The sequence below is a fragment of the Camelus dromedarius genome, chromosome 17, assembly GCF_036321535.1.
Source record: "Camelus dromedarius isolate mCamDro1 chromosome 17, mCamDro1.pat, whole genome shotgun sequence".
In the NCBI taxonomy this organism is placed as follows: domain Eukaryota; kingdom Metazoa; phylum Chordata; class Mammalia; order Artiodactyla; family Camelidae; genus Camelus; species Camelus dromedarius.
In genome coordinates, this window is record NC_087452.1 from 31,720,154 (window position 1) to 31,829,084 (window position 108,931).

At 53.5% G+C, this 108,931-nt stretch overlaps 3 protein-coding genes across 5 annotated transcripts; 1 reads left to right on the plus strand and 2 right to left on the minus strand.

Moving 5' to 3' along the window:
- Nucleotides 1-251: 251 nt before the first annotated feature.
- Nucleotides 252-11,426, minus strand: PHF7 (PHD finger protein 7). Of its 2 annotated transcripts, XM_064496127.1 has the most exons (11): nt 10,770-11,426; nt 9,472-9,584; nt 8,677-8,729; nt 8,213-8,304; nt 3,819-3,920; nt 3,320-3,444; nt 2,691-2,850; nt 2,021-2,127; nt 1,446-1,562; nt 1,023-1,147; nt 252-825 (listed from the first exon to the last, which is right to left on the minus strand). In XM_064496127.1, exons 2-11 carry the CDS (start codon nt 9,513-9,515, stop codon nt 599-601), a joined length of 1,152 nt encoding a protein of 383 aa, XP_064352197.1. In that variant the 5' UTR covers nt 9,516-9,584; nt 10,770-11,426; the 3' UTR covers nt 252-598. The 2 variants fall into 2 exon arrangements, with proteins under 2 accessions (XP_064352197.1, XP_064352198.1); XM_064496128.1 differs by lacking the exons at nt 1,446-1,562; nt 10,770-11,426 and having other exon boundaries at nt 599-825; nt 9,472-9,697.
- A 340-nt stretch (nt 11,427-11,766) lies between these two features.
- Nucleotides 11,767-20,735, plus strand: BAP1 (BRCA1 associated protein 1). 2 transcript variants are annotated; one of them, XM_031470477.2, is made up of 17 exons: nt 11,767-11,912; nt 12,011-12,040; nt 12,150-12,204; nt 13,178-13,310; nt 13,693-13,812; nt 14,451-14,512; nt 14,594-14,736; nt 15,005-15,083; nt 15,546-15,669; nt 15,972-16,107; nt 16,606-16,790; nt 17,239-17,372; nt 17,874-18,352; nt 18,466-18,626; nt 18,879-18,971; nt 19,101-19,173; nt 19,342-20,735. In XM_031470477.2, exons 1-17 carry the CDS (start codon nt 11,876-11,878, stop codon nt 19,473-19,475), a joined length of 2,178 nt encoding a protein of 725 aa, XP_031326337.1. In that variant the 5' UTR covers nt 11,767-11,875; the 3' UTR covers nt 19,476-20,735. The 2 variants fall into 2 exon arrangements, with proteins under 2 accessions (XP_031326337.1, XP_010983620.1); XM_010985318.3 differs by having other exon boundaries at nt 11,775-11,912; nt 15,972-16,119.
- Nucleotides 20,736-21,281: 546 nt separating this feature from the next.
- Nucleotides 21,282-92,110, minus strand: DNAH1 (dynein axonemal heavy chain 1). Its single transcript, XM_031470469.2, has 77 exons — nt 91,775-92,110; nt 90,633-90,705; nt 88,272-88,446; nt 87,687-87,843; nt 86,599-86,731; nt 83,914-84,075; nt 83,095-83,347; nt 69,796-69,953; nt 68,753-68,964; nt 67,760-68,058; nt 66,153-66,303; nt 65,211-65,404; nt 64,891-65,116; nt 64,289-64,408; nt 63,830-63,912; nt 62,583-62,724; nt 62,100-62,255; nt 61,534-61,732; nt 61,201-61,454; nt 60,398-60,610; nt 58,712-58,876; nt 58,112-58,233; nt 57,876-57,981; nt 57,132-57,311; nt 56,366-56,506; nt 55,596-55,759; nt 55,241-55,354; nt 54,380-54,568; nt 53,987-54,092; nt 53,150-53,263; nt 52,589-52,738; nt 51,003-51,089; nt 50,726-50,912; nt 48,898-48,989; nt 48,542-48,696; nt 47,309-47,486; nt 46,264-46,458; nt 46,057-46,176; nt 45,652-45,810; nt 45,395-45,502; nt 44,131-44,271; nt 43,820-43,980; nt 43,246-43,403; nt 42,727-42,900; nt 41,914-41,952; nt 40,569-40,747; nt 39,282-39,512; nt 38,407-38,603; nt 37,816-37,951; nt 36,663-36,871; nt 36,287-36,458; nt 35,314-35,505; nt 34,863-34,973; nt 33,825-34,010; nt 33,189-33,380; nt 31,808-31,975; nt 31,526-31,717; nt 31,201-31,332; nt 30,583-30,708; nt 29,848-29,967; nt 29,577-29,726; nt 29,324-29,484; nt 28,261-28,486; nt 27,919-28,114; nt 27,443-27,594; nt 26,582-26,778; nt 26,189-26,333; nt 25,783-25,941; nt 25,568-25,699; nt 25,009-25,179; nt 24,737-24,916; nt 24,485-24,661; nt 23,571-23,741; nt 23,279-23,409; nt 22,569-22,920; nt 22,012-22,246; nt 21,282-21,449 (listed from the first exon to the last, which is right to left on the minus strand). Exons 1-77 carry the CDS (start codon nt 92,108-92,110, stop codon nt 21,328-21,330), a joined length of 12,801 nt encoding a protein of 4,266 aa, XP_031326329.1. The 3' UTR covers nt 21,282-21,327.
- Between the last annotated feature and the right edge of the window lie 16,821 nt (nt 92,111-108,931).

The following is a 108,931-nucleotide window of genomic DNA, read 5'->3' on the forward strand; positions in this document are numbered from 1 at the left end:
TCCTTTGCTGGCTCACCTTCCTGATGAGATCCTGTGTGTTTATTTGCACAACGATGAAATCTCTGTCCCCGTAAAATCCATTTCCCTGCAAACTGCTTCCTCCAAAGCAATGTGTCTAAGTTGAAAGTTCTATATTTAATTCACTGAGTTTCATAGATTAGAAGGATGAGTTTTCCTATTCCCTCACTCTACCCTGCAGATTCCTTAGTATGCTAGACAAATTCCAGAGTGAATTTGTAAGGAGGCACCAATGGAGAGAAAACCTTTATTTGCATAATAACAAATGTGGGTGAGGTAAGAAGAGGAATGTGAGAACTGATTAAGGTGGAAGGATCTCGGTGGAAAAAGAAGAGAAGAAAGAGCCCTTTGAGAATCAGGCAGAAAGAGCAGAGATGCTCTCATAGCCCCAGACATGCTCCACGGTTGGCACCAAGACTCCGCTCTGTCCTCATGTTCCCCTGGGACTTCTCTCTCCTTGGTTCAGAATCTCACTGCTGGCGCCCCTGTCTCACAGTCCCAAAGTGTTCTCGCCCCCAAACCGGATGGAGGAGCACAGCTTCGTACCCAAATGTGCTTGGCAGCGACTACTCAGAAACTGTTACTTGGACTTTTTGCAGCACTTAGTGATTTTGACATCCTTGGATTGCCAGGAGTGGCCCCTCCTGCCACCAGAGGACTCTGGTTTTTCTAATAAGGAAGGTTCTGGCCAATCAGTCCAAGAAGGGCCTGGATTCTCTTCTAGGCTGATGTCTCTGCGGAAATGCTCCCTGGAGTGGAAGGTGCTGCTGCAACAGGGTATGTCACCTAAGTTTTCAGGTGTGTAGTCTGCGGTGAAAGAAAGGTAGGAAAGGAAAACTCGGTCTCTCTCCCAGGTACAGGTCCTTAAGCCCCTCCCTAGCTGCTTTCCTTCCCAAACTAAAGGCACCAACCAAAAGTCCCCATCTGGTAGCACAGCCTCCTCCTTTCCCAGGCACCGCAAGCCCCACTCCAGTTCTCAGACCAGACCGTCCCTCCAGTCCCACCTGTGGCTCCAGCAGAAGGTGCACACTCCTCACACTCCCATTTCTTACAGTTGGATCTGAGAAAGGAGCAGTCCCTATGGGTCCCGTGGGATCCACATGTACAACACAGAATGAGGCGCCACCTCCTACAGGAAGAGCCAAGGGAAGGTTGTGGGACAAAAGTAACAGCACAGCCACTCGCAAGGTAGACTTGGGAAGGAACTGGCCTGAGCACTGCTCACTGGGCACAAGGGGAGCAGATCCTGCAGAGAGATCTGTTCTCTGTACATGAGTGAGTCCTGGGCGGGTCAAGGATGGGAGCTAGCAATTGTGCTCACCCTGAGGTCTGCAGACATAAGTGCGTTTTTTGCTCCTAATAAATGTGCCAAGGTCTAAGATGGCCCTTATGATGAGAGATCTTTCTAGCCAAGAGCCTTTCCCTACCCTTCGTCCTCAAAGCTGTCTCTTCCTTGTTCATACAGACACATGGGAGCATCACAATGCCGATAGCGCTGATAAAGCTCTGAGAAAGCCCCTGGCTCAAGTTCCCAGGCAGCATCTCTGCAGTGGGAGAAGAAACAGTGAGTAAGGGACACGTAACTGGTTGGTAAAACCTTTGTCCACCTGGGAGGAATGAAGGAGAACTCAAGCTGGTCCAGCAACAAGTTCAACAGGCTGCCTGAATGCTTTCAACATGGTGGGGTGAGAGGCCTGGCAGTGGGAGAGGCTTGAGGCAGATGAGTGGAACACTGGGGTTCCTTCGTCCCATAGCGGCATTCAAGAACTCAAGGGATTCTGACCCCCAAAGCATCCTTTTCAGAAACATGTCTACCCACCACCCCAGCACCCTTTCTTTTCTTTTGATAGTTGAAAAGCTTTCTCTGCACCCTCCCCTCTTCTTTGTATATCAGTGCCTCTGCTGCTGCGTCATTCTCTGAACCATCCTTACATCCATCTCCTCTCTAGGAATCTAGGCAACCCACTCCCTGGCTCAGTTCCTGCCCTAGAGTTTCCACTACCTGTCTGGAATATGAATTCCCATTCTTAGCATTTCTTGAGGGAACTCTTCTCGATTGTTACATTGCGGACATTTGAAGAAATGCTTTGCTGATGTATGGGCATATTTCTGTAAGAGAAACAAGGAAGAGCTCTGTGTTTGTAAAAAGACTATCTTTGGTCCCGTCCCTTCCACCCCACCCTCACCTCACAAAGAGGATGCTGCTAAGAGAGCTTGACTGAGGGTTACAAGCCAAGGAATTTGAACGGACTAGGGTGAGGCCTGCAAATCCAGGTGTCACACCAGGGACCTAAAGCTCCAGAGAGCACCCAGGAGTGCCTCAGCTGTCGCCTCCAGCCATGGGGCCCCACAGCACTTGACCCAGTAGGGCTCAGGTACCTGGATATATGTTTCTCTTTCCTTCCACCCTGGGAAGCATGGCTGAATTTGAGGCTAATTCACTCATTCTAGAACGAGCTTACTTGCTGTAGCCATCCTAAGGATTTTGTTGAGTTTAAATCTTATGGATAAGGTCCTATATATAGGTCAAGGAAGACCAGAGACCAGGCTGACTTTCTTCTGACTGCACACAGACCTCAGCATGGAGTGCAGAAGCTGAGGGAACCTGGGCCTTCCCAGGGTGCCTGGAACTGGGCAGTCGTGGAAGGGCCCCCGGGGGGAGAAAGCCCCACCTGTATGCACTTGCGGTGGTAGACTGTTTGACTACAACACGGGCTCTGGATGTTTTCAACACTGGCTTGGGATAAGTCTTCACAACACAAGACACAGCTTTCCTTCCCCACATTCCCCCGTTGGATGTTCTGTGTTGGGCGATGTTTCCCACAAAATGATCTGTGGCGGAGTAAACAGACTTGGTTTCTGGTTTGTCACTGATGCAGTTTTCCAGCTGCCCAGCCTAGGAAGGGCAATCAACCACCCAGGCCGGTGCCCAGTGAATGTCCACGCTCATGGGGAGGAGGAGGGGTGGAGTGAAGAATAGCCACATGCCTTCTCACAGCTGCTTTCCCACTGAGCAAAGCTCCCGGGACCATCTCCACAGCCTTCCGTTCCTGAAAACCCCGCTTTGTTCGGAGCAGCTGTCTAAGAACCCAGCTGTTTGTAATTTAAGGAGGGGATGGGAAGCAAGAAGTAACCCCTGTGAAATCACCAAGTCAAGACACTGTTTCTCATTATCCAATGGAAGGACAGATTCTCGGCTGAATCCAAACAGGCCCGTGAGAACCGGACACGGGATTTCGAGATGCTAAAAAAATTGCAAAAAAGCAAAAGGGCAGCCCAACTTCTCCCCTTTGTCACTCACTTGTACTCTCCAAAAAACTGTGAAAGGCAACCCCTTTCTTGGCCACAAGGAAGATGGAAGTTTCTGACGCACTGATCCTTCTGGCAGTTGATGGCAGCTCCCTTTTTCTTGCATACAAAGCAGATCTGCAAAATGAGATCCCAGGCAGTGCTCAGGGCCCCAGGACAGATGGACAGACACTCTGTGGCATATGGAACAGAAATTCTGTGACGCAACAGCCATTCCCTTTCTTCAGTGGACCTGGATGCTCTAGGGCACATGAAGCTGAGCTTCAGGCAGCACTGAACGTTTTTTGGTTTCTCAGGGGATGTTGTTCTCTCTTCTCACTTAGGACACTTTACCCTAGAGAAACATGGAACTTAAGAGAAGGACCAGTTGGGAAATCCAAGAGTTCTTTGCCTTCTAAACTAGCAACTAGGGAAAAGAACAGAAACAGGGGCAACTGAATGAAGTACAAGAAGAGGCCAACCCCAAGGCCCCCATCTCAGGGGACTCTAACCTTCCTAGAAGCCCGGGCTGCCTCCTTTTTGATGTCTTCAGGCAGGAATCCATGGAAACCTTTGTTGGACAGGCCCCTCTGAAGCAGCTTGCTAGACAGGATCTAGAGGTGCAGAGAACCAGGCTGTCAGCACTGATGATGGGTGAAACAGTGCAGTGGGTGAGGATGATGCTGGGTAAGAAAGTTACAAACTAGAGCTTGGTGGAACATATATGCATTTATAGGGTAATTCACTTAACAAAGGCTTACATAGCATATGTGTTGAGTGCTCTAAGTGCTTTTCAAATATTAACTCATTTAATCCCCGTAACAGCGTTAAGACGTCATCCCCATTTTATAGGAGACATTATGTGACTGGTTCAAGACCACAGAACTCCAGAACCCGGGCTCTTCCCCTTTTTGTGCTATGCTGCCTCTCATCTACCGAGGACTGCTTTTGTGTGCCGAGCACTTGGGAGAACGACTCCCTGTGTACTGACTCATTTTCTGCTCACCACAACCCTGTGCTACAGACGCCACTGTGATCTTCATCTTACAGAGGCCACCGAGGTGCAGCGCGGGAAGTGACATGGCTGGGGTCACACAGCAAGGGGATCAGCAGAGCTGCACTCACATCTGGGCCCACAGAAGCCACACTCACCCTCCCACGGTCCTGCCCCTCAGTATAGAATAAATACTCTTCTTTCAGTGTATTCTCTACAGAAAGGGAAACAGGGCTTTAAAATCTCCTGATTATAGTCATTCTGCCTTATAGGGGAAGGGAAGGAATTGAACTTTTCTTTAAAAACATACTTTAAAGGACCTTTTGTTTCTGAAAAGCCCCCAGTCTAGAATGGGAAATTAAGGATTAAGATGCTGAACTATTACATGCCCATGCACAATGAATGTGTACATACTTTGGAAGAACATCACACCTAAGCCTCACCCCTAGAAGCTTCCAAAAATATTAAGGAGGGTGCTGGACTTCCTGCAGTAATTACATGTAATGTGTATGGGGGCTGAGGTTATTTCATTTTAACATCATAGGAAGAGAGACCCTGCAAGGTTGCATGACTTGAGGATGCTTGGATTATAGCTATATGCTCCCAATTGGGCTTAAAACATCTATTTTAGCACTCTCTCAGGGTTTTATGATGATATGAGTGATTTCTATTTATACTTTTAAATATTAATGTTTTCTACAATAAACATGTATAATTTCTATAAACAGAAAAATGAGTAGTGAAAGATTAAAAACAATCTAAATGTCCCTTAATAGCAGTTTAATACTTTTTGGCACACCTGCACCATGAAATACCAACTAGCTATTAAAAAAACTAGATCAATACGTTCTATATGGAAAGATCTCTAGATGGAAAGTATAAGAGGTAAAGAGAAGTTAAATACAAAACACTATGTATAGTATGTTTATTTTTATGTTGAAAATGTATATGTTTATAAATGCATTGAAATTAAACAAGACCTAACAGCCTCAATGTCCATGAACAGATGACTGGATAAAGAAGATGTGGTATATTTATACAATGGAATACTATTCAGCCATAAAAACCGACAACATAATGCCATTTGCAGCAACATGGATGTTCCTGGAGAATGTCATTCTAAGTGAAGTCAGCCAGAAAGAGAAAGAAAAATACCATATGAGATCGCTCATATGTGGAATCTAAAAAAAAAAAAAGAACATAAATACAAAACAGAAACAGACTCATAGACATAGAACACAAACTTGTGGTTGCCAAGGTGGGGGTGGGAAGGGATAGACTGGGAGTTCAAAATTTGTAGATACTGACAGGCATATGTAGAATAGATGAACAAAATTATACGGTATAGCACAGGGAAATATATACAAGATCTTCTGGTAGCTCACAGTGAAAAAAAGTGTGACAATGAATATATGTATGTTCATGTATAACTGAAAAATTGTGCTCTACACTGGAATTTGACACAACATTGTAAAATGACTATAACTCAATAAAAAAAAGTTTAAAAAAAAGAATGGATAAAAAAAGGATAATATACCATGACCAAGTAGAGTTTGTACCAGAAATGGAACGTTAATTTAACATTAAAGTATTCAATCAGTGTAACAGACCACATTAACAAAATACAGGAGAAACATCATGATCATCTCAATAGATGCAGAAAAAACATGACAAAATTCAGCACACATCACAATACCCTCAGCAAACTAAAAATAAAAGGGAACATCTTTAATCTGATGAAAAGCAGCTAAGAAAAATCTACAGCTAATATCATATTTTAATGCTGAAAACTGGATGCTGTCCTCTGATGTTAGGAACAAGACAGGATATTCATTTACATAACTTGTATTCAACACTAGATTGAAGGTCCTGGCTAGTACAATAAAGCAAGAAGAGGAACTGAAAGACAAAGATTGGAAAGAAAGAAGTAGAACTGCTTTTATTTCACACATGATTGTATACACAGGAAATCCTAAGGCATTTACAAAAAATTTAAAAATAAAAACAGCTACTGAACTAATAAGTGGATTTAACAAGATTGAAGATATAAAATCAATATACAAAAATAAATTGCATTTCTATTACCAGCAACAATCTTGAAAATGAAATTAAAAAATACGATTTATAGTAGCATAAAAATCACAAAACATTTATGATTATGTTTAACAAAATATGTGCAAGATTTCTTCCCTAAAAAAAAATTGCTGAGATAATTTTAAAAGACCCAAATAAATGGGGAAATACATCATGTCCATGGATTGGAATATTCAACATTGTTTGTCAATTCTTCCTAATTTTTAAAAAATTCTTCTTAAATTGATCTATAAATTCAAAGCAATCCCAATCCCAATCCCAACAGGCTTTTTGAAAGAAAAATTGACAAGCTAAATTTAAGATTTATATGGAAAAGGAAAGCACCTGATAGCCAAAACAATCTTGGAGAAGACTGCAGAACTTAAAATACTTAATTTCAAGATTCTATAAAGCCACAATAATCAAAACAGTGTGGTACTGGTATAAGGATCGACACGCAGATCAATGACATAAAACAGATCATCCAGATCCACAGATACATGGTCAACTGATTTTGACACAGGCAGAGGTAAATTCAATGGGTAAGCAAAGATTTCTTGGGACACACTAACAAGCACTAACTGTAAAAGGAAAAATTGATAAACGGAACTTCATCACAATTAAAAACTTTTGTTCTTCAAAAGACATCATTAAGAAAATGAAAATGCAAATCAAAGACTGGGAGAAAATAGTCACAATACATATATCCAAAAAATTATTTGTAGCCAGAATATATAAAGAGTTCTTATAACTCAGTAAGACAAAACAACCCAACTTTTAAAGTGGACAAAATATTTGTACAGACACTTTGCAAAAGAAAATATGTGAATGGCCAATAAGCACACAAAAAAGCAGCTCAATATTTTAGGTCATCAGAGAAACCCAGATTAAAACCACAATGGGATACCAATACACACCTAGTAGAATTAAATTAAAGAGACCGACAATATCAAGTCTGGACAAGAATATTGTGCAACTGGAAATCTCATAAATTGCTAGTGGCAATGAAAACTGGTACAACCACTTTGGAAAGTGATTTGGCAACTTCACATAAAGTTAAGCACATAGTAATTCCACTCCTAGACATTTGCCCAAGAGAAGTGAAACCCGTATTCACAAAAAATCTTGCAGATGAATGTTCATAGCAGCTTTATTCACAACAGCCCCCAAATGGAAACGATTCAAACGTCCATCAACAAGTGGGTAAATAAGCAAATTATAATATATTCCTACAGCAATAAAAAGGCACAAGCTACCGACACATGCAATGTGGATAAATCTTCAAAACACTGTGTTGAGTGAAAGAAGCCAGATTCAGAAGAGTACAAATTGTATGTTTTCATTTATATGAAGTAAAAGAATAGGCAAAAGTAATCTATCAATCAGAACAGTGATTATCTCTGAGGGAATTGACTGGAAGAGGGCAGGAGGGAACTTTCTGGGGTGATGGAAATATTTATTTTGATTGGAGCAGTGCTTATCAAAACTCATCAAGCTGTACACTTAAAATGGGTGCATTTTATAGCATGCAAATTATACCTAATAAAGAAAGAATACTAGGGGAAAAAACAACTGGAAGGACCTTTGGTAGCATTTGCTTCTGGGGAGAGGGAGGATTGGGAATATTGTTTTGGGAAGAGACTTTTTATTGCACATACTTTATGTCATTAGGATTTTATATCAGGCACATATATCTTTAAAAATTAGATTTTAAAAGAAAAAAGCTATTAAGAAAAACAAGCAAACAGGGCAATGGATCTGAGGCTGGATGCAAAAACAAAGAATAGACTGTTCAGCAAAGCCACAGGACATTCAAAGCAAAGGAGTCCTTATACTCACAAGACAGAAATAATGCACACTGAGATTGTCTTTCTGAAGAAATTCCCCTAATTTTTCGGGATCCCCAGGTTCTTGAAGGCATAGCCGGCAAACTGGAAGAGAGAATGTTAAAAATTCATCTTGGGGTCATGACTCTCTAAGTACAAGGAGGAGTGGGGTATTGGGAAGTGAGTAATTTTGACAAGGAGGAGGCTGGGATGAAGTGTTATTTGATATCAATTAGGTTTTGTATCGTCTTGGCCATATTTGAAGAAGTTGGCTGCAACTGCTCACTTCGCATACTTTTGCCTCAACTGTCTTGAACTTTGGATATGACACTTAAAAATTACACACCCTGAGTTCTTCAGGATCTTAGAGAATCTGGGAAGGAATTGACAGTGAGAGGAACAAGTCTGCTGCCTACACGGGTGGCCTTTGCTAAGGAGGGGAGGCAGTGGCCAAACAGAACCTCCAGTCTTTCTTACCAGGCCCTGAAGAAGGCTTCCTCTCGGTTACCCTCCTTGTCTTGGCAGATTGTCTATACAGGAGATGAAAGAAGTACAAGGTAGTCTTTGAGGATCCTGTTGACACCTCTTGTACCATTTCCCTCAAAATGCCATCCATGGGTCTGATGAAGGACCAAAACATCTCAAGGCTAAGACATCGGTTTTCTTTTTCTCTTTCATATTTTTGAAAGCACAAAATATCCCACTGAATTATTTGAATTATGGGAGCTCATAGCCATCTTTCTTTTTGAGTGCCTGTAGTGACTAAATGAATGCAAAAGCAAACTCCATTGGACTCTTGTACTGTTTCTGCCACCTACTCTGAATCTCAGGTGGTACCATGTTCACAAGCATAATAAGATGATACCAAAATCAATTAAGAATTTTTTTATTGCTAAGCAATATTCTCGGCTCTTTACGTGTATTTGCCCAGTGAATCTACAGAATACTCTAAAAAGCAGGTGCTATTACTCTGTATTTTCCAGATGAGGAAATTCAGGCCTAAAGAAATGAAGTAACCAGTCCCAAGCCACCTAGTCAGCAAGTATTAGAGCCGGGATATGAATTTAGGCAGTGGGGTCCAGGGCCAGGACTTTGCCAGCAGGGACAGCCCTGGGAGGATAGGTTACTGGGCAGCTTTCAAGGGACCACTGGTGTGTGCTTCCGCACTAACAAACCCTAGCCCCCAAGACTATCAAAAGGGACAAAAAGTGCTGCATGCACCACAGGCCATTGGATAATTCCTCCCAAACTCTCTTATGTCGCCTACTCTACCTCAATCTTTGATGTTCCTTCTTCTTTTCTTTTATAGTCTTCATTCGCTGCTATCTCTCTCGCCTATCTTGAATTCTTCTATACTATTTTGAGTACAATACAGGCTCTTCCAGCTATAAATATAAATAAGTCAGCAATTTAATTCTATATTTGGTTATCAAGTTCCAGAGGGTCAAAGCAATAATGCACCTCACTTAGCCCCACCCATGTGACAGAATAAAAGGGACCCACCCAGTATCAATACTAGTAATAGCCAATAATTATTAAATAGTGTCAAGAACTGTTCTGAGTATTTTCATGTAACTCACAAAAACCCCATGCAATAGGTACCATTTAATCCCCATTTTCAAGATGAGGAGACTGAGGCACAGAGAGGTCACAGTAAGGCACTTGACCAAGATCAGAGTTACTGCTATCACACAGCAGTATGAGAACTTGGAACCATTGCTTAAACTGGCTAAATGATTCTTTGTTTCCTTTGTGCCTACTAAGCACTGTGAGGTAGCGCTCAGGAAAAACGGCTCCTTTTGCCCCCAAGTAAAGGTACCTTCATTCTCAGTAAAAGCTAGATTAGGTAGCTCTTTTCTAGAAAGAGGAGCCTGTGAGATTTTGGCTGCCTAAAGCAAGAACTCCCTCTAGTGAGAGAAAAGAGAGAACACTGACAAACCAGCCCTGGGCACGTATCACTTCTTTTCACCAGGATCAGATGGTCACTGAGGTTTGGCCCGTTCTCAACATTTGTCTGGATGTGAGCCAAGAATAAAAGGCCCCAGAGTGGAGCAGACACCCTGCCAGTCCTTCCTGTACCAATGTCAGCTGACTACAAGTTCACACAGTTTTCACTGGTTAAGGGGGAAATTCCTGAGTGGGAAGGGAGGCAAAAGAAATAAAATCCACTTCTATGAAGGAAGGACTGTGTCCAGTCAGGGGAGAGAAGGACAGCGTTTCTTAGGAGAGTTGAGTGAATTAAGTCACTCCATGGACACACATTCCTGCACCCATGTCCTCATGGCACAGCTGGAGAGTGTGAACATCTTTAGGGACCGTCAACTATTCTGCATGACTGTATCTACTCAGGCAACTAGCGGTTCAGAAAACTAAGGCTCTATCTCCTCTTCTAACCCATGAGTTGCACTTGCATTGGTAATGACACTGGATGGCTTCTTATTCAACAAAAGCACCTGGACAGGCTGGAAGAGGAGAGAGAAGGGCACGCATTGGGGGATCCACTTTAGCTGGCTACTGAGCGGTTCCGAGTCTGTGGGGGAATCCCGACCATCTAGCAATAGAAACAAAACCTTGAAACTTCAATTCTTTGCATCGCTGGACCAAGACGTTCCTTGAATGAGATTCCGTGCACGCTGGTAGTTACAGGAAGACACAACAATCTTCAAAGCATGTGAGGAGGGACGTTGCAAATGCCGGCTTCTACAAGCAGCTCAGTCCGAGATTTCCTAACCGAGCAGATGCTCCCTTGAAACGGTTACCAAGTTGTTTCACTGGATAAGTGCTGGGTAAACAGCTTGTTGAGAAATTTTTAAATAAATAAGCTTGTTCGGCCCCGCCGCCGCAAGAATAAACAATGATTTATTTGGGAAAATACGTGTCGGTGTGGCCACAACCGTCCCCCGGAGGTAACAGCTAGAGAAGGGGCTCAAGGAGCATCCCGCGGTTGCCAGACTAGGCTCATGTCGCGCCTGCTGGGCGGCTAGTGCGGGGCCGGGCTGGAGAGCTCCTCAGCCGCTCGCTCCTCAGGGTAGCGCACGGGCTGCCGCTCCCGGCCGGGGCCGCCCGCCCAGCTGTCACCGAGGGCGCCGCTGTCTCGGAGCTTTATTCGTTGTCACAAGCCGTGGTAGCTACCTCCCGGGCGGCCGCCCCGCGCGGTGACTGCGCCGGCGAAAAGGGCGAGCGCGCAAACCGGAGCCGGGTCACGCGCACTGAGACCCAGGGAGACTGCGGCCGCGGGAACCATTGCTCAGCTGACCGTTGGCAGACCGGGACCGCTAACGGCCGCGCGCCCGCCCCGCCCCTTCTCGCGCCATCCGCGCTATCGGCCCGCCCCTCACCTCGCCCCGCCCCTCACCTCGCCCCGCCCCGTCTCGCCCCGCCTTTTCCTCTCGCGCCACCGGCGCCCAACATCGCCCTCGCCCCGCCCCTTCCTCTCGCCCCGCCCTCCTGAGAGCGCGCTGGTGTCTGGAATCAAGCCCGCGGAAGACAGCCCAGAGGCGGGGCGGAGACCGTCGCGCTGTGGTGACGTACTGCCGCCGGCGCGAGCGGGTGACGCGACAGGGCCCGTTGTCTGTGTGTGGGGCTAGGGGCCCCGGGGGCGGCGGGGGCTCCCGGCGGGGGCGGCGGTGGGTCGGGAGGGCCTGGACATGGCGCTGAGGGGCTGCCCCGCGGGAAGATGAATAAGGGCTGGCTGGAGCTGGAGAGCGACCCTGGTGAGGAGGGGACCGGGCCGGCCGGGAGCTGGGTAGGCCGGGTGGGTATGGGACGCGCCTTTCTGATCAGCTCCCGCTCCTCTTGTCGCCCCACCTAGGCCTCTTCACCCTCCTGGTAGAAGATTTCGGTAAGAGCCTCTCCTACCCGCCGGACCTGGGCTGTGGGGGCCCATTCCTGCGCTCTCTCTCCACGGCCAGGGGCTGCCCTTCCCGACTTCTTTCCTTCCCTGATCGCAGGTGTCAAAGGGGTGCAGGTGGAGGAGATCTATGACCTTCAGAGCAAATGCCAAGGGTGAGTGACTTGGTGCCAGGGACCCCCTCTTAAACCTCGAGGGTTAGGGAGGAGCCTGGGAGAGAGTGCCCTTCAGGGGAGGTAGTATCAGAAGCCCCAAATTGTAAAATCTCATATAATGAAGCATCCTTCTTATTTGGTTACCCTCTTGATGAAGCTAGTACTGTATTTCTGTTTCTCCCAGTTCCCCCTCAGCACTTACCTTTATGTGGTAGCCTCTTCTCCCCCAAAATCCTAACCATCTTTTGGATTCAATTCAGCTGCTTTTTCTGGCCTTTCAGGTGGAAACCTCTTCTTGACCCAGGTCACACAGTGTTTTCTGTGCAGCAGTAATTTATTAATTACTGCTTTAATGTGCCCTTGTGCTGGTGGTTTTAACCCCCACACAGTGGTCTTGTATTGATTGGTTTACGTGTGGCAGCTGACAAGGCCTCTTCTGGGTGTCCAACCTCAGGGCTTGTCTTGGTGATCCTACACAATAGAGGTGTGGAGAAACTGCTACAGTGAATAATAGGAGAAGTTTGTTTTTATTTCCCAGGAAAGAAGGGACTGATATGAGTGTTCATTTACTTCTCTGACTGCCCTGCGGCCCAGGCCTTGGGCTTCACAAGTGAGAATTAGAGTTTAAATTCCTCAGCAGAGTTTTTGTTCTTGGTTTACTCTCTGTTTCTACCCTGTTCTGGACCATCAGTTCCAGCTTTTCTTATCCCAGAACCATAGACTTCATAAGGACACTGGGTGGACTCTTGGAGCACCAGAGCCAGAAACTGATGCTTGGCTCTGCCTGCAACAGGTTTCTGGGGTATGAGGGCTCTGGGCCGCTTTGGGCAGTATTGGGAAGTCATGGGAGAGGTAGGGTCATAGGAAGTGTGCCTGAGTGGTAACACAGTGCAAAGGAATAGGGAAGAGGAAAAGGGATGCTGATTGCCTTCCTCCACTTGACTGATGTGTCTCTGTCCCTTACTTTCCCCAGCCCTGTGTATGGATTCATCTTCCTGTTCAAATGGATCGAAGAACGCCGATCCCGTCGCAAGGTGTCTACCTTGGTGGATGATACATCCGTGATTGATGATGATATAGTGAATAACATGTTCTTTGCCCACCAGGTCTGCTGGGCTCTGTTCTTTCTGATGGGATGGTGGGATGCTGCCATTTTCTTTGCTTGGGAAGTGCAAGTGGGAGAAGGCAGGTGGAGGAGATAGGCAGATCCCACAGGATCTTGGCAGAAGGAACTGAGCGCTTATTCATTAAAAAAAAAAAAAAAAAAAGAAGAGGGGAGTATTTTTAGAGCAGGGTGGTGTCCCAGTCCATTCTCCATGTCCCCGGACACCTGACGGGTATTTACTTGAATAAAGAAATATTGGGTAAAGATGAGGGGAGCTGATGAGGGTTGTCCAGATATGATTGTCCCTCTCTGAGTCCCTATTCCTGATGAATATGGGCTTGGGGTGGCATGCTGTGTGTGGCTGACTGTTACTCATTTCACAGCTGATCCCCAACTCTTGTGCCACTCATGCCCTGCTGAGCGTGCTCCTGAACTGCAGCAGTGTCGACCTGGGGCCCACCCTGAGTCGCATGAAGGACTTCACCAAAGGCTTCAGCCCTGAGGTAGGCTGCAGTGCCTTAATCCTGGCCCACAGCTGCTCCTGGTTTTTTTTTTGAGGAGGGGAGGTAGGGGGAGGTAATTAGGTTTATCTGTTTATTTTTAATGGAGGTACTGGGGATTGAACCCAGGATCTTGTGCATGCTAAAGCATGCATTCTACTACTGAGCTATGACCTTCCAATCCTCGCTCACAGCTGACCAGGCAGATCTGACCACAAGGGCCACTGGTAATGCCACCAGATGGCATTTGGTACTATGAGGTTTTTTTTTTTCCCTTTTCAAATGATGTATATGTTACATTTGACCCATAAATTAATTGTGTAAGGCAATTTTTAAGGCCAAATTATCAGGAAAGAAGACAGACTTGGGGATGGAAGGAACATTCCTTAAGTGACACCTTATTTGAACTTTGTCAGGGCTTTATCAGGCTACGTTGTTCCCCAGGGTCCACTGACTACTGTGCGTGGCAAGTAGAGCCTATCTTCTTGGGGCTCCAGAGCTCCCTTCTGCCCCCGCTAGGCCTTCACCTGTGCTGCTTCAGGTTCCTGGAATGCCTCCAGGCCTGCTCTCCTGAGCTCTGTTTCCCACCCAAGGCCCACTTGAGAAGTTGCTCTGATGTGGCCTCATTTTCTTTCCTCTAGAGCAAAGGATATGCGATTGGCAATGCTCCGGAGTTGGCCAAGGCACATAATAGCCATGCCAGGTGTGTGGAAGCTGTGGGAACTGATGGGGATGGGGGCAAGGAAGGGTTATCCCGTCCTGGGCCTTGACTGTCCTTCCCCAGGCCTGAGCCACGCCACCTACCGGAGAAGCAGAACGGCCTTAGTGCGGTGCGGACCATGGAGGCATTCCACTTCGTCAGTTATGTGCCTATTACAGGCCGGCTTTTTGAGCTGGATGGGCTGAAGGTCTACCCCATTGACCATGGTAGGCACTTGGTGCTGGGGGCCCGTTAGGTTTCTCTTTTTGCCTCCAAGGGAGCTGCAGCTCAGGGTCCTCACGTGCTTGGGACCCAGTGGCGGTGTGTGTGTGTTGGGGACATCTGGTTCTGGCTGGATGGCACCCTGTACCGCATTCTGCATTGTCCACTTAACCCCTAACTCTGGCTCTCCTGCTCTCCATCTTCCTTCCTACTCCTGGCCTCCCTGAGCTCAGGGCTTCCCACCTGCTGACTCCTCATCTTGGTCTTCCCCAGGGCCCTGGGGGGAGGATGAGGAGTGGACAGACAAGGCCCGGCGGGTCATCATGGAGCGTATTGGCCTCGCCACTGCAGGGTAAGCGCCCTGCACCTGGCTTACCCTCTGGAGATGTGCCCCTCATTGGGAGGGATGGAGAAAAGGGAACCAAGGCAGAGAGAGGTCAGGTGGCTTGTGCAAGGCCACATGATGAATCTGGCAAGATCAGGATTAGATCTTGGGCTCCCAGTGCCTTGACCTATTTCCTACCCAGGCTGCATGTGGCCTGCTTCAGGATAGGCTAAGGAGTGGCAGGCCGTGGTGGAACCCTGGGTGGCCCAGGTGTGCTGGCTCACTTCCTGACAGGCACCTTACACAGCTTGTTGGAAGGCACCAGCTCAGGTGGCTGGCATGCGTGGCCAGCTGCTGTCCGCCTGTTGGGGTGGGGCCTATACCTGTGGCTGCAGGTGTGACTTCAGGGAGCCCTGCCAGGATATCTGCCTCAACCTGATGGCGGGGCCAGGGCGAGAGCTGCTCTCACGGCCGCGGCTGTGACTGCAGGGAGCCCTACCATGACATCCGCTTCAACCTGATGGCGGTGGTGCCCGACCGCAGGATCAAGTACGAGGCCAGGCTGCATGTGCTGAAGGTGAACCGTCAGACAGTACTGGAGGCCCTGCAGCAGGTGTGTACCTCTCCTTCCTGGTCCCTGTGCAGCCACCCCCTCCTTCCCTCCACTGGGGCATCCGTCTCTGATTTCCAAATCACTCTCTAGTGTGGATCTGGGCTTCAATTAACCACACCTTTCCTTTGTTTCCTTTGTGGGAAAGGTGGGACTTGGCATGGGGAGGGGGAGAACAGCCCCTAAAAGGAGGTTCAGTTATTGTATTTCCCTTTGAGTGAGTGGGTAGAGCCAAGGCCCTTAGCTGTCCAAGGTAGGAGCTAGGGTCTGCCTTCACTCTTTTGTGCCTTGGATTTTGTTTTCAGCTGATTAGGGTTACACAGCCAGAGCTGATTCAGACCCACAAGTCTCAAGAGTCACAGTTACCTGAAGAGTCCAAACCAGCCAGCAGCAAGTCCCCCCTGGCGCTGGAGGCAAGCAGGGCCACGGCGGCCTCTGAGGGTAACCACACAGGTACTGAGGGTTTGGAGCCTCTTGTGAGCCTCAGGGCCACCCACTCATAACTTGATGTGGAGGGCCGGGCAGAGCAAGCCTTTCTATGGAGGTGCTTGCACAGAGGTTCAGAGGCTCCTTCTGGAGGCCCCCTCCCCTTGGAACATGGACGGGGAGCAGTCCTGCCCTAAAGAAAGGCACCTGTAAAGGGCTGCCATTACCACAGGCCCCTGAGCTGTCCCTCTAGTGAATGTTCCCTTTCTGCTTTTCTCTAGAGGCTTTTCTTTCTGCTCTCTTTTTTTTTTTTTCATCTTGTTCTTCTCTTGTCTCACTGTGGGCCTGTGACTAAGAGCTTGCTGACTCTCAACTCATCAGCTGGCTCGGCCTTTCTTCTCTGGGAAGGGAAGAGAGCAGTGCTGTGTCCCAGGACTAGGGAGACAGTGGGCTGGGGCCAGCTTTTCTTAAAGGTGTGGCTGAAAGTCCTGCCTGTGCTCCTCGCCCTCTCAGATGGTGTGGAGGAGGTGGCTGGTTCATGCCCACAAGCCCCATCCCACAGTCCTCCCAGCAAACCCAAGCTGGTGGTGAAGCCTCCAGGGAGTGGCCTCAACGGGGTTCCCCCCAACCCTACTCCTATTGTCCAGCGGCTGCCGGCTTTTCTGGACAATCACAACTATGCCAAGTCCCCCATGCAGGTAAGCTGCGAGGATTCTCTTGAGAGTTTGCAATAGGCAGTTTCCTCGGTTGGTTCATTGGTGTTTGCCCCCTGTCCAGGCCTAGGTAACCAGGTTTTTCTAATATGCAGAAGCCCTCACAACCACAAGGACTTAAGGAGGCAGAGAGAGCACCTCGGACTTTAAATTCAGTCACATGGCTATGGGATTAAATGTTTAGGGCATAGGGTGGGTTCTACTGGCAAAATAAAGGCAGGTATTTCAGGGCACTGTTTCTCTTAGAAGCCCCATGTAGGCAGGTAGTATGGGTGTGCTGCAGCTTCTTAGCAGCCAGGGGTGGGCTCTGAAGCACCTGGAGGGGTTCAATGGACCCAGTCTGGAGAGCCATGTTGGCTTTCTGGCTGTGATTGGTGTGCCCAGCCTGGGCTGACTAGCCCCTGCTCATGGCCTCCCTGGGTCTTTGCCCCAGGAGGAGGAAGACCTGGCAGCAGGTGTGGGCCGCAGCAGAGTTCCAGTCCGCCCACCCCAGCAGTACTCAGATGATGAGGATGACTACGAGGATGATGAGGAGGATGACGTGCAGAACACCAACTCTGCTATCAGGTCAGCCCTTGCTCTGTGAGGCTGGAGGCTGAGTGCTGCAGGTTCTGTGTTCCAGCCCTGAGAATGCCCTTCAGCAGATAATGCTGAGCACCTGCTGAGTGTGGGGCCTGGGAGAGGCTGACATGAAGGGGCTCCTAAGAAGTTTTTGGAGGGCTTGTTGGGAGGGCCATGCACAGTAACTAGACATCAAGGCACGTCCTGTTGGGAGGTGGCCTTTTGTCTAGGCTTTGAAAGATGAAGCAAGGATGGAGATGAGGCTAGCTTTGCTGGAAAACAGCATTGGCAAAAGGCTGGAAGTGAGGCATCTGGAATAGAGGTGTCCTTTGAGGACCCCTGGCTGTAGCTTCAGAGCTCAGGGTGCCAGGCTTGGCATGGCTGGCCAGGCTGCTGGAGCTGCAGGATCAGTTCCCAGAGGACAGGCTGTGTTCAGGTCATTTTGGGCACTGCTGGGTGTGGTCACCTGGCCCATTCCCTTGGCTCACCTCTCCTTGGGCCCCACAGGTATAAGCGAAAGGGGCCGGGGAAGCCAGGGCCATTGAGTGGCTCTGGGGATGGCCAGCTGTCAGTGTTGCAGCCCAACACCATCAACGTTTTGGCCGAGAAGCTCAAAGAGTCCCAGAAAGACCTCTCAATCCCTCTGACCATCAAGACGAGCAGCGGGGCCGGGAGTCCGGCTGTGGCAGTACCCATGCACTCGCAGCCCTCACCTACCCCCAGCAATGAGAGCACGGACACAGCCTCTGAGATCGGCAGTGCTTTCAATTCGCCACTGCGCTCACCCATCCGCTCGGCCAACCCGACACGACCCTCTAGCCCCGTCACCTCCCACATCTCCAAAGTGCTTTTTGGAGAGGACGACAGCCTGCTGCGTGTTGACTGCATCCGCTACAATCGCGCTGTACGAGACCTGGGTCCTGTCATCAGCACAGGCCTGCTGCACCTGGCTGAGGATGGCGTGCTGAGTCCCCTAGCACTGACAGGTGGGCCTTGGGCTGGCTCACTGGCCTCTTGGTGGTGTACTGAGGAGGGAAGTGGCCAGGTGACCCCAAGTGTCCTGTACTCTGATGGGTCTTCTTATGCCTTGTCTTCCCAGAGGGTGGGAAGGGTTCCTCGCCTTCCATCAGACCGAGCCAAGGCAGCCAGGGGTCTGGCAGCCCAGAGGAGAAGGAGGTGGTGGAAACTGTGGACAGCAGAGAGAAGCCTGGACTGGTCAGGCCTAGTGAGCCCTTGAGCGGGGAGAAGTACTCACCCAAGGTGAGCCCCTCTGTGGTTTTCCCTTCTAATCCTGACCAGGGCAGGGCCTAGGGCAGTGCTGCCCAGGTGCTGGATTCCTGGTTGAAATTTCGGTGTGAGGGGTGGTGGCTGAAGCCGGGTGCCAGGAAGCCCATCTGGGTTGGGTAGCGGCAGGGGCCTCTGGCTGCTCGTCCTTGTCCGTAGCTGCTTCCTGGGAGTGAGGCTTCGGTGCTGGTCAGCCTCCTTATGGGTGCAATTGCTGGGTTTCGGCAGGAGCTGCTGGCATTGCTGAAGTGTGTGGAGGCTGAGATTGCAAACTATGAGGCTTGCCTCAAGGAAGAGGTGGAGAAGAGGAAGAAGTTCAAGGTGGGCCCTCTCTCCAGCTGCCTGTTTCTCTGACTGTCTTCCCAGAGGTGCGACCTGCTGAGGTCAGCTGGCGGCTGCTCTGAGGAGATGGCTGCAGTGTCCTCATGTCCTCATCCTTCTCTCCCACAGATTGACGACCAGAGAAGGACCCACAACTACGATGAGTTCATCTGCACCTTCATCTCCATGCTGGCTCAGGAAGGTGAGGGGTCTCACTCCTGCATCCTACCTGGCAGGCCCTGCTCAGAGCCGTGGCCCTCAGGCCCCTTCCTTCAGGTCTCTCTGGAGACTGGGGTCTCAGGGAGGGCTGAGAGAGCCGGCAGCTGCTGGGCATCTAGCCACCTGCTTAAGGGCCTGTGCCTCTCCGCAGGCATGCTGGCCAACCTAGTGGAGCAGAACATCTCAGTGCGGCGGCGCCAAGGGGTCAGCATTGGCCGGCTCCACAAGCAGCGGAAGCCTGACCGGCGGAAACGCTCGCGCCCCTACAAAGCCAAGCGCCAGTGAGGACCGCTGGCCCTGACTCTGCCACCTGCTCTTGCCGCATGGCCCTCCCCAGGGTCCCTCCGCTGCCCCACTCGCCCTCTTCCCAGTATTACTGAGTAGTTGCAGTCAGAGAGCCCAGACCTGGGGGATGGGAGCCAGGCTGGGATTCTCTGCATCGTGCTCCAGGGCTTGGCAGGGCAGGTTGGCCCTGTCATGCTCTGAAAGCAGCAGTTGGAGCTGGGCACAGTGAGGTGCTGCAGCTTCCTCCACAGCTGGCTGTGGAGCAGCAGGACCTGTCCTTCCTGCCTGGGCAGCAGAATATATATTTTACCTACAGAGACGTCTATTTTTTTGGGCTCTAACCCATCTTGGCACCACTGTGTTGACATAGTCAGCTTTCTGACTCTGTGCTCTCTCCTAACAGCTGTCATCCTGAAGGGCCCAAGTCCCTGCATCATGCCAGGGTCACTACTGCAGGGTCACCACTGGGGGCCTGGGTGGGCAATGGGCCCTGCTGCTCTAGCCCATCATTAGTTGTCCCTGTTGCGAGGAAGCCAGGTTTACTCTTCATTCCTCCTGGGAGAGCTCCAAACTCAGGGACCCGGCTGCTGGGCTAGACTAGGAGCAGGATGTCCCAGCAGGGATGGGATGAACAGCCTGCTGGGGTCCCATGGCCTGAGCAGAGAGGTGTTTGAACTATTTGGTGGCCTGTAAACTCCCTTCCTGACTCCAGCTGGGCTTGTCAAGACTTCTCTCTGGCAAGGCCCTGGGCTCTTTTGTCTTCAGTGTTGTGGCCCTAGCAAGGGGCCTGTCTTGGGCTCTATCCCTTGGCTGAGAGGAGCCTCTGCCCAGCCCCTCAGTATTACTGTGTCTCCCTCCTCTTAGGGACAGCAGAGATAGGGCTGCTTGCAGGAAGCTGGCACCACTCAGCTCTCCCTGCCATGCCAGCTTTCTCAGCCTCTGCAAGGCACTCAGGGTGGGGGGCAGCAGGACCAAGACAACCAGTTGGAGCCCCCGTGTTCCCAGAGGGCCTGATGCCAAGGGCTAATGGGACCAGCACTGCTTTTGGAGCTCAGGCCCCAAATATAGCCTGATGGCCTCTGGCAGGTGGCTTTGAAGGTGACCCAAGTACCTTCAAGGCCCCTTATCTGTACATAGTGATCAGGGTAGGGGTTGGCTGGCAGTTATGGTAGCTGCCTCTCTGCACTGAGCACAGCCTGACCCCTCCGGCCCCTGTAAATATCAGATCAATGAATGAATAAAACTCTCCTAAAAAAATGAGCCCTCTTGTGTTTGCTGTCCTGAGGTTTGTAGATTAGGCTGCGGTGGGACTGAGGACCTACAAGTCCCCAGTGCCCTTTGTGTGACCAGAGAGGTAAGAAGTATGCACGCTTAGGCATCCAGCCTCCCCTTCTGGACCAGAGATTCTTGGGGCCCTAGGCCGGGGATTTAGGATCCAAGCTGAGGAGGGCTTTGGGTGGGCTATGGAATTTGAACAGTTGTGTGCAAGGTGTACTTTGGGAGGAGAGGGCCATGGCTCTCACCAGATCTGATGGCTTTGCAGTCTCGAGAGGTGTTGGGACTCAGTGGAGGGGGCAAAGCTGCCTCTAGTCCTTCCTGGTATGCTGTCACTGGAGGGACCTTGGGACCTTACAGGACTCTCTTGCATTTGGACACATCCAGGAGGTCAGGCTGCCACCTCTGCCGCTCTTCCCCCTGCTAACTACATTCTCTCTTGGGGGCACTGCAGCCCCTCACCCCCGCTGTTTCCATGGCAGTGGGTCCTACAGGGGGTGCCTGGTGTAAGCAGTGAAGGCTCAGCTGGACTGCTTCGGAAGTGCAACTTTAATGGCTCCAGCCCTTCTGTCTGGGTCTAGTAGTCCAGGGCACAGATTAGGGCCACACCACGCTTTATCCAGTGTCTCTGGGGCTGGTCGGTGGGGATCTCCACAGCGATGACGTAGTTAGTGGAGTGGCCTGTGGTTGATAGTGTTCCTGGAGCAGGCAAGAAGTGCGAAGGTTAAATTGTCTGCTTCAACTCGGTCAGGAACAGAGTACAGAGAGAGGCAGTGGACTTGGCAGACTGAGCTCGGGACAAGGAGGGCGCCCTGACCCAAGAGGAAGCCTGTCTGGCAAGTGTGGTCAGGGCTTAGGCCTGCCCCGGGTTACTGCACTGACAACTGAGGATGGGAATGGGAGAGCTGATGCCCCTGCTTACTCCCTGCTGGACCCAACCCAGGCCCACCATGCCTCTTCAGGTCTGTTACCCTCTCTGAACCTCTGTTGGCTGGCTCCCAGGACCCAAGGTGGGTCTGCAGAAGGAGGCAAGAGGACGTGAGCTCGGGGCCACTCACTCTGCACAGATGCTGAACCAGCCCCTGGGCATCACCCTCCCTGCTGCTGGCCCAGCTCTGTCCTAGCCTGGTCAGTTTCAGGGGTGCCGACTGACCTCTGTCGGCCATCCTGTTCAGCTAACCTGGGTCAGCCTAACTGGCCTGGGCTGGCTCAGCCCTGGGCCCCCACCTGTGGTGTAGAATCCCAGCCCTGGGCCCCATACCAGCACGGGTCAGCGTCTTATAGATGGGGCACAGGTAGAAGGCCTGGTCCTGGGCCTTGCGGTTGGGCGTTGGCAGGAGCCAGATAATGGCCATCTCTGTGTAAAGCTCCTTGGGCCGAGACTCAGCCAGCTGAAAGGCCAGAGGGTCCCATCGGGCACCTTCCAGGAACAGTCCGTGGATGAAGCACCCATCTTTGGGCCTTGTCTTGAGCTCCGACGCTGACTCGTGCATCACCTGTGGTTGGCACAGAACCCCCCCGCCTCAAATGTGTAAACACCCACAATCTGGGTTAGGATTTGGGTCAAGAGGCGCAAGTTCCCTCCTGAGGGCTCTGCCTCCTGCCCGTCACCTGCCATTTTAGCTGGTAGCCTATAGTCTGTGCCCTGCCCTGATGGAATTACCTGGGGCTTATGGTCTCTTCTGGCCTGGGTCTCCCTGTCCCCCAACCCCCGCTTAGGGGTCCCCTGATTCTGCCAGCCCGCTGTGGCCACAGTGCTCTGCCTGCCTGGGCCACACCCCAGCCTGTCACCTGACCTGGCCCTGGCTGTGTCCAGACCTTGAAATCAAAGGAGATGGTGTCAATGGAGATCACAGACTTGCGGGCATAGTTTTGCAGGGTGCCTGTCAGGAAAGCCTGAGGGAAGAAGAAGCCACTGATCCAGAAGACAGCGGGGATGCCTCCATCTATCCAGGTCTGTAGGAAGTCTACGCGCTGCAGCAGGTCCATGACCCATGAGGACAGTGGCTTGAGTGATGGGTAGGCCTTGGCATTCCAGAGCTCGGGCACAGTGTTGTTGTATAGGCTGGCAGCCATCAGCTCCAACTGCGAGGACATTACCACCAGCCCCTTGAGTGCCTTGAGCAGGTCTCTCAGCGTCTGTGTGATCACTTGCAGCAGCCGGTTGTACCTATGGAGCCAGTGGCAAGGAGGAAGGCAGTGGTCAGGGCCGTGTGGACCACTCTCCCCAGCTGTAAGACATAGACCAAAAAATGATGGCAGAACATAGGGCCTAAGAGCATAGAGCAGGGTTGGGCGGCCTAGGTACCAGTCCCAACTCTGGCTGTTAGTACACGTATGACCTTAGATAGGTCACTTAAACATTTTGGAACTTGATTTACTCATTTGTAAAATGGGAATAATAAAAATGTCGCTGAGTTAGAGGATGAGTTTATAGCACTTGGTGTGGCATCTGGCCCCTAGTGGCCCTTGCTGCATTTCTCTACAGTGGCCTGCTGACTCAGGGCTGGGGGTAGCAGGGGGATTACCGTATGACCTCCTGTACTAGCACTGTGTTCATTGACTCCTCATACAGCACGGGGTACTTGTTCATCACCTGCTGCAAGTTGATGGGCTCAGGCAACTTGAGCAGAACGATCTGGGCCACATCTTCCACTACCTGTGGGGACGAAGGGACATTGGGGGTCAGGGCTGGTCCCCCTTCACACTTAACAGGGTTCTACATGCACAGAGTTCCTTCCCACAGGGGAGCAGGCAGGACGGTTGGGTAGAAGACTGGCCCTGCCTAACCACGGGGCCCCTTCCGCTACAGCCACTGACCTCCTCCCAGCTCTGGCCACCTATAGAGGACGATTTGGGTTGTAGCTGGACGATGGTGCCAAGCAGGGTGTAGGTCTCATTCTGGGCGAAGGTGATGTTGGCATTGTCATGCAGACCGAAGATCTCAGGCATGTCGTTGAGTGGGAGGCTCTTGATGTAGGAGAGGTAGCCCTGGGAGGTAGGAGGATCACGCTGAAACCCCTGCCCTGTTCTACCCTCAGCCTGGAGGGTGGCCCTACAATTGAGCCCATCCCTGACACGTCACTCTTGGTTGCAACCCTTACACATCTCCCTGGGACCTTTGGGACTCCATGATCTCTGCTCCCTCCTAGCCCCCTTTTCCCTGCTGTGCAGCATTCTGCTGCCTTTTTTTAAAATTGAAATATAGTTGATTTACAATGTTGTGTTTCTGGTGTGTAGCATAGTGATTCAGTTAAATATATGTATACCTCTTTTTCATTATAGGTTATTACAAGATATTGACTATAGTTCCCTGTGCCATACAGTAGGACCTTCAGCATCCTGCTTCTTTATTCAGCTGCTGAAACCTATCACAGCCCCTCTTGCCATAGGCCCTTTACACTGCGGTGCCCCACCCTGCCCTGCCTGCTCCTCACACATCTTAGCTGAAACATCATTTCCTCAGGGAGCCCTCCCTGATCGTGTGGTCTGGGTTGGTTACCACCTCAGCGCCTCTGCTGGCAGAATCAGAGGAGCCACCCTCCTTCTTTACAGAGTAATTACCCTCAGGCAGGGGCTGAGAGGCTGGAGTTTGCCTCTCCCCACAAAACCTGAGCTCCGGGGATCAGTCAATGAAAAGGAGCTACTGGAGGGCAGGGCCAGGTCTCCCAGCACCCAGGTGTTCATGGCACCCCACAACCCCAGCCTGGCAGGCCACCCAGGTGTGTGCTCACGTTGAGGTCGTAGGTGGGTTGGATCTGGTGGTAGATGCCCGAGGCGCTGTAGCTGTGCTCTGGGAAGAGCACAGAGGGGCTGTAGAAGTCCTCCAGGATGTTCATGACGCAGCGGCGGTCCCAGTCGTCGGTGACGCGGCCCCCATAGTTGATCTCCCCTGCCGTGTACTTGAGGACCTACTGGGTGGGTGGGTGGGTGAGTGAGGCCCCGCAGGCACCCAGCCCCCCATCCCCAACCCGTCCCCAGCCCACCTTGTAGGGGATGTGGTCATACTCGTCCAGGAACATCTTGAGCTGGCTGATGCAGATGCGCAGGTCCCCGTCGGTGAACTCGTAAGGGATATTGAAGCCCAGGGGCCCAAACTTACGACGCTCCAGGGCGTTCCCATGGAACAGGCACAGAGACAGCAGCAGGCACTTGAATTCCATCACCTGCAGGAGGTGGGGGACAGAAGATAGGGGGCATAAGGGGAGGGGCTGGAAGCGAGGCAGGTAGGGTGGGGCACACGCCGAGTGTGTCTCACCTTGTGACAGGAATTGAGGAAGTCATCACTGAGGCTGCTGTAGGACTTGAGCAGATTGGCCTTGACCCCACGTGGCGGCTCAATGGTCATCTTGGAGCCGTTCTGCAGAATTGACACTGGGAACTTGTTGCTGGGCAGGCTGGTGAGCCACAGGCGGAAGTCCCGGTGCACCTGGTGGCCACACTCCACATGAGCACTGACACTCGTCCCTGGTGGCTGCCCCAACACCAGGCTCCCACCTACCCCAGGACCCTGGGCCACCCTCAGCCTGACTCCACCCCTGGGTTGGGCCAGGCCAGGCTGCACGGACCACTGGTTAATCATATGGGCTTCAGCAAGTCCCAGGGTCACTGGTCTGTGCCAGGTGGCCGTGGGCAAGTCACATCACGACTGGTAACAATAACCTGGGAGGGCACTGGAAAGATAAATCTAGTTGATGCACGTTGTGTGGTACTCCCCTAGCCCACTGCGTGCACAGGACTGGGCTGAGTGCTTTGCGGGATGACCTCATTCAACCTCATTAGTCCTGGGCGGGCAGATTGGTATTCCCTTGGCGCACCTTGTCGGGATTGATGTGCTCAATGAGACGCTCCAGGGCTGGCATCCAACTCGGTGCCAGGTGGCAGTTCTGGAAGAAGACCCACTTGCCCCTCTCTATGGAGCTGCGCATCATGGCTTCTGCCCGAGGACCCTGTCAGGACAGGAGTGTTGAGTAGCGGGGGAGCAGCTGGCTCAGCCAGCCAGCCCCACTCCTCCTGCCCAGCCTGCCTTTACCTGGCCCTGGCCCAGGGAGATGGCAGAGAGCTTCTTGGAGAACTTCATCTCCTCGGCAAACTTGTAGAGGTCAGCAGCAGGGTCAGTGCCAGGTGACAGCACAAAGATGAGGGGCATGGTGGGGTTGGAGTCTTTGAACACTACCGATAGGTTGGCTGTCTGCAGGGCAGGGAGAGATATTGGGGCCACCTATAGCTTCTCAGGGATAGGGGACTAGGGAAAGGGAGGGTGATCCTGGGGCCCCCAGAGAGGTCCCAGAGGGGCATGCTGGTGGGGCCTGGAACCTCCCAGAGCCTTCTGGGAGTGGCTAGGAGTCCTGGCCTAACCAAGGCTGCAAAGTGATCTGTCCAGGTGCAGCCAGGACCCAGGGTGGGGATTATCTAAGATGCTGGTTGGCAGCACTTGCCTGGGGCTCAATGAAGCGTGGCTCCAGGTTGGTGGCCACGAAGTCCTGCATGGCATTAGTAACCTTGTCACCACGTAGACAGCGGAGGACCAGCAGCTTCTGGAACTGGTCTAGGTACTGGTCCCAGATGCCAGGCAAGGGCTCCCTGCAACAGTGCCCACGGCTCCCTGAGAGCTGACTGGTAGGAAGGCACTGGCCACAGGGACTCTGCTTGCTGGACAGCAGGGGAGAGTGGGGTGTCCAGAGGTACCCAGCCAGGGATATGGAAGAGATGTAGCCACAGCTGCAGGGCAACCCTGGGTGGCCCCTCAGAGAAGGCTCCAGGGCAGGCCTATTCCTGGCGTCTCACCCTTTTGATGTGCTCACCCAGCTGTGCCCTGGGCCCCAGCTCACCGGTGGGGCTCAAAGCTGTCAAAGATGGCCCGGAATTCTGACAGGTGCTTCACGAAGTCCAGGGCGAAGGAGGAGAAGGCTGGCAGGTTGGAGAGTGCCAAGACATCTCGCCAGGCCCGGTCTGACAGCCAGTCCGGGGCAGGGTTCTCGCTCATGACCGGGACAGAGCCCCCGGACAGGAGGTAGCGCCACTCACTCTGGCAAGGGATGGGGGAGGCTAGCGCCCAAGCCCTGAGGCCTGCCTCCAGCACCCCACACAGCAGTGCCCCCCTACCACCCTCAGCCAGAGAAATGGAGTCCCCTTGGGGTGGCAGTTGGACAGGTCTGAGTTAGTGTCACCTCTTCACCTTTTCCTGGCTGTGTACCCACAGGCCAAGGATTTGATCTTTCTGAGCCTCAGTTTCATCATTTGGAAAGTAGGAAGAATCAGAACTCTGCTTTCCAGGGGGTTTTGTAGGGGTAGGTGAGAGTGTAGCCCTGAACCCACTGCCTGGCACACAGTGAGGACTCAGCAGTGGTGACTGTCGCTCTCATTACGTGGTCAGTGCTTTCCAGTGCACTGTGAAATACCTGGGGTTCAAGAGACTGTGTGGTGGGCAGCTCGGACATCTGTGCTCACCTGCACTCTCAAGGCCCTGAGACGGCCTATGCACAGGACCTGCTGGGCCACCTTGAACCTGGGGCCTCCTGGCTGTTCTCCAGCAAGGGACAGTTTTGGGGCCTCTGCCCCTCTGTTCTTGCTGTGACCTTTAGCCTGGCCTTCCCTTCCCTTCCACCCCGTTCTCCCAGGCCCTGAACAGGGCCACTCCTCTGGCAGGCTGACCTGGGTGGCCAGCCTGCAGCCTCCTCTCTGTCACGCACCTGGTTGACCTTGCCCTCGTTCATCATGATGCGGGCACACAACAGGAAGGCGAACATCAGCTTGTGCTTCTCGAAGAGGCTGCGGCAGATGTTGCTGTAGAGGTTGTAGGTCAGGTAGCGGTTGATGTTAGCGATGCGCTTCTTCAGGTTGTCTGCGGGGCGGACAGATGACGGCAGGGACAGGAGAGGGGAGGGAAGCGAGATCCCAGGGGACCCGCCCCGCCCATCTCCCCAACAGCTGCAGGGGCCATCTGGACACCCCCGTGGGACATTTGGCATTCCCACAAAAGGGGTCCTGAAGAGGGTAGGAGGGGCATATGTGTTCTTATGCAGTGTCTGATATGAGGGTGTGTACAAGTGAGCGGGGGTGTGAGTCTATGTGTGTCCCCACTTTAGGAACATGTCCAGGTGTGTCACATCTGTGCCAGGCTGGAGCCTGGTGTTTGTGTCAACATGTGCATCTGTGCCAAAGCTACCTGCCCTCTCTGAGTTGGCGATGCCTGAGAGGAAGATGTTGAGAAACCACTCGAGGGAGTACTGGTACATGGGGTCCACGTTGGCCAGGTCAGACATACAGAAGAAGAGGATCTGGGTGCGGACGGCCACAGGAATGTACTCCATGCGCGTGAGGTCAATGTCCTTTTCTGTCTGCTCTGCAATCCTGACCTTGGCCTGGGGGTGCAGTAGAGGGGTGCTAGTCAGGCCCAGGTAGCCTGGCAAAGAGCAGCAGGCAGAGGTGCACGGGGACAGGGGTGAGGCCTGAGGCAGGCAGGGAGAGGCAGGAAGAGGCAGGCAGGGGTGGGCAGGCAGTGGCTGACCTGGATCTCAGCAGCCTTCATCTTGGAAGCCTCCAACACCTTGATGAGCTCCATGTCATCCACAGGGTTGCCCTCAGAGGAGCTAAGCCGGTACAGGATCTGGTCCTCAATGTCCTTTAGCTCCTGGCGCATCTTGGCATTACTGACAATTAGCTGGTTCTTGGCTTCCTCCAGGTCGGGCCGCTCCTCAGCAATGACCTGGCCCAGCAGCTGGTCCTCTAGGCCACTGCCAGGGGCAGGGGACACCATGTCTGTAATATCTGATGGGCCCTGGAGGGCCAGCCTTGAGCCTGCTCACCTATCAACCTGTACTCCTGGGGCTCCAAGAGCTCACATCCCTGCTGGTGTCAGCCTGGGAGGCCTAGCCTCTGTCTCAGGCTGCAGGGCTAATGCAGAGCCTGATTCAAAGTGACCAGTTCTCAGTGAGACCTCAGGTAGCAGTCTAGAATCCCAGCAGAGGCCAGGCAGTTGAATGTGTAAGCTGCTCGGGTCTCTGAAAAACTCCCTCAGCAGGAGGGGGCAGTGGGTGATTGGGAGGGACAGGCGTTAAGGATTTTTCACCCCCTGGTCTTAGGAGAGAGTCACAGTGACCACTGGCATGGAGGCCTTAGCACAGAGCAGGCCTGTGGGCTCTGTGTGGGTGGCCAGCAAAAGCCATAGTCCCTGGGCTCAGGGCAACAAGGGCAGGAAACGGGGCTTGGGTGCAGGGAGTCAGAGTATGCCCCAGTCAGGGCTCCAGGCAGCACTAGGGGTGAGTGGTCAAGGGTCTAGCAAGGACTGAGTGGTAAGGAAAGGGTACCTGGACGAGGTGGGCTAGTGCTGGCCAGGGAGACTGGGGGTGGGGTCCTGACCAGGGATCAGATTGAGTTGGGGGTAGAAATGGTGGCAAGTAAGGGGAGTTGATAGAGGAGGGAGAAAAGCCTGGAGTGCAGGGTGCCTGGGAGGAAGCTGGCGGAGCCTCTGAGTGGGAAGACCCGATGAGTCCTGGCCTGGGGGTGGGAGGGGACAGGCAGGCAGGCCAAAGCAGAGCTGACTCGTGGGGGCCCGGGGCACTGAGGCTTACCTGGGCGACAGGGTGAAGTTGATGAGGGTGAGCTTGGTGGAGATCTCGGGTGTATAGTGTGGGTTGGGCAGCTTAGTGGTGATATACATCCTGAAGTCCTCGTGGTAGGGGATCACTGTGTCCCCCAGCTTCAGCACTGTGTTCCCCTGCTGTTTGTACGTCTGTGGCGGGTGGGATGGGCAAGCACTGTGGCCTGGGCCCCAGCAGTGAGGCGGGGGAAGGGGGCCGCGCCCGCCCCCCACAGCGGGCCCACCTGCTTGAGCAGCACGGGCTCCAGGGCGGGATCCAGCTCCTCGCCCACGTTCTCTAGGAGGCAGGGCTTGCCAAAGCGGATGGCATTCTCCATGCTGCGTAGGAAGTCCCGGTCACTCAGCTTGAACACATCCAGCCCACTGTCCTTCTCCTGTGGGTGTGGGAGTGGGTCGGGGCGGTGGGGGCTGAGAGCCAGCCTTCGGCTCAGCCACTCCCCATGCACCTGCTAAGCCCTGAAGGGTGGGGTGGTGGCACCCAGAGGGTGGGCTCACCATGTTCTTGATCCATTTGTTAGCTTGGCTCTGAGGGTCAATGAAATGGGTCCAGCGCTGGGAGAACTGGTTGATGACCCCATTCTCCACTGACAGTGTGTCATTGGGGAGGCCAGCAATCTGCGGGGGACCAGGTGCCGGACTGGGTTGGGGGTCTCACACAGCAGGGGCAGCTAGGCCATCAGCTACTCCCAACCTCGTGCTTTAGCTGTGTCTCCCCCTCCACACTGCACCCCCTTGAGGGTGGGGACAGGTGACAATGTACACAAGGTCTCAGTCCCCAGGAACTGTCTCCCTCCTGTTGGCTGGGTCTCTCTTCCTTTTGCCTCTTGCATCCTCGTGCAGTCAGACCATCTTTGTGGAGCCCACCCATCTGCCCTCCCCACCCATGTTCATACTTGGCCTCTGCCTGCAGCCTCTTGGTTCTCTCCTGGGGCCAACTCTACCTGTCCTTCAGGGTCTAGCTTGGACAGGAGTTCTTAATCCTCACTCTGGACACTGCTCTCCCACTGACCCCTAACTCTTACAAGCCCACAGGTAGCCAGTATCTATGCCACACTCTGCTCAGCTTTCTCCTCTCCTGCCCACTACCCTCTGACTGGCCCTGGGTGGGTTAAGGGAAGCCATCTCTAAGCAGACCCAGGAATGAGGGCGGGAGGGAGGCAGGAGCCCCTGGCCCAGCCTGGACCACTCTGCAGGCCCAGCCCAGTTGCTCCAGCCCCCCAGGGTGCGCACCTGCCACAAGCGGATCTTCACCGGGTTCCCCAGCGTCCCGATGAGTGTGGGCTCTGAGGTGTGTGGGATGTGGTGGGTCGTGAGCTGCTTGACCCAGCTGTCATAGAGCACTGTGCGGTATTGGCCCTGGAGAGATGCCAGACTCAGAGCCACCCCACTATGACTCCCGAGATGCCCTCCCACTTCCCCCTGCACCCAGCACTAGGCAGCTGTGCCAGAGCTCAGTTGTGGAAACAGATGCCTGAGCTCCAGGGCATCCTGGAACTTCCTTGGCGTCCATAATCCTCAGCCCCTTATCTGTGAAACAAGGATAGTAACAGCAATGCCCACCCATTAGGCAGCTATGAGGACTGAATGAGAGGCACCCAGCAAGCACAGAGGTGTGAGCTCATACTTCTTTCTGGAAGGCTAGCCCCGCCAGGGTTTTCTGGCTGTTTCGTGCACTGCCATATACACAGTGCTTGGAACAGTACCTGGCTCAGATGGGGAGCCTGATAAGTGCAGGTTGGATGAGTGAGAAAAGAGCCACCCTCAAGCCTCGCCTTGTGGAGGTGAGGCCTCAAGGCTGGGACTCTTTGAGAGGTGAGGCTCTCACAGGCAAGGCTAGGGGCTCCTTACCGTGAAGGGGCCCAGGTAGGCCACAAAGCCAGCAGCCACCAGCACATCTCCAAAGATGTTGTCAAGCGTGTGTTCCAGGTTCTCCACCGTCTCCTGCCAGCGCACCCGCTCGTCTGACAGCCCATTGATGAGCTGCAGGGGCAGCCAGTGGGATGGGCTCTGGGAGGCTGGGCCGGGGGGCTGTGTCCCTGCCTGGTGCAGTCCCCAAGGTGGCTGGGGAAGGAGTGTGCACAGCCACCCCAGGAATACCCCCAACCACCTGGGCCCTTCCAGCCCATCGGGGGCAGACCACACCTGCAGGCCCTGCCTGGAGGGACACTCGCACCTTGTCAGCGCGGCCCAGCCGCTGCTCGCACTGCTCACACTTGAGCTCCAGCTCCTCCTTCTTGGCAATGCACTCTCGGTACTTGGCCTGCATCGTGGCAATGCCATCCTCCACCTCATGCAGGCGCTGCTTTGCCTCCTCTAGGATCCTCTGTGTCACCTCCAGATCATCCTGGGCCTCTCGCAGGGCTTGCTGCGGGCAGAGGGCACAGGGCCAGCTTGCCCAGTGCCCAGGGGAGCCTGCACCCCCCTCCCCTGCCCCCCAGGTCTACCCAGCCCTCACCCGCTTGGGCTCCACAGCCTTGGCCACAAAGTGATATTTGTGCATGGCGCGCACCCACTGGCAGATGGAGGTGCAGGCCTTGGACACCTTGGCAATGGCGGCCGGCTGGAACTCTTCATTGTCAATATATGGCTGGATGGCTTTGATCACCGTCTCCCCAATGTTGTCCTGGGGATGGAACCTGTGAGCTCAGGTGCTGCTTCCCAGGGAGGACTGAGAGGGCTCTGTGGGGCCTGCTCAGGGATACCCTGACCCTGCCTTTGTGCCCCATGCCCCGTGCAGGCCTCGGCACAGGTATCTCCCTAGGGAATAAACACAACCCAGAAAGGCTGGCCAAAAGAGGAACTTCTGTGTTCCAAGGTTTCAGATAATACGACTGGAGATTTCCTCCTCAAGCAACAATACAGCCTTAAGATCTGATAATACACAGACCCTATTTAAAACCCACTTAAAGATAAGAGCTGCTTCCTGGCAAGTGTAGAGAGGACTGAGTGGTTCTGATGCCCAACCACGGGCTCACGTTCAAGGGTAGTAATCCCCACCCTGAGAGCCCATCATTCCCTTGGGGCTCTTGTCCTGGGAGAACTCAACTCTGTAGTTCAGGATGAGCCCAGAAATCTGCATTGTTCCTGAGCTCCCAGAGGTCAGAGCCTGGGACCAGAGAAGCTTGAGCACTGGCCATGAGCCTCCTGATTTGGGCTTAATTAGAGGGATGAGAAAGTCTGTAGGGGGTCCACCTGCCACGGAGATGGGCCATTGTCTCTACCCACCCAGTGCGGCCTGGGATATGCCTGGGGCTCTAATACTGATACATGGTGGTGGGCGGTGGTCTATGTGGGACAGGCCCGCTAGCTAATTTCTGGGCTGGAGAGAAGCCCTCCAAGAGGGCCGTGGGCCCCAGGTTGACCTAACCACAAGCAGCCCTGTGAGAGCACATGCCCGTGTGTGCTGAGTGCCCCAGACAGGCAGACAGAGAAATCCAGAGACAGACAGGGGAAGCGAAATCTCAGGTGTTGAGGTAGCCAGTGAAGGTTTTAACCAGGGTCATAGGGGTGGTAGGGAGGAAGGTGCACAAGAAAGAATCCCCAGGCTGTGGAGCCTTTGAGTGACTGTGGGTGATGCCTATGAGCCTTCCCAAGTCCTGATTTCCTCAATACTCATCTGTTGGGGGGTCTGTTACCCCCACCAGTGAGAGAATTCCTTTGAGCGGGGATCTGGTCCCAGTCAGCTCTGTGGCCACAGGGCTGTGTGTGTTGTAGGCACAGGGAGACAGGATGGAGGCCCCAGCACTGGGGTTGGGGGGGCTTCTCTCCCTGCTTCCCCGCCTGACTGGGTGCTGCCCTTACCCACTCCTGGCTGGTCAGGTAGCTGGCCTGCTCACCTTGTCGAACTTGAAGAGGTTCTCCAGGAATCGGCCGGGGTCCTGAAGCAGCCCCTTGCCTGGCTCCCAGTAGTCATCCACCTTGGTGCCAGGCTTTTCTCCAGGGACCTTCTTTGGCTTGATGCCCTTCATGATGCACACAGCTTCTATGACCAGCTTCACACCTGGGGGTGGCCGCTGCATGGCACGTACCTGCAGGCCGGGCCAAGAGTTGGGGAGAGGGAGGTCTATCACAGAGTGGGTAGCCCTGAGCAGGGACAGCCGCCAGACCAGGTGGGCGCCGCCAGACCAGGTGGGCTCCACCAACCAGGTCCCTGCCACTACAGACGAAGGGCATGCCGGGGGATCCCCTGATGTATGCCTTAGCCTGTGGCATCTACTATTCCCCAGGTACCCAGGTCTGGCCACAAAGTCCTGGACGCTCATTTCTCAGGGCCCAAAGCCCTCCCCATGGGCCTGCCCAGGCCCTGGGGGCTGGTACACGGAAGTAAGGGCAGGCAGTTGGGTTCAAGCCCTAGTTCTGCACTCACCTCTTGGCACATGACCCCCAAGGGATGTGCAGAGGGAAAGATCAGGACCCAAGAGGGCACCAGGGAGGGATGCCAAGGGGAGCCTGGAAGATGCCCAGCTGCCCACCTCAGTCACATCATTCTTGTTGAGGTTGCGCAGGCTGGCCAGGGCAGCGTCCAGGGCTGGCAGAGCCTCATCTAGATCCTTCTGGGCATCGTCGGCGATAGCTTGTGCCTTCCTGGCCTTCTCATTTGCTTTGATCTCCTCTGCTTGCACTGAATTCCGGGTCTCCTCAGCAATGGTTGTGTCCATCTGGGGACCAGAGGCAGGGAGGGCCCAGCTGGTGGCCAGTGTCAGGTGTGTCCCCCTCCCCTGTCTCCTCTTTGTGTCTCAGTCTCCCCAGATGGAAGGGAATGAGGGTTGGAATGCCCTATTCTCTGAGGGCCCTCTAGGCTGTGACAGGCCAGGGAGATCTGGAGTCCCTTCCAATCCCAAGTACTCACCATGGGCCTGGCATGGGGCTTGGAGGGGTTTCACATGCTTCAGCATAACCGCCCCACGGGCAGGACCCCCTAAACCCACAGGGCACCTCCATGCAAGATAGAGAAAGGGGGTCCTCCCACAAGACTCTTTCTTTCTGTCTGCTGGAAAAATCTCAATACATATAAAAATACATAGAATTTTTTCCAATACATGGAAAAATCCCAATACAAATATATCTCCTGACTTTGTAGAGCAGGACGTGACAGCTTCTGCCAGAGAGCTGCCATCAAGAATATGCAAACCTGTGCCGACAGCTGTGGGGACTGGTCCTAGAATGTGGGGGCCCTCGTGTAGACTCAGAGGACCTCAGAGGGAGACTCAGGCAGATTCTCCATGGCTGCCTGTGACAGCCTTGCCACTGGTCCATGTTGTGATTATCGGGGTTTGGACTTGTCTGTCTTGCTCACCCCTATGTCCCCTGCCCAGGACAGTGCCCGGCATAGGATAGTCTGAGCAAGCTTTTGTTGGATAAACACATGACTGAATGAAGGAACTGGGCATCAAGAGGCCAAGCAATCTGCAGAGGCCGGGCAGCTATCAATCCTGTGATTGCGTGGAGATGTCGAGCATCCTCAGATGCAGCCAGCCATCAGGGAGAGGGCTCCCAGAGCACCCCCCAACCTTGATCTGCTCCATGGTGAGTGTGGTGTCCTTGGCAGCCTCCTCCAGCAGGGGGCGCACAACCTCCAGCTCCTCCTGCATCTTGGCCACATCCTCTGAAGTGCGTAGCAGCTGGGGAGTGAGGGGCAGGGAGAGGAAATAAGATGTAATGGGGACCAGAGAGAGAGCTGGGCCTGGAGGGGGTTTCATGAGTGAGAGGCTGTGGCCAGCAGCTTGAGTGGCCCCCAGGTTGCCCAGCGGACCCCAGAGGAAGGAAGTCCCTTGAAAATCTGTGGGGTGACCTGCTTTGGCCTGCAGCTTTTGCTCTTTTGGCGAGGAAGGAAGCTACACATTTAAACACTGTGGGCTGCCAATTGAAAGGCTAGGATGGACCTCCAGGGCCAGGGCTGAGACAGAGTGGGCAGAACCACAGGCAACTAGCCACTGCCCACAAGGCCCCACCCTGGGCCACCTTGTCAAGGCCACTCTTCATGCGGTTCTTGGCGGTTTTCAGCTCCTGTTTCTTCTGCCCGATGAGGATGGAGAAAATATTGAGCAGCTCCAGGTAGCTCTTGGGGGTCACATAGTTGTGGCGGGCCAGCTCAGCCAGGTACTCGACACACTTCTTGGCCACCGATTGGTGGATATACACACACACTTGAATCTGTGGGGAAGGAGACCACTGATGCCAGCCTTGTAGAGCCCGCAGCAGAGATGATGCCCTTGAAGCCACTGCAGCCTGGTCCTGGGGAGGGAGCCATGTGCAGGAACCTCAATGCCCCTAACACTCACTCTCTCCTGTGATCCTTGTGACCTGCTGGTCAAGGTCACTTATTCTGTGGATAAAAATCCCACAACCCAGAGAAATCAAGGGGCTTGTTCAAGTACACAGTTGTCAAGGGCAGAGTTGGCTTTGAACTTGGACCCAGGTGTCTCCCAGCCCTTGGCCCAGTGCCCTTGTCACAGCCACCATGACCTGCCTCTTTTGGAAAGCCCTAAGGTGGGGCCCCTCTCAGAGGATGGATCTGGGGGGAGGGAGGGCCCAAGGCCTCAGCACAGCCAGGGAGAAATAGGCTCACCCTAGCTATTGGTCCTCATGTGACCATCACTTTCTCAGCTTGGACAAGACAAATCTAGCCCCCCACCTCCAATCTGTGATCTCTCGGTTTTATCAGGGGGGTCTTTGAAGACAGCTGCCACAAAGCCCTCAGGGAATAAGATAAACAGTGACTGTGTAACTGTATGCCCAGCCTCCTACATCATTGTGACAACCTTATGACACTCCCATTATACAGAGGAGGAAACTGAGGCTTAGACAGGTAAAGCTGTCTGCCCAAAAACTTACCATCAGTGTTGGGCCTGGGACTCTCAATCAGGCCCTGGGGACCCCAAGCCCAAACCTAAACAGTTCCCTTCAAAGGCTTGCTCCTCACCGAGAGACCTACCAGTCCTTCAGTTACTTTGGAGGAGGCTTCCAGCTCCGGGATCTCATTCAGGAACGTGGTGGCCACAGACTCCAAGGCCTCTGCCGGCCACTCATTAAACCAATCGATGGTGCAGCAGTTGACCAGGGAGGGGAACTGCCTCAGGCGAGCTCGGAAGGCCTCTCCAATGGGGCTGGGGGATCGGGGTCTAAATGAGGCCCCGAGACCCTGACTTACACCCCCAGGAACCAGGACCCAGGGCTGCTGGAACACAGTAGCACAGCAGCCTGGACCCAAGGGCATGGTGGCCAGGCCCAGGCCACTTTCCCCGGCGTCAGGTCCAGCTGCAGCCCTGCCCAACCCGTTGTCCCTGTGTGGCTGTGACAGTTGCCTGTACCTCATGCACAGTACCACGTGGATGTTGCTGCGTATGTGCCTGGTGTAGGCGGCCATGAGGTTGGCCTTGGTGGGCTGCAGGCCCTGTTCCTGGATGTAGGGCCGCATGGTGTTGACAATCTGGTCCTGCTCATCCAAAGTGTAGAGGTTGGGAATGTCACCTGAGTTCAGGACATTGTTGATGTCTTCCAGGAAAGACTCATTCTTAATCTGATGAAAGACAAGGATGGAGGAGCTGAGTCTTGATGACGGCCCCTGGGTGTTAAGGTCCATGATGGTGGTCTCACTGGACCTGCACAGCAGCCCTATTCTCAGACCATGCACCTCAGACTCAGAGAAGCCCAGGGTCAAATAAGTGACTCACCAGCTGTGGTCTAGCACTCGCCCTAGGCCTGCCCTACGGCAGAGACTCTGAACATCACCATTCGGCTATGGAAGGGCCCTGGGTGCTGGGTGGGAGATGTGGCGTCTTCCTCCTCACTCACCAGGCCTCCCTGTGCCTCCGTTTACTCACAGGAGGAAGCCAGGTCACAGGCAGGAACAGGTAGGTCCTCGCCCATCTCACATGGCCAGGGCCTGGCCAGCGCCAGAGGGCACCCTACTTGCCTGACCACATGAGGGGAGCCCAGGGGTAGATACAGGGCTGGAAGCAGAGGAGCCCCTGCCCAGGGCAGGGCAGCTTCTGGGCCTTCAGCTTCAGCCAGTCCCCACCACCAGCCAGGTTTAAGTGCTGCCCTATTTGTCTTGAGGCCCCAGACCCATACCTCTCCTCTCAGACCTGGGAGGAGGCCTCATGCCAACAGAACTCAAAAGGGAGCCACCCTCAAGAGTGTAGCTGTGGGCACAGCACTTTGGGCACAAGTCCTGTGGTCCCGGAGGTGGGAAACCGTTGACCAGTGAGTGTGGTCCTGCACGTGGTCAGCCATGGTGCCAGGGGCCTTCTTTACCCTTGGGGCATCACAATGATCTATGTGCCCCCAGCTCTGCCAGGCTGGGTTTGGCCCCCTCCCCCAAGTCCTAGCCATTCCTCCCAAGATCTACCCTGACTGACAGTGATCTGGGCAGGAAGAACTGACCACTTTCCAGGATGCCACACTGGGGTGCATTGTATCCAGCCCACCCCTGATCCTGCCCACTGCCCATGGTGGTGGCACCTGGGTATCTGAGAACAGGAAGGTGATGGGCAGGCTGTGCAGACCAGCCTTGAGCAAGACCTTCTTGACATCATCACGCCACTCAGTCATGCCATAGTTCTTGGACAGCTCAATCTGGAAGCACTCGTACTCGGCCCTGGAAACAGGTGTTTGGGTGGAGGTGTGCCAGAGCTGGAGGCCAAAGGCTGAGAGGCTGGTGGTGCCCACGCCCCGCCCCAGCCATCCAGAATCTTGCTCCCATCTTGGGCAGACTACAGACTCTCCCAGCCCTGAACCTACTCTCTTGCCTCCAGACTTTTGCTGAGGATACTTCCTCTGCCTGGAATACCCTTCCCTTCCACACTCCCAGCTCTGATTCAGAAAGAAGACCCAGGGCCACCTCCTTCAGGAAGCCCTCTTGGATGCCTGTGGCCCCCCACTCCTCCCCACAGGACCACAGGGCACTGCTGCTGCCTCTCCTTGGAGCCCAGGTTCCACTCTCAGGACTTCCAGAAGCCCATGGCTGGGTGGGTCTGCCTCAAGGCAGAATATGGATGGAATGGACAGTCTGACACCAGCTACCCACTGCCCACCATGCCTGAGGGCCCTCACATGTGGGAGGCCAGCCGCGTGAGGGAGCTGCGGCCGCTGCCGCCCACACCCAGCAGAAGCGCATTGCCCAGTGCCTGGCGCAGGGTGCGGCTGATGCGGCAGATGTGGCTCATGGCGTCCATGAAGAGGACCAGCCTCAACTTGGCTGTGTTGATCTGGTTGTAGTCCTCCATGTACTCCTCGATCACCTGCATCATCTGGGCGACCGCAGAATGGGGAGAGCTGGGTCCTCCCTCTGTCCCCATGCACAAGCTCCTTCCCAACAGGGAGCACACCCCCTCCCACAGCCAGCCCTGTTTCTCTGTGCAGAGGGGTGGTGGGCCTTAAGAAGCCAGGTCCACCCGAATGAGGCCTGACTTGTCAGACACACAGAGGCCTGAGAGTCAGGGTCAGAGATTTACCTGCTTTCTCTGGGGCTCACCAGGATATAGCAACCTGGAACCCCATGGGAGCTCCTGGGAACTAGGAAGGGATGTGTGTGTGGGGAGAAACCACCAGGAGGCCCACCCACTCCAGCCTAATCCTGCCACCCTGGGACCTTAACTCAAGACTCGTGGCCCCAGGGGTCCTGCTGCCACTCTGTGGGTGGGATGGTAGCCCCTCAAATGGATAGAGTGTGTCCCTGTTTACAGAGCCTGTCTCAAATGAATCACATACTTGCCCTCAGAAAAGGGCCAAGCAGGGCCTACTGCACCCACTTAACAGGCAAGGAAACGGGGACGCAGAAAGGAAATTGCTGGCCTGAAGTCCCTGATCGGGCCTTCTAAATCAGCATCTGACCCTCCAGTAATAATAGCATGGTGGTCTCTTAGCAGTGGCTGCAGAGGGCCCAGGTCCCAGGGAATTAGGGGTAAGGCCCCAGCAGGCCCCCTTACTTTCTTCTCACTGGTGATGAGCTCGTAGGACTTGACATCGGAGCCTGGCGACATGAAGTCCCCGTAGAGGATGGGCTGGAAGGGGCAGACCTCTTCGAAGGCCACCTCCCACTGCTCCATGTAGCTCTCCAGGAGCTTGTCGAACCAGCTGCGGTCCTCCTCATTCACCAGGCGATCACGGAACACGCGGCAGTTCTCATGGTACCACAGGCGCAGCAGCTGCACCTCGTCCTGCGGCCAACCCAGCATCAGTGGCCGCCTTGGCCCTACACCCTCAGTCCCCTCTCAAAGCATCAGAGGCCCTGACCTGGGCCTGACTCCCCCACCGAGACTCGGCCAAAGCCCTATGTGTCTGCTGACTAATGGATGGCGGAGTCCACACGCTGCTGCCTGGGCCTCTCCACCCTCAGCTCCAGGCCCAGCTGGCCAAGTGCCTACTAGGCACCCGGCTCCTTTAGCTGGTCATCACTTCTCCCCTCTGAGGGTCCTCACAGCTCCCTAAACCCCAACCCTGGGAGGAATGCCTGATTCTCCTTATATCTCCACATCTAACCATTCAGCAAGCCCCACTCGCCTGACTCCCAAAGCCCCGTCTCTGTTGCTACCTCCATGTCAGCTTCCCTGCCTCTCCCTGGGTGACTTGACCACCCTCAGGAAGCCCCCAAGCTCTTCAATCGACTCCCTTGGCTAGAGCTGGGCAAGGCCAGGGCTGGAGTCTGTTCTGCTCACCCTATCCCCTTGACCCTGGACTCCACACACACTGTCCCTTCCACTCCCCATCCCAAAGTGCAAATCTGCCTCCCACCCACCCCCTGGCTCCCTTCACATCTTCAGGATGCTGCCCCTCTGCAGCCCACAGAGCCTGCCCCAACTCACCCAGCACACCTGACACTCCACTTCCTGCTACACTTCCTGCTCCTCCCACCTGGTGCCTTTGGTTCCTGGAAGGCATCCCAGTCACTCTTATCCCCAGTCTTCTCACAACCAGGGCCTCCATCAGGAACCTTCCCTCCCTTGTCTTGTCCTTGCTCCTGCTTTTGTGTGACCACATCACAGCCACCATTCTAGGCATGGATTTCATCTGCAAGATGGGACTCAGCTGCATGAAGGCAGAGCTCCTGGGGGCTTGGCGCCTGCCATGGCATGTCTCCAGCTCTGCTCCCTGCCCTAGGGCCTGGCCAGATCATAGCTGGGGAGGGTTTGGGCAGGAAGGCCTAAAACTGGGGGCCGAGGAGGACTGTGAGGGCTAGTGCTGGACACTGGGGAAGGGGCCCACCAGGTCCTCACCTCAACCTTGGCCGGGTCAGCCATGAGCATGCCCTGGAAGACCTTGGAGAGGTCCCTCAGGTTGAAGGTGTAGTGGGACTTGGCCGGGGTAGGCAGAAGCTGGGAGGTGATGGTGGAGTACACCTTGATGGTGGCTTCTACGAGGGGATCCGTGAAGTGGGCGATGTTGGGGGCCCCAGCTGTGGGAATAGAAGAATGGGTCTGGGTCACATGGGGAAGAACTCCCTGTGCAGTCCCTGCAGATCCAGAGCTGTGCTGTCCGCAGATGCCCCTTCCCCGGCCTGCAGGCTTGGATCCTCCAACCCTGCAGCCCTCTCAGATGCTACTCCCCTACAAGATCTTCCTGAAATCCTCCATGGGGTGAGGGATCTCTCGCATGGAGCTACCCTCTTTTACATCCTTATAACCGACATAGCCTGTCCATGTGTTGGGGCACTGGGACACATTCATAGAATTGGTGACACTAACAAGGTCAGTGCTGGTGGGGCCTTTACTGCCTCGCCTTATGGGGCCATGTCCCAGACCTGAAATGTCCCCTCTGGGCCACGTGCAGGGAGAGTCCCACGGCCCACAAGGGCTTCAGGAGTGCACGGCCATGGACATGGAAGCCTGGGGCTCAGCCATGACCTTGGGGGCTTATCACCCCCTTCCATTTTCACCACTAACATAACCTATTTGCTTGTGCTTTGAAAACTACCTAATTCTTTGCTGGGAACCAAAATTCTGTCAGTGGGAATTTGGGGCAGAGGGAGCCCCAAGAAGAGGGAAAAAGGGAAGAAAGGGCAGGAGGGCTCACTAGCCCCAGAATGGGGCTCATCCATGAACACAGGGACTGTTCGAGGAGCCGGGCAGAGCAGGCTGTCCCAGCACACACACTCCTACTCCCAACAACTTGACATTCTTGTGGAGAGACAGACTCTGACCAGATCAGGGGATGGAAAATGTATAGAGAGAGGTTTGGGGAGAGCCAGGGTTGGGGAGTTTGACATAAATGCTGGGGAGGCCTCGTGAGGAGGGCACTCAAGGCTCATTCACCTGTTCATATGGCTGGTCAGTCCTTTGTTTATGCATTCAACCGGCATTTATCTTGCATCTACTATGGGCCGGACACTAACCGGGCACTGAAGGATTGAGCAGCCATATGAACTGGTGAACGAGCCTATGAAGGCTGTTGGTGCCAGGGTGACCTTTGCTCTAGCAGTGGCCCAAGGCCCCCTCAGGATGGTTCAGTGTGGCCCCTGGGACTCAGCCCCAGCCACATCCAACTGGAGTCCAGGGCTCACCCTGGAACCCATGCCTTCACCCAACCCAGGCCCTCCCAAGCCCCACCCGGACCTGCACTTACATACGGGCTCCCAGTAACTCTTTTCTCCAAGAAATCCATCTAAAGGGTTGAGGGAGACACATGGGGCTTAGAGTTAGGTGGACACCTTGCCACCCACCTTGGCTGGCTGCATCTAGCTGGCAGCCCCAGAGCAGCCACTGACCAACCCCCTACCCAGAGCCACAAGACCCTCACTCCCAAGCTGGGCATGTAGGCAAGTCCTATAGGCCCTGGGGGGCAGGGCAGGCCAGGTCAGAGGAAGGAAGGCCTGACTCCCAGCGCCCACTACCTGGCATAGTGCCAAGTGGAGTTCAAAGTTCAGAGAATATGTGAGGTGGGAAGTAGACTGGTGCATCCTGGGGCAGATTTTTCTTCAAGCCCCATGGAAGATCAGGGCCACTCTATCCATTCTATCTTGGTGGCTTTTCCTGATTTACAAAAGTCACACCCTTCCACTAGCGTTTGACATATGTATGTGTACTTACATGGGTGAATGCATATGTATACATATGTATAAATCATATATCTAGCAGTTACAAGTGCCAGGCCTTATGCTAGATGCTCTACATACAATGTCTTACTTATTTAATCTTCACATATATGGGTGGTGGGCATCCATATTACCAACCATTTTACAGATGAAGAAACTGAGGCTCAGAGAGGTTCATGAATTGGCCAAAGGTAACACAGCCAAGTAAGGGGGGAAGCCATGGCTGAGGTCAGTGGTCCAGCCACTCCACCATTTTTAGCACTGCCCCGCTGTCCTTGGTTAGCTTACCCAGCCTCGGCTTCTGCCTTAGTCCACGGCTTCCCCAACTCTCGCCCAGTACTCACCCATCCAACTGCCCAGGATGGTGGAGAAGATGCGCTTCTTGCTGACCCCGTCCATCTCAGCAAAGGACAGGTAGTTGAAGTGGCGGGTAAGCCGCGGGGTGATGACATTCCTGCCTCCGCCGGGGGGGCCGATGGCACAGACAAAGTTGATGTCCACCAGGTTCTTGAAGGCTCCTGAAGAGGGGGCAGGAAGTCAGAAGGCCCTGCTCAGGGCTACATGAAGACTTCTGCGGGCCCTGGGCACTTTTGCCTTTGTGGGCCTCCTCCTCCATTAAAAAAATATTAAAAATGATTATTTACAAGAAGTATTGATACATAGACAAATATATTAATATTATACATTTAAAATGTTCTTTGACCTAAAAGTTCACTTTCTCCTGAGTTTAAAAGAAATTAAAACATTTCCGTGGACCCTCTACAAGTCCTGTGGGCCTAGGCCCTGTGACTGACAGGTGAGGTGCCCAGCCCTGCCCAGCACACCCAGCCCCGCCCCGCTGGCCCAGGCCAGCTGGCACGCACCAATGATCTTGCGGTCATACCAGCCGCCATGGTCCATCCACTGGCGCAATAACTCAATGGGTGGCTGGGCGCCATATGTCTCCAAGGCCGGCATGTTCAGGTCATCGATAAAGAAGATGAAGTTACGCCCCAGGGGCGGCCCGAACACACCCTTCCGCCTGTGGAGTGGAGCCGTGTGAGCGCAGCACCCATGGGCTCCAGGTCCTAGGGGAATCCCAAGGATGGCAGCTCCGCCTCTGGGAAGCCCTAACTTCACTAACTTCAGCCTCCTCCCAATTGCTGGACCTCTTGAACAGCAACTTATCCCATTCTCAGCAACCTACGACATCACACCTGGCCGCCTTGTGTCTGGCCTCCAGGCAGATGGATAGCAAGCCCCACCCAAGTGGCCAGCCCGGGGAGGGTGAGCACCCACAGAAGAGCTCAGCAGGAATTCCTGATGGAAGAAGGCTCCAGAGCAGTCTGCAAAGGAGCCTAGGGCCCACCCTTAGGCAGAGGGGAGGGGAGGGGAGACAGCAGCTGGCTGAGCCAGGGTGGGGGACATCGGGACCCAGGAAGGAATGAGGGTGCCTGCCTCTTGTCCAGCTTGCTGTCGATGAGGTCCTGGGTTTGGTTGGCCGAAGTGCGGGCAGAGAAGGTGAGGAAGTGGCTGACATATTCCAGCGGCAGGTTCTTGAGAAGCTTGTTGGAGATGGTGAGGGTCTTTCCTGTGCCCGTTGGCCCAATGCACAGCACCTAGGGAAGCAGGGGTTGGGCACGGAGTCAGAGCACTCTCACAGGGCCCTGCACGTAGTAGGAGCTGCCGCCCTGTTGGTGTGGGAGGCCAGCCACTCCCTGACCCAGGCCCCGGTGTGGGGCGAGGCAGGGCATGGCAGGGGCACTCACAGGCTTGTGGTTGGTGAGTAGCATGTCCAGCAGGTAGGACATCTGCACGGTGTCCATGGTCGGCACGATGATGTCGCAGTAGCTTATATCTGGCATCATGGTGAACGAAGCTGAGGAGTCCATCCACTTTACCCAGGCAACCTGGAACCAGAGGTGGCACAGGGGTGGGCCTGGAATCTCTCCCCATTCCTGCATCCCAGCCAAGTGCCCCAGGAGGACAAGGAGCTGCACTGCTGGGCCTTAGCAAGACAGTCCAGGTGAGGGTCTGCTTCTGATAGAAGTAGGAAGTCCCACGCCCCGATCTCCGCACAGGTTGGAGGACTCCCAGAACAAACCACCAGGAATGAGGGGCTCCCTCTGCACACAGCTGCCCAAGTGAAGGCTTCCCTGCATCCAGCTGCTTCCAGTGGTGGGTCTCTACACAAGGGAGGTACTCTGGAAACTGGACAATCCAGAATAAAAAAGTCTTTGCTGTTTAGCTGAGGTTATCCAAGCGTGTGGGGCCAGAACCAGGGGTGCTGGCATCACCTGGATGATGAGAGGTCACCTGGTCCAGTCTCCCCTATCATCCCCAACTGCAAGAATCTCTTCACCCACAGCCCTGACTCAACTTGCACTCCTCCCTAGATGGGGTTGCTCACTGTGGTCAAACCAACATGTCCCACTAGGGGCAGTTCTGATGCTTAGACTCAAACATGCCCCGTGAGACCCTGGCAGATTTTGTGCGGTGACCATCGCTATAGACCCCTTTCTGCCCCCTCCTCCTCCTGGGCTGGGCTGAGCTGCTTCTGATTCCAGAATGAAGGAAGGCTCCCAGACCCCTTAATGGCTGAGAGGGACAGAGACACAGAGGCAGGCTGTGGGGGCTTGCTTCCTTGCTCTGAGGGAGCCCGGCTCCTGAGGAAATGGGGCTTTTAAGTAGGACCAAGTTGATTAATCCTCAGGCTCAGTATCAACATGGGGGAGACACTGCCTATGACTGGGGAGGGAGGCACTCTGACATCACCCAGTCCCAGGTTCAAGTCCAGCTCTGGTACTGACTAGGTGGGTCTGACTATTCTGACTCAACATCCTTGTCTGGGAAATGAGCACAATAACAACTAGCCTGTGGGTCTTTGAGGATTCATGAGATGATGCAAATAACCCCAGCCTGAGACCTATGGCCAGCAACGTGTCCCCTCTGTAGCCATTACTCATCGAGGAGGACAGCCACCTCCCTGGGGGGCCCTCCCTGTCCTGTCCCTGGGGGCAGGCCTGCAGTCACCTGTCTGCCCTCCTCATCTTCATCCTCATCGTCATTGGTGCTGCTGATGCCACCGTCCTCTAGCCTGTAATCGAACACCAGCCCCTCCTCCGGGAAGAGCAAGGTCAGCTGTGAGGCCAGGAGAAAAACCAGGCAGTGAGGCCTGGGAGCTTCTGTGGCTCCTTGTGCCTGGGGGCCTGGGCCTGGGGGACAGCCCCAGCACTCAGCCCTCGCATCCTAGATCTTGAAGCCCAACCCCAGGTGCTGCCGCCTCTCACATTCTCTATTCTCATCTTGATTCTGAGCCAGTGGCTGAAGCCCATGCGGCTGGCGCCGTCCCCCGTGGCACCCACACTCCAGACTAGGGAGAAGATGAACCAAGGCTCGATCAGCTCTGGGATGCGACTCAGCTTTTCGGGAGGTAATTTCTTGAGGCCCTGGGGACAGAGGCAGGAACAGAACTGAGTGGCCTAAGGAGCATCCCTAGGCCTTTGCTGCAGTTTTGCATCTGCAGCAGATTGGACTGGGCATCCCGTGACCCATGTGAGCCGAACTGATTCTTCTGTCTTCCAGGAAGTTGGACTTGGGATTCAGGGCCTTCAGGCTGCTCAGGTGAAGAGAGACGAGGGGCAGGAGGGAGCTGGGCCCCAGCCCACTGCTCAGAGCCCTGCTCAGAGCCGTACCTCTTTGGCCAGAAAGGGTTTGAAGAAGCAGTCCAGCAGTTTGAGGAGACTCATGGTCAGGTTGCTATTGGTTGAGGTGATCGCCTCCTTCACCGACAACCGGACAAAAGCGATGGATGCCTGCAGGGTATAGGCACCAGCTCTGGAGGTTGGTGGCCACAGTGCCCTGCTGCTCCACTGGGGCTGGCACACCTTGGCCTCACTCACCTCCAGGAAGCTAACAAAGAGGGCCTTGAACTGTTCCTCAAAGGGCTTGAGTAAGGCAGGGAGACGCCTCAACCAGCACTCGACAAAGGGCATGAGTCCCAGGATGCTGGGCTCCAGGTACACCATACCACAGCGGGACACTGTGGCTGGGGAGGCCACCGCCAGGTCCTGCACCTCAAACATCATGGTCATCGCCTGGCACCAAGATGAACTGCGTGAGTAGGCAGGATGCCAGCCCCCAGGGCCAGGGAAAGGGCTGCAGGGCCATGGGGAGGGGTTGCCCACCCTGCGAGAGTGAGCAGGCCATGGAGGTGATGGGCCAGAAGCAGTGCTGGGGTGGGGAGAATGAAAGAACCTTGGCCCTTAGCTGATAATGTGGCTTTCACTGGAGCCCTGAGGAGGAATCAAAGTCGGGAGATTCCTGGCAGCCCTTTGGTCAGCCTGGGTTCAGGGCATTTTGGGGTCCCTGGAGCCCCGGGGAAACCTGATAGAAGCTGTGTGCTGTGCTCCAGAGCGCCACACCTGTGTACAAGGACACAGGATCACACTGATTTCCAAGTGTTCTCAGGACTCAAGAAATTTGTTGCTCTTACCCACAGGCAATACCATTCCTTCTCTGAGAACTGCCCTTTACATACCAGGCAGGTGTCCCTGCGGCCAGGTATGTACCACCTGTCCCACAGACTCCAAGCATGCTGCCAGGATGCCTGACTCAGACTGGACTGATACGGCTGCAAATGGGCCTGGGAGGCACGAGGCAGCATCAACTGCAGTGGGGTGGTCATCTGGGTCTTGGGTTCAGACCATCACAGAAAAGGGGTCTGTGGAAAGGGCGAAGCTGAGCAGTTGAGTAGGTCATGCCCGAGGTGCAGGAGCCTGGGGACCAGAGGGCATTGGGAGCCAGCTCCTGGGGGGGCCGCAGGGAATGCCTGAGATGGAGTTGTGGGCCCAAAAGGGAAGGGTGATGAGGCGTGGCCAGCACGGTGCAGCCTCTGGGCCCATGCAGCTGTGGAGGGGAGCAGGGTGAGTGAAGTGGTGGACACACCTCGGTGAGCTTGATGATCTCCCCGGAGCTGAGGCACAGCTTCTTGTTGTCGTCCAGCACCGTGTTCATGTTCTCAATCCAGACGGCGTCCACTGGCCCATCAAACATGTACCATTTCTTGTTGGTGTCGGAGGCGATGGCCCCCGCCCGGATCAGGGAGGAGAAGATCCCATCCGTCCTGCAGCCACCAGGGAGGACAGCGTTGTAGGCATAGGGGAGGCAGGGTGGCAAGTACAGCTGGCTCCCAGGGATCCAGGCTGGCTCTGCTCTGCTTTTTTTTTTTTTCCTTCTTCTTCAATATCTTCCATTCAATTAAAAATTATAGTAGGGAAAATGGGACTTTCTTACATAATATGATGTACTGAAAACGTGTGGTTATATTCTCTCCCTACTGATTCCTCACTAAAGATATAGTTAAAGGAAGATGAAAAGTAATATCCCTAAAAGAAAAGGAAGATGGGGGAGGAGACAACACAGAAATGGAGGTTCCCACAGCCCTGGAAGACAGGCAGAGACAGAGAAGAGGTAAACGACCTGGCAGAGAAAGCAGGTCATGAGACATATCTAGTTTCTGCCACAGAACCCAGGAAGGCTCAGACTTCAGAGGCACCAAATGCCAGGGAAGGGGGTGGGTAGGGGGGCATTTTTCTAGTCTGCTCCCCAGGCCCCCACCTACCCACACAAGAGCCTGAGTGGGTGTGGGTGAGGCCCTTCACCAGAAATGGGGGAAGCAGGACAAGCCCATATTCAGAAAGACGGGTGCTAACTGCGCCTCTCAAGTGCCCATTCCCTTCTGGGTTCCCAGGACACTGGGACCAAGCAGACACCCCAGCAGGAGACTGGAGACTTCTCTAGAGAGACAGAATAGCCCCAGAGAAAACCCACAGATGCTGATGCTTGGAGGGCCTCTACCCCGCTGCCTTCTCCCAGCTTAGCACACCCTTCCTGAAACGCAGGCCTCAGCCCGGGGGCAGAGGCCCAAGGACCACCAGCTTCTGGTGGGGCAATGACAACAGTCAGCATTTACTGAGCACTTGGCATGTGCATGTTGTCCTAGGAACCCTCCATGTGTTAAGTTCATTTTCTCCTTTATCCCCACTTTGCAAGGCCCAGGGGGGTGAAGTGGGTCACGCAGTGAGGAAGTGGTAGATAGAGTCCCAGGCATTTGACTGGGGGGTCGGGTAGGTCCTGGCCCACAGCCTGCAGAGGTCTGGGAACATGGGCACCACTCACCACTCATGGGTAAGCAGATCAAACTCCCCATACAGCTGGCCCATCGTGATGGACTTGGGGTTGAGCACGTAGTAGTTGACGGCCTCGTACACACCGCCGCTGATGGATGGCTGTCCTTTCAGCAACGTCATGGCAGCTGCCAGGACCCTGTAACACTGGGGAGACAGGCCAGAGGAGAGTGAGCCTCCTAGCTCCCCAGAGAGAGGGCTGGAGCAGGCTGTGGGCCACAGGGAGCAGGAGGGGGATTCTAGAGGGGAATTCTACAGGTACAAGTTGGGGCCAAGACCCCTGTTGAGGCCACACTGTCCCCAGGCCCCCCGTCTGGGCACTGGGCTGCCCAGCTTGGCTCTGCTTACATTACTCTTGCCAGAGCCCGTGGGCCCGACGAGCATGAGGCCGTGCCGCACCAACGTGGTCTCATAGAGCTGGATGCACTTGGTCAGGAAGCCTGGAGGGACATGGGGGGTAGAGGGGCGGAGGTCAGAGGAGGAGTCTGCCACTAGCTTGTGTCTTGACTCTGCCACTAGCTTGCTGGGTGACCTCGGGTGGGTTATCTCACTCCCTGAGGCTCAGTTTTCTTGTCTGTAAAATGGGGATGGCAGTAGTACCAACCTCATAGAAGAGGTAGAGACAGATGAAGCCCTGAGCACAGAGCCTGGCACGGAGCAGGAATTCTCTGCTAACGGCCGGCCATTTCCACTGTGACTATTATTCCTTAACATCCACTGATGCTGGCTCGGTGTCAGCTGTCACAGGCCTCCAAATCAACCTCAGCCCCAAAGCTTCCACCCAGTCATCTGACAGCACTAACTCGACACCAGGCCTGTGGCTCCACAGGGAAGTGACCAAGTTCTGCAGGTGCAGCCATGTGCTCTGCATGTGGGTGGAGCCCTCGCTCCAAGAGGTGGAGATTGGCTGGGATGGGATGGGACGGGGCAGGAGGTGTGGACAGGCCACAGCTCACTCTCTTCCCCTAATCCTGACACCCAACCCCATTCTTGCCCCAAGCAGGTAAGGATGGGGCAGAGGAGATCCTCTGTCAGGGAGGAGTAAGGGTGTGGTCCAAGCTGTGACTGCACCTCACTCAGGGTGGAGGGGGTACAGCAAGAGGCCTGGGGGCAGGGCAGCACCTGCTTCCCCACTGCAAAATCATAAGCAATACATGTATTGTCTCTGTCTCTGGTTCCTGACACACAGCCCCTCAAACCCTTGTAGACAGGGGTGCCAGAAGAACCATCCTTTTCAATATGTAGTCTCTGGTTCCTAACACAGAGCTCCTGTGTAATTTCCCAAGTGTTAGGAACATCTTGTTGCCCAATGAGGCAACTCTTGGTGGTGAACTCCTAGGAGGGGGCTGTTTACCAGAAAGACTGAACCATGATTAGAAGCTTGGAACTTTCAGGCCTACCCCTGTTCTTCGTAGACAGGAGAGGGGCTGGCAGTGGAGTTAATAAGTGATCATGTCTACGTCATGAGTCCTCCAAAAAAAAAAATCCCCCAACTATGGGGTTTGGAGATCTTCCAGACTGGTGAGCTTCCAGATTGCTGGGACTCACCCCAATCCTACGGGGACAGACCTTGCTCTATGTATCTCTTCATCTGGCTGTCCACCTGTATCTTTGATCACATCCTTTATTATATAACAAACCAGCAAAGGTACATGTTTCCCTGAGTTCTGTGAGCTGTCCTAGCAAATGATCAGGCCTGAGGAGAGGGTCACAGGGACCTCTAATTTGTCCCAAGTGGGACAGAAGTTATGGGTAACCTGGGGACCCAGTACTGGCAACTGGTGTCTGAAGTGGGAGCAGTCTTGTGGGACTGAGCTCTTAACCCGTGGAGTCTGTGCTAACTCCGATTAGTGTCAGGATTGAATTGAATAGTAGGACACCCAGCTGTGCCTGAGAATTAATGAATGTGGGGAGGAAAACCATACACCCAGTGTCAGAAGTGTTGTGAGAGTGAGAATGAGGGAAAAAGAGTTTTTTCCTAGATTACCTCACCTGAAGGATCCCAGTGGAAACAGGGCCGGGCACCTGCATTGCCCGTGGACTGCTTGGCAGAGAGCCCCAGCCCACAGCACCTGGCCGGCTATGAGGGAGCCTGAGGCTGGACTGCAACCCCAGGGAGACCAGACCCAGCCCTCCTCTGACACCCACAGGACTGCGGGGCAGGACAGGGGCTCACCGTCCACGTCCTTGAGGTTGTTCTTCTCGCAGGCCTTGCGGATGGCCTTGTCCAGGATGCCGTAGTCAGTCTCCTCCTCCTTGATGGTGGGGAACAGATCAGACACGATCCCAGAGAAGAGTTTGAGGTCCTCCTGCAGGAACTTGGGCACATTCACATCTCTGATGGCCCGGAGGCAAATCAGCTCCTGCAGCAAGGCCCAGGTCAGATGCCCCTCCAGCTGCTCCGGACCCCCCCGGAGCCTCCCTCCCCAGGCACCTCTCTGGACACAGCTTACCTCGTTCATGCTGGGGTTTTCTCGCTTGAGGTTTCCGGCAGCCGAGATCACGGTCTTCACAGCTCTCATCCCAAAGTCATAGTGATCCTGTCACCACCATACATGAGGAGGGATGGGTGGGCACTATGTCTCACGGGGCTTCTGACTGCAACACTCTCCCTCCCACCTGGCACCTAGCCATGCCTCATCGCCTAGCTCATAGCAGAAGTGTCACTTCCCTTGCAGGCCATATGCACCTACCCGCACATCCCTGCCTGGGCTGGGTGCCCCACTTCTGACTCCTCTGGCGCCTTCTATTCCACCACCTCAGAGGCCCTTTCCCTTTATCAGGTAACTTATCCTGCATCCCTGCTTCACTCTTCACCTTCACTCTGAGGGTGAGGAGTCTGCCTTGACCACAGCTAAATCCCTGTGGTCCCCGTAAAGCACCAAGGGTAGGGAGGCACTCAAGTTTTGTTCAAAAAGGGAATGAAAGAATTTCCAATCTGTGCCATAAACAGGCTGGCCTCGGTGGTCATTGAGCTTCCTTCTGATGTTCATCACATCTCTCCAGATCTACCCTTTTGGTCACATCACTGTAGCTTTTCCTGCCTTTGCCGCCAGTTCTATTGGTCTCCATTATATAGCAGGTGTGTTAGAGATGGTTAAACTTATCATTTTGCCAGACCCTGAGAGCTACACCTGGATCTGACCCACAGACAAGCACATTTCCCAGAAATCTTGGACTTGGAGCTACATGAAGAGACTGGGTTTGGCTTTGGGTCACTAGCACTTGGGAAGGGTTGAGTGCATTTCCAGAACCATGTGAGGATAGTTGCTCTAATGAAGTTGCATTTTTGAAAGTGGATGGTTAGAAAGGAGGGTGTGTGGAGGTGCTGGCAACCACAGTGCACTGTGGTGGACAGAAGCTGTTTTTCCCAGTAACAGATTGCTTCTCTAGCCCATGGGATGCAGCAGGCCCCACTTGACCAAAGGCAGTATGGTCCCCCAGGCCACAGTGATGGGTATTCATGCAGGAGCAGGTCACCCAGAGAGCGCCTGTTAGGGTGATACCAGGGACTTTTTCTGGAACCATTAAGAAAGAGACACTAAGCTGTTAGCATATAGGCCCAGAGCTGGGGCTCATCTCTGCCACTGCAAAGGGGGCGCCTGCCTGAGATTGGAGTCAAACAGGAAAGCTCACCCACCAGTGCTGGTGCCTGTACAGACAGTACTGGCCCCTAGAACCTGGGCTCCACATGCTGAGGGGAAGACCCTGGTGTTGGGAGGCTTGTGTCGGGGTGGGCAGAGGGAGGGGGCTGGCTATCTCATTCTGGTTCCATGAGACCCTGGGACACTTGCTCCCCAGCCTTGGGTTGTGTGTTTCTTGGTCTCTTACTGGTTGACCTTCCCTGGCACCTGAACTAGTCCATGTTCCTAGCTTTTGTTCCAGCTCCCCTGTGCTGCATAAGCCTGGCCGGGCTCTTAGCTTCTTAGAAACTCAGGGTCCTCAGCTGAGAAATGGGGATGTCATTCCTATCTCCTGTGGTCGCTGAGGGCAGGCAGCAGCTATTAGACCCTAGTACTGGGTTGGGGCAGGGCCTTACCTGGGAACTGAGCTGCTCTGAGGACAGCTTGAAGGTGGTCGTGATTTTCTTGGCCAGCACATTGGCCTCACTGAAGCCAAAGGAGTAGAGGGAGATCTCAGCGATCATGGCATAATCTGGAACCATCATGGCCACGGGCCGGAAGAGCGCCTGGGGCACATGGTATACGTGTGACCGATCTCCCCTCCCAGAGCACCACCTGCTCCCTGGACTGTCTGGTCCTCTGAAGGCAGCTTTACTGCCCCGATGATGCTTGGATTCTCCCTGCACCACACCTGCCACAGCTGATACTCCCCTGCAGGGGGACTTCTCTACCCATCAGAAACCATTCCTTTCTGTTGAATGGAACCTGCCCCTTACCTTCTCCCAAGCCTTGAGGACAAGCCTGGGCCCTCCCGTCCACCACTGGGCAGGAGCACTGCCACGTGGAATCTCAGTCCCTGATGCCCAGTAGCTGTGTGTCCTTGCATAAATGCTTTAGCATCTCTGAGCCCAAGTCACAGCTCTGGTGGTTCCCATTGCCCTGGGCAGCTTCTTGGGCTAATATGGGCCTGAACTTACCTTCAGGTTATCGGGCAGCTCAGTGCGGCCGGCATACCCCGGGTTCATGGTGATAAACACTGCGCAGGAGGGCACAAGTGGGATCTCAACACCTTCAAACATGAAGCGTTCCACCTATGAAGGTGGGAGGGGTTGGCTCACCTGCCCCCTCCTCTGGTTGCCCCTCCCCCACCCCTCATTGATGCCCCTGTCCTGGCTATAGCTGGTCAGCCTAGACTGGACCCCTGACCATGGGTTGGCTCCTCTCTCAGGATCTAGTCTAAGACCTCTGGTCCCAGTGGCCTCCAGGTCCTGGCTCCCTGAGGTCTTCACACATCTCCTGCTTTCCACTCCTTCCACCCCCAATCCCTGGCACTGATTCCGCCAAGACCTGAGCAAGTCTGGCTCTGACTGGGACCCAGGGCCCTACTGGGGTGGGGCTGGGGCACTGCCCAGCCTCCTAGCTCTGATCTCCGGAAGAAGACCTCTGACCACCCTGAATAAGGCTAGAGGAAGGAACAAAGGCTGGGGCTTTACATTAAGCTCAGGATGTGAGGAAGGACCCCTTCATCCACCACAACTTGGCCTGGGAGATGTGCCCAGAGTGAGGTGGGGATGTGGGGCTCCCTGAATTGCTACAAAAATCCCCCAGAGGCAGCTCTGCCAGAGGGGTGTGGGGTCACGCCCAGGCCCCAGTGAGAAGAGAGAGGTTGGGCCCAGGGCAGGCCCAAGTGCCTGGCTTCTCACTCTGCCAGTGTGGGGAGTCACATGGTGGTGTGAGCGTGGTGGGTCTAACTGAGGTGAAAAAATGGCAACTTGAAGTAGGTGTGGAGGTGGGTAGCACCCCCGGAGGCTCACCCGCTGCTGCTGTGCCTTCTGGATGGTGGTGATCTGCTGTGCCACCACGGATAGCACCTCGATATCAATGCGATTGAACTCATCAAAGCAAGCCCAGGCCCCAGCACTAAGTGAGGGGAAGACATTGGGGGATATGAGTTCAGAGCCCCCCCGGCACCTCCAAGGGTCCCCTCTGACTCTGCTGGGAAAGAAGCCCTCAACAGCCATCTCCATCAGCTCAGCCACAATCCTGTCACCCACCACCCCATCCCAGTGCCCTCCAGGAGCCGAGCCTTTGACTCCTGTTATCCTGTCCCATCCCTCCACCATCTTGTGAGGCTCCTCTAGGACGGCGTCCCCAGGAGAGCTCAGCTTCCCTGCCCTGTTCTGTGCCACCAGCACGCCCAGCCTCACCTGGCCAGGCCCTTGAAGAACTTGCCCATGGCCATGAAGTCGAGCTGATCGGAGCAGTTGAACACAACGGTCTGGATGGCCAAGGCCTTGCCCAGGTCTTTGGTGGTCTCAGTTTTCCCTGTGCCAGCCGGGCCAGCGGGGGCACCCCCAAACTTGAGGTGCAGGGCCCCAGTCAAGGTCAGGTAGCACCTGCAGGAGTGAGAGGAGGTCGGCATGAGCCATGCACCTCCTTTGGGAGTCCCACAGACATGGGGAGAGAGAGCCCCCTACCGTCTTGGACCCCATGGAGGGGCAGATCCTGCTCCTCCCCGACTCTCCAGGCCCCAGATGTGCCCAGCCCTGGTTGCTGGGGTTAGGAGTGGAGGGAGCCCTTGGTCATCTGACCAGTGTTCCCCCACCCCACCCCAAGGCCCTGTAGTACGTGGCTAAATGGAGGTCACCAGAGGAAATGACTACTTTAGAAAAGAAGTGTTCACTTTATAAAGGGACTCACCCACTGTTTCTCTCAAGATCAATTCCCCTGGCAGGTTGGAAGGAGGATCTGACTGATAAAGTCAGCGAAGCCCACACCCGTTAGATGCAAACTGAGCACCACGAGTGCTAAGAGTTTTACATGTCAGCTCATGAAACTCTCATAACCACTCTGAGGAGACTGCAGAGGAAACTGAGGCACAGAGGGGTTAGCTACCTGCCCAAGATTGCTCAGCTTGCAGTGGGCAGAGACAGTTTTGAACCCAAAGCCTGAGCTCCTAACCTTTGAAGAACTGGTTCATCGTGGACTGACGGCACCGTGTGAACCCCAAACTCCTGGGCCAGCCAGAGCTGGAGGGAGAGGTCCAGTGTGGGAAGGAGAGTGCTCACCTGTCTGTGAGGGGCGTGATCACCAGCCTCCCACTGTTGCCTAGGTACTCATAGCCATAGATGAACTCGGCATTCACGGCCCGGATGTACAGGTTGTTATTGGTCCAGTAGTACCTGGCATTGCGAAGAGATGGGTTCCCAGGCCGTGTGGACCGTGGGCCACTGGGCAGGGTACGTGGTTGAGGAGAGGTGGTTCTCTGGGGGAATAAGAGCACCAAGGCACCCCACCCAGCTTGCCCCAGGACCTTTAGGGCAGGGACCAGCCTGTTGTAGTTGACTCTCCACCCTCCCTGGCCCCCTCCTGCTGCTGCTCTTGCCCTGGACGTGGCTGGGCCAAGGATGCCTGCCTCCTCACCTTAGCTGAGAGATCCACTCAAAGTCATTCACACTGACCACGTTCTCCTGGATCAGCTTGTACACCACATCCTTGGCGTGGACCTCGATGACGATTAAAGCCGACAGCACAGCTCGTTGCATGCGGGACAGCTTCCCCCGCACCAGCGCCACCAGGTCACTGAGCTGCAGGAGTCAGGGGACACCATCAGGGGTTGGCAGGGCCACGCTGCAGGTGGGCTTCCTCTTTCCTTGCACACAGGATGGGTTTCTGTCAGAAACAACCCTCTACCTTGGGGGTTTCTGATGGCCTGGGATGTGAGGGGTACAGAGACCAGGCAGGGGGAGGGAGGACAGGGCACTGGTCATGTGGGAAGTCTGGTAGGGAAGTGAATAAAAATAGAGACACACACATGGCACCTGCCTCCCTGCCGTGTACAGTGTTGAGGCCCAGGTTGTGGGGCCTCGGGAGGAGCTCAAGGAAGGAGTATGGTGAGGAGCTGGTGCACAGAGTGAGGACAGGCCACGGGACAGTCCAGGAGGGCTCCAGGTATGAGGCTCCCACCCTGACCATCGGGACAAGGGTACCTGCCTGGCCTCAGAGCCCCCATCCCTCCCACGTGACTGGTCATGAGACACTCATTTTAAGGGTGTCTGACCTTTCACTCTTTGATTCTAACCCGGGACCTCTTCTGGGATCATTACAGGACAAAGCTCCTGTAGTTACTGGGCTCCTCCAGGGTGTGGGGTGTTTGTGGGGAGCAGATGGTGACCCCCCTTCTTGACTCCCACCTGCCGGGCAAGCTGGGGGAACAGCTGGTTACTGAGGTTGCTGGCCTCCAGTGCCTCTGCCACCTCCATGGTCCAGTAGGTCTGGCACCCAGCAATGGTCACCTGGCCAGGCCAGTTCAGAACCCACTGAGTCCTGGGCATCTAGGAAGACAACACAGGCAGGGTTAACCTAAGCAGCCACCAACCTCGACCCTGCATTCTTTTCCCCTTAAATGTCATCTGTCCTTATTGGCTCAAGTTGTTAATTCCACCTCAAAAGCATTAAGCTCTGGGCCTCTTGGGGTTGGGCAGAGTTATCACCTCCTCAGCAGAGGAGACCTGGAAGCAGAGGGGTTGGAACCCAGGATCGGGGAACACACAGTCCTGGGTACAAATCCTGACTGCCACCTGCCAATCACATGCCCTTTGGGCAGAAAACAGAAAACATCTCTCAGCAGATTTGGCAGGATAAGGCTTAAACCCCAGGCCAGCTGCCAATTGTGGAGCTAAGAGAGGTACTGTGGGTGAAGCCCCAGCCCAGGCCCTGGCACACAGTGAGCACTTCAAAGTCTCACTTTCTGGAGCATGTTTCCAGATTCCTCCCTGAGTGGGCTCAAGGATCCCCGCCCCCAGAGACCTTCTAGCTGACTGGAGTCAGGGCTGTAATCTGAGGATGAGGCAGGTAGGCAGCCCAGCCCCTGTGATGGAGCGGAGAGGCACTGGGAAAGGGGCAGATGGGGGGACGAGCAGTTTCGGAGGCTGCGCTGGGAGGGGAGGCACAGCTCACCGTGGGGTAGGCCTTGATGGCCCTCTCAATGATGTCCCGCACGCTGGCCTTCATGCTGTGCTCCACCTCCCGCAGCCAGTCCTCCACATTGTTGGATGGGTAGATGGAGAAGGACAGCTGCACCTCTTCACCCTCTGCCGAGTACATATGTGTGATCTCCAGGTCCTCCTGGAACAGCAGCTGTGGGCAGGGGGCAGCGAGAGGGGTTACCGCAGGTGTGCCCAGAGGCCCTGCCCACCACAGCCCCACTGCTGACACCAACTGTGCCCTCCACCTTCAGAAGAGAGTTCTGCCCCATGAGCATCTACCTTGGCTGAGACTTCCCTGACTGCTTGTGGGCAGAATGGGTCTGCCTTGTCCCCAGTTGTGGCCTAGCCCACTTGGAGAAGGAGGCTAATCCTGCCCTGTGTGTCACCCTCCTGCTCGGGCCTGTGTGGCCTCCCTTGTAGATGAGGATGAGGGCAAAGAGAGTCAGGAACCTCTGGCCTCATGGGTCTCTCAACCTAGCCAGTACCTCAGTGTACTGGGGGGACAGGGCTCCCCGAGAGGAGTTGTAAGCCAAGGGCCCCCCAACCCTCAGCCAAGGTTTCTGCAGTTGACTTTCCTCCCACAGGCCCTAGGGTATGTCTCCTAGGGTCAGGAATCTCACCTGCCACCTCATTTCCTGCTAAAAAGACTTAGGGTGAGAGAAGAGGTGTCCTCCCTGGGAAGATGCCTCCATGAGCCCCTGGCCCAGTTACCCACCTGGGCAATGTTCTCAAAGCACTTGCGCAGGTGGGGCTGCACGGCTGTGGGGTCCTTCGTCTGGGACAAGATCTCTAGCAGCTCATCGTCAGACAGGAAGTAGAATCTGCCAGGGGAAGAGTGGGTCGGGCAGCCCCTGGGTCCCAGCTGCCCCAGTACTATTGACATCCTTGCATCCCAGCCTGGTGGGGTGCACTGGACCCCTCCAGCTTGTGGGTAGGCCCAGTGGTGCCCACCTGGGGAAGGCGCTCCGCTTGGTCTCCAAGTATTCGCTGAGGCCCTTCTGCACCATGTCCAGCAGCTTGTTGCAGTCCCGCAAGCTGTCCAGCAGCCTCTGATCAGAGCACACATTGATCACCTGTGTGGCCGGGGAAAGAAAAACTAGAAGTGAGTGTGGACCAACTGGGAGGCAGCAAAGTGGGCTCAGAGAGCACCCATGCATGCCACCTAGAGACCCTCAGTGGGACTTGGGAAGGGGTGGAGGCAGAAAAATGTCCCCAAGCCAGGGGCTGCATCCATCACCGCTGTCGGTCCCACAGAAAAAAAAATCTATGGCCAAAAAAACTAGGGTTAAACAAAGCCAACGAGTTTGATTTTGCTACAGGACTTGTCAGCGCCTTTGAAATACTAATGTGGACTGCAATTCTCTAAGAGGAAAATCATCAAGTGTTGTGTTTCTGAGGAGTGTCTCACAAGACTGGGGAGCTCACTCAGGGGGACACAGGCCAAGACCAAAGCCTTGGACTTGTCCTCCAGTCTTTCTTGTTTGGGAGAGGTGAGACCAGGAGGTGCCCCAGTGGTCCCAGCTGCCCCCTCCCATCCACTTGCGAGCTCACCTCCCGGTTCTCGTAGGCATTCTTCATGATCTTCCTCCAGATCCGCTCCATTGTCTGGTAGCGCTTGCTCTCCACTGGCAACTGCCGGTTGATGTCCTCAGAGCTGAAGATGGGCTCCAGGTAGAGCCAAGCCCGCTGACAGTTCAGCCACTCCTCCAGTACTTCCTGGACAGGGCATGGACTATTAGGGCTTGGAGTCTAAGTTGGGTTCTGTCCCCTACAACCTAGATATTTTATCCCACCAGAGTTCTGGGCAGAACACTGGGCACCAGAGCCAGTGACGATGGGAAATTTCCAGATGGTGCTGTCAGTCACAGTGCTCCAGGGAACAAAGAGCCTGCATGAATGCCTGTCCTCCAGAGATACCCCAAGGCCCTCACAGGATGCTCACACCTCCAACAGAGCAGAGGATCTGCTCTTCCCTATGAGAGAACTATGCCTGAACCAGCAAACCCTGAAGCAACAAGGAGAGTCCAGTGCATGAAAGACCGAACCAATCTCCTCTCCTGGGAGGACTCTGGGTCTATGACCCCAGCATTCTTTGAGGTATACTGGGACTTGAGCTTGAGATCCCTAAAATATTCTCTAAAACATCAATCCAAGAGTGAGACTTCTTTAAAACAAGACACTTTCCCCTCTGCCTCTAAATTCCCCTTTCTGAATTTATCTGTTGTCTTTTCCTCTCAGTGCAAACTCATTCATTCATTTGTTCATGCTCTTTTCCATAAGATGCGTTCTGTGGCCAGCTCTGTGCCAGGCCCCTGCCAGATTCATGTAGGCACCAGGGAAATAGAGGAGAATGGGGTGTGGTTCCTGCCCTTGAGGAGCCCACAGTCCACTAAACGACCAGTTCTGCCTCTGAATCACCAAAGACCCAGCATGTGTGATGAGCTCTGTCAGAGGCATCAACCAAGGGCCTCGACGGGAGCACTGTGCAGGTGGGTGTGGGGGTATCAGTGAGGGCCACTTGATGCTGAGCCCTGGAGGAGTTGCAACTCTAGTTGGAGAGGACAGCATGAGTGAAGGACACAGACTCAGGGACAATGCTGGCAATCTCAGGCATCCCTGGGTGATCCGAGGGGCACACAGGAGGCCCCCCTCACTCAGCTACTGGCCTTCACTGGAGGTTTCTGAATAGCTCCCAGAAAGACCCCAGGGAAGGGGCTGTCGGAAACACACCTGGAGGCCTGGCCCTGGGACTGACCTCCAGGGCTCTGCAGATAGCCTGGCCACCAGTCTTGAGAGCCCTGAGCAGCAGTCCCCAGTGCCCTGGCACCTTTACCCCGAAGCCAGCTCCAAATAAGATGGGAGTGGGAGGCTCAGGGCATCATGGTGTCCAGCCCAAAAAGTCCTGAGACTGGAAGCACTCATTATCGCAAGCCCAGGCAGCCCTTTAGGGGTGTGCTGGCAGCTTTCATGCCCCTTCGTAACCGCAGCTTTGGACCAAACACTGGGGGGAGGGGGCCTACCCCCATGTCCTGAATTACCTCCTCCAGCAGCTGAACCTCAGAGATAGGGAGCCCCCTTCTAGTCCCCCTCCTCTGACTGAGAGGCCTACCAGAGAGCCAGGGCCTGTGCAAACCTGGGCAAGGCACTTCACCACTTCCAGCCCCACGCAGACACCACAAAGAGCCATCTTGGGACAGGGTGTTTCGGGGGAGGTGGGGGGGGACAGGCAGGGCCCACCTGGGTCAGCTTCAGCTTGTTCTCCCAGGAGTTGATGCGCTGCTCGAAGGGCTTCTTGTAGGGCGAGAAGGACATGCTCTGGGTCATGACGATGTGGTCATCGAGCAGCTGTGAGGCCTCATCTGGGCTCTTGAGGATGTAGGTCTCTGTCTCCTTGTAGGGCATCACATTGAACAGGATGGTAGACCACTCCTTCTCCATCTTGTCCAGTGCCTGGGGTGGGACAAGTCAAGACTGGGTCCCAGGAAGGAGCTAATCCACAGTCTGAGTGGTGCTGGGCAGGGAAGGGCAGGTTCTGCCCAGCCATGACCTTCACTTGGGCCACATTCTGCCAACTCTCAGCTTGTCTGGTCAATGAATCCCTCTACAGGTCCTCGTCAGAATCCAAGGCCAACTTGCTCTCACACGTGGTGCATTTGTATAACATGCATGTACAAGTGTGTTGGGAGGCAGCTAAGGCGCTGGGTAGGAGCTCTGGTCCCAATTCTAGCGCTTACTGGCTATGTCACTCTGGCCAGTTACTGAACCTCTCTGAACCTTAATTTGCTCACCTGTTAAATGAGGGTAATGCTATTGGCTCCTTTGTGGGAGAAGAAGCACTCTGAGAGGAATAACTGAGTAATAACAGGGATGGTGGACACTGTGCCAAACACTTCACATACATTATTAACTCACTTAATAGGCTGCACCTCAATCCGTGCGCCTGGTGACTGACCCCAGGGATGGGGCCGGGGACTGTCAGCTTCCTATACCATTGGGCAGCACGTGGGTGGGGCAAAGCAGGCCTGCTGGTGGCTGCCCACCTGCTCGATGGCATACTCCTTGCCAGCCACCTCGGCCACCTTGCTGATGCTCTCGATGTGGTCCTGCAGGTTCATCTCAAGACAGCGGGCGAAGGTCAGGTTGGCCTTAGGCCTGACATTAATGTTAATCTCATTGGACAGCACGTCCCAGTGCCTGTTCCTCATGCCAGGGTTGCGCAGCCCCTGGATCAGCGGGATGTATGGCTTGAACTCCTCGATGCGGGCCCGGATATCTAAGGCCACGTCCTGGCAAGCTGCGGGGCAGGGCAGGCAGGGGTGAGAGGCAGCTGGCAAAGGCCGGGAAGGAGGGCACAGGTGGGTTGGGCTGCCTACCTGGGACATCCTTGAACTGCTTCACGCACTTGTGCATGGTCTTGAAGGACTCGATGACATTTTTCTCCAGCTGCTCCGCATCAATGGCTGACAGGGGATCATTCATCCAGCTCTCAGACCAGCGCAGCCAGTCGGAGGCTGTGGTCCAGAGGTCCAGGTAGGGCTGGAACTCTTTCACCATCCTGGAGAGCTTGTCATACTGCAGGGGCAGAAGAGCCAGGGCTGTGTCAGGATGCTCCCAAGTCTCTCCAGGTTGCTCCTTCTTGGGCCCCCTCCTTGCTTCTGGCTGCTGTCCCTGTGGACTCAGGCTTCACCTCCCCTCCACCTTCCTCTATGGGCTCTGGGCTCTGAGTGGCTGAGCAAGGCCTTCTGCTTGGGTCCAGCCAGCCTCCCTGACCTGGGGGCCAGGGGTGGGTGAGCTCCTCTCTGCAGCCTGCTCCATCCAGCCCCACAAATGCCAGGGCCCTTCCACCTGGCAGCTGGCCTCACATGTGGCTGCAAATACCAGGGGCTCTTCCTTGAACCCTTCCCAGAACAGGGGGCCAGCGTGCCCAGGGGAGGCCTACATTGGTGATGGGCAAGCCAAAGATGCGCTCGCGGTTGTTGTAGAGCATCGCCAGCTGCTGGCAATCTTTCAGCTGCTTCTTGACCCGTCGCACCTCATTGGCGATCTCATGCGCTCGCACAATCTCCACGTGGGTGGAGAAGCCAGCTACCACCAGCTGCAGGCCAAGGAGCCAGGGGTCAGAGGCCTCCATGACCCGACCTAGGCCCATGCCTCCCAACGCACACCCAGGGAGCCTGAGGACCCCAGGACATCATCTCCCAGTTCTGAGGGGGCTTTCTTTTCCTGGAGCAGTTCCTGGCCTGTCACAAGCAGCTGACCACCCCACAGTAATACAGCAAGGTCAGAGGCAGACCCAATGCCCTGAACACCCACTGGGCCACGAAGACACAACAAAAGAGGTGGGGTGTGTGTGTGTGTGTGTGTGTGTGTGTGTGTGTGTGGTGGGGAGCCAGTCCCCACAGAGCCCTCAGCCCTGCCCCACCTGCAGCCCTTCTAGTTTCTCCTGGAAGTTGTTCTGATCCATGATCTGGATTTTCCGGAACTTCTCCTCATCTTCAATGTGCTGCTGCCGCACCATCTCTATCTGTCCAAGGATCTTAGCAGGCCAGTTGCTGGCAGCCCATCTGGATAGAGCAGGGGTAGGGAATGGGGGGAGGGGAATGTCACACTGAAATAGTGTGGTGGGCACGTCAGGGCTAAGGGGAGGATGGGGGAGCTGGGTGGTAGCTGGAGCCAGTCAGGGCCAGGCAACTGGGAAGCAGACATGAGCTGGGAGGCAGTCAGTGTCACCACTGCCATGCAGGTCTGCCTGGAAGGAGAGGCAGTTCCTGCTCTGGGATTGTGGGCTGGGAGCTATGGTCAGCATCCAGGGAGAGGCACACCCAACGTGCCCACTGCGGTGTTGGGACAAGGAGAGAGTGGTGTCCGAAATGAGAGAAGGGATCCTGAGTTTCCGTCTTAAATCTCAGGTCTGAAGGAGCCTCACCTCAGATGAGGCAAAGGGACAGCCTCTAGCCTGCACTTCCTTCGTGCCCAGCCAGGGCCCCCAGATCAGCTTCCTTCATGTCAGATCAACTCCCTTTGCTGGCTGACATGGGGGCCCTATGGGCTTCAGGGATTCTGCCTGCAGCTGGCCTAGGGCTTCAGATCCTGGGGTAGGCCCACCATGAGTGCTCGGGAAAGCAGCTGCCTTGGGGCCCCTGGGCAGGGCTCCCAGGAGAATGCCAATCTCTCCTAGGCCCTGGTGACCAGGAAGCATCCCTGTCTGTGAGGCAGGCCAGTCAAGGGGTCTCTGGGCCTCAGTAGGGCGGTCCCAATCTGAGGCTGCTTCCCATGAGGCTCCTCAGCTGAGTGGGAACAAGTGCTCCTCCCCAGGGACTGACCACTGGGCTGGGCTCTGCCTTCTTTCTGTGTTCCCCAGGACCTCCAAAGGCCCTAACCACAAGCAAGGGTATCCCAGGCCCAGCGAACATGTGTGTCAGGCAATGACAGAATAGAGAATGGAGACAGGGTGGGGGACACCAGAGTCCCTCGACCAAGAGGCCCAAGTGATTTTCTTCTGCCCCACTGGCCACCTGGCCCTGGCCTGCGTGAAGCCATGGCCTCTGGCATCTCCGCAGGGCATTGCTGGTGTGCCCGCATCGCCCTTGGCCGCCATGGCTCAGCAATTCCTCCCTCACCTCCTCCTCTCCACCACCCGGCTGGTGTGGGAACCCAGCTCCCACTCACTTGTCATTGAAGTCATCTGTGCTGAGGTTGTAAAGGAATTCATCCATGACCTGGTAGTCGTCCATGATCTTCACGATCCGCTCCTGCAAGGACAGGCAGTGATGAGTACTATGTGAGCTTAGGAAGTGGGGGCTCCCCAGAGTGGTTGGGTCCTAGGGAGAGGCTGCTCTCTTTCAGAGAGAGGAGGCCTGGGGCAATGGCAGAGGTGTGGGATGCAAGGCCAGCATTGGGCTCAGGGCTCCAAGGGCCGTGGTCGCCAGACCTCCAACCTCCAGCCCCCTAACCATACCCTCCACCTTCCTGACCTCCCCGACACACAGCTCTGAATCTCCATCGTGCACCCAGTCTCATTACCCTCAGAGCCCACCCATCCTCTGTGTGTCTACCTCACCCCAGCCTCCCAGCTCCTGCTCTCCCAGCCCCTGTCCCTAGCCCCCAGGCCCCATGTGCCCGCCTCACCTCCAGCCCCACCAGTTTCTCCGGGATGCCCTTCATCCACTCACGGAGCTCAGCCAGCTCCTCGATGCTGTTGGGCTTCTCATAGATCTTGTGGCTGATGCTGCGGAACTCCTCACAAATCTGGCAGGAGGAAGAGGGCGCTAGGGAGGCCGCATGCCCTTCCCTTGCCTTCCCTGGGGCCTGCTCCTCCTTCTTGGTTCCAGTGTCCCTGGACAGGGAACTGCCCCCACTCCACCACCTCCTGCAGTGCATCCTGAGAAAGGGCACTCCCAGCCAGCTCACTGCAGGGCTGAGGGCCACCTAGCGTGCTCTCCCCTCCCCAGCCTCCTGCACCTGCACACTCTCAGCTCCACAAAATGACCCAACTCAGGGTGTCCTCTGAGGGGTTCCCAGGTCTTTCTAAGTCCAGGGAAAAACATAGCAGCCCTCACTTCCTAGGATCTCCCATTTGACCCCAGGCAGGGTCAAGGCAAGGTGACTTCCAGATACTTTCACAGGCTTGGATGTCTGCAGACACCCAAGAGCCCCGCTCGTGGGAGTTCACTGTGTATGTGAGGGGGCGTGTGGGTGTGGTTGCTGCGGCCTGGCAGGTGGGCACTTACATCATCCACCTCCTTGTGCAGGTTCTTGGCCAGGATGTCCAGCATGGAAGTGGCCAGGGCCTTGCACTTCTTGGACAGGCTCTGCTTGACGTTGTCGACATTGATGTAGAAGGGCCCAATGATGATGCTGCTGGGCAGCGAGCTGTCCAGGACCTCTTTCTCCTGCAGGTGGGTGAGCACCACCTCCCGCACCTCCTCAGCTGACGGGCACTGCATCTGGGAGGCCCTGTGGACAGTGGGCACCCATGAGGGGCAGGGAGTGGTGAGAGGGTTGGCAGGGGTCACACAGACACGCGGACACACTCAGGACACGCACGCACTTGAGGAAAGTGGCCACATCGTTGTTGTTTAGCTCCAGGTACTTCCTGTACTCCTTGGCGTAGGCCTGCAGTGGGATCATGGACTTGCGGATAGCGTTGGCGATGATGGCCCGCAGCTCCTCCACCAGCGGCTCGTGAAGCCCCACCGACTCCAGCAGGGGGTTGCCGCTGATGAAGATGTCCTCCATCACCAGCTGCAGAGGAGGGGGGAGGGGCACAGAGCTGGATGAGCCATGGGGGAGGCGGGCAGAGAGGTTGGAGGTGTGGTCCAAAGACAGTGGGCAGCAGTGTGGCCAAGCATGGAGAGCATGGTAAGGGGGCAGGAGAGAGGGTTTGCTTCCGTGTCTCTTAGAGGGGCTGGGGACTAATACAAGACGAGGGGCCCACCAAGGGGCAGCATCTTTCTCTGTCTTATCTGGCTCAGCCCCATGCCAAAGAAAGGAAAAGATGGGGCAACCAGGTCACTGATGGCTCTGAGTGACCAGCAAAAGAGGCAGGAGAGGACAGGGGTTATAGAGGCTCTTGGGCCTGGGGTAGCGGACTGTGCACAACTGTGCTGATGAATGGGGACTTTTGAGAAGCGGTCTCGAGTTTGGAGGTTGGTCTATGTCTACATCTTGAGCAAAAAAGAGAGATCAGGAGCTGGGTGGGATCTGGATCACACACGCCTGTGGCAGGAGTGAGTGAGTGAGACTAGTTCAAGTCGCAGGTCTGACTTTTAGCAGCTATATGACCTTGGGTGAAACTTCTCCAAGCCTCATCCACAAAATGGGGATGTTAATGGTTCCCAGTTCAGCTTGTGGTGAGGATTAAATGAGCTATTCAAGAATTACAGGGCTGAGCACACCGCCAGCCAGGTGGTGGGCTCATTATTAAGTTGAAGTGCTCTGACATTGTGGCAACCCTGGCACGAGGGCCCCGGGCCTCTAACTGTGGCTGTACCTTCTCCAGCTGGGGCACCGCGTGGGTGGCTAGGATGCCCTTGTCAAAGAGGTTAAGCAGAGAAGTCTCAAACTGCTCCAGCGGCGTGCTGTAGTGCACCCCTGAGGTGTCCAGCACTAGGTCCACGATGAAAAGGGGATTCTTCCGTGGCCTATGGGAGAAGTAGCGGGGTGGACTGTGGGCAGGGGCCCGAAGAGGCTTGCACATGGGAGGCCCAGCCCTCGGACTTTGCTTCCAGCAGGATGGTTCTTGAGCTTCTCCATGCACGAGATTTGCTTCTACTCTTTTCCCAGAAACCTCCCACTTACCAGAGAAAAATACCCAGACCAGCCAAACAGCCTCCTCCGTTCCTACCCCTTTCCAGGGGCCTATGGGCACCAGGGAGAGGGAGGACCTCCACGCGGTCCAGAGGTCATTAGGGCAGGTTGGCCAGACCCTGGGCACTTGCGATGCCCACGCTCTCCCTGGGAACACACCATGCTTGGCTCCGGATGCCCGTTACACGCCAACAACCCTCAAGCCTAGACCACAGACAAGCCTCCACCTGCGCTCTGGACTGCCAATCACTCACCACCCTAACCTCTAATGGGCATCTCAGATATTCTGTGTCCACTGACTCCCACCAGCCCCGCCAGGGCTTCGTGCTGGGGTGGACCCTGGGAGTCAGCCCTGTCTCCTCCTCTACTTGCCTCCCCCTACACGTCCTCCTGCAGCCGGGCCGCCCAGCACTGCAGCCCATGCACTGCCCCAAATTTGCCCACAGTCAGTCCCAGCCCCCTCACCCCTTGTCCAGACAATGGTAAGAGCCCTGGTCTGACTCCTCTTCTGCTTCACTCGTCCCCACAAATCCAGAGCATGGTTTTGGAATGTAATGCGGATAGTTACTTCCCTCTGATGCTGCTGACCATACTTAGAATAAATCCAGCCCCCAACCATGACCCCAGGAGGCTCTGGGTGACCTGGCCTGGTCCCTACAACCTCTCCCATGTTGTCCGCCAGCCCTCCTTGCCCTCCCCACTCCAGCCGTAGCTGCTGGCTTTCCCTTCCTCAAGGCCCCCAAGTTCTTTCTCCCCTCCATGGCTCTGCACGCATTGGTCCCTTCACCTGGTGTCCCCTCCCCAGCATCTCCTCACGGCTGATTTCCTCTCAGTCAGTTCTTGGCTCAGATGCCACCGCCTCCCTGACCCTCATGCAATTCCTCCCCGCCCCAGTCTGTCACAGCCCCTGCCAAGATCAGCAATGACTGTCTATTATTTATTTGCTTGCTGTCTGTGCCCATGTGAGGGCAGGGGCCATGCCCCTCTTGTTCCCCTAGAACCCTGCCTGGTTCATGGCAAGTACTCAAAAAATTTTTTTTCCACTGAGGATTTCAGTGACTGATGAGAGGTGCAGGCCACCAGAAGACATGCCAGCCACAGCTGGTAGGACATTCCCAGCAACTAGGGTGGGAGCCAGGCTCCCCCTGCCATCCAGGACCCTGCAGTGCTGGGCACCCTGACCTTGGCTGCCCCCGTCCCCTGACTCTGCACCCAGCACCAACATAGCACCAGCGCTTGACAAGGAACAGTTCTGGTGTCGACAGGTGCCTCCGCCCAGCCGTGCCCCACCTGTAGGGGCTGATGATTAAGTCTTCACCCCAGACCATGTCGTCGGTGCAGTCCAGCACACTGCAGCAGGCATCGCTGACAAACTGCGAGAAGCTGGCGAGCGAGTCCTGCACCAGGAAGCGCAGCGTGTCCTGCAGCATGTACTTGAGCAGCTCCATCAGCTTGCGTAGCTTCGACATGAGGTATACCTCCCAGTTGGTCTCGTACAGGTTGTACCAGCCCTTGCTCATGTCGTGCAGGCTGCTGCGCATGGCCACCTTGAGTGTGCTGATCCAGCTGTCCTTGAGGAACATCTGCACCTGTGGCAGCCACAAGTGGTATCGCACGGCTGACCGAGGGGCCTACTACCCGCAGCCACCACGCTCGGGACTCTGTGGAGTCAGATGACCACAGAGGGATCTCTCCCACCCTAACTTACTGTCAAGCCTGGCCAACGAACACCCCCTGTGACCCCTGGGGACCAGGGCTGCTCGGGGACGGGAAAGGGGGGAGGGAGGGGCAGCAGAAGCAGGGCTTTCCCTCCAGCCAAGGGAGAGACACAGAGACACAGAGAAGGAAGCAGAGAGAGACAGAGAGTGACCGAGGCGCAGAGTGGAGCCGAGAGGAGGAGCTTTCCTTCTAGGCCAGCTGGCACCTGTCTCCCACAAGGCTGCCCACCAACCCCCTACCCCTCCAATCTTCAGGTAGATATGGGGGTGCAAGGGTTCTTGCTCCCCTTTTCAAGATCGGGAGTCTGCTTCAGGGGCCACCAGTGTTGGGACGGAAGATGACTGGAAAGGGAGCCCAGCCTGGTTCTCCTTTTCTCTCCAAGATGAACCACCTCCCTTGGCGCCCACCCCAGCCTCCACAAGGTCTAGGGAGAGACAAGGGCTGGTTTTAAGGAAAGCACAGGTTCACAGCCTCACCCTGAGCTTCCTGGGGCCCCTGTTCTGTGCCCATCAGCTCTGAGGCCCTGGCCCGCTGCCGCCCTCCGTGCCCGGGATGCCCACACACCTGGGAGAAGGTCTGTGACTGAATTTGCTCAAACTCCTCCAGACGGCTGTACTTGGAGAGGCTTGAATGGAACAGGGACATGGCAGTCACCTTGTTGCACTCGGCCCGCACCTTGCTGAGGGCTGTGATGACCTCCGACCGTGTAAGCAGGGATACAAAGGTGAAGTCCGACTTCTGTTCCCGGAAGGGGTACTTGGGGACACTCACCAACCCTGCGGGGGTGGATGCCAAGGGCCAGCGTCAGATTGGCCTTGGACATACCAGAGGTCAGGGCAGATCTAAGGGGTGTTGCTGGAGGGAAGAGATGCCTATGTCCCCAGAACCCTTCCTTTCCCACAGCTTACCTGGGGACCCCAAGGGCCTGCAGTGAGGTGCCCACTCTGGGATGGGTAAACAAGTTCCCTCCAGGTCCCTGTGGGTCACAGGCTCCTTCCAGGTGGATGAGAACTGTGGGCTTCCTCCCCGCACCCTCCCACTCATCCTGCACACAACCCCTGGAGCCAATCTGAGGCCTCCCCTGGAGCACCAAGAAAGGAAGATGTGGGCACCAGAGCCCTGGGAGAGCCCACAATCCACAGTCTACCCCGGCTTCCAGGGCACTTCATGCACGTGGAAGCTGGGGCTGGGAAACGAAATTCGCAGGCATCAGGGAGCTCAAAGTAAGGAGAGCTTGTACTACTCTTGAGACTCAGTCTACCATGGGTCAAATGGGGCTGCAGCCTACTCTCATTACCGGAGAAAGAAAGGGCTATAAGTCTGTAGGTCAGCAAATTAGAGTTCTTTTCAACCACTTCTGGACAATTCCTTTCCTAGTCCACATTTGCCCTGATGCTTCTATACCACTCAGACCACTGTTCTTAAAAGAGCCTTCTTCCTCCCCACCTACCCCCAACCCCCACCCCCAGCTCTCCAGGCAGCTGGGGAAAAAAGGGGAGGAATGCTGGGGACAGGAGAGGTGGGTGTTGGTTTATAGGCCCCAGAGGGAGGGGTGGGAGGGGCTCGGACAGGGGTGTGGCCATGGGAATGCCTTTGTCCAGCCATACCTTGCCTGGGCACCTTCTCCTCCTCCTTATCAGGCAGGGTCACATAGGAGAATGTCTCAGGCTTGGAGGAGACAATTTTATCAAAGTTGATCTTGTTCATGCTGCGCTCATAGTCCAGGCTCACTTCTCTGCACAGACTGCTGAGGTGCTCCAGAACACTGCCCATGGAGACAGGAGAGAGCAGGGTCAGGGGGGCTCCACACACCGTTTCCATGCTGCAGGCCAGCTGGGGCCCAGGCTCTGCTCTGCCGTGGACTTGGGGACATGAGTTTGGGGCCTCCTCTCTGCATTCATGGGCACACCTCCTACCCAGCCCCCAACCACCAGTACTCGTCGTGCCTCTTTAATGCCACCCCCTCAACCCTGCGTCACATCAGTCCCTGAGTCTGCTCATTTTGCTTCCCACTTCTCAGTGTCATCCCTAGGGCTTGGTCCCTTCACTCCTACACCTACCCACAGAACTCAAATCTGATCACATTCTTTTTTGGCTTAAAATCCATCCCTGGGTCCCTTGGGTTCTAGGGTAAAGCCAAACCTCTTACTGGGACCCAAGAGGCCCTTCTAGCTGGCTCTGGCCCCTCCTTACCCTCCTCTCAAGCCGCTGTCCTGTTCCCACCCAGCTCCAACCATAGGCAGCCCTCAGTTCCTGGAGGCACCGAGTTCTCACTCACCTCAGAGCCTTTGCATACACTGTCCCCTCTAGTGGCCACATTCTGATTGATCCAGCCCCTACTGACCAGCCAGGGTCCTCCCTTCGGGTTTCTGTCCTGAGCATATTTTGCCCTCTCTGGATGACGGCACGCCCCATCTATGCTCCCAAGTGCTTCCCGTCTCTATACTCTTGCTCCCCACTGGTCCGTGAGCACAGGGTGAGGGACAGTGTGAGGGAAGGTTGTGTCCATCTCATGGTCACTCCTGCAAATCCTGGGACAGGGCCTGGTATTCTAAGGGATTCCCAGTACACAGGTGTTAAGTGCATACATAACAAAATGAACAAAAGCATGTCTGTGGCTCAGAGCCCCATGTGACCAGCTGTGAAGGCTGATGGGAGGAGGCCCATGCTATCCCAGAGCCCCACTCTGATCCACAGCAACCTTCACCTGGCCTGTCCTCTCTTTCTGTGTTTCTCTCCTTCCCAGCCCCACAGGCTCAGCTCAGGTGCCACTTCCTCTAAGAAGCCACTCCTGACTTTCACCTCCTGGCCCTGGGTTTCAATCACTCTCTGCATCCTCACCTTCCTGGTTCTCACACCCCAGCTAGGATGTGGACGCAGGTGGCATGGATCATGAGGAAAGGGCTTGGTGGTCTGGCCTTTCACTAATGGAGCAAGAGTGGGCAAGTGACCCGATCCGCTAGGCCTCAGGCTCCTCCCCGGGAAATGGGGAGGTGACACCACGTTTCTGGAGGAGTGGAGGCCCTGCCCTTGGGAGGCCCAGAGCCTGGTGCCCGGCAGGCTCCCACTGAGGGTCTGCTGGGTAAACAGTGAGGCAGTGAAGATACTAGAAGTCAGCCATGAAACACTTGGAAAAAGCCTCTGTTCCCCCAAACTGGCCACTCAGACACTCTGCCCAATGGCTGGCTCAGCCCCACTGCAGCCTGCCCACTAGTCCCTACTCTACACCTATGCTGGTTTCTGTTCAGGAACATATCCATCTTCCGTTGCCAATGCCAGTCCCTGAGAGTCAAGGGCAGGCCCCAGAGCAATAGAGATATGGGGCAGGGAGCCCTGGGCCTGGAAGCACTGGAGTGCTGCCTACCCGCTGCCTGTAGCTCAGGGCTCTACAGGGGCACTTGCCACAGAGTTCCTTTGCTTTCATTTAGCAAATGTTTACTGGGTGCCTACAGTGTGTCAGCACCTGGAAGACTGGTGCTGAGAACCCAGGCTAAGTAAGGTGGCTGTGACACCATGACTGAGCCCAAAGGTGGGTGACCCCAGGTGACCCTCCACCTCACCCCTAAGCTAGGCTCTGAGGTCCAGAACACTGGGCCTGGGGTAAGCTTGCACATCATCTCCATGCTCTTCACACAGGCAGACCCTCTGAAGGCACTTCATTCACTCATTCATTCATTCATCACGCACTTACCGAGCACATGTTCCCTGTATGCCACTCTGTGCCGGGCACCTGACTGGGCTCCCCCCTCCCTATGGACAGCCTCTCTGTTCCTCGACATCATCCCTTCCATTATGTCTCCCTCCATCCCACCTCTGAGATCCTGACCACCTCAGCTCTGGTAACTACACCACCAGGAAATCTCAACTGCCTGCAGCCCACGTTTCACCAGAACAGAGGGACTTTGCTGGAGAATTTCACAGGCAGGGGACAGGTCTCACCTTCAAAAGGCTCTCAATATGGCCTAGAAATGCACTCCATCCCCCAAACCTAGAAGAGACTTTCTCACCTTCTCTGCAAACCCCACACTTGCCCATCCACTCCAAAGGGATGACTGCCTCATACTTCACCCCAAAGTCAGAACCCAACAGACATAAACAACGTCATCTCCGCCCACCTGCCCACTCGAGAACTGGCCTGTTTTCTGGACACTCCTTCCCCTACAATAGAAGGCAGGCCCATCACAAGCCTCCCTTAGATCTGGGCCCCACTGGCTCCGCCTCTTTCCAGCCACCTCAGTCCCTCCTGCTTTTGCCGGCCCCTGCCAGTGACCCCCACACACTCTGGTGTCTCCCATCATTAGGAATGGTCCCTCGGCTGCAATCCCTCCTGTGGTTTTTCCATCTCTTTTTTGTCCCTTTATGACAAAGTTAGCCCTCTTCTCTCTCTCACTTCCCAGTCTCTCCTCCCCAACCTACAAGGCCATGCCAGCTGAGCATGTCGTCGTCCCAGCCTTGTCCCAGCAGAGGTCACTGATGTCCTCAGCTCACTGGACATTCAGCACTTTGACTCAGAGGCTCCCTCCCCATTCCTGCACTGCTTTCTCCACACAGCTCCCCTTCTGCCCTCACCTCCTTGACTGCTATGGTTGGCTTGTCAGGGACTCAGCCCTGAGACCCTTCCCCTTCTCTGGCTACTCCTTCTCCTCAGGGGAGCTCACCCAGTCCATGAAGTCACTGAGAACCTGCAAATCTCCCCTCATGTGTCCACAGCCCACTCAACATCTCCGCTGGGAGGTCTCCCCCGATGCCAGATCAAGCCTTCCTTGCCCCCCACCCCGGCCCACACCCGCCCCTCCCCAGTCTCCCTCAGCTCCATCAGCAGCAGCACGCACCCAGCTGATTAAGCCAAACCTGGGTGAGCCGTGCTGCCTCCTCCTCTGCTGGGTGTGCACTTGGCACATTCACCCAAGGGCCGGTCTCTGGTTCCACCTCAAAAAAACCCCTAAACAGATCTGTTTCTCTCCTGCTCCTCAGCCATGGCCCTGGCCCCAGCCTCCAGCCTGCACCACCGTCTCCAGCCTGAATGATAGAGTTAGTCTCCTCACTGACCTCCCTGCCTTCCCTGTTGCCCTCTTACAACCCATGCTCCACTTGGCAGAGAAAAAAAAGGATATTTTAAATGTGTCAGTGGTCAAGCCAGTCCTCTGCTCAAGGCCCTCCACTGGTTCCTCTCACGCCGTGGGCCCCTGAGTGTGCTCTTCATCATTACCTACACACTGCTGTCCGACCTCCCTCTCCAATGATGTCTCCCTGGCCACCGCTGCCCTCTCTGCTCCAGTCTGACCACATGAACCCCCACTGCTCCTCACGTCGCACCAACAGGTCCCCACCTCTCGGCTTCAGGAGGCACCATACCTGTGTCAATCAGAATCCTCTTCTCCCCTTACATTATGGGCCTCAGCTCAAATGTTCTCTCCAGCGAGACTTCCCTCACCACCTGATGTCAAGGAGCCCCTCTGAGACATCTCTATTTCCTTACCTTGCTCAGTGGTCACAGTACCTCAGAACCCCAGATAACCCAGCTTTCTCATTGCCTTTCTTCCTAGATAGACCAAGAGCTGGGAGAGCGGGCCCTTTGTTGGGGGTGTCACCACCACCGTGCCCCAACCCTGGCACAAGACAGGTATCTGCCACACACATGGCTGGCTGCCTGCCATTGTCTCCTAACTGCATCTCATTCTTGTTCCAGGATTTGCTCCTTTCTCACTTGATGTAGAGCAAGATGAACCATCCCCAGCCCCAGGGGTACATCTCAACCAGTCTATCTAATCAGCTGATCGTGGTGGGGTTTGTCCCAACGGTAACTGTTTAAGAGTGGTGACGCAACCCAGTTGTGACCAACGACTGATACAGAGATACAGAATCAAGTCTCCTTGTCCTGTCTCCCTCAGGGCAAACTCTGTGGTGTCATTTGTGTGCCAAAGTTCCCCATGGAGTCAGAGGCCAGACTTCTACTAAAACCCCATCTGTCTAGCTGCTTCCTCCATCATATTCTGCCATATTGGATGGGGAATCCAATCCACACCAGGACTCAACAGACCCTGGACCTTGTGCTTCTGAAACTGCTGTTACCATCTTCCCTGAAGACGAAGCTAGTATACACCAAAGGAAGCCCTGATGTCCCAAGCCTGGGATGTCCTGCACCAAATTTCTTGTTACAGGTAAAGTAATGAGTTTCCCTGTTTTCTAAGCCAATCTAAGCCCAGCATCTTTGTTACTTATAGCCAAAGATACTATAAATGATATGAAACTCAAGAAATGGAATTCTGGACAACCAAGGTTAGGTAACGATGGTTACATCAATTCAACTCCCCCAGCACACTTTCAAAAAAAGAAAAGGAAAGAAAGAAGAACGAATAATATTACCCAAACCTACACCTTTAGCATAACTAGAATAAAGAGAATGCCCAAAGTCACGTTATCTTTAAGTAGAAAAATAAACATCAACTCTCAGTGTACTCTCGCTCATATTCCAGCTGCAGGCCTCCATGGAGAACAAGGGCAGTCTGAGAAAAATTGTGCAGGAGAGGGAAGTATGGTATCCCCGAGAATGATCTAAAAACCTTCCAGAAAAGAATCTGAAAATATATATAAATGTGTATGTATATGTATAACTGAATCACCTTGCTGTACACCTGAAATTAACATCATAAATCAACAACAGTTCAATAAAAAGTAAGAATTAAATAAATAAATAAAGTTTAGTATGTCAAAATAAAATAAAATAAAATCCTTCCAGAAAGAGAATGTCTCTCCTAACAGTAAAAATACTGAACAAGAGTCCTGGTAAATCAGAGCACTTACTACCAGGAAGGGACTTAGCTGCATGTGTTCGAGGTAGCATCCTCTGAAAGGTATGACTTATGAGAGGGGAAGGAAAAAGGAAAGAGGAATCCTTTGGAGACTAGAGGATAAGGGGGAAATAAGCAAAAGTGAAAAAATCCTGTAAGAAGAGAATTCAAAAAACTTGGAGGACACACAATCCCTCCCCTCAACACACACACACACTCACACACAGCGCCATTTATTTTTTTAAAAAAACAAACAAAAAAAAATTTTGCTCCAGTAACAGAAGAGGGAGCCCTGGAACTAGGAAACATGTACATCATTCCAAATTCATGAAATGAGTAGGTAAAAGTAGACTACATTTATATAAAGCTACTATACGAAAAAAAGAAAACACCTTAACTGATGAAAATTCTCCCCTATCCCTCACAAAAAAAAAAAAAAAAAAAAAAAAGACAAAGCAGAAGAAAACTAATACAATACTTCAAACTAAATCTCTTCAAACAAGTATTTGGGCATACGAAAAAATAAAACACAGAAATAGGCAAATAACAGGAAGAAAAGATACTTAATTGGACTCAGGGAAAAAAAGGAAGAAACAAAATTATCTCATGAAGGAAAGCTAAATTACAGGGTATCCAAGGAGAATGGAATCAAATAAAAAAAGTAATAAAATACATTGAAGAAAGTCAGGAATGTAACCAAGAGAATGAAAATGAGAAAAAGACAGTATAGAAAAGTATCAGAAAATAGTTGAATTAGAAATAGGCAAAGAAACAGCAACATGATACATAGATAGATAGAGATAAATAATAGAATCTCTGATGAAGAGAAACAAAACAATGGAACAGAACTAATATTTAACTACAACTCCAGGGGAGAGGGTATAGCTCAAGTGGTAGAGAACATGCTTAGCATGCACAGGGTCTTGGGTTTGATCCCCAGTACCTCCTCCAAAAATAAATAAATGTAATTTACCTCCCCCTCTGCCAAAATAAAATAATCAAATAACTACAACTCAAGAAAAAATTCCAGAAATAAAAGAATATCTGAACTTACATTTTTAAAAAGCCCATTGTGTACTTTGGAAAAAATACCCAGACATACCCTAGTAAAATTATTAGACTTTAGAAATTAAAACAAAAAAATCAAACAACTTACATGGGAAGGGGACCTAGACTGACATCAGATGTCTCAAAAGCAGCATACAAAGCAAGGCAACAAGAGAATAGTGTTAAAAAACTCAAGAAGTGAAAAGCATAAACTAAGAATTTTTATATCCAGTCAAGTTCTCTTTCAAGTTTTAAACATGCAAGAACTCTAGGAACACTATACCCTTGAACCTTTTATGAGGAATCTACTAGAAAAGGAGCTTCAACCAACCAAGAGATTGATGAGGTTCAGGACACACTAGCCAGAATATGGTACCTTGGCATAGAATGTTCCTGAGAAACAACAGGTGCAGGAAGGATTCTCTGACCTTCCCCTGAAGCAGGTCATAAGACCCTCCTGTGAGAGGTGCCCTCTCCGCACCTGGAGAAAAGGGACATCCTTGGCTCCAAGATGGAGGAAGGCCAAGAGCAACCTGAATGAACTGGCCTTGCTAAGTTTCCCCCAGGTTACTTACTTGGCATATACACTTTAGTCCTTTCACACTGCCTAGTATAAAAATGTCTAGTGTAAAAACCTAGTGTAAAAATGCTCAGCTTTAACCTCTTCTCAAGTGCAAATGGAACATTCACAAACACTGATTACATACTATCACAAAGAGAACATCAGCAAGTTCTACACAGTAGAAATATTATAAATAACATTCTCTGATCTCAGTGCAACAAAACTATAAATTATTAATGAAACACTTTAACAAGTCCTTCCCCATGGAAAATTCTAAAACCTTACATTAAACTCTTTAATAAAATGGGAAATAAAAACCAAATTTTTGAAATTTAAAAAATGAAATGCTACATATCAGAATTTATGGACTACTGTATTTTTAAAGCAGTTATCAGAAGAAAATTCATAGACTTAAACACATTAATCAACAAGAATGTAAGTAACTGTATTAAATTCCTAGAACATACAAAGCCACACGTGCACAAACTATAAACATAAAACATAAGCCAAAAGAAAGCACAAGGAAGGAAATAATAAAAATAAAAGCAGAAATTGAGGTGGATGTAGAAAACAGTCGATCAAATTAATAAATCTAAATCCTATATTTTTTAAATTAACAAGCCAAAGAAATCACAAGTCAGACCAACATCACATATCAATGCAAAACTTCTAAATAGTATATTAACCAACCTAATAGCACATTAAAAAATTATACACCATAGCTAAGTAGGATTTATTAAAGGACTCCAAGGTTGTTTCAATATTAGGAAATCAATTAATATAATTAATGTAATTTACCATGTTAATAGATTTAAGGAGATAAACATATGATTATCTCCATCGGTACTTAAAAAGCCTGTGACAAAAAAAATTTAAGAAAATAGAAATCAATGGATACGTTATTAAAAAAAATAAAATCCTAAAGCTAGCATTTTCTTAAGGGGGAAACACTAAAGTAATTTCCACTAATGTTATGAACAAGATAAGGATGTCTACCATCTCCAGGACTATTCAACAGTGTACTAGAGACATTAGAAAATGCAATTAGACAATAGAAAGTAATTAGAGGAATAAGAGTTAGAAAATAATAAGTAAAACTATCTGTTTACAGATAATGTGCACTTAGAAAGCCCTAGAGAAATCATAATAAACTCAACCATTAAATCATCTTCATAAAGTAACAAGATACAAATTATCATAAAGAAAACAATAGATGTAATAGTAGAGAAAGCCCATTTTAATAGCAACAAAGAAAATAAAATACTTAGTGAGAAATATGTAAAACCTACCTGAAGAGAAACTTAAAAGCACTCCTAAAAGACAGAAGTGACTTGAACAAATGGACGAACATTTCTTGTTCTTGGATAGGACAGTTCAGAATCCTAAAGATGTCAGCTATACCTAAGGTAATTTAAAAATATAACACAATCCATACACACACACACACACACACACACACACACACACACACACACACGTGTGTGTGTGTATAATGTAATTCCAATAAAAATATCAAGCTTTTTAAAAAATAGAGCTAGACAAGTTGATACTAAAGCTCACACAGGAAAACAAACATGCAAAATCCCTATCAAAATTCCAACAACTTTTTCTGCAGAAATAGAAAAATCCATCCAAATTATATGGAATCTCAAGGGACCCCAAATAGCCAAAACAATCTTAAAAAAGAGCAAAGTGGGAGGACATATCTCTCAATTTCAAAACTTACTACAAACCTACAGTAATCAAAATAGTGTGATACTGGCATAAAGACAGACTGATGGACCAATGGAAAAGAATAGAGAGCCCAGAAATAAACCATTGCATACACAGTCAAATGATTTTTCAACAAGGGTGCCAACATCACTCAATGGGGAAAAGGAGGCTTTTCAACACATTGTGCTAGGAAAACGGGGTATTCACATGTAGAACAATGAAGTTGGACCCTTACCTAAGACCATATACAAAATTTAACTCAAAATAGATCAAAAATCTGAACGTAAGAGCTAAAACTGTAAAACTCTTAAAAGAACACATGGGAGAAAGCTTCATGAGATGGGATTTGGTGATTTCTTATACATGAAGCCAAAATAGACAAATTGCACTTCACCAAAATGAAAAACTTTGTGTCCTAGTTACACAAAGGACGCTATTAAAAGAATAAAAAGGCAACCCAAGGAATGGGAAAAAAATGTCTGCAAATCATGTATCTGATAAGGGACTGATATTCAAAATATATAAAGAACTCCTAAAACTCGACAACAAAAAACAAACAACTGTATTCAAATATAGGCAAATAATTTGAATAGACATTTCTCCAAAGAGGAATATACAAAAGCCAAAAAGCACATGAAAAGATGCTCAGCATCACTAATCACTAGAAAAACACAAATAGAAATCACAATGAGATGTCAGTTCACACCCATTAAGATGGTTATTATCAAGAAAAAAAATAAGAACGTAACAGGCATCAGTGAAGATAGAGAAAAATTTGAACCCTCATGCTGCTGGTGGGAATTTAAAATTGTGCAGCTGCTATGGAAAACAGCATAGTGGTTTTTCAAAAAATTAAAAATACGGCTCTTCCGACGTCACCAATGTCACCCAGAACCAACCTGCACCACCCCACCGTGGTCAACTCCACAGTGTTCTTCAATATTCACTGTTGATGCGAGCCTTTGGGCCATGCCTGCTTTGAGCTGTTTGCAGACCAAGTTCCAAAGACAGCAGAAAACTTCAGTTTTCTGAGCAGTGAGGAGAAAGGATTTGGTTATAAAGGTTCCCACTCTCACAGAATTATTCCAGGGTTTATGTATCAGGGTGGTGACCTCACATGCCGCAGTGGCACTGGCAGCAAGTCATCTACTGAGCATCATCCTGAAGGATATGGGTCCTAGCATTTTGTCCATGGCAAATTCTGGACCCACATAAATTGTTCCCAGTTTTCATCTACACTACCAAGACTGAGTGGTTGGGTGGTAAGCATGTGGCCTTTGGCAGGGCAAATGGGGGCAAGAAAACTGTGAAAACCAGGAGTGCTTTTGGTCCAAGAACGGCAAGACCAGCATGCAGCCCACCATTGCAGACTATGAATAACTCTAATAAATTTGACTTGTATTTTATCTTAACCACCAGACCATTCCTTCTCCCATTTGCTCATAACAGCCTATAATCTTTGTGCTCTCACTGCAGTTTTCTGAGTTCATGTTTTCCTTATCCCCTCCTCCAAGACTAGCTGGATTACAGAGTTAAGTTTAGGATTATGAAATAAACTAAACAACAGCAAATAGAATTACCACATGATGTAGTAATTCCACTTTGGGGTTTATACTCAAAAGAACAGAAAGCAGGGACATGAAGAAATCTTTGTACACCCATGTTCACAGCAGCATTATTCACAATAGCCAAAAGAGGGAAGCAATCAAGTGTCCATCAACAAATGAATGGATAAGCAAAATGTGGCATATACTTACAATGGAATATTACTCAGCCTTAAAAAGTAAGGGAATCCTGACATGTGCTATGACATGGATGAACCTGGAAGGCATTATGCTAAGTGAAAGGAGGAGTCACAAAAGGACAAATAATGTAATGATTCAACTCGTGTGTGGTGCTCAGGGTGGTCAAAGTCATAGAGACAGAAAGTGGAGTAGCAGTTGCCAGGGGCTGGTGGACAGGGGAATGGGATCTTACATTTCAAAGGGTGCAGAGTTTCACTTTGGGATGATGAGCAAAGTTCTGTGGGTGGATGGTAGTGATGGTTGGACAACAATGTGGAGGTACTTAATGCCACTGAGCTGTACACTAAGAAATGGTTAAAAAGATGAATTTTGTATTATGTATGTTTTACCACAATTTTTAAAATATAATTTAAAACAAATAAATGTGCAAGTATAGCCAGGAAAACACTAAAAGGGAAAAACTACAAAGGGGGCCTGGCCCTACATGACATTAAAACATACTGTAAAACATCTGTAATTGAAACTGTAGTACGAGTACAAGTTATATGCAAACAGACAAACAGAACAATGGAATAGAATAGAAACTCCAGAAATAGACCCAAGTACATACGGAAATCAGTGTTATGACAAAGGTGGCATCTCAAATCACTGGGCCAAAGATGGCGGTTTCAGTAGAGGCTGATGAGTATTTAATAAACAATTTAGTAAATGCTAGTCATTTGGAAAAAGATAAAATTGGAGCCATACCACACACCATACATAAGGATGAATCAAGGTTATAAAAGGCAAAAACACAAAGCCATACAAGTTCTAGAAGAAAACCTTGATATAGGGAAAGGCTTTCTAACTGTGACTCAAAATCCAGATATAATAGAAGAAATAATTAATAACATTGTTTACATAAGTATTTTTAAAGTTATATTGCAAAAATTACCATAAGCAAAGTCCAAATAAAACTAACAAGTGAGGAGAAAATATTTACAACATATATCATAGATAAAGGATCAGTGTCCCTACTATATAATGAACTCTTAAAATTAGAAGGGAAAAAAGCCAAAACTCTAAGTGAAAAAAATATGAACAGACAAATCACAAAAAGATATAAAAATTGCTCTTAATCATATGAAAAGGTTGAAAAGACATCCAACCTCATTTATAACACTTACAGACTTACCCTCCAGACTGGCAAAAAATTAAACAGTCTAACAACATGCTCTTGGCAAAGCTGTGGGGAAACAGGCACTCTGTCATATGGCTAGGGGGCATGCAAAATGATACAATCATTATGGAAGGAAATTTGGTGATACCTAACAAAATTACGTATGTACTTATCTTTTGACCAGCAATTCCACTTCTCAGAGTTTACCCTAAAGCTACCCCTCCATCAGTATGAATATACAAATGCACGAGGTCATTGTACCATTATTTGTAATTGCAAAATACTGGAAATTACCTAAATGCCTATATATGAGAAAATGGTTGAGTAAGTCATGGTAGATGGTACACCCACACAATAGATTACTATGCAGCTGTGAAAAAGAATGAAGGACATCAATGCACTGATAAGGATTGATTCCCAGGATGTACTTACTGAAAATGAAAAAGGCAAAATGCAAAAGAGTATCTATAGTGGGCTGCTACTCATGTAAGAAGGGGGAATAAGAAAATATATATGAAAATATCATTTGTGCAAAAAGAAATATAGAAAGGAAAGCCAGAAACTAGTGATATTGGTTACCTATTGGCATGTGGTGGGAATAGGGTAGAAAAGATAGGAAATGTGAATAGGACAGAAGGAATAGGGGTGAAGAGTGACAGATCATATGCATTAGTGAGTATATTTTATATATGTGGGTATTATATATATAGAAAGAAACATATACATATGTATATATATTCTCTATATATTTAATATATACATATTATATATAATGTAGATACATTACATTATATGTTATATATAACTATGTATGCATATATTATAATATATAATATACATGTTATACATAGTACATATATTTCCTATATATTCTATATATATACATATTTCTTTATATTTATAAATGGACCAAGCTACAGTTCATCAAATGAATATATCGCACGGAAGTGGGTGGAAGAACTAAATCAACTTTTGAATATAGTATTTGGACTATATTCAGGCTAAAGAGAAAAAGAAAACTAAACAAATATCAAAGTCTACTTACTAGAGTTATTCCTGCAAAGGGTATGGATTAGCAATTGAAATTACTTTCTGTGTGTTCTAGACTGAGAAAATAAGTAAATATATTATGAACAATGAAAGCCAATTTTCTTTTAGGAAAAAGAAGTAACAAATATGTATAAGTGAGAATGAGGCCTGTGGTTTGAAGTCAATGTGAAGGTATCAGTATGAACTTATGGTTTTCAACAGATCAACAGATAGGTATGTAATAGATAAATAGACACATGTACGTGGAGGTTAAATATAACATAATGCAGTATAAGGATATAATATAAAATAAATTAATAATATATATATCTCATATTTAGCTGCTCTAAGAGCCTCAAAGCATTGATTTCTCAGTAGCAGTGAGCACATCTTATGACGAAATCTTGGCTGCTAAATACCGGTTCCCACTAAGAGGAACCAAGTCTCCTCAGAGAAATGGCTGATTTCAGGGCTGGGTCTGAGAGAAAGTACAAGATGAGCCTGGAACTTCTTGCTGTGCCAGAAGGTAAAGACATGCTCAAAGAACAAGAACATATCAAAAGGACACAGGAATCACTCAAAGAGGCTCCCACTGGTCAAATCTGGGACAATTTGATCATCAAAATAAAAAATGGTAGCAACAGATTATAACCCCTTGTATATAAGAATTGATAAATTCCTATTGATAATGGAGATAAACAAGAAATTGTGGCCCAAGCAGTCCATAGTGCAAGGGGCAAGACTGCCCCAAACAGATGAGCATGGAGGGAGCACCCCCTTCCCTGGGCAGCACTACTTCCCCACTGGACAGCTCCCTGGACGAGGTGATGCTCGTGTGTGGGGGTCTGGGGGGAACTCACGAGGGTCCTTTGCGCATCCGGGGCGTGCTCATGGCCCACTGCTTGATCTTGCTCAGGCTCTGCTCACTGATGAGCCGCTGGCCCTCAGAGGGCATGCAGTCCACATACAGGTTGTATAACAGCAGTGCCTCTGTGTTCTTGCGCAGGGCGTTGGCCCGGACCACACGTTGTGTGAACACACGTGGATCCTCAGCACAAAAGAGAAGCTGAATCCTTGGCACCCAGTACTGGCAGATCAGGAGGGGCGGCCTTCCTGGGGTTGAGCGGGAGGGAGAAAGGAACATGCCGTTGGGCTCTTTCAGCAGGAGAACCAGATACCAGCCTGGATCTGCTGCTGGTATGTGGTGGCCTTGAGCAAGTGACCCCATCATATCTGCAAAATGGGTATGACAACACTCCCCGACCTGCTCACGACACAGGTTGTCATGGATGGATGTGAAAGTGCTTTGTAAACTGCAAAGAGCTGTGCACAGACAAGGAGTTACACAGGGGTTCAAGTGCCCATTCCCAGATGTCACACCCAGGGCAGACATCACTATTTGATGGGCCTCGGGCTCCTTCTCAACATGATGCTGAAAGCAGCACTGCCAGCTGCTCAGAGGAGGCATATCAAATAATGGCCAACTGCCCTTCCTGGGGTCTCTGAGTGATAGGTCCTCTGGTTCTCACTGATCAGGGGGCAGACAGCCACAGGACAAACAGAGGAAGGAGAAATTCAGACCTGAGCTGGCTATGCCCTGGGGAGGGGTTGGCCTCCGTCACAAGCCAGGCCCGGCCTGAGCAGGGGTTCTATCTGAGGCAGGGGCAGAGAGCTGGTACCTTCAGTGGTGACCCCTCCATTCAGGATAGGCTTCCCCATGTCATCTCGCACCAAACCATCATCATTTGTCTTGTGCACCAGGTAGAGCTTCTTCTCCTTGTCATAGTCCAGGACGCCAACATTGCACCATTTGTATTTCAGCTTTTGACTCTTAGGGTCCTCTGAAACAGGAAGGGAGCCTGTTAGTGCTCCCTGCTGTGGGCACGGATGGGCCTCTGCATGTGGGCAGCAGGTACTGGGAACGGTCTCAGTGGTCACTAGTCTGGCCTCTTTCCTACCAAGCTCCAGCTGAGCAGGGGGCCTGATTCCTCCCAGCTGAGCTGGCCTCTGGGAAGCCCCTGATGGCAGGAGGAGCCAGAAGGACCAGGCCTCTCTGCCCTGTGCTCTGCATGACTCCATGCTCTCCATTGGGGCAGAAAGAGACAAAGGACAGCAGGGTTGGGACAGGAGGCAGGTAAGCCCCAAGCAGAGACCTATTGAGGATCTAGGTGGGTATAAAGCTCTTCAGGGTAACCAAGGCCAGGGGGAAGTCCTTCCCACAGGCTGCACGTGGCAGCTGATCCCCTCACATCAGAACAAGGTACAGCAGGGTAGAAGATTGCAGCCCTGCAATGGCTCCAAGCGGGTCTCAGGACCTATACGGTCAGGATGGGCCCCCTACCTACTCCCTAGGCTGAAAGCCTTTGCCTACTTCTCCAGCTCACCTCCTGCCCCCCTTATTCATTCCTCTCCAGCCATACCAGATGTCTGGCTATTCCTGTGACTTTGGAGTTTGTTCCTGCCTCAGGGCCTTTGCATTGGCTGTGCCCTCTGCCTGGAACAGACTTCACCCAGGTCACCTCATTGTTGGCTTGTTCCCTGCTCAGTGGCTTATCCTCAGAGAAGCATCTCTGCCTAAAATGGTGCCTTTGCCCCAGGCACTCTCTGACCTGTTACTCTGTCTCTCACAGAGCCTAAAGTCACACTGTGTGTGTATCCTCTCTGGTTCTAGTCAGCCTCCTCATGCTACTGTCAGCTCCCCAAGGACAGAAGGGACTTCATCCTGTCTTGATCACAGCTGTGTTCCTGTCCCTAGAATGGACGCTGGTACCTAGTAGATACTCAATAAACTTTTATAGAAGATACACTTGGCAGAGTGCCCAGGGGAGGCCTCAATACACTGCGGCTTAAAACAAACTGATGGGTTCTATAATCTGGGCTGACAAAGAAAGAAGGGCTCGGAATTCCGAGGAAATTCTCTCCCTAGTTGACACCAGGTAGATGAGTAAAGGAGGTTGCTGTGGTTTATACCTCACCGGTTTTGGTTCTGTTTTGCTTTTCCCATCTCTTCCCAGTTAGTTTCCTTTTTGAAAATGCTGACTTTGGCTTAACTCAACTTAGAGGAAAAGATGTCACAAGAAGATCCCAGGAGAAAAAAAGATGTCCCTGGCAGAAACATTCCTGGAGAGGCCCTCTCCCATCAGTGTTCCCCGGAGCCCCAGCCCGGGGTGTAGGCAGAAGCACTTCGGGGGAGGCTGCTACCTGGTGCGTTTAAGGTGAATGCAGCCCCAAACCTTCTGGTTTGATCACCAGGAATTGGAGATCTGGGAACAATCGAGTTAAATTATTTTTGTAATTAAGTCCAAAGTAAAGGGAACATCCTGGCTTCTTGTCTAGTTCAGAGAAATTGATTCCAGCATTAACGTGTTTTTAAATGGAAACGTAAACTTACAGCTTGCACAGCAGACTCACTGTGGGCCCCCTGGAAGCTGAGCAATCTTAAAACCAGCACGGCTCTCACAGTCCTAACTCCCACCTGGGCGATGGCCCGCTGGGTCCACTCCCCACTCCACAGCACTGAGCAGGGAGCAGAGCAGCCCTCAGCCCTGCACGGGGGACCTCCAACTCCCAACCTCACGATCCAGACCTTCCTAGGATGCCAACATAGAGAACAGTCACGCAGGCCAGGGTGGCAGCTATGGAAGGTCAGCCTGGCACTGACCCCCAAACCAGCAAAATGGAGAGAGTTTCTGCAGCCCCAGGGCAGACCTGGGGCAAAGGAGAGGCAGACACAGACAAGAGCAAGATGTGGCAAATCTGTGCGACATCAGTGCAGGGAAGTGCGTGTGGGTGTGACAGTGGTTGTGCATGAGTAATGGTAGGCATGTGTGTGTTTGTGGGATGAAATGTGCCTATAAGTGCAACTGTATGTGTGTGTGAGTACATGGGGTGGTGTGTGTGCGACAGAGTGTGCTTGTGACTGTGTGTTTGCCAACAAGCGTGTGATAGTGTGTGTTGTCCATGCAGAGATGAAAGCCGAGAGGCCTTAGCTACAGCTAGAACAACAGGGATTTCTGGATGATGGGATAGAAGGGCTTGAATGGTGCCCCTTATGCATATTTGAACATTTCCAATAAGTTTGCATATTTTTTGTTACCAACAAAGACTTTCTCTTTAATATTGGACACACTATCCAGCTGTTCCTTCCCCAGCCCACCTATCCATGACATCCCTGGTCCCTGCATTTCCTACTTCTGTGTGGCTAGCTCGTTCACCTATATCCTAGCTGGGAGACCTCAAAAGGTAGGGCCCTCATCTTCCAGTTGAGCCCCCAGAGCAGCCCAGGAGTCCATGGCCATGCGGCTGCCAGGACAGGATGGTGCAGACCACAATCCTGTCCCCTCGCCCCCACCGGCACTGCTCACCATGCCCCAGGAAGTCATCGGTGGGCAGGAGGGCTTTTCCGGGGACAGGTTTCCTGTTCTGAGACCCCGGCTCCAATCCCATGTTGATCCACTCACTGGGAGTCCGGCAGTCAAACTCCTCATTGTCAAATACCTGGAACAAAGCAGCGGACGCTGGGAGGAGACAGCTCACTCCCGGCGGGCCCCAAGTGATCTGGGCATGCCAGAGGGTAGGGGTGCCTCAGGAGTTTCCTCCCCAGATGCAGGAGCTGAAGACCAGGGACCAGATGGCTGATCCCCTGCTGCTCACAGGGGTCTGTTGGGTCTGGCTCTGTGAAACCTTAGGTCCTCATCTAACCAAGCCACCCTGAGGTGCAGGCAGAGGGGTATCTGGGGACTCAGAGCAGGATATGGTCTCTCTTTCCCACTCCCCAGGATCATCCAGCTCAGACTCAAGGGAAGAGGAGGCCCTTGGATTTTCCTGAGCACCCACCCAGAGTCAGAAACAATGGAGACTCAGGTTGTCAGGAAACCATCCTTAGTGGGGTGATGTGCATCTGGATTCAGCTCTGCTTCCCCACTAGGAACACCAGGCAAGAGATGTACAGGGCCATGGAGAGAAAGGGCAGGGAGGCGGGTGAAAACCAGAGCAGTCTATGCTCCCTCTCTCTCCTCCCTGGACTGTTTCCCCACTGGTACCCTAAAGGGGCTACAATGGCACCCTCCTCCACCCCAGGTCGCCCTGTCCTAGTGAGCTCAGAAGCAGTGGTCAGGGAGGCCTGTACACTACTCCACAGTCCAGCTGGGTTGCTTCTTGATGCCCATGCATCAGGTAGGGACAGAGATCACATACACAGGCTCCCCAAGCTTCCAGGAAAGAAGCAGACAATCAGCATCCCAGGGGTCCTGGGGACCCTCCTGCCCCAGCACAGAATGCTTGAAACCCCTGGCAGTGGAGCGGGGACAGAGGCAGCCCCTATTATGCAGTTATCCAATTTGACGAGTGAGTTCTTGTGATATCATGGGATCGCCTTTTGCGTCTGACTCTGAAGCTCATGTCCTGCACTCCTACCCCCTGACCATCAGCCCTCCATAGAAGCTGGGCTCACCTTCAGTGGGAGATAGACAGGGAAGAGCGGGTCATGACCTTGCTCGATGGTCTGGGGGTTGTGGGGGTCGGGGTGCCTGGGCATGAGCTTGTCAGAGTCGATGCCCTCGCTGGCCAGCAACTGCTCGATGTCCAGACTCAGGTACAGCCGCTTCCTCCTGGCCGAGGGAGACGAGAGAATCTCAGGACAGCTCGGCTCATGTGATGTGCCTCCATGGGTGTCAGCAAGGGCTCATGGAGTTGAGGCGGTAGGGGTGTGGCCCAGGGACCCCTGCAGGCCCTCTGCCCCTCTGGGACTCATCAGGAAGTGCTGTGATGGCTGGGGCTGGTGTCCTGGGCCCCCACTGCCCTTCCATCCTGCCTGGCAGTTCCAGTCCCTTGACTTAAATGCCATCCTCCCTGATTCCACAGCAAAGAAAGCAATTTGTTCCTATTAAGACACCAAAGGGCTAGAAGATTTTATTTGAACACTTGCACACAGACCCCTCGTAGTAACTTCTGTTGTGAGGATGGTCACCGAGTTGCCTACTGTCCCTCACCCCTTGGGTTGGGCAGATGCCACCTCCCAGAGGACACCCAGCCATACCTCTCAATCTCAATCTTGCGGGGGCACTGGCCCGGCAGCACCAGGTAGGGCACCTGCACCTTGGGCTCGTAGGCCTGCAGTGGGAAGTCAGTCTGGGTGAGCAGCTTGGTGGTGGACCTGATGCGCTGATGCTCCAGGCGCTCCTCAAAGTCCTCAGGAACCTCAAATGTTCTGACTGCAGAGGGGCGGGGGCAGGAGCTGCAGGGGGCTCAGGCCGGGGCCCAATACCCCAAAGACATAGTGCCAGGCAGGTACCAGATGTGCATGCTTTGGGACATAGGAAGCTCAGCGCTGGTCTGTGGCTGGGCAGTGGCAGGGAGAAGCCAGATGTGGCACCAGACACCCTAGGGAGCGAGAGCCTGGAGGACAATGGCCTCTAGAAGGTTTGTTTTGGTCCTGTTCTTTCTGCCCAGAGCCAGCATGTCTGACCATCCCTCTCCATGCTGCCCACGACCCCGGTGCCAGGGGCCTTTGCTCAAGCCAGATGTTGAATCAAACTACCATCGAGGATTACAACTGGACAGGAAGGCAAGGTGCTAGCTCCCTGCACATCTGGGATGAGTTCCTGCCATCTCTAGCCCAGAGGCTCTCCTAAGCATCTCGGAGCCTGAATACCATTCACTCATTGGGACCATTTCCAGACTCAAGGCATCTTGGATTCTGTAGGAGTGGGCAGCACTGCCACCATGGACCCAAGGGACCCTAGAGTCACAAAATGGCCACCCCTCCTTAGACAGGCTTCCCTTCCAGATCTGAGGCCAGGGGAGCTGGTGGAGAGAGACCCATTAATAGGGTGACATTCCAGTTTCCCAGGACTCAGGGTGTTAAGTGGGAAGGAAAGTCCCAGGCAAACCAAGACCATTAAGGTGGAGAATGGGGTGCAGGAAAATGCTTCAGGAGATAAGCCCCTTTCCCAGGGCCTGGGTGGGCTCTGGACAGCTTGGTGACGGCTCCCATGCACTCCCCGGGGGGCCCTAGTGAGCCCCTCCTTGGGCCTTACGCCTCTGAGGTCAAGATGCAGTCAACCATAGGAGGGCCCCTTGGGGTTACCCACTGGGGCTCTACAGGAGCTTCCAGAAGCTCAGCAGAGGCCATCCACCTTCAGCTAAGTCAGCTCTCTTACCAGAGGGGCTGGGGGAACCCCACCTACCAAAAAAGTCTGGCCCAGAAGGCAGTTTTCAGATCCCTAGTCATCCACTCCAGGGCCTGTGGGTCTGTGACACATCCCACACCTAGGATCATGAAATTCTCGCCCTGGCCCTGCATCTGAGGAGCCAAGATGGAGCCAGCGTGAGGACAGCATACCTGGCCCCCACCTCTGCTAGTCTGTGAGCCCTAAGCAGGATTCTCAGGCCTCTGCTTAGCCTTCTGTAAAGAACCCTGACTGCCCCACCCTGTGGCCTTTCAGGCCGCTTTTCCTCATGTGGGTGGGGCTGCAGGGCAGCTGACCATCCCCCTGCCCACCCCCACCCCCACCGTGGATGGTAGGAGCACCATTCCCAGCTCTCCCATAGCCCTTGATTTGTGGTTTGTAACCATTTTCTGGGCCACAGATACTAGTGAAACTGCTGAACACAATTGGCTGGGTCCTCAGATCACTGCACAAATGCACATACGTGAGATGTTTCCTGTGCCACTTTTGGGGGTTCCCAGACTCCCAAGAGGTCCATGGACCCCTAGAGGACTAATATGAACAGAGCCAGGCCTCTCCTGGGGGTAGACTAGGGGACAGATAGCTGGGACCCTGGGGCATCTGGGCCCAATTGAAGGGGATGTCCAGTCTGCTAGTCACTGCCTCTCAGGGCACCCCCTGCTCACTGCCTCTCCTGGAGTCAACCTCCTCTCCCCTCTGCCACTGGGGACTGCCCTCCCTTCCTCCACAGACCTGCCCCAGGCCTTACAAGACTCACCACGGAGCCTAATGGGAAGGTCCTTCTTCCCCCTTCAGCAAAGATCTCCTGGGCGCCTTCCTGTGCCAAACCCTGTTCTAGGTGATGGAGCCTGAGCTGGGTTAACAACTCAGACACAATCCTGGCCTCCTCCAAGCCCACGTTGCCCAGGAGGCAGGAAATACACAGGTCAATGCCCTACTGTCCCCAGCTGGGCAGAGAGAACTGGGGTCCTGCCCTCAGCAGCCCCAGCCCCACGGTGTCCTGGTCACAAGAGTCATGATCAAGCACCTGTAGTTCACTGAGTGCTCACCGCAAGCTGGGCCTTGCAAAGCATCTTGCCTCTTGTTAGTCCCATTTTACAGTGGAGGAAACTGAGACCCTCAGCCAAGAGGAGGTCATCTCCCTAAGGCCAGAGGCCTAGCTTCAGAGGCTAAAAGCACCCAACCACCCAGCCCTCCTGGGCACTGACCTTTTGGGGTGAACTTATCCAAGTCGGCCTGCCGCAGAAGGTCCTGGTTCACGCAGGGACCACGACATACTTTCTGAAACCAAACCCCACAGCCTTGAGGAAGTGTCTACATCCCTAGGATAGGCAGGATCTAGAAGGACCCCCAAGGCCAGATGTATCCCCCAAAGACCATCAGGGACCAGCCCAGGGGCTCAGAGACAGGGAAGAACCAGTGAAGAGTAATTCACACAACTCCCCATTCAGAGGCCACAGAAGGTGACAAGCTGTGGCCACCTGAGACACCCCTGGCCCTACCCAATTCTGGTTCTGCACAGCTCCCCTCCTCACTCTGAGAACACTCATGAAGTGTGTCCAGGGGCTGAGTCACAAGACACACATCAGAGGTACGGACGGGCCAGCAGGTGTCTCTGTGTCTTCCTCCACTCCCAAGGGCACTCTGGACCCCTGGCGTAGTGGCTATCAGTGGGTCCTGCCCTATCTCCCTTGGCCCCTCCCCTGCCTAAAACTTTCCTAAGGCTCGGTGATCTCTGCCCTAATTACATCCCTTCTTCAGCTTCTCCTTGCCCTCCATCTCTCCCCTCCTATCTTTACCCTTCTCCTCCACGTGGGCCTGGCCTCTGTTAGGGACCTCAAGTCTTTGTACCTTCTGTTCTCCCTACCTGGAACATTCTCCTCAGCCCCTATCTTGCCCAGCAAACTCATACCTATCTCATAGATCTCAGTAGTACACCACCTACCCAAGGACCTCTCTCCAATCATAGGTGGGGTGGGGTGAGGAGGTACTTCCCCACCAAAGCCATTGCCCCATGACAATTGGGACATAGATGTCTCATCCTCACTGTCACCAGGGCTTAGTCCAGGGCCTGTCACAAAGCAGGCACTCAGAAATGAATTGTTGAATGAAAAGACAGAGATGGATGGTCAGAAAGATGAGCAGATGGGTGGGTGGGTGGAAAAGCTGCTAGACTGACAAATGGATGGCTGGATAGATGGGTGGATAAATGGATAAGTGAACAAACGGAAGGGAGGAAGGGAGGAAGGAAAGAAGGAAGGCAGGAAGGCAGGAAGGCAGGAAGGAAGGGCGGGCAAAAGGAACCTACAAGGAAGACTCGGGCTTAGTAGGGTATGGCTGCCACACTTACCCCAAGTTTATCCAAGCTTCCAGGGCTGAGGATGTCAGAGTAGAACCCACGCTGCTTCATCAGAGGGTACTTCTTATCAGTGCCTGTCAGGGGCAACTTCTGGGGCTGCCCCAAATCTGAGGTCATGGGTGGATCCAGGGGCAGGGGTAAAGGTGGGGTCTTGGGCTCAGGGCTTGGAGGAAGCTTCTCCAACCCAGAATCTGGTCCCAGAAGAATCCTCTCCAGGTTGCGCTCTAGGTCTCTCAGACTACAGTCTTGGCCTGCAGGAGTACCACTGCCCTCTGGGCCCTGAGGGCTTCTTCCTGGGTTGTAGCCCTCTCTGTTAGGTTGCTCCATGCTGCTTCTCAGGGCGATGCCCCAGCCAGAGCTCCTAGGAGAAGATACTGGTGTCAGTGGGCCCTTTCCAGCCTCTGCTCATCCCCCAGGATCACCAGGATACAGGGTCGCCTAGTCCACCACCCACAACATGCCCCAGCCCTCCATGCATGGATAACAGAGGGAGTACTACCTGATCTGGACAGACACCTAGTGCCAGGAAGTTTCCACCAGGAGACAGTAGGGACTTCTCTAGATGCTGCATGTGAGAAATAAGACCCCAGAGTCAACGGCTGAATGATCTCCAGACGCCCCCCACCCCCATGCATCCTTCTGTACTTTCCCACCCCCTTCCCCATGTTAGAGAGCAAGGTCGGCTTCTCACAAGTAGAGATAAGGAGGGAGGCCCAGAGCTCACCCACTCAATGAAGGCCCTGTTTGGTTTTCCCCAAAATTACTTTTAGCCAGATCCAGAGGCACCCTCAGTGCCCCCCAACCCCCTCCCAGCCCTGCCAGACTGCCCTGAGTGTGGGGCACTGGGCCATGCCCTGCATCCCCCACCCATGCCTATCTCCCCTATCCTACCCCAAGAGCCAGAGGATTAAACTGCCTCCCCCGAGGGACCCTGAGCCTCTGTTGGCCCCCAGATCCCTCTGCCAGCAACAGAAAGATATTCACCCACCCTCACTCTCAGAGTCAGCCCAGCTGATAAAACCTACACCCTTTTATCTCCCCAAAGGAACAGGAGACACGCCATTAGATTGTGCACATATCCCGAGGACAAGAGTTTGCAGAGTTTTTATGGTGGGGCAAGCAAGCCCTTGCCAAGCCACTGTTGCTTTTGGCTACCTCAAAATGCATCACTTGGGGGAAACTTTGGTCAGGGGAGCATTATAGAAAATTGGACAGGGGTATGAGAAAGAAGAGATTTGCGTGTAATGCTGGTGTAAAAATAAAAAGAGAGTCAGTTTACAATTATCTCGATAAAAATGTCAATTAAAAAGGGAAGGGGCATCTTAACAAAAGGAAATGGAGACCTGGCCTGAGCAAGGCCCCATCCCCCTGCCCCCCACCAACACACACTGGAACAAAGCAACCAGAAGCTTGCAGTACAGACTGCTAAAGCTGGGTGATTCGTGACTCATTATCTCCATTTTAGACATGTGGTGAGACCAGCCAGTGCAGGCCCCTGTTGGACCATGGCAGGGGAATCTTGCCTGGACTGACCTGAAGGGTGGGGAGTATGGCCAGGGCTGTCTGGGGCAAAGCAGTGCTGAAGCAGCCTGCAGCTGCTGAGTCTATTTCTAAGAAGAAGGCGGTGAGTTGGCGAGATCATTTGAGGAATTGTGAAGCGCAGATGGGGCTCTGGCAGGATATCCCACATTTTCAGCCCAAAGGCCCATCAGCTTCCAGCCAGCCAGGCACGTCCCACCAGAACTCTGCTCCCTGAATCCCTCCCTAGTGGCCAGCCGCCTCCCAGGGCAGGGGTTGCAAATGATACTGGATCTGGCCCACCTGTCTTGACATAGCCAGCCCTTCCCAGGCACCCTGAATGACAAAGGACCCACTGGAGCTTGGTCCCATCATGGCTGCAAACCCACAGTTGTCTGCTTCATCTTTGAACAAAATCACCAAATAGAAAGAGCAGGCCTTGAAGAGGCCAGGTCCCAGCCCCACAGGAAGACATTCTATTCCCCTGGTCTCTCTGGCTCTCAGATGGGTTTGAATATGCTTGACTGTTTCCTGGGCTGTTATAATACCGGCAGAGATAACAGAGGCAGAAATGTCCAGGAATCTGCAGGGTGACTAGGGGCAAAAGAAGTCTGTGATCTGTGGATGTGCTGCCCCTGTGAGCCCTTTCCTTCTGAACAGGGCAGCATTGGGGGCATGCATCCAGGCCTGTCCCAGGAAGGAAGATGTGAGGGTGAGCTGCAAACTCAGAATTCTGTTTCCCCTCCATCCCTCAGCCCCTCACAAGGATCGACGTCTCCCTTCCAATCTCACCCCAGCTCCAGGCACCTGTGCCTTGCCAGTGTGGACAGGATCTGTGACAGACAGACAGACAGACAGACAGACCTCTGCCTCCTGTCACAGCTCCACATATAATGGCAGCCTCTGCACGGAAAAAAGTGTGCTGGTAAGTGGGAGAGGACGTGGCCCCCAGCATGGCCTCTGCTGGGCACACTCTCATTTGTGGAAGGGAACCAGCCAGTACGATGGTGGGGTGGCCCTGGAAGGCACAGCGCTGGGAATGGTGAATGGCAGTGGGGGCTTAGATGTAGTTCATGCAATATCTCATTTAAATCTCTGCGGTGGAAATTGAGCCTATTCTTAATTCTCAGAGGTAGGGAAAACGAGGCTCTTGGACCAGGACGTGGACCCTGGGCCGGGAGGGCGTCCTTCCTGTGGCACTCGCCCTCCCAGCCTTATACAGGTCCCCCAGAAGGCTCTCACCTCGCCATCCCTTGGGCCCACCGACCTACCTCCCACCTACGACCTACGGACCTACCGGTCGACCTACCCGCTCCACCGCTGGGTGTGGGGTCTGGCGGCCCGTCGCTAGGGAGAGCCGCTGGGCTCGTTGCTAAGGGACGGGACCATCCGGCAAGGCGGGCGGGAGCTTCCGTCAGTGAACCTCCGCAGGTCTGCACTGGCCTCCCCTACACACTCCGGAACTTGGTTCCTCCCACCCCGACCTGCGTCTTCTCCACCCACGCCTGGGACTAGCCCCGAGCCTGGGGCGCCAGGTTGGGTGCCGGCCAGGTTAAGGGCCAGCCCTCTAGGCTCTCCAATCCAGGCTCCATTACCCATCTCCTCTCCCAGACTCTTTCAGAAAAAGAGACAAAAGAACCAAAATATGTTTTCAAAGTGCGACGACTTTGAATCCTGGTTTAAAAAAAAAAAAAAGCTATGTAAATAATATGGGGAAAATAATTGGGGAAATTTACGAATTGGAAATCTATATTTAAGTCACAGCTGCAGGCCCCATGGTCAGGTCACTGCAGAAAGGGTCTCTTCTGTTCTCAGGGAGACTGCTAAAACAGCCACAAACACCCACAAGGCTGCAACTTCACCTCAGCCCTCAGCCATCCTCTGGGTGAGCAGTAGATACAATTGCCCCCATTCCCTGGTCTCAGGCCCCCATCTGCTCCAAGACCTGGCTTGAGTTCAGGCTTTGATCCTCCTTACTGTCCTGGATATTGAATTATTGTTAATTTTCTCAGATATGATAGTGCTATTGTGGTTATATAGGAGACTGTCTCTGTCTCAGCTGATGTGGGCCAAAGAATTTCAGGACAAATGTCAGGATGTCTGCTGCCTTGAGTTCCTTTCACATGGTTCAGAAAAATTTATATATAGGTAACCACAAAAAGAAAGGAGATAAAGCAGAAATGGTCCGATACTAATAATTAGGGAATCTGAAGGTTTACAGATGCCCACTGTACCAGTCTTTCCATTTTTCTATAAGGAAAAGAGGTAGGTTACAAACCAAAAGAAAATGTAAAAATCACCCCTGCCCAGAGCCTTCTCACAATTGGCCCCATTTCATAGACAGGAAAACTGAGGCTTGGTAAGCCAGGTTAGTGTTAGAGGGAAATGGTAGGACCTGATGCTCATTTTGCAAATATCCAATTTTATTTTACACCTTAATAATGCTGACTTGGTGCCAGAAACTGTACTGGAGACTAAGTAGCCAGATTTGAACTGGACCTCTGTCTCTACGATAGAATGTCTACTAAGTGAGAAAGCCACAGAGACCAGGCCACAAGCTGTGATGAGAGAGTAATTCACTCTTTACACTGGCTTCTGCTTCCTCTGTCAAGAACATCTCTCTCCACCAATTCCTACTTCTGGCCAACTCCTATTCATCCTCCAACACCCAATTCTGATGCAACCTTTCCTGAGCCTGAATCATGGTTTACTTTGCTTTTCTTGTTGGCACTCACACAATAGGTACTCAGAGACCCTCACAGAAGGAAAGAAGGAAGGAGAAGGAGGATTGGAGGCAAGGGTGGCCACAGCTCTTAAGAGGACAGACACTCCCAAAGCCCTGTCCTGGGCAGCCTGGCTCCTCTGTAGGTCTAGGGATAGGCATATTACTCCACTCACCCTGTGGAGAGACACCTGTTTCTCTGTTTTTGCCTGTCACTTCCCACACTGGGTATAGCTGTCCAAAAAGCTGCAATACCCATCTGGTTGCCAAGGCAACATCAGCCCATGGTGGGACGTCAGGGATGACAGGGCAGAGCACTAATCCTGGAAAGTTGCCAAGCAACGCAGCAGGTTGGTGACATCATAGGGACCACGGCTTCTGGACAGATGGACGGGCCACTGCGGGAAGGGTCCACTCTCAGGAGATCTAGCCCCCAGAGTCACTCACCCACTGCTATGCAGTGGTCACTGCTGTGTCCCTCAACTGGTGGGTTTGCATGGCAGGGACCAGGGGGTGCTGCTTTTCCAGAAGCCCTGCCAGCTCCACTTTGCCCCTCTAAAGGGGTGACTGCCTCCTTCCTTGGCAGGGGACTGTGGGTCAGTCCCTGATCTCCTGAGTCTCAAGTACCCACCCTCAAATGCCATCTTCTCCAATGGTTGGACATGGTTTCAGACTTTGATCTTCCTTCCCTGCTCTGGAGGCCACCATGTCTACCTATTTCGTGGGAGAGGAACAAAGGGCTGAGCTATGACCCCACCCTGGGCTCCTGCCCCTCCTGTGTTGGGGGGTGTCTTTTGCCCTATATGGGCTGGAAGGGAGGCCAGCCTTGCTCTTGTTGAAATGGGGAGAGACCACATCCCTGCAAGAGTTTGGGGGATGGGGAGAGGTTCTCTGCCCATCTCTAGTGGCCTGGAAACTTAGGGCTTGGGCAGATAGGCTGCTCAGGGCACCCTGGCCCAGGCCCATGACTTCGGGCACAGGGTCTGAGGGGCATGGCAGGCCTGGGCTACCCCCTCCCCTGTGCCTTCATGTTGGCAGCACTGAGGCTGGGAGGAATGCTTCACTAGCTGCAGACATGAAAGCCCTGTGTGAATGGGTGGCAGAATGGGTCTTTCACGTGGCCAGCCAGCCAGAACGGAGGATGACAGGCATCCAGATGGGGTGGCTGGAACTAGCCGCTCCCCACCTGCCCCCAGCTGGCTTCTTGGGCCCCAGGATATCCCTCTGGTCTACTAGGCCAGGAGCTCCAAGCTGCTGCCAAGAGAAACAAAGTCACAAGCGTGGAAGGCATTAGAGGGCTAGGCCAGGCCTGAGGCTCCCCTTCTCCCCAGGCCTCCCCATTCCTCCCCTTCTCTGCCATTGGCCAACTGGCCTCAGCAGCTCTGCCCAGTGCTTTCTCTGATGAATAAAAATGGAGACAAATTAATTCTCCTTTCATCCACATGGTCAGTTTGACAGACAAGACCTTGAAAGCGCAGAGCTCAGGGAGGTGGAGTGAAAAGGAGTTCCAGGGGATTGAGGACCAGTCACCCATGAATGCTTGCCCTCATCCCAGCCCCCAGCCCAATCCCACTCCCATCTGTATTCATATGGAGCTTCCTGAATGGGATTTCCTCCTTCTTTCAGTTTTTCTACCACTTTCTATCTATTCTCAGGCTTCAACTCCTCAGGAAGCCCTCCCTGATTGCTTCAGTCCACAGAACACACTCACATTCCTCTCCTCAGGGGACCATAGTGAGTACTCTTGGCAGGCAACCATGCAATGGTCACTGCTGTAGCCCCCAACTGAAGGATGGGTGTGAGCGGTGGGGACCAGGGGTGCTGCTTTTCCCAGCAGTCCTTAGTCCATCAGTCCTGAAAGGACCCATAGGAAATCTCTAGAAGACAAAGCAACCCATACCAGCCCATCACCCTGAAGATGGTGGCCACTGACAACCACCCAGCTACATGTGACCACACTTCACACCCCAGCCTACCTCCTCCCTCTGACCTGCAATTCCAGACCATGCCAGCAAACCGGGTCCAGGATGCTAAGGCTCAGCTCTCTAAGAGCAGCGACCAGGAAGGGTCCCCACCAGCCCCGACCTGCCTGGACTGATGCTCCAGTGGCAAGCCCCAAAACAGTGATATCTTCCACAGGACATTTCTGTGGGGCCCCGAGCTGCTGCAGAGAGAGTTTATCATAATTAGGCTCTGAGCACCTCTGATTTTCCCTCCGTCCCAAGCAGCTCAGTGAACATTGCTGAGTGATCTCTTGGCAGAGTGGGTGGCCTCGTCATCTCAGCCCTGCCACCCATGAAGTACCCTCACCCCACCCACTCCAGGGAGCCTGAGTTCGCTGAGTCTGGAGACCAGACTACCATTCTGACCTCTTGCCCACCTCTAGAAAGGTCCATGAACAGGACAGGAGGCCCTGGTTCTGCCGCCAACTCACTGGGAGAGTCTGTTCCCTTGAGGGGCCTCAGTTTTTCCATCTGCACAATGGGGAAGACAAAACTTGCCCAGCCCAGCACCGGGGCCTCCTATATAGAATGGTCTGAGGGACACGAGGACTGTTACCCCACCCCAAATACCTCCATTCTTGGCAAAAGCTTTGCCCTTGCCAGACTTCTGGGAGGAATTGTGTAAGAAACGCTAGACAGGTCAGCAAGGATGGTTTGTTCCAGAATGGGGGGTTCCTCATTATCAGAGAGGTGGGGCCGCCGTCAGCAGTGAAGGCTGGGAGTGTTCAGACAGCCAGAGCGGCAGCTGGAGCAGGCAGTCTCCCTGGAAATCTGCTCCCACACTCCAGGTTGGCAAGCTGACGTGGCAAGAGGAGAGGGGCTTTACTCAAGGTCACAGCAGAGAAGGATGGGAACCTGGGGCTGTTCTGCAGGCTAGGAGATGCTAGAATGTAAGCCACAAGACAAAGACCAGTGGCCGGGGAATCTCCTTCCTTTCCAAGATGGGGAGGGGCATCCTCCTGGGCCTCCCACTCCTCCTGCCTCCTCCATCCCACCATCCAGTGGTGCGTATCAGAGAGCCTGATGCTGCTAGTTCTTAACATCTCAGTGTCTTCACTTGAACTGGACTATTGGATCACCAGGGGCCCCCAGGCCATCCTCTGGCAGCATTTACTGTTTCCATAGGGGGTCCCTGCCCCAGTGTCCTCTTTCCCTGATACTCCTGATAGGCCACTCAAGAACCTGGCACCGATGAGTCCCCTGCCCAGTTCCCCTATACCCATGGGGGCCTCTTGGAAATGTCATCTCTGCCTCTAAGCAGTGACTCTTAAGTGTGCAGAAGGCGTTCAGGTCTCCAAGTGGTCTAACAGGTAGCCCTAAGAGTGTGACCCAGGACACCCCCTTCCCTCTCCAACTTAGCTGTCCACCCTGAGCCAGCTCTGGTGACATCCTGGCTTCAGATCTTCCAAGCAGAAGGAGGCCCTGAGGGCAGGAATAGTTGCTTCCACTTTACAGGTGAGGAGAATGAGGTCCTGGAGTGGGGGCCTTGTCATGGGCACACACACTACTGGTTGGGCAGAGCTGATTTGGCAGCTAGATCCTCTGCCCTTGCCCAGGGCCCTCCCTGCTACCCATCCTGGTTCTACAACCCCTCTTGGCTGGCCCTCAGAGCAGGCAGCTGGGCCTGGCGCTAAACAGGGAGTGCCTTGGGGAGGGCGCCTGAGCTGGGGAGCAGGTGTGGTGGGGGGGCAGCAGGTGCAGGATAATGGGGCCACCAGGGGAGGCCCAGGGAGCAGGTGCTGCCATGGAGGGGGTGAGGTTGTCATTGTTCGCCCAGCTCTGGTGGGCCCCGAGCAGGAGGGGCATCCCTGTGAGCCCCTGGGCCACCCTGGCTCATGCTCAGAGGTCGTCCAGATGCCTGGGCTCAGGCACACAGCCAAGGCCCTCCCCTGGGTCCCAGCAACCCACCAGGTTGCCATGACAACCAGCACTTTCATCCCTGTCCCTTTGTCTGGTCACGGTCCAGCTTTTGTGACCAAGCCTTAATTGGGGGGTGGGGAAAAGGGGCCTTGCCTCCGGACACACTCAGCTGGGGTGGAGCTGTGAACCCAAGGCAGAGGGGCCTGGAGGGCAGGTTAAAGAAACCTAGAAAAGCTGTGTTTTGCTGGCCATCCACCCCTGCAGCCTCCTCTCTTGGCTGCTGAGCATACCCTCAGAGCTGGGTCTACAGGCCTGTGAGAGATCTGTACCTCAGGCTCTCTTGTCCCCTCCCTGTGCCTCATTTTCCCACCTGTGAATGACCACTCCTTCCCTCTGCTGCACTGTGGCTCTGGGAGGCAAAGGAGCATGGCTGAACCAAAGTGTGTTAACTCCCCTGTACAAATGGGGAAACTGAGGCACAGAGTCAAGCTGGGCCTTGGCCTGGATCATGCCATGGTGAGAGAGAGGCAGAGCTGAGCCTACCCAGGACCCAGGACCTCAAGCCATCAGGCCCCAAATCAAACAGCAAATTGAGCCCACAGTCATCCCTCCTCCAGACACCCCCATGGTAAGGAGCCTAGCCACAGGGACTGGGCAGGGCTGGGAGCAGGCTGTGGTGGCCCCACCAGCTGTGTGACTGTGTGCAAGTTCCTTCTCTTGGAGCCCAGTCTGTAAAATCAAGGTAAGTCTAGAGTAATGGGGAGCCCTCCCACCCACAGCTGGGGTGAGAATGAAGTCAGGCACCCTCTGCACAAAGCTGACTCCCTGCCAACCTCACAAACACCTCACATCCTCCACTCCCCTGCATCACCGTGGCACACCTAGAGGACTCGGCATTCCCACATGGCCACCGTGCCACCCTGCTCTGAGCCTTGGCACCTGTGGTCCCTCCCCTGTGGCACTCTCCCTGCTCACACTGGAATCTGGAAGTCCCGAGTCACCAGGAGCTGGAGAGCATGACCACTGATGTCAATTCTATAGAAATCCTCTAGAGACAAGCTCTGATGTTCAACCCTGAAGCAGAAGCAGAGTGTGCTCCTGGGATGTGGATAAGGCTCTGGGGATGGGACAGCACAGAGGATGGGAGCAGGACAGCTTCAGAGACTAGGCTGCAGCACCTCTTCTCCTTCCTTCCTGGGCTGGCCCTTCTGATCTTTGAGGGGAGTCAGGGGTTCCTGCAAGACTCTGTCCTAGGCTCACCACCCCAGTCTCTTGGGAGGAGTCTGGGCACCTCGACAATGATCAGCACAACCTCGAGGATTTCGAGTGAGCTCTGCAGGGTCTGCCACCTTCCATGGGATCCAGGGCTCTGCAAGCCCCTCAGGCTCAGGACAGACCCTCACCACCAGGTCTGGTGGTGTGCCCGAGACCCCTCCAGGCAGACACCTCAGTCAGGGTGGGTCTGTGTCCTGCCTTCTCAGCCACCACTGGTCCCCCTGATTGAGAGACCTGAGAAGCAGAGGGCCACTGGGGAGGAGCTTGGGCTCCCCTGCAGTGAACACTGAGCAGAGAACGATTCAATACAGCAGGGCTGGCCCCACATCTCAAAATGGCTCAGCCATCTCAAGAAAATGTCACTTCCTCTTCCCATGCACACCCTCCTCTGGTATTAGCTCTGCACCTGCACTGGAGGTGAGAGGGGATGGCAGCGGGGTCTGTGACCTGAGGCCATCAGGTGAGTTCCAGGACCTGGGCTGAAGCTGTGCCACTGGGCAGCCCACGCCAGGAGGAGGACAGTGTCCATCTCTGTCGTTACTCATTGTTAGGGGTTAGGAACCCATCATGAAGGAATTAGTATGTGTTGTGAGGTTTACACACATCATGTCATGTAATCCTCACACCAGTCCATCAGAATGGAAACAGAATCCCTGTCCAAAGCACATGAGTCCCTAAGGTGTCAATCCCAGCCCCACCCCAGCCCTGGAGGGTGCAGAGAAGGTAACACCTCTTAGGTAGGGGTTGAAGGATGGAGGGGGACACACCACCCAGAACCATCCTCCTGCTGCCCCATCTTCAGGAGTGGCTTCCACTTTCCAAGGTATGTTTCTAGTGAGAAGGTTCAGAGGACCAGGGGCAGGGCACAGGTGGAAACACAAGACTGAGAGTGAATACCCCGAATTTTGCATCCCAGGCACCTCACGTGCATCGTCCTAGTCCCAGCCCTGTGGGGACATTTCAGAGCACAGCTCCACTCCCAAAGCCCCTCCCTAGGCAGCTGACAGCCCTTCTTTCCCCACTCCTTACCCCCAACCAGTGCACCCAGTCCCATCAGTTCTACTCTTAAATATCCCTCAAATTCATCCACTTCTCTCCAGATCCACAGCCATAGCCCTGGCCATCTTCTCCTTGGCCTCCCAGCCATCAGCCAGCAGCTTCCTACTTAGAAGTAGGAAGTTCCTACTACCTAGCAGCCCTGCTTAGACCCCTCCATATGGCCCATCTCGGTCCTCCCTAGTCTGGCCCCACCTTCTCCCCACTCGGCACCTGGTGCTGCCTTCTGGTCAGAGGGAGGCCCTTTTAGTTCGCACACACACCCAGTGCCTGCCCGCTCCACACCTGGATCATGTTCACTGCAGCTCAGACATCTTTCCTCCCAGGTTTGAGTTAAGCACTCCTGTGCTCCCATAGCCACAACACAACTGTGTGGCCATGAGCATTAATGTGTCTGCCTCCTCAGAGAGACCAAAGGCACCATGGGGAAGCGTCCAAACTGTCTCGAGATCCTTGTGTCCCCAGCCCTGGCTGCTGCCTTGCAGAGAAGAGATGCCCAGTGAGCAACAGCTGAATGGTGAATGAATGAGAGTGTGGCCAAGGCTAGGAGGGCCGTTCTACATAGGCAGGTCCTCCAGGTCTGCTGGGTGTAGAAGCTGAGGCAGGAAGTGGGCTGAGGGAGATGCCCAGGGCAGAAGACTGAACCAGCAGGTCCTCTGCGGAGGCCCCGGATTTGTGTGGCCCCAGTCCTGCCCTGAACTGCGAAGAAGGGGCATTTCTAAGAGCCACATATCTGCCAGAAAGGGACAGGAATTGGGGCTTCAAGCCAAATGGAGAGGGTGATTTAGATGGATTCCTAGAGGTCTCACCCACTGCCTCTGAGTCACATATTACCTTTCAGCAAAGCTACTTGACAGTCCTCCTGGGGACCACCATGGTATGAGGGAATCCAAAGGACCAGCCACTGTGCACCCACTCTGCTCAGCCGAGGGGAGGATGCCTGTTGGTGGCTTTGTACAATCCCGCCCCCGATCCCTGTGTAGAAAGCAAGCAAGTTTGCAAGTGCAGGTTTCCCTGTGCTTGGCTGACCTTGAACACTCTGGCTACTGCTCTATGTGGGTGGCCCCCAGTCAGCCCAGCGGCTTGTATCCCTCCCAGCTCAGTAGCAGCCCCTTGAACTCCCTGGCGGGCTTCCAGGCCTTGGAGGAAGCCACTGCCTTTGCCACCATCATTACTGCTGCCACCATGGCTGCTGCAAAAACACAATTACAGTGAACAGCCGCTGCCTCACTTGAGCCTCGCCAGCCACACCTGGAACTAATTAACTTAATTAGGCCTTAATGAGCTACACTGGTCGGAAGGCCTATTTTTACTTAATTATCCCCTAATGTGCTTGGCATGGAGGAGCGCGGTATCAGGAGGATGGCTTTAGCGGTGGCAGCCGCTACCTCTTCTCCCTGCAGAAGGGATGCCCAGGAGTGATGCCTGTCTGCTGGGAGTGGGCCCCAAAGAGCCGAGATTCTGGGGGAGGTAGGGCCACAGACCACACCTGTGGGGACAGCGTCCCTCCTGCAGCCTCATCCTTCTGGCTGCCCTGCCTCAGCTGGGGCTGAAGCCATCCCAGCCCCGCCTCAGCCCAAGCAATCGTCCTGTTCAGATCTGCATCACACCTGCATGACACTGTTCTCGCTCTCCTGTCCCCCTCAACTAGAGTAGAATTTCCACCAGGGCAAAGATTTCATCTGTCTTGGTCCCGACTGAATCCCCAGCCTAGAACACCATCTGCCTGGCACACAGTAGGGACTTCTTGTTGAATGAATATTGGGAGATTGCTTTGACTCTTGCACAAACAGCCAGCCCCGCCCTCAAGTTCCCCAGAGTCCCCAAACACCTCACACCTGAGACTGACATCCCCTCATCCCACTCTGGCCTCCCAGAGTACCACTGTGAGCAGAGGCTGAAGTACATCCTCTGTGGACTGAAATCCCTGCATGTCCCAGGCCCTACAGGTGCTATGTCTCCTGACCAGTGAGGAAGAGTTGGGACCTCTCCCTGTTTGAAGCTGGCTCTTCCTGGCCTTGTCTCTGCCTACCTTTTGGAGGATACTCCTTGGGCCTGGGTCTGTCTGAACCCTGAGGCCAGGAGCCCCTGGTGGTGGTGACCCTCATCTCTGCCTGCCCGATGTTCCCCATCTAGCCCCAGTAGCCAGGCCCAAGGTGCTTGGCCCATAGTCCGTGATTAGCAAACAAGTAGGCCTCACCATGACCGTATGGCTCTAGACCTAGGGAGGGGCTTGGATGAGTACAGAGTACAGCCAACTGGGGGTATTGCCTATAAGATGGGGCCCCAGTAAGTGGGAAGGTCTGGGATGGCCCCCAGAGCCCAGGCCTCCCAGACAGGATACTCCAGTTCAGAAATGAGAGAGTCCCACTGGAATTGCCAGTCAGAGCTGTCTCCCTAGGGGAACTGACCCCCTGGCAGGGCATGGGTGGGACATAAAGAGGGGGACAACTATGACAACACAATCTGGAGGGAGGGGAGACAGATGTCATGTGTTTTGGGTCCCACCTCCCTAAGGAATCTGGACAGTCCCAGGATTTTAGACTCTTCCTTCAGGCAGGGAAACTTGAGGCCTGAAGGAGAGCATCTGTCCAGTCAACCCAGCCAGGCAGGGAGTGGAGTTGCTGGGGCCTGACTTCGGTTCTAACAGCACCCCTTGGAGGCCCTGGAGCCTTGGCTTCCCCTTGCGCACAGTGGTGGCACCGACTCCCATCCTCCCTCACTTCCCTGCCCACCTGCCCAGGAAATGTGTGAGGCTCACTGAGAGGAAGGCTGTGGATGGTCTTGGTACGGTCAGGGCCCTGCCTCCTGGCCTTGTGGAAGGCAGGGGGTGGGGAGGGCAGAGGAGGCTGAGGGAACAGGACTCTGGGATTCCCTGCCCCCTCCCAGGGAAAGGAGCGATGGGCAGGAGACCTCCCTGAAGCTGGAGGTGAGGTACCTGGGCTTGAGGAGTGTTTAGCCACATTGGGCTGCCTCTTGGGTCAGCACTGCCATGATCGGTTCTAACGCCTCCCTTGCCTCAAGCCTCAGTTCCCCTCCGAGGACACTGAAGATAATAATCCAAGTCCTTCTAGTTTGTGGCCTCGAAGGGCCACTGTGAGGGGCCAACAGGCCAGTGCCTCTCCTGAGCAGCAAAGCCCTGAAGAGAGAAGAGATAGCCCGCTAATGTTGGCATTTCAGGCAGAGAACCTGGGGGCAGAGGGTCCTAGACTGTCCAGGCCCCCAATCTCAGCCACCCCAGCCAAGCCCTGGTTGTGGGAGACGGCAATACCCATCTGTGACGGAAGAGGCTTGGTCAGGGACACCAGCAGCCCTGGAAACGGCCTTTCTGTCCCCACTGACTCTCCTTCGTAGATAGTCTGTTGGTTGCTGGCAGCCACTCCACACACACACAGCGGCCGCTGCCTGGCCGCCTCCCTCCCAAGCAGAGGCAGCTGCTGCGGCCTCCATGCTGGAACCAAAATTGAATGAGCATTTTCACAATGTCGCCTCCCGCTGACGGCTCCTAATTGCATGTTGAAGCCATTCCATAGAGCCCAACTTATACTAATTATGTCATTACCCTAATTAAGTAAATACTGTATGTGCTAATTGGCTGAAATCTCTTCGAGGGGAGGGCAGGGGAGGAGGAGGCCTATGTGCCCTGGGCTTTCACATGGATGGGCTGGTGGGCAGCAAATTTGAAGCAGCGGGGCATTCCTCCCTCAGTTCAGCAGGTCATGCGGTCACCGAAGTGGGGTTCTGGGAGAACCCTCAACCACTGCCTTGGTCAGTCTTGCCCATGCTCCTGGAAAGAAGCGGAATGGGCTAGACAGGTAGTCAGAGACCCCAACTGGGGGCCTGCCTTTGCCCTGACAAGGCTGGTGGTCTTGAACAACCTTCTTCCTCTTTCCAGCGGGTCACCTTGCCCACCCCCAACCTCAGCCAGCCCAGAGCCTATGGAATCTCAAATATACAGGGCACAGGGGCATCAGAGGGACTCAACATCCAGATAGGACTAACCAAGCCACCGTCATCCATCTATGGGATGTCAGTTACCAGTTACATGCTTGGCCTGGGGCAGCAGGAGGGAGAAAGGTGGATGACCAAACAAAGCCCTAGGTTCAGGGAACAGCAGCAGTGTGAGCCAGCAAAGGAATAAACATGCTGGCACCTGAGGTAGAAGGCAATCTAAATCTGGAAGGCTTCCTGGAGGAGGAAGATCTCACCTATGAGAGAAAGAGATAGGAAGTTGGGGCGTCAGAGCTCAGATCATCTTTCAAAGTGTGATTTTTTTTTTTAATGCCAGACTTCCTATTTATTTTTTTTAATGGAGGTACTGGGGATTGAACCCAGGACCTCAAGCACACTTAGCATGTGCTCTACCACTGAGCTACACCCCACCCCCTAATTCCAGACTTCTTAATCATAACCTTCAGGTGGCAGTTGGGAGGGATAAGAAAGCAGTCACCTGAAGGAGGGCCCCCAGATGGGACTCCAACCCATTTGGGGGCACTAGGGGACACAGAAGGAATGCCAGCCCTGTGTCAGGGACAATCATTTCAGCCTCATTATGACCAGAGCCCTCATCTTGCCCTCTCTAAGCTGATCACCATGGACCAGCTGTCAAGCGGGGCTCCATCCCTGCCCTCTCAGTAGGGAGGATCCCAAAGGCAAGAGTTCGATGCCTCGGCACTGGGGCTGGGCCTACAAGCAGCTGGGTCTTCTGAGCCACTCAGGGACAGGCAGTGCCCAGTCTCTTGAGCAGGCCCAGGTGCCGCAGTGTGGGCATCCCTGTTCTCCCAGCTCTACCCCCCCGCACCCCGCCTGCTGCCACCTCCATAGACATATGCTGCGGCTCCACACCCGGAAAACACCACATGCTCGCTTTGGTGGGCAACTGCGCCCTGCATCTCAGGCTGGAGGAGAGATATAACGAGGACTCGGGCCCTAGCCCTGGATTGGCCCAGCTCCCAAGAGGGCCTCGGCCAAGCCCCTCCAATCCCCAGGCCTCAAGGCTCCCAATAGATGATGTCCACTCTTTCACTGCCTGTCCCAGGCCCTCATTCATTCCACACAACATGGTCTGGACTCCCCTAGGCTAGCTCCAGGAGACAGAAACAGGTAAGAAATCATTCTTTTAGCCATAACACTCATAACTTCCTCTCAAATGGCTCAGGAAAAATGTTATGGATGCACACACACAGAACAAATACATATCTAGGGAAGGGAAGCAAGTGAGGCAAAATTAATAACAGTTGATAATGGCTAGAGGGTATCTGAGTGTGTTACACTATTCTTATTCTGACAACTCTTCTGTGAGTTTGCACTTATTTATAAATAAGTAAAAGGAAGGAAGGGAGGAAGGAAGGTCCCTTTCTTTTATGGGATTCCAGGCTACTAGAAGAGGCAGCTAGACCAGGGCAGCCGAGTTGATATGTCCCTCCTTGGTGGGGCCAGGAGGGCTTCCCCAAGGAGGTGAAGGGAATTTGGCTAAGATTCTAAGGGTATCTAGCTCTTCTGACCCTTCTATGCAGGGTGGGATGGGGGCTGACTCTGCCCCATTCCCTGTCACAGCTTTAGGCAAGCTCCCTCCCCTTTTCCTGCTCTCCAGAAAATGTTGGTTCTCTGGACTTTCTATAAGGAGTCTTCAGTGGGACAACAGGGGGAACTTCCCTTGGACAGAAGGTTTAGGAGGGCCTCCTGTGCCTCTGAGCAAGAGAGGAGACTGGAGCAGCCCCAGGCGCTGTGCCTAGGACTAGAGAGGGATGGGACAGCTCTAGTCAAGGCCACCCTACCTCCCCTGCCCCCATAGCAATAACAGACTGGTGCCCCTGCAGCCCAAGTTGACTTCCCTGGTGCCCTTGCCTGTCACAGCAGCACTTGGCAGCAGGAGGGTAGCAGCAGGGAAGTGGTTCATTATTCTATCCTTCATTAGGTCTGCATTAGGCAGCCCAAGAACCATGTGGTATGGAAAGGGAGGCCTCTGCTTTAGACAGGCCTGTTAAGGGGCTGCAGCTCTGGACCCGCCCTTTGCAGCCTCCTTCCCACCTCACCCTCTCCCCTGCTTCCACACTCCCTTTATCCTTATTCCTCACCCTCCCCATCATGCCTACCATCCTCCCCATTCCCTTGGGGACCCCAGTACTCTTCCCTAAAAGGGGACTTCCACTATGTAGTTCTCAGTCCAGGCTTTGGATCCCATCAACCATCCCCTCCCCCAGATACAGTGACACCAGCATCCTGACATGTGGTCAGTCACGGCAGAATGAAGGGGACCCCTGCCCACTCTCACGCCTCATCCCCTCTCCTTGACCTCAGGCTGCGACTTCAGAGCCTGGACCACCTCAGAATGGATCTGCCCTCCATTCAGGAGACTGTCCAGGATGCTCCAGACTGCGGCACCCAGAGGTCAGCAGGGGCCGGTTCCTCCATTCGGACACCTTTGTTCTTCTCCCGCCTTTGTCCCTGGCCCATCCTCCCAGCCAGCCCACAGCCCAGCGCCTTACCCCTCGCCTGGCTGCTCACCTCTCCCTCCCATTCCCCTTCGTGGCCTTTTACCCACTCAAGTAGTGAAGCCTGGCATGGGACAGGGGTGGGGCCCCTCTGCCCACCAGCCCAGCCCCTGCAGCCCTCCTCTCACACCGCTCCCTCTCCTGCCCACGCCCCTCTCACTTGCCCACGTCCCGCCCCTCTAACAATCTCTTCTCTCTAGGTCTAGCCCCCTCACCTCCT

Excerpts from the sequence above, each read along its gene's own strand:
- BAP1 (XM_010985318.3), top strand. The coding sequence starts at position 11,876 with ATGAATAAGGGCTGGCTGGAGCTGGAGAGCGACCCTG. Across the intron at positions 12,205-13,177 it reads CTTCAGAGCAAATGCCAAGG|CCCTGTGTATGGATTCATCT; the intron begins GTGAGTGACTTG and ends TACTTTCCCCAG. Across the intron at positions 18,627-18,878 it reads GGGAGAAGTACTCACCCAAG|GAGCTGCTGGCATTGCTGAA; the intron begins GTGAGCCCCTCT and ends GGGTTTCGGCAG.
- PHF7 (XM_064496127.1), bottom strand. The coding sequence starts at position 9,515 with ATGAAGACTATAAAAGAAAAGAAGAAGGAACATCAAAGATTGAG. Across the intron at positions 8,730-9,471 it reads AAGGAACATCAAAGATTGAG|ACAATCTGCCAAGACAAGGA; the intron begins GTAGAGTAGGCG and ends TCTCCTGTATAG. Across the intron at positions 1,563-2,020 it reads GGAATTCATATTCCAGACAG|AGATGCTGCCTGGGAACTTG; the intron begins GTAGTGGAAACT and ends CTCCCACTGCAG.
- DNAH1 (XM_031470469.2), bottom strand. The coding sequence starts at position 92,110 with ATGGAGCAACCTAACAGAGAGGGCTACAACCCAGGAAGAAGCCCTCAG. Across the intron at positions 63,913-64,288 it reads AGAAACTGGTGGGGCTGGAG|GAGCGGATCGTGAAGATCAT; the intron begins GTGAGGCGGGCA and ends CTGTCCTTGCAG. Across the intron at positions 61,733-62,099 it reads TTGGCTTGCCCATCACCAAT|TATGACAAGCTCTCCAGGAT; the intron begins GTAGGCCTCCCC and ends CTGCCCCTGCAG.